The sequence below is a fragment of the Anolis sagrei genome, chromosome X, assembly GCF_037176765.1.
Source record: "Anolis sagrei isolate rAnoSag1 chromosome X, rAnoSag1.mat, whole genome shotgun sequence".
Lineage (NCBI taxonomy): Eukaryota > Metazoa > Chordata > Lepidosauria > Squamata > Dactyloidae > Anolis > Anolis sagrei.
In genome coordinates, this window is record NC_090034.1 from 88,568,746 (window position 1) to 88,696,516 (window position 127,771).

Genomic DNA, 127,771 nt, shown 5'->3' on the forward strand with positions numbered 1-127,771 from the left:
TTCCCATATACCTCTTGGTCCAAGGAGTTCCTTTCAGGTGAAAATGCACCACTGTCACCTTCAAGGCAGTAGGGGCTTTCCTCTGACATAGCACTTCATCACATTTATTGAATTCCACTGAGTGCTACATTTAAAATCCAGTAAGCCACTGTGTTCATCACATTACGTTGGGTTCAAGTGTAGAGTAGAGCATTCTTTGTGTATTTTAAGTGTGGGGGCCATCATTCTTTTCAAACTTTTCAGGAGGTGGTGGGAAAGTGGATTTTTGGTAATGATCCAGATGTTTGGCCAGTTCTGTAATGTGATAGCAACCATTGCTCTCAGATTTAAAATGAAACGTTTTCCCAATTTGTGGGAGGGGAAATTGTGGGAGGAGCCAAAGGTACCCTTCTCTGGGTGCATCTGCATTGGAGAACAAATGCAGTCGGAACCCACTGTAAATGCCATTATTATTATTATTATTATTATTATTATTATTATTATTATTATTATGTCATGTCTCCATGCGGTGCAGTCCTGGGAGTCATAGTTTCACAAGGTTCATAGCCTTCTCCTGGTGCATTCACAATATGGAATTAAAATCCTTGTACCCCACTTTAAATAACATAGCTCCATACTATGCAGTCCTGGGAGTTATAGTTTCCCAAGGTCCATACTCTTCTCTGGGTGTGGAATGAATGCAGTTGGACCTTACTTTAAATGCTATGTCTCCATGAGGTGATATTGGGAACTGCAGTTTCCCAAGGTCAATGAACCTTCTCTGGGTGCATCTACACTGTGAAATGAATGGTCCGGCACCTTACTTTAAATACCATAGCTCCATACTATGCAGTAATGGAAGTTATAGTTTTCCAAGGTCCTCACCTTTCTCTGTGGGGCAGCCGAGAGTGAGAAAGAGAGAGAGTGAAAGAGAGAGAGAGAGAGAGAGAGAGAGAATGAACAGCCACTTTCCCTCCCTCCCTGCTTCTGGAATTGAAGACAGCTGACATTTCAAAGAGAAGGGGTCCGTCCCCCCCACAAAGAGCACTGGGGAGGGATGGTGGGTGGTGTCCAGTGACTATAATGTGATGACAAATGAACTGAAAGAATGCTGAGTACAACTGAATAACATGGATACATTTAGCAGTGTGATGAAGGTAGGAAAATCATTTGTTCCATTTCAAAACTGAGTATGACTGAGGTCTACTCTACTAAACACTTCCCTGCTTGAATGTGACAAAGTCCACAGTGAGGCATCAATCTACCCAGTCGATGCACTCCTCCTAGGTGGCAAAAGTTCAGTTTACAGATGGTAAGTAAAACTGCTTTGAGTATCTTGTCAACATTGTCAGGCTCCAAGAATCACACTAATCCTATAAAAAGTGACCAGGCAGTGTACTGGACACCTCCCTCTGCTCTGTAACAAGTGTGGTGGGAGGTTCTGAGTCCCCTTCTACACAACTGTATAAAATCCACATTGAACTGGATTATATGACAGTGTGGACTCAGATAATCCAGTTCAAAGCAGATATTGTGGATTATCTGCCTTGGTATTCTGGGTTATATGGATGTGTGGAAAGACCCTCAGTGAGTGGGAGCACATTTTAAAGCACCTAGCATTTTCTTCATAACATGTAGACATGGGTTCCATACCTGAGCTCTCTATGCCTGTATTCAAAAGATCCCTCACCATTTGGAGTAGTCCTCCTGTGTGGGAGGTAGAGGATGCAGTCCTAGATGTCTCATATGACTTTTTGGGTTACGAAGGCAGAAAGAAGAGCCTGTGCTGATTTCCAATCACATTCACTCCAGGACCTATGCCACCTGCATGCCGGCCGTCATCCAGCCTGTTTCATTACCACAGATCTTCTATAAACCGAGGCTAATTATCGAGCCCATAACACTAGATTGGATAGGCACTGGCATCTCGCTGCAACTGGGTTATCTGTGTGTCTGCCTGCTGAGTTTGCTATCCAGGTGGCAACCATAAAGAAGCAACTGCTGCTCTTCCTTCTGATGTTGTTTTGCCTTTAAACTGGCCTTGGGCTGGACAGCAGTTCAAATAGGGTAGGTGTGAGGAACATCAGGCTGCAACTAACATCTGCCCTGGTTAGATTGACCAGTTATGAGGAGCCATGGGAGTTGCCATCCAATTGATTCCAGAGAGCTGAAGTGTCCCCAGATTAAAATAAAGTATACACACAGACAGATTGCTCTTTTCTGTGAAGTAGGTCACACAAAAATTGAAGCGAGGTAAGAGATGTTTTGGATCTGGTTGAAGCCAAGATAGAGGAAATGGGGGACAGCACGAACAATATTTTCAAGGGACAGATATCTTGAGGACTATGGCTTGTGGAGCCTGAAAAACAAACAAACAATACTTTATAAAATAAAATTTAGTAACTCAAGAGTGGACGTAATGTCTGTTACTAAATTTAGGGAAGGAGCCCCCCTTCTGCATCTTGTGTAAGACCCAGTGCTATCTCTCAGTGCTCTGGGTTGAGCTGTTACTTTATCATGCTGCCAACATTTCACAGGTGAAAATTAAGGATGTGCTTGTTAATGCAACTATCTCCATGCAACACCATACCTGAGTAGCATGACATGTGGCTGAATGCTCACTTTTTGTATGCTGCTCCACTTTGCAATATTTATTTCTTTACTTATTTTATATCCCACCATTCTCACCGTGGAGGAGACTTAGGGCGTCTCACAACAAAGGCACAGTTTGATGCCTTGAACACATATGTTGTTCTTCATACTGAATTCCACATGAAGCAGGCTCTTTTTTATTTTTTGTGAGAAAAAAGCATGCTTCTCTTATAATGTGTTATTAACAGTTCAGAACATATCTCCCCAGCTATAGCATATGAGATATGTGTCTATATTGTTGCATATATCTATGGCTACCTGTATATTTGTATTTTATTTTAAGAGGACTAGATGTATGTTGTGTCTGCACTGTCTGTTTTTGATAAGGCCAACTGGCTAATCAAATAAAAATGTTGTTGTTTTTGTTCTGTCTCTGTGTTGTACAAAAGCTTTGGTGTTCGTGTGTGTATTATATCCTCCAACAATGCACAGATGGAAACTGGAACATATTTGGCCAAACAACAGGATGGCAAAAGTTATTAATGAGGAAGAAGAGACAAGCTAGGAAAAGCTGCAGCAGTTTGCTTTGGTCTGAGTCTATGGGGAAATCAAAAGTCCTATTTTCTCCACTTGTTTCCTCTTATCTCCTCCCTGCTGAGTTAAACTGGATGCAAAGTTTGAATCTACAACAGTGGTCCTCAACCTCCCTAATGCCGTGCTCCCTTAATTAATACAGTTCCTCATGTTGTTGTGACCCCCAACCATAAAATTATTTTCGTTGCTTGTTGATAACTGTAAATTTTGTTACTGTTATGAATCATAATGTAAATATCTGATATGCAGGATGTATTTTCATTCACTGGGCCAAATTTGGCACAAATACCCGATAACGCCCAAATTCACATACTGGTGAGGTTGGGAGGCATTGTATTTGCCATTTGGGAGTTGTAGTTGCTTGGATTTATAGTTAACCTACAATCAAAGAGCATTCGGAAGTCCACCAACAATGGAATTGAACCAAACTGGGCACACAGAACTCCCATGATCAACAGAAAATACTGTGTTTGGTGGACACTGACCTTGAGTTTTGGAGCTGTACTTCACAAATACTCAATATGTCTAAATGTGAACCCTGGTGGAGTTTGGGGTAAATAGACTTGACATTTGGGAATTGTAGTTTCTGGGATTTATAGTTCACTTACAATCAAGGAGCATTCTGAACCCCACCAATGATAGAATTGGGCCAAACTTCCCACACAGAATTACCATGACCAACAGAAAATACTGTATTTTCTAATGGTCTTTGGCGACCCCTTTGACATTCCCTTGCGATTCCCCCAGGGAAGGCCAAGGTCCCACCTTCTCCACTTGTTTCTTCTTATCTCCTTATTACTGAGTTAAAATGGGTGCAAAGGTTGAATCTATACAGATAAAATAATATGATCTTATCTTGATCTCAGTCCATGATGAGATCAAGATAAGTAAATATGTGAGAGGAAGCCACAAGGAGGAGGGAGCAAGATTGTTTTCTGCTTCCCTGGAGACTAGGACGCGGAACAATGGCTTCAAACTACAAGAAAGGAGATTCCATCTGAACATGAGGAAGAACTTCCTGACTGTGAGAGCCGTTCAGCAGTGGAACTCTCTGCCCCGGAGTGTGGTGGAGGCTCCTTCTTTGGAAGCTTTTAAACAGAGGCTGGATGGCCATCTGTCAGGGGTGATTTGAATGCAATATTGGACTGGATGGCCCATGAGGTCTCTTCCCACTCTTTGATTCTATAATTCGATGATTCTACGATTCTGTGTACCCAGGGGCTGAAAAAAAACAACGTATTGGGCAACTGGACATGTTGGCTAGGGATTCTGAGAACCGTAAAAAAAAAAAAACTCTCTAGGTGTAGCGACCTTTTACATTTTAAAATTATGCTCCAGAGTGATGTGGCTGTTGGGGCATTATGAGAATTTAGACTGAGACCCAGCTGCCTGCTGCTTCTTGGGGCACCAGCCCAGGAAAAAACCAAAATGAGACAGGGAAGGGAGGCAGAGATGAGCAGTTGGCCCTAGCAGGGCACTGGGGACCCAGCAGCTATATGAGGATGCCAGGTGTTGCTGATGCCAGCCCTACACCCTGTGCATTTCTAAGTGTGACTCATTGTGCCTGACACACTTGCAAAAAAACCTTTTGTCTGGAGGCATCTCGCACTATCAAGCTCCAGCTCATTTGAGCCGGAGACTCATCTCACTCCCTAATCTCAGAAGTTGCGCACTATTTGTAGATATTCAGGGGTGAGAGAAAAGGCAGTCAGCACACCCTGAAAGGCATGTGGCTGATATAATTACAATAGTCTTTTCAAGTTGACTGGAAAGCAAGGCACCGAAAGTAGAGTTCAGAATTCCAGAGTTAAACCCTGATAAGTCTTGGCTCTAATTCCTCTCTAAGAAAAAGTAGCCCATTATCAAGCCTGCTGGTAGAGAGTAAGGGGATTGTGCATGGTTGGGGTGCCGTAACATTTGCCTGCAGCTAAGCTCCCTTCCACAAGCCCACTCTTTGGCCTTGATCCCACCAGAGACTGGGAGGGGGAACCAACAGTGGCACAGACCAATATCTGCTCCCTTCCTTTGCTTTTTTCCCTTCTAATCTTGGCAGGTGTTAGTTCCTCGACCCAATCTTTGCCAATAGGGCAGGGGTGTGGGGGTGTGTGGGTGGTGTGCCCCAGCTAATCCTGTTATCTCATTAACAGGAGCTCTTTAATTGCCAAATATCCCTTCGGTTAATTAGAAAAGGAGAAAGGAGGGGAGATTGGGCAGTGTGTGTGAAGAGGAGGGGCCATGTTGGGTCAACACAGGCTCAGACATTGTGAGCAAGGAGTAAAGTAGGGAGGAAGCAAAGCAAGTCTTGAACAGGCAGAAAAGCATTTGGCTTGGAGACCCCATAATCTGGAGAGACCAGCAGGGCACATTTCTCTCTGAAAAACTTGCCGTATATACTCAAGTATAAGCTGACCCAAATATAAGCTGAGGCACCTAATTTTGCCACTAAAAACTGGGAAAACGTATTGACCTGAGTATAAGCAGAGGGTGAGAAATGCAGCAGCTACTGGTAAATTTCAAAATAAAATAGCTACCAATAAAATTACATTAATTGAGGCATCAGTAGGTTAAATGTTTTTGAATTTTTACATAAAACTGTAATTTAAGATAAGACTGTCCATCTCTGATTAAACCATTATTCTAACCTTCTTCAGTGTAAATGTGCTTACGTATCCTTCCAATAATAATAGATTAAAATAATAAATGTAATGATAACAACAAATAGAGTAAAATAATAAATGTAATAATGATAGAGTAAAATAATGTAAATGTATTATTATTAATAATAAGAATAATAGAGTAAAATAATAAAGAACCTTGTTGTTGTTTATTTGTTGACTCTTCGTGACCTCATGGATTAGCCAACCTTGACTCGAGTATAAACACAAGAGTTGTAATGGAAAAGCAGCCCTTTGTAAGACCCTGTTCAGCCCCCTCCCAAGTAATTATCATTAATATTAATATTAATATTATTAGCTCCTATTGCCAAACATAAGAGTTGTAATGGGAAAGTGACCCTTTGTAAGACCCTGTATAGACCCCCAAAGTAATTATTATTATACTGACACAAAAACACAGTGTGACACAACAAATTATATATATGTGTGTGTGTGTGTGTGTGACGTTTGTGGGATTAACATAACTCAAAAACCACTGGACAACAAATTTGGACACAATACATCTATCAGGCCAACAAATTACCATCACTCATAAAAACACTGAAAAACACAGCAGAAGAGACTTAAAAAGCCAAAAAACAAAAATTACATTACAACGCATGCACAAAACCACATATATATGCAAACACACATATACACAAATATATATACACACATATATACACACAAAACACATATATACAGACTGAGCCACAGCAATGCGTGGCAGGGGACGGCTAGTTTAATTATTATTATTATTATTATTATTAAAGCTGTTAGGGACAGTTTCTTGGGTCTTGCACTCCGCTTTTTGTTTTTTTGTTTTTCACCCTCAGCCTCCTCCCCTTCTTTTTTTTAAAACACGAGTGTTAACAAAATCCACGGATAATAACACTGCCCAACCAAATTTTTTTTTTCTTGGTGCCTTCATTTTTAGGCCTGTTCCTAGGGGTTACTTGGAGTTCTGATTCAGAAAATTGCATTGGATAAACCACATCAGCTCTAGATTATTAAATATGGTTTTCTGTGGGCGAGCAGAAGGCCACTACTGGATGGCATATGTTTTGTATCAGAAACTTGAGCTGATGTGATCTATCCAATCAGGCCCATAGCCAGGATTTTGTTTCGGGGGGGGGGGGGGGTTGAATTTTTTCAGGGGGGGGGGTTTGGGGGGCTGAGTTTGGGGGGGGGGCTGAGTCTGAGTGAAAGAGGGTCTAGCCTAGCAAACCTTTTGTATCATTACCCCAATACCCCCATACATATGGGATATACTGAGTATGGTGATCAGATCATGATATGAATAAACATAACAGTTTAAATAATGCACCAGTAAGGCCTTTTCACGAACCATCATGAGAATTTCGGGGGGAGGGGCCTGAAGCCCCTGAAGCCCCCCCCCCTCCCCGGCTACATGCCTGTATCCAATGTAATTTTCTGAATTAGCACCCGAAATAACCAAACTGAATGTAAAGTTGACCAAAAACTGATTCGTAACCCTTTTGGTACTAATGTTGGAGAGTGGTCCCTGGTTTAAAACAAACGAACAAAAAGGGTTAGGAACCACTGGGATAGAGGAATGGGGTATGTCTGGAGAAGGGAGACTGCCACCCTCTCCCCCTGCTAGCCCTCTCCCACCATTTGGCAGGTGTCCAGCAATGCCTACACTGTTTGAAATACTGTGAAAGAGATTAACATCTCACTCCTCATAGAAGCAGCTCTGGGGGTATTGAATTTCCGTCTGCCTCTGGACTTTGGAATGGGCACCTGTTTCTCTTTAAGGGGAGAGAAGTACTGCTTTGCAGATGTGCCCGGGATGCATCTGTAGAACAGATCCTCTGTTCTTGACTTTCCAAAGAAATCGCTGCTGTGTCTGGGAGTCGGCTGGCAGCAACCTCAGTCAAACATGTTCCTGGCCTCTAGTGCGAATGCGCCTGCCGCTCTTCTGATCCCCATTTCCCATCTGTGATTGAGGTGGGATTTTCACATGGTTGGGAGGTTTAAACCGGCAAGGCTTTAAACCCTTCTCTGTTGGCGGATTAGACCCTCAGCTGCTTGCAAGGGCATATGTCACCCCATTATGTCCATCCGTGCATGCACACGCCTGCAGCAGCCAGAGCATGAAGGCCTGTTGCTTGCTACCCTCTGCCGGGAACTGCCGGGTGCAAATCTTTCTATGCACCCATTTGCAGGAGGGCAAGGGGATTGGGCTCTCTCCTGTGGCAGCGAGCTTGCAGGGGGAGCAAGCAAAGTGTGGTCTGCTGGTTGGTACCCCCCTCCCCATTCCCCAACTGTCTGAAAAATGCACCAACTCGTCAAATCTATGCACAATCCATCAAATGTAGGACATGAATAAACAGCCAAACAGAGCCCTTCATGCGAGAGAGATGGGGAGGCGGGGAGAGGAAGGGAGAATGCTACCATCTAGGGATGCCAAACCAAGCTCCATCAGCCTGCCTAGTAGACATTCAAGCCTTCTGGAGAATTCTATCTGGGGAGATCTTTGAATGCAGAAGAATGAAACACTGAGCTTTGAGCAGTAGCACAAAAGGGAAAGGAAATAAAATGAATGCAGGAATTATTCTTTGAATGATAACACAATAATAATAATAATAATAATAATAATAATAAGTACTGTCAACTGCAAAAGGCCACCTGACTTGGATCTGTGCGCATCATTCGAAAATATATCACACAGTCCTAAACGCTTGGGAAGTGTTTGACGTGATTTTGTGATACGAAATCCAGCATATATATATATTGCTGTGCCATATTGTTTTTTGTGTCAACAACAACAAGCCAGTAAAGGTGGTCCCAGTGGTGATCGACACACTGGGTATAGTGCCTAAAGACCTTGGCCTGCATTTAAAAACAATAGGCACTGACAAAATTAGCATCTGTCAGCTGCAAAAGGCCACCATACTTGGATCTGCACGCATTATTCGCTGATACATCACACAGTCCTAAACACTTGGGAAATGTCCGACGTATAGAATCATAGAATCAAATCATAGAATCAAAGAGTTGGAAGAGACCTCATGGGCCATCCAGTTCAACCCCCTGCCAAGAAGCAGGAATATTGCATTCAAATCACCCCTGACAAATGGCCATCCAGCCTCTGCTTAAAAGCTTCCAAAGAAGGAGCCTCCACCATACTCCGGGGCAGAGAGTTCCACTGCTGAACGGCTCTCACAGTCAGGAAGTTCTTCCTAATGTTCAGATGGAATCTCCTCTGTATGATCGAATACAAAATCCAGTATAGTGATCTTGCTTGCTGTGTACTAATCTTGTTGTGTATCTAGTAATAATAATAATAATAATAATAATTTTATTTCTAACCCGCCTCTCCTTGTGGCTCGAGGTAGGTTACAGAATAATTAAAACACACAAACATTGTAAAAATACCACAAATACTATGGCGTGGGCTCGTCCATGAGACCACGAAGGGTTGGAAGCGACTGAACGAATAAACAACAACGAAAAACACACATATTAAAATGTATTTCTATAAAAGATAGATGTTAAAATTTATTTCTATAAAATACATGTTAAAGTACACAAAACAGAGATTAAACAAAGGACACGAATTTAAAATGTATGCTTCAAAACTGGCTGGGTAAGCCTGGAAGAGTTAGGACTTTAAATGGTTTTAAAATTCTGACAGTTCATTTAGCGATCGGAGTTTTTCTGGCAGGTCATTCTGCAGTCTTGGGATGGGTGATGAAAAGGTCCTCTGGGTGTTAGTCACCAGTTGGGTTCTGACTGGTTGGAGTGACTGCCCCACCTGGGGCGGAGAAGGTAATCCTTTTCAGATAACCTGGACCCAAACCATGTGGGGCCTTAAAGGTCGAAACCAACACCTTGTACTATGCCCAGAAACTAATTGGCAGCTAGTGGAGCGACTTTAGTAGGGACCTCTTCGCACTAGAACATCGATCCACTTTAAATCCAGTTTCTGCCTCCTGCAGAATTCTGGACCTTGTAGTTTAGGGAGGGGCCTTTAAACTGCTCAGCCAGGCAGATCCTGGGCCTCGCTAAACTACAAATCCCAGAATTCTAAAGGAGGCAGAAACTGGATTTAAAATGGATCCATGCTCTACTGTGATAAGGCTGGGATAAAAGTCCAGTCATGTCTGACTCTGGGGTGTGGTGCTCATCTCAATTTCTAAGCCGAAGAGCCAGCGTTGTCCGTAGACACCTCCAAGGTCATGTGGCCGACATGACTGCATTGAGCGCCGTTACCTTCCCGCCAGAGCGGTACCTATTGATCTACTCACATTTGTATGTTTTCGAACTGCTAGGTTGGCAGAAGCTAGGGCTGACAGCGGAAGCTCACGCCGCTCCCCGGAATCGAACCTGCGACCTTTCGATCAACAAGCTCAGCAACTCAGTGCTTTAACCCACTGCGCTACCGGGGGCTCCAAGGCTGGGACAGATGTAATATATTCACTTCTAGATGTTTCTGTGTAACCAATCTGGCTGTTGTATTTTGAACCAACTGGAGTTTCCGAACCTGGTACAAAGGGAGCCCAATGTAAAGCACATTGCAGAAGTCCAATCTTGAGGTTATCAGTACATGCACTAACATCTTCAAGTCTTAGCCTGGCAGCTGATGCATGCAATAGCTGCCAAAATATTTTGGTCCAGCACTAATTGTATCAACTGAGACTGGTTAGCTTCCCATCTAGCTGGGGAGTTGTTTAGTGAGGTGGACAAGAGGGTATTATTTGGCACCTAAAAGCCAAATTATGTACAGAAAGTGCATTGTATGGCCTTAAGGAAAGCCGTGGGCCTCTTTCCCTCTGTTTCTCAACCTCTCTGGGTTGTTCTGAGGACAACATGAGATTCAAATTAAATACAAAGTGCTTCATATGCCACGAAAGCTGCAGAAATTAATAATCATCCATTAATCCTATAAAGAAACACCTGCTGGTATTAGTTCTGTTTCATTAATTCTGGCAGGGGAAAAAGATAATAATGATCTGGATTTTTCCAGCGACCATTTCCCCGGCAGTGGCAGGAAACAGAAGTTCCTCAAGAGTTCCTGGGTTATGGTAGCATTGTCATGCTAAGTAGTAACCTTTCAAGCAGAACACAGCTCACCAGCCATGTACAATGACTCACCGGGGACTTAATAAACTGCTGGTTTTGGTGCCCGAATAACTTCTGAGGAAACATTGGGGCTGAAGTGTATATGCTTGCATAAACTTTAAGGATGTGCTTGCTGTCTGTTCAATGCCAAAGGCAAGATTCCTAGTTGCACGTGGAGAACCACTCTATCTGTGTGCATAGATGATGAGCACAGATTTACTCAGAACTTGTGCTAAATGTATATAGGAAGCAGATGTGAGGTTCGAGGGCATAATTTCGCCCTCCTCCTCTATGCATGTTTACTCTCCCTCCATATGCATTTATCATAATCTATAACAGTGTTTCTCAACCTGGGGGTTGGGACCCCGGGGGGGGGGGGTCATGAAAGGAGTTTCAAAGGGTGTGACCAAAGACCATCAGAAACATATTTATGATGGTCTTAGGAACTCCTTTCATAGAATCATAGAATCATAGAATCAAAGAGTTGGAAGACACCTCATGGGCCATCCAGTCCAACCCCCTGCCAAGAAGCAGGAACATTGCATTCAAATCACCCCTGACAGATGGCCATCCAGCCTCTGTTTAAAAGCTTCCAGAGAAGGAGCCTCCACCACACTCCGGGGCAGAGAGTTCCACTGCTGAACGGCTCTCACAGTCAGGAAGTTCTTCCTCGTGTTCAGATGGCTGAAGATCTCTCCACTTGTCATTCTCTTCCTTTTTGGTGTTGGTGAACTACAGCTCCCACAATTCAAAAACACAACCCCCCCCCCCCCCAAATCTCACCAGTATTCAATGTTGGCCATGTAGGTAGTGTGCCAAGTTTGATGCAGATCCATTATGGGCTGGGTTCAGAGTGCTCTTTGATTGTAGGGTGACTATAAATCCCAGCAGTTACAACTCCCAAGTGTCAAGGTCTATTTCCCCCAAAATCCACCAATGTTCATATCTGGGCATACTGAGTTTTTTTTGTCAAGTTTGGTCCAGATCCATCATTGTTTGAGTCCAGTGCTTTCTGTAGATAGGTGAACTACAACTCCAAAACTCAAGGTCAGTGACCACTAAACCCTTCCAGTATTTTCTGTTGGTCATGGAGTTCTGTGTGTCAAATTTGGTTCTATTCCATCATTGGTGGAGTTCAGAATGCTCTTTGATTGTAGGTTAATTCTAAATCCCAGCCACTACAACTCCAAAATGACAAAACCAACCACCCCCAACCCCACCAGTATTCGAATTTGGGCGTATTGGGTTTGTTGTTGTTCATTTGTTCAGTCGTTTCCGACTCTTCATGACCTCATGGACCAGCCCATGCCAGAGCTCCCTGTCAGCCCTCACCACCCCCAGCTCCTTCAAGGTCAATCCAGTCACTTCAAGGATGCCATCCATCCATCTTGCCCTTAGTCGGCCCCTCTTCCTTATTTCTTCCATTTTCCCCAGCATAATTTCCCCAGCCAAATTTGGTCCAGTGAATGAAAATACACCTGCAAATTAGATATTTACATTACAATTCATAAGAGTAGCAAAATTACAGTTATAAAGTAGCAACAAAAATAATTTTATGGTTGAGGGTCACCACAACATGAGGAACTCTAATAGTTAAGGGGTCATGGCATTAAGAAGGTTGAGAAACACTGTTAAAGAGGTCTGTAGAAAGCCAGGGCTGTTTTTAGCTAAGAACATAAGAACAGCTACAATGGATCAGAGCAAAGGCTTATCTAGTCCCACAGGCAATAGCATAAGCCAGGGCAACTCTACCACTTGGCAGATTGAGGTAAACACCTCAGGTGCTGAGGGAAGAATGTCAAACTCCCAGATGTTCTCTCCAGGTGTTCAGTTTTTGAGAACACCACTGTATATTTTTGAGGACAGCCCCGTCTCTCCTGGGCCTTCTAAACCAATCTGCTACTCTGGGTATGGTGGAATCCAGTGTCACACCACAGGTGTTCAAGTCAGATTCAACTTCAGTTCAATTACCTTCTATACATGGCATGGCATGTATAGTACCAACATGTTGTGAACCGACCCTAAGATGAGCACAATAGGATCTTCCCACTCAGGTATCTAGTATTGAGAGTCTTGAGATCTTGGAGGTCATGTCACAACTATTATTAGTAGGCTCGGATAGCCGAATGCAGCGTTTCTCAATCTAGGGGTTGGGACCCCTGAGGGGGGGGGGGGTCATGAGGGGGTGTCAGAGGGGTCACCAAAGGTCATCAGAAAACACCGTATTTTCTGTTGGTCATGGGGTTTCTGTGTGGAAAATTTGGCCCAATTCTATCGTTGGTGGAATCCAGAATGCTCTTTGATTGTAGGTAAACTGTAAATCCCAGCAACTACAACTCCCAAATATCAAGTCTATTTTATCCAAACTCCATCAGTGTTAACATTAGGGCATATTGAGTATTCATGCCAAGTTTGGTTCAGACCTATCATTGTTTGAGTCCACAGTGCTCTCTGAATGTACGTGAACTACAACTCCAAAACTCAAGGTCAATGCCCACCAAACCCTTCCAGTATTTTCCCTTGGTTGTGGGAGTTCTGTGTGCTAATTTTGGTTCAATTCCATCATTGGTGGAGTTCAGAATGCTCCCAAATGTCAAGTCTACTTTCCCAAGACACCAGTGTTCACATTTGTGCATATTGAGTATTCGTGCCAAGTTTGGTTCAAATCTATCATTGTTTGATTCAACAGTGCTCTCTGAATATAGGTAAACTACAATTCCAAAACTCAAGGTCAATGCCCACTTCAAGGTCAATGGCCACTTCTAGTATTTTCTCTTGCTCATGGGAGATCTGTGTGCCAAGTTTGGTTCAATTCCATCATTGGCGGAGTTCAGAATACTCTTTGATTGTAGGTGAACTATAAATCCCAGCAACTACAACTTCCAAATGACAAAATCAACCCCCCCAACCCCACCAGCATTCAAATTTGGGTGTACCATGGATTTGTGCGAAATTTGGTCTAGTGAATGACAATATTTACATTACAACAGATATTTACATTAAGATTCATAAAAGTAGCAAAATTACAGTTATGAAGTAGCAATGAAAACAATGTTATTGTTGGGGGTCACCACAACATGAGGAACTGTATTAAAGGGTTGCAGCATTAGGAAGGTTGAGAAACACTGGCCTAATGTTTCGTGATATCTGCGCTAGCACTTTTGTAGAAATCCTGTTCATGGGCTATCATGTGCTGTGATATGCACCGGGCAAGCCACATTGCCATATGAGTGAGCAAGGAAGGACAGCAGTCGGTGGTTATGAGGACGTGTGCTGGGACTGAATCTGCTGATGGAGGCCATTTGCCAAGGCCCGAATAAATATATATGCCTTCAACTGAGTGCTAAATCTGTTGTGTCTAAAGATACTTGGCTGAGGATCCCGAGATGACAAGCCAAAGGCCGCGCCTTTACTAGTGTCATGCCGGTCCAGCATGAAATGTAGCGGGAGGAACGGGAATGGTGTACCATACTAATGAAGATCGCTGCAGAATGACCTGCTGCTCTTGCCGTTCTTGCAATCCACTCTGATCGCTATTATACCTGTGATTATCTCTATGCTGCAATGCAGATCGCATACATTGGTGGCGAGACTGGCACGTATCTGACAGTACAGGTCTGGTCTGTGCAGGTGGTTGGCAGTGGTCAGAGTGCTGTAAAACACATATGGATTGGAGGGCCAGACAAATGTTGCTGCTGGTTCTGCCTGAGAAGGCACGCCTTTCTCTCTGGCCAAGTGATCACATTTTGGGGGCAACTCTCTGGCATGGCAGACTGTAGCAATCAGCCTATCCTCCTAAATGTTGAATGGATACCTTTAGTGTTTGTACCTATGATGGATATCCCTGCCTTTCTCTGTCCTTTTGACTTTGACAACATTTACAGAACTCGCTTTTCTCTTAAAGAGAGATGCGTGCGGTGGGTTAGGTGCCAAGCATCCTCTCGAAGCCTTAGTAACTGTGCTGCTGCTGCCCTCTACCGCCAAGAACGTGCCTGGCTGAGAGAGTATATGGATGTGCCTAACTAGGTGTTAATTAATACACCAAAGTGTGACTTTTCCTTTAGTTCTGCTCTCATTCACAGTTAAAGGTATTCCTGCAGCCAAAGTACTATTTTGAGCAATGCAGGATCTGGGTCTGTTGTTATTGCTGCTTTCCATAAGATCAACTGTGATTTGTGGAGATCCTATGAATGTGAAATCTCCAAGAGGCCTGGTCATTGGCTGCCCAGCTCAGCAAAGTTAGGGCCACATTTTACTTGCCTAAATCTATGATGTTACCTTCCTGCCAGAGTGGTACCTATTGATCTACTCACATTTGCATGTTTTCGAACTGTTAGGTTGGCAGAAGCTGGGGCTAACATTGGGAACTCACGCCACTCATAGAATCATAGAATCATAGAGTTGGAAGAGACCTCATGGGACATCCAGTCCAACCCCCTGCCAAGAAGCAGGAATACTGCATTCAAATCACCCCTGACAGATGGCCATCCAGCCTCTGTTTAAAAGCTTCCAAAGAAGGAGCCTCCACCACACTCCGGGGCAGAGAGTTCCACTGCTGAACGGCTCTCACAGTCAGGAAGTTCTTCCTCATGTTCAGATGGAATCTCCTTTCTTGTAGTTTGAAGCCATTGTTCCGCGTCCTAGTCTCCAGGGAAGCAGAAAACAAGCTTGCTCCCTCCTCCCTGTGACTTCCTCTCGCATATCTATACATGGCTATCATATCTCCTCTCAGCCTTCTCTTCTTCAGGCTAAACATGCCCAGCTCCTTAAGCCGCTCCTCATAGGGCTTGTTCTCCAGACCCTTTATAATTTTAGTTGCCCTCCTCTGGACACATTCCAGCTTGTCAATATCTCTCTTCAATTGTGGTGCCCAGAATTGTACACAGTATTCCTTGGAATTGAACCTGCAACCTTTCAGTTGGCAAGTTCAGCAGCTCAGCGCTTTAACCCACTGTGCCACCGGGGGCCTAACAGCACTCCATGAAGTCATATTGGCCACATTACCTTGGAGATGTCTATGGACAGCGCTGGCTCTTCAGCTTAGAAATGGAGATGAGCACCAACGCCCCAGAGTCGGACACGACTGGACTTAATAATGTCCAAACCTAAATCTATTCTATTGTAACAGTTCTATAATATGGTCTTTTCCTATAGCCCCTAAAGCATTATAATCTTTTTCCGTGAGTCATGTTGTCTCATGATATGTCCCAGTGGCACAGTGGGTTAAAGCACTGAGCTACTGAACTTGCTGACTGAAACGTCTCAGGTTTGAATCCGGGGAGCAGCATGAACTCCTGCTGTTAGCCCCAGCTTCTGCCAACCTAGCAATGTGAAAACATGCAAATGTGAGTAGATCAATAGGTACTGCTCCAGCAGGAAAGTAAGGGAGCTCCATGCAGTCATGCCAGCCACATGACTTTGGAGGTGTCTGCGGACAACACCGGCTCTTCGGCTTAGAAATGGAGATGAGCACCAACCCACACTGGACTTAATGTCAGGGGAAAACTTTTACCTTTACCTGTGTCCAAAGTATGACAGATACAGCTTAGCTGTCTTGGCTTTCATTGACAATTCAGGCTTGATTTGCTGTATGACCCATTAATTTGTCTTTTTAGCAGTCCATGGTATCTATAGAAATCTCCTCCCACACCTCACTTCATATCAGTTGATTGTCTCCTTTCCAGCTTTCTTCACCTAGATTGTTCTGAGGTTTCTGGGATCTATGACCTCGCAAGCTTTGAGGATGCCTGCCATTGATGCAGGTGAAACATCAGGAAAGAATGTGGTAGTAGTAATCTTTCCCCTCCCAACATTGTCTCAGCAGTCAAATTAGGTTTCAAGAGAACAGTCGCTTTCACTGCCGTGTGGTTTCGAGGCAGTGATATAGTAATGGTGAGGTCGTGAACCATATTTTCGTTTTTCCGGACCACTGGTGGTCCATGGACCACAGGTTGGGAATCCACTCTTTTAAAACCTCCATAGAAATTTAAACCAAAAATGGTGCATAGGGGAGGGGTGGCGCTTTAAAGTTATACTTGCCTTCTTTGAGGCAGAGTAATGTAAACGTTAAAACTTAACAGGAAATAGCATTCTGGAATTTGCTTACTACTTGAATGTAGCTGTAATTGAGTGGAAGCCACATCCCTTGCCTTAATGCAATCCAAGACTCCCCCATGGAAAATGGGTGGGCTGTACCCACCATGAAACATTTAAGAACTCCCTTGATAGATGGAAGTGGGCAGCTCCTACAAGGCAGAGATACGGAGGAGGAACCACAAAAGGAATCTCCACCATCTCACTGATTCGACAGTCACACTTCTGGAAAGGCAGTTAAGAGTCTGACCAACATTTGCCCCAGAAAACAAGGTAGGTTTATAGGAAAGGATGAGGTGCAGTTTCCTTGCTGTGTAACCTAGTTCATTTTTAAGGTATATTTTAATTCCATACAGAGGCTGTTGATACTTAATGGGACGGAAGGGGTAGAGTATCACCAAACAGTAACTGAAAAGGTCACCAAAGCAATTAGTTGTGCATTACAATCTACTCCTTCACATGGTCTAGTATAAGACTCTAAGAACACTTTGTATTTTCTCCATCCTGATGGTTGGGATGGTTGGGATGGATGTTGTAAACCGCGTTGAGTCGCCGGCTAGGCTGAGAAACGGCGGTATACAAATATAGCAAATAAATAAATAAATAAATAAATAAATGTTGGGAGTTGGGTGGATGGTACCACATTAGCTGAACCACCCTGGATTGTTGTGTTTGGCTACTATTAATGTCTAGGATATGTGCCAGCTCTATAGGTTGGCCTTTAAAGTCTGTAAGAAGAGTACAACCAGTTTGCTGGAGACCCAATGGGAATGTAACTACTGGAAAGGAGAGGAAGACATGGGAGGGGAGAGGGGAGGGTTTGTGGGGCTGGTGGGGGGGGGGGGGAGAAAAGTGAAGAGAAGAGCCAAGAGTGCATGGGGCAAACAATGCTGGTAGAGATGAGGCTAGGTAGGGACTGCTAGTAGGGAAAGCAGATCCCATTGGGTCACTCATTTTGTCTATGGCCCAAAATCACTAGAGGAAAAAACGGTACTATTCCATTATCTGGGCAGAGGCCACTAGGGGGTGCAGGAGAGAGAAGAATTGTCCATTTTATGGGGCACCTGGTGGCTTGAAGAAGTAAAACCATTTCCCCTGTTTTCCTGTTATTCCCCCCATCCATGTCCCCATCATGGAAACAGCTCTCATTTATGAAATGGGAAGGGGGGAGGGGAAATAATCAGCAAAAATGGGGGAAATGTTTTTCCTCCTTCAACTCTTCCCCCTGTAAAATGGACTATCCTTCTTTCTCTACCACCCCCTAGTGGCCTCTGCCTGGATAATGGAACAGTACCAAAAAAACTACTGGGGCATGTTATGTGGGGGCTTCAGGGTTTCCTGGGAGTCTTTTGGGTTGCAATATGCAGTCCACAATTGGAACTTTTCCTACATCTGGACTAGATGAATCAAAATGGCAGGGTGTTCCCAGATGTCTATTACATTGCAATTGCTTTGTCTCATTCATACTAAATTATGGGAAGTGGACAGAAAGTTATGGGGGAGGGCCTTCTTCATATAACCCTTATATGCTTTTCCATTGCTGCTTCTGGCCTTCTTTTATCTTCTAAGAAGGACAAAAGATGTGAGAGCTACACATTGTGTTTCTACTTTCAACCTGTGGGTCCCCAGATATTTTGATCTTCAGCTCCCAGAAATCCTAACAGCTGGTAAACACTGAGATTTCTGGGAGTTGTAGGCAAAAACATCTGGGAACCCACAGGCTGAGAACCACTGTACTAGAAGCACTAGGGTTAGGGTTTGGAACCTGGGTCCCCAGAAGTGTTTAGATACATTGCCCAGCAACCCCGGTAGCATGGGGAGGCCCTGCTCTCAGCTCTGCCTCTGTCGCAAACGTGCTTGTCAGGGACGAGAGACAGGGCCTTCTCGGTTGTGGCCCCCCGCCTGTGGATTTCACTCCCCGGTGAAATTAGATTATTGATGTCCCTCCATTCCTTTAGAAAGAAGTAAAAAACGTGGATGTGGGACCAGGCGTTTGGGTAATCTTGCTGACAATGACAGTGACAATGATGACAATCTCTATGGAAATAGACTATGGACATGCCTGATGGAGTCTCTAACTACAGAATTCGGCTCAGAAAAGGCCACCAGGCTATTACTGAAACAGGAACAGATTTTAATTAATTAATGTGATTTAATATTTTAAATGTATGTAATTATTGGATTTTATTATGTATTTTAATATGTATACATTGAAGGCATCAAATTGTTGCTGGCTGGAAGCGGCCCTGAGTCGTCACCCCCCCCCCCCCCCGGGGTTGAGAAGGGCGGGGTACAAATTTCTGAAATAAAATAATAAAATATAATAATAAATAAATAAATAGCTAGAAAGGTGGTAGTGCCATAACTCTTGGGGCCCTTCTACACAGCCATATAACCCAGAATATCAAGGCACATAATCCACAATATCTGCTCTGAACTGGGTTATCTGAGTCTACACTGCCATATAATCTAATTCCATATGGATTTTATATAGCTGTGTGGAAGGGGCCTTGGAGTTACAATTTTGGGAACTATAAGAATAGAAATTCCCATCTTCTTTGGTTTTTAATGCTAGGCCTTCCCCTCTTATATTTCAGTTCAACATTTTCCGTAGGATCTAGTGGAGATAGGTGACAAAGTGAACGCTTGCCATCACCTACCATTATCTGTCACACTCTTCACTTTGCGTCTGATAATTGAGTGTCTCTTCCAAAATTCAGAAATCCTTACTTTTTTTTCTGCCAAAACTCCAGCAGGTAGGAATGGTGCCCCAGAGTCTGGATGCCCTGTTGATCTTCTTCCTCCTGGACCTGAACAAAGGAGGTAGGAATATTTCAGTCACAGAAAGTAAGTGGACTGTTGCTGTGCCTTTTCAAAGACCATTTATATCTAGTCCTGTTTCCTAGAAACTCTAGCCTTAAGAACAAAGCAGCAGCAGCAACAGCACAACAACATTAATACATTAATTAAGTAAGTAAAGTCCAATTTACTGCCTTCAGACCCCAAATCAGCAGCTTGATGCAGCTGTGTCTAATGACAGGGCCAGCCCTGGGGTGTCATGAAACAGTAGGAAATTGTTAATTATTTATGTTGTGGCTGTTATTGTCTCTTTCCTCCCATGGAGATGGGCTTATAGGATTTGCTGCCTCTTGGGCTATGATGATTTGGTTTGCTCCCAGTACCATGGCAAGAGGTTGGGTATGACACCTGGCATCGTACCTCAGACCAGAAAATGATTTGTGCCCAGTCTGCATTCCCATTAAATATTGGCAAATGATGGTGAATCTCCTGATGAGGAAGCAATTACAATTGACCCTCTGAATCCACAGATTTTGGGCCCATGGATTAAACCTCCCATTGCTTGAATTCTTATTTTTAAAAGCAAAAAAAGCAAACATTGATTCTACCATTTTATATAAGGAACATTGTTTCAGCATGCTGTTGTATATAAGAGGCCTTGAGCATCTATGAATTTTGGTATCCACGGGGGCTCCTGTAACCAAATTCCAGTGGGCTACTGTAGATCTTTTGGACGTGGGAATTTAAACTCTTCTCTGATTTTCTGATTTTTTTCTAAACTTAGTCTGCCTCACAAGATTGCTGTGGAAACCAAATATGCATGTGCAGGTACAAGTGTACCAAGAGCTCCTATTTTGTTTGCTTTGTATTGAATGTTTGTTGTAGTCCTAAGTTTCAGGGACTTTGCAGATAGGTGGCTTCTTTTGGCTGCAATCATAGGGCAAGCCACCTGTCAATTATAGTTAGGTTCCCTGGTCCCGCCCCCTTTTGGGGTTTTTGGAGGGAATAGGAGCCCTTTTTGGGTTAGTCCACACAGAGAAGCCTTTCATGCAGGACATAATACCAAGAGCTCCTGTAGAAAGCCTCGTCTTCTACGGCTTGGCCAGGGAGATATACAGCCCACAGCTTGGCCGAGGTTATACAGCCCTACAGTTCCTTTGCTGAAGGACTTCAGTCAGCCATCACGGAAACCTGAATTCTTTTTCCCCTGGAAGTCTACAAAGCTCTGCTTGGTAAGGGTCACTCGCGGAAGCCAGAAGCAGTTGGTACCGGGTGCAGGGGCTCCACGCCAACAGAGGCAAAGACAGACTGCCCAGATTAGAAGTTAAGGATTTCCTCATTAGTTACAGTTATGAAGATAGTGCCTGTTCCCTGTGGACAAGATTGAGAGAGAGCCAATAGACTGTTAAGAAAGCCTTAAAGTACCTGTTTGTTTTCATTAATAAAGAACTTTGTTGAACCTTTAAGCAATCTAAAGACTCTGTTTAAGGAAATCCAAAGGCCTTTAATCTGAGGCAGCCCCGGCGTCCCATTTGGGCACACAGAATTTATGTCCTGTCTACGGTCTTATGCACAGGCCCAGCGTGCGACAACATAATGCAGATTACTTCACCTTAATAAAATTGACAGTAGGGTTTTGCAGCTGACAGATGGTAATTTTGTCAGCGCCGATTGTGTTTAAGTGCAGGCCAAGGTCTTTAGGCACTGTATCCAGTATGCCGATCACCTCTCGGACCACCTTGACTGTCTTGTACCAGAGTCTTTGCAGTTTGATCTTTAAATCCTCATATTGTGTCAGCTTTTCCAGTTGTTTCTCTTCAATCTTGCTGTCACCTGGGATTCCAACATTGACAATGAATATGTGTTTTTTTAACATGATCATGGGGTCAGGAGTATTGTGCTCCAAAATTCTGTCAGGCTGAATTTGGAAGTCCCAGAGTAGTTTGACGTGTTCATTTCTGTAACTTTTTGAGGCTTGTGGTCCCACCAGTTCTTTGTAGCAGGCAGATAGTATTTGTGGCACAAGTTCCAATGAATCATCTGAGCAACAGTGTTATGCCTCTGCTTGTAGTCTGTCTGCACAATCTTCTTGCAGCAGCTGAGGATGTGATCTATTGCTTCATCTCCTTCCTTGCAGAGTCTACACTTGGGATCTGTTGTCGACTTTTCAATTCTGGCTTTGATGGCCTTTGTGAGCCACATCCATGTTTTTTCTTGGTCAGTTTTGCTCTCATATTTTTCCTAGGAACTGTCAGTTCTTCTTCTTCTTCTTCTTCTTCTTCTTATTATTATTATTATTATTATTAGAGAAACCTTGACTGTTGGTTGTTATTCATTTTTAATCTCTCTTAGGTCTTGCAGAGAACTTTCAGCAGGCTTTTCGAGTGGAACCAGTTAATACCACCATTCATGAAGGGGAAACAGCTCTGTTAAAGTGTGAGGTGGACAACCCCTCTGGCATTGTGCAATGGGTGAAGGATGGGCTTTTGCTGGGCCCAGACCGGCACATTCCACGGTTTCCTCGTTACAGCATGGTGGGGGACACCAACAAAGGTGAGCTACTCTATGTTTTGGGTCAGGCAAAGTGCACTTTAGTCCCTGCTGTCTGTTCGGCCGTTGAGTCATTGCGGCACAATCGTTTTAGTGCCAGTCTAGGATTCTGGGAGACCTGAGCTGGAATATCTGCTTGGCCATGGAAAACTGATTGGCTGATGATGGGCAGATAACATTCTCTCAGCCTCAGAAGAAGGAAATGACAAACAACCTCTTGCTAAGGATTTGCCATAGGGTTGCCATAATCAGAAATGATTTGAAGACATACAAAAACAGCAGCTGGGTGGATAGACATGAGCAATTTTGTCTCATTTTCATTAAAGGACTATGGCATGTCATATTGCTACTGCTCCGCTGAACTTTTCACTATATTCTCCCTGTAAATACCATTTAAAACAGTGTTTCTCAACTTAGGGGTCAGGACCCCTGGGTGGGAGTCATGAGGGGGTGTCAGAGAGGCCACCAAAAACCATCAGAAAACACAGTATTTTCTGTTTGTCATGGGGGTTCTGTGTGGGAAGTTTGGCCCAATTCTATCGTTGGTGGGGTTCAGAATGCTCTTTGATTGTAGGTGAACTATAAATCCTAGCAACTAGAAGTCCCAAATGTGAAGGTCTATTTTCCCCGAACTCCAACAGTGTTCAAATTTGGGCCTGTTGAGTATTTGTGTCAAGTTTGGTCGAGATCCATCATTGTTTGAGTCCACAGTGCGCTCTGGATGTAGGTGAACTACAACTCCAAAACTCAAGGTCAATGCCTACCAAACCCTTCCAGTATTTTCTGTTGATCATGGGAGTTCTGTATGCCAAGTTTGGTTTGATTTAATTGTTGGTGGAGTTCAGAATCCCCTTTGATTGTAGCTTAACTATAAACCTCAGCATCTACAAAGTCACCTCCCTCCCATTTTGGGCATATTGGGTATTTGTGCCAAATTTGGTGCAGTTAATGAAAATACATCCTGCATATCAGATATTTACATTACGATTCATAACAGTAGCAAAATGACAGTTATGAAGTAGCAATTAAAAAAAATTATGGTTGAGGGTCACCACAACATGAGGAACTGTATTAAGGGGTCACGGCATAAGGAAGGTTGAGGACCACTACTTTAAAATAATGTATGTGTGAAGCATATATGCTGCTGAGCTCACTGGGAAGAAAGGTGGGACACAAATATGGAATATTTGGTTCCTGTTTCCAAAAGGAACCAAATCCATCTGACTAGATTTTTAAAAAGATTGGAAAAAAAACCCTCCACAAATGTAATTAGTAACTGAAGTAGGGAGGAAGAAACCTCTGTTTGCTTGGGCATGTCGGAGGAAAGGGAGGATGTGCATGTAATTAATAAATAATTGTTTTCTGATGCTCCAGGCCAGTATCACTTGCAAGTAATGAGGAGTCAACTGGATGATGACGCTTCATATGAATGCCAGGTGGGACCCTCCGAGAAAAGTGCTGGTATTATTTCCCGCAGCGTGCAGCTTACGGTGCTTAGTAAGTACCAGAGGGAATCTGTGCTCTGCTCGATTGCCCTCCTAATCAGATCTCTGCTACTTCCTCCTCCTCCAAATTTCGTTCAGAAACCAGCTCAGCATAAAGCATAGCTGCTTTAAACCTGCTCAGATTATTTGCCTATCTCTTCTCCCATGAGAAATCTTAAGGACCAAAATAAATCTTGATATGCTATTAGGGATCTTGTGCTGTTAACTCGGAGGGCAGAAGCCCGCAAAGTTTGAGAGCAGAATTCAAAGCAGGTAGACTGCCTGCTCTCTCTCTCAATCTCCGTGCTACTCACTTTCCCCCTGTTTTTCTTTCTGCTCCCCCTTTCCTTCTGTCTCTTTTTCTGGTCTCTTTTTTCTCTGACCAACCTCTTTTAATCCCTCTTTCTCTTTCTACCAAACCCTCGCCTCTATCTCTCTCTCTAACCCCATCTACACCGCCATATAATCCAGTTTCTGAATCTAGGTTATCTACTTTGAATATGGGAACCCCCAGTGGTGCAATGGGTTAAACCCTTGTGCTGGCAGGACTGAAGTCCAACAGGTTGCAGGTTCGAATCCGGAGAGAGTGCAGATGAGCTCCCCCTGTCAGCTCCAGCTTCCCATGCGAGGACATGAGATAAGTCTCCCACAAGGATGGTAAAACATCAAAATATCCGGGAGTCCCCTGGGCAACGTCTGTGCAGACGGCCAATTCTCTCTCTCCAGAAGCGACTTGCAGTTTCTCAAGTCGCTCCTGACATTAAAAAAACAAACACACTTTGAACTGGATTGTATGGCAGTGTAGAAGCAGCCTCCTCTCACTCCGACTTCCCATCACTGGGCAGAACTGGGGATGGATCATTTTTGCCATGGGTTTGAAGACATGACAATGATTTCTGAAGGTGCTCATGACAGCAGAAGTGAAGGGAGGAAAGAATCCTTGGGTCAACGTTTCCCACTTTGCTTCTTTTCTGAACAGTTCCCCCCAAAAGACCATTCATTATGGAATATGAAGCCAACAGTACTGTGACTTGGGTGGCTGGCAAGGAATACACGCTGAGTTGCCAAGTGAATGATGCCCGGCCTCCAGCTGAGATTGCCTTTAGTACGGGTAAGGAAATGACTTTCAGCACCCCATTTCTTCCTGAAGCTGGGTTGATACATGCCCCCCCCCAATATCTTTAAGTAGAGAAATAATCAGAGGCTGCATTGCACTGCTAGGCAGAATTTCATTTGGCGAATAGACAACTGCAAATATCCTTGTAATCTTTGCACGCAAGCACGCCAGTGTATGCAACTATTACAAGTATGGAAGGCCAGCCCTATGCTTAGTGAAGGATCTTCTGTAGGTGGCAGATGCTCAGAAGTTTAGAAAGATGTTGGAAGAGAGAGGTGTGCGCACTGAATATGCTCCTAGCACAGACAGTGCTGGTAAATGCAGTCTCATTGCAAGTCCTGAAAAACAGAATCAGCTGCTTGTTGGGTTTTGTACAAGAGGTGCCAAATGAAACGCCACAGGATATAAATGGAGGCACAGCAGCAACTCACAAAAGCAGGACATTTTTGATAGCAAATGGGCCGTGGTAGCACAGCGGTTAAAACCGCTAGCTGCAAGAAAAGCTGCTGACCAAATGGTTAGCAGTTTGAAGCCATGAATTGGGGTAAGCTCCCAACTGTCAGCCCTAGCTTCTGCCAACCTAGCAGTTCAATGGCATGCAGTCCAAGTAGATCAATAGACACCGCCTTGGTGGGATGGAAAAAGGACGCCCCATGCAGACATGCCCACAAAATGATCAGAGATGTCCACAGACAGTAGGCTCCTCGGCATGGAAAATGGAACTAGAGTACCTCCCCATGGTCAGAGTTGAGCATCACCTCCAGACGCCAGAGATGAAAAAAGAGGAAGGCTTGTCTTATCTGTGTATTGTATGTCATTGTTCGTTGTGTAAAAAACATTGAATTTTTGCTTTATATGTATATTATAATCTGCTCTGAGCCCCTCCGGGGAGATAAAACAGAATATAAATAAAGTGCATTATTATGATTGCACTCCATGCTAGCCATCAGATTATGGGAGTCCAAAAAAGGAACTCTTCCCAGCTCTTCTTCTGGAGCACAATCTATGTAGAAACTACTTGGTTTGAGGATCATTTAAATATTTTGCTACTCTTTCCGACCACAGTAGTTTGCTCTTTGTAGTTGAAAAGGCTGCCATGTTGTTTTTTATCATTGACATGAACTGGTTTAAGGCAGTTCCTCTCCCAAACAGCTTCGGGTTCAATCAAAGTCATTGACTGCATACATGTCTTTTTCAAAGTTTTGGATTACTTATTTTTGGAGAAATTTCATTCATAACCTTTTTGAAAAGAAAAATGATGTCATATCTTTTTGGCAAATGTGAATCTCCATGAACATCTGGAGGCCACCTTTTGAAAACCACTAGACAAGGAAAGGCATGACCTTGTTAGAAGTCAATGCTTTGAAAGAAAGGATGTTCACAAGCATTTATGTAATGGCACACAGATAAAACATGTCTGTTAAGCAGATAAACCATGTCTCTGAACTGCCAGGAACAAAGAAATGCCACTGCACAAAAATAACATATACAAGGGTTGAATGAAAAGTAATGCCTCCACCTTTGTTACTTGAGTTTGGATGAGAATATTTTAATAAATGAAATGCAGAAATAATCCTTAGAATGTGCTATTTAACTACCACTATTCACTTTTCAACATAATCACCGGACAACTGGATACATTTCTGCCAACAATGAACAAGTTTTCTGAAGCCGTCATGGAAGAAGTTGCCACTCTGTTTCTGCAACCCATCGTGCACAGATCTTCTGATAGCCAAGCAAAGCAATAATGTGACCCACATGTTCTTGTGAAATGCCAATTATGCTTGAAATTTCTCTCTGAGTGATACGACTATCATCCTGAATCACTCTGTCAACTTTTTGCTTGTGAAACTCAGTGGTTGCTGTCACAGGACGTCCAACTTTTTGTTTGTCATGCAAGTCAGATGTTCCCACCTCAACATCTTTAAACTTACTCGCCCAATGACGCACAGTACTCACATCCACACAATCACCATAAACAGCTTGCATTCTCTGATGAATTTCCTTTGAGGTGGCACCTTCTGCTGTTAAGAATTCAATGACTGCACATTGCTTAAGTCGCATTGGCCGACCGTCTGCGCAGGATTCCATACTTTGCACTTTAATAACACAACCGTTCAATGCTAGGCTTCCCGCCAAAATGGAACTGTAGAGGAGAGTCTACTGAACAAGCCAGTACCTGCCGTATACCAGTACTGCCATTTGTTGAGGCGTTACAAAGGTGGAGGAATTACTTTTCATTCAACCCTTGTATATGGCTAGTAGAGTTTTGAAAATGTTTCTTTGAAACTGAAGTTGAAATTGCAGTTGCCCAAAAAACATATACTCTTTCTTGGAATCTCTTAGTTTAAAAATACGCACTCAGAGACAAAAAAGCAAAGTCTTTAAAAAGTAACTTATGTTTACCCACAAACATCTTGCATTAATTTAGCATATAGGCACATTTCTTATTGATGTTCAGTTACAGTTAGGATGTAGTTTCCCTGTGTTGAGAACACAGGGCATCATTCTTATCAATAGTCCATAGTCCAAAGTCTTTAAGCATGGAAGTCCAAACTGTAATTGTACTCACTGCTTCTCAAAGCAAACATAATGTAAACTATTCCTGCACGAGTCCAAAAGACATCTGCTTCTATTGAAGCCCAAAAGCCCAAAAGCATCCAGCATCCTCCTCCACTGAGGTCTAAAGCAAACTGCTAACATATTGTCGAAGGCTTTCATGGCTGGAATCACTGGGTTGTTGTAGGTTTTTTTGGGCTATATGGCCATGTTCTAGAGGCATTCTCTCCTGACATTTTGCCTGCATTTATGGCAAGCATCCTCAGAGATAGTGAAGACCTCACTACCTCTGAGGATGCTTGCCATAGATGCAGGCGAAACGTCAGGAGAGAATGCCTCTAGAACATGGCCATATAGCCCGAAAAACCCTACAAAAACCCACAAACTGCTAACCTTGAAGGCCAAAAGCATACTGATGACAAAATGGCGTCTTGAGTCTGAACATGCTCTGTACAATCACATGTCTGTAGCCCTTCCTGCACCAAAGAGGCAGTCAAACTGGCAAATCAATAGATTCAAACAATACATATTAGCAAATATATACATAAACAAATAGTGAAGACTTGGAAGGCTGCTATTTCCAACACTTATGCACTTGATACGTATATGATATTCATGGGTAACATATCAATGCTGAAAATGATCAATGCCCGTTTTCATACCTTTGCCTTTGATACTTCACAATTCTAGTGCTGTGATTCCACTTTATTGGCCATGATTCTGCTCAATAGATTTCTGGGTATTTGCAGTTTAGAGTGGGGTATTTAGAATTGTCTGGTAGGGAGGCAAAGTGCCTCAGCTAACACCAGCTTTCCAATGACTACAGCCCTGGAAGTTATAGTGGAGTCATGGTGCTCAAGCTGCGTAGTGTGAAAGGAGTCAAACCAATTGAACTATTTTAAGGGCTACTGCAGGACTGTTTGGAAGGTTGATTTGATCAGTGAATTCACATCGCTCTTAACCACCTTCTCTTTCTCTGCAGGTGACAAAGATCTGACAGATGTGACATCTCACGTCCAGCCTGGCTCCAATGATAAACTCTTTAACACTGAGGCAACCCTTAGGTGGGAAGAGACTGTCGGGGCTTTAAATTATAGGATGGATGTAGGACATTATTTTGTCTCTGATAACAAAATGTCTTATATTGGGAGCATTTGATTTCTATCATTTAAAACTGCAATCAATGGAAGAAGAGAGCCAAAGAAGAGGGGTGGGATGGGGGAGTTCGAATTACTTTCTTTCCATGCTGCCTTCTTTCCTCCTTGCCTCCTCTCTCATTCTCTCTAGCTCTCTCTGTTTGGATATCTATTTATCTATCTCTACATTTTAAAACTAACCACAAATCGAATTTTCTGGGTACCATGTATCATAGATAAAGGTAAAGGTTTCCCTTTGACATAAGTGTAGTCGCTCATCTCCATTTCTATGCCGAAGAGCCAGCGTTGTCCTTAGACACCTCCAAGGTCATATGGCTGGCATGACTGCATGGAGCGCCATTACCTTCCTGCAGAAGCAGTACCTATTTATCTACTCACATTTGCATGACCAGGCCAATTAGATTTGACGCGGATGACTGGGACGATTTTAAATGGTGTATTTTAATATATTGATAAATGTTTTGTAATGTTTATGTATTCTATGTGAATTTGTGTAATGGCATTGAATGTTTGCCGTAGATATACTATGCTCCGCCCTGAGTCCCCTTTGGGGTGAGAAGGGCGGAATATAAATGTTTTAAATAAATAAATAAATAAATAAATGTTTTTGAACTGCTAGGTTGGCAGAAGTTGGGGCTAACAGTGGGAGCTCACTCCATTCATGGATTCGAACTGCCGACCTTCTGGTCAGCAAGTTCTGCAGCTCAGCGATTTAACCCGCTGTGCCACCACGGCCCCTGTATAATATTTTCTAGGGCTGGGCAACCACGGAAAAAATTGTTTCTAAACTCGATTCGTTTTTAGGGGGTTTTTGCGTTTCGATTTTTAAAAGAATTCCGAAATTTTTCTTTAAAAAAGTTTGAAATTTACGAAATTTCGGAAATTACGAAACAGTTACGAATCGATTCGTTAATGGTGGACGCGACTGCGCAATACGCTAAAAAAACCTCCAAATGGGGCAGGGAAAACTTCTGAAGCTTCCCTCTCCCTCTGTTGTTGACTGTTGGTGTGATAATTATATTTTTTTCACTGATAAAACAAACAACAACTATAAAACTTGCACCAGACATGCGGAAATAATAACGAAACAATTTTGAAACGATTTCGAAACGATTTCGAAACAATTACGAAACAATTACGAAACAATTACGAAACAAATTGAAAAATTCGTGTCGATTTTTAGTTGCTCCTGAATGGTTCAATATCGCTTCGTTATAAAAAAAACGAATTAATAACGAATTACGAAATTAACAAACGAAACCGCCCAGCCCTAATATTTTCTGTAAAAAATATCTAATAAAAACAGGCAGGGTTGGGATCATGGGAAAAGTTATTTGGCCAGAACTCTCAGGGGTCGTTCACACCAGAACAAAAATCTGGTGCTGTAGGAACACAAGATGCACCATTTTAGACTTCTTGCTTTGCAGTTTCTATGACAAATAGTTATTTTTCTCATGTGTATATCTGGATCAAGAGGCCTTCAGGGGGTAGGTGGGGTAGACTAGGGGGTGGCAGGTATCACCATTTTTAAAAACATGTAGATCTGGGCTTTCACAGTTGAAAAGGCAGAGTAATCTCTGTCTTTCTCCTTGGACTGTAAAACAGTAGCAGAGCTTTGGTGACCCCGAGAAGAAAAAGCACAGTTTATTTTGCCTTTTCAACAATTTATTTATTTATTTCATGTCAAAAGCACTGCATAGATAAGTTTAAAACTGATAAAATAGAGGAAGCAGCTAAATAATTCTTGACCAAAAATGGGCAACAGCAAACACATTGTCTGTAGCTTTAAAAAAAATCCTCCCCTGTGCATGAGGCAGGGCATTGTAGACAAGCATACAGATACGGATTTATAGATGAACTATAAATCCCAAAAACTACAACTCCCAAGTGTCAAGGTCTATTTTCCCCAAACTCCACCAGTGTTCACATTTGGGCATATTAAGTATCTGTGCCAAGTTTGGTCCAGATCCATCATTGTTTGAGGCCACATTGCTCTCTGGATGTAGGTGAACTACAACTCCAAAACTCAAGGCTAATGCCCACCAATCCCTTCCAGTGTTTTCTGTTGGTCATGGGAGTCCTGTGTGCCAAGTTTGGTTCAATTCCATCGTTGGTGGATTTCGGAATGCTCTTTGATTGTAGGTGAACTATAAATCACAGCAAGTACAACTCCCAAATGATAAAATCAATTTTTTGAGTGATGGTCTCTCCTTGGGTTAGTAGGTGTCTTGTGGCCAAATTTGGTGGCAATTTGTCCAGCGGATTTTGAGTTATGATGTCACTCAAAACAAATAGAGCATTTATATATATATATATATATATATATATATATATATATATATAGAGAGAGAGAGAGAGAGAGAGAGAGAGAGAGAGAGAGAGAGAGAGAGACTAGCTGTACCCACCACACATTGATGTGGCCAACCTTCCCACCCTCTTTTTCTCCTTTGTTTCCCTCCCTCCCTCCCTCCCTCTTTCCTTACTTCTTTCCCTTTTTTTCTTTCCTTCTCTCCTTCCTTCTTTCCCTCCTTCTTTCTCTATCGCTTTCCTTCCTTCCCCTCCCTTTTTCTTTCTCTCCTTTCTTCCTTCTCTACCTATTCTTGGACTGTAACTCCCAGCAGTCCTCGTGATCTATCTACCTACCTACCTACTTACCTACCTACCTACCTACCTACCTATTTCTATCTAATCTGTCAATCTGTCCAGGAATAGGAAATCTATATGAATAAAAATGTAATGTTCGTTTGTGGGATTAACATAATTCAAAAACCACTGGATGAATTGACACCAAATTTGGACACAATACACCTGTCAGGCCAACAAGTGGCCATCAAAAAACACAGCAGATGAGACTTAAAAGCCAAGAAACAAAAAATACACTACAATGCATGCACAAAACCAGATATATACACAAATACACATATATACACACACACATATATATGCATATATACACATACAAAACTTATAAACACAGACTGGGCCACAGCAACGTGTGGCAGGGGACAGCTAGTTGGAAATATGTAGGGATTGGGATGTTCTCAAAGAGAGCCAATGAGAAAAAAGCTTGCATCTTGGAAGCAGTGCATTTGGATCATCCTTCTCTTGTAAAGGGCCTGGTCTAGGGGATGCTGGGAGCTGTAGTCCTGAAGAGAGTGTGGATATGCTATTGTGTGTATTGTTTGCCGGGGGAGTCATTTTTGAACATGAGTCGTAGCGTCTTTTTGCTTTTTTGGCTTTTGAAGTCCCTTCCGCTGTGTTTTTCAGTGTTTTTATGAGTGATGGTCACTCGTTGGCCTGATATTATTATTATTATTATTATTATTATTATTAACTTTATTTGTACCCCGCTAGCATCTCCCGAAGGACTCGATGCGGCTTACAAAGTGCAGTGTGCAGTGTGCAGTAGTCTTAAAATAAAGTGCTTCTGGGACTTGTTATTGGAGTTTTCCTATTCTGGAACGGCACATCGGAACAGCCAGGTCTTCAAGTTCTTTCTAAAGACTGCCAATGTAGGGGCCTGTCTAAGATCTTTGGGGAGGGTGCTCCAGAGTGGGGGAGCCACCACGGAAAAGGCCCTGTCTCGCGTCCCCACCAAACACGCCTGCAACACAGGTGGAATTACGAGCAGGGCCTCTCCGGATGAACGAAGTGTGCACGTGGGTTCATAAACGGAGATGTGGTCACGCAGGTAGGATGGTCTCAAACCGTTTAGGGCTTTGTAGGTAAGCACCTGCACCTTAAATTGGGCTTGGAAAATAAACGGCAGCCAGTGGAGCTCCTTGAACAGGAGGGTTGACCTCTCTCTGTAAGGAGCACCAGTTAACATCCTGGCCGCTGCCCGTTGGACCAGTTGGAATTTCCGAGCCTTTTTCAAGGGCAGCCCCACGTAGAGTGCATTACAGTAGTCCAATCTAGAGGTGACCAAGGCATGGACCACCCCGGCCAGATCAGCCTTTCCGAGGTACGGTCGCAGTTGGTGCACGAGTTTCGATTGTGATAGGTGTCTTGTGTCCAAATTTGGTGTCAATTCATCCAGTGGTTTTTGAGTTATGTTAATTCCACAAATTAACATTACATTTTTATTTATATAGATAGCATCCCTGGCCCAATCTGTCTGGTGTATTTTTCGAACTGTAATCCACAAAAGCAATGTTTCCAGACTTGCAATGATAATATAATAACTAACTAAAGAAACTGAAAAAAAGGGCTAGGGCAACTCCTCAAATATCGGCAACGAATTCTTTCCCAAGACTCCTTCTCTGCTTTCTTTCAGGTTCACCCCCAGGAGTTTAGACAATAGGCAGTGGTTGACCTGCAGAGCCTCCAACGCTGTTGCTATAATCCCATCGGTTGTTGCCTTCACCATGAACATCCTGTGTAAGTCATACAGAATGCTTTGTCAGACCTTTACTGGGGCTACGGCAACATCATTATAACAGCAACGAAGTGCCCAAGGAGAGTGCTTTATTACTCTCTTAATAAAAAACAAACACATGGGGAAGTGGGATGGGGAGAGGAAAAAGGCAGGGCAGAACGTGGAGGAGAAAGGAGAGAGAGAGATCACCCAGGGCTCTAAGTAATAAAAGGAAAAAAGAAACAAGAGACTCCATTGCAGAGAAAGCAAACAGACAAGATCAAGCTAGGGGAAGCTGCAGCGCAAGATAATAAATGGAATTTCAGTCTTTTAAAAAGAGAGACAAAAGAGTCAGAGCTCACACAGGCATATGATGGGAATGACCTATATTAGTCAGTTTAATCAGGAAAATATGCAATATTTTTTTTATCAACGAAAAGAAGAGGAGAGAATGATGATTCGTAGACTGTCTGCTTGGGCGTGGGTGTGTTTGATTTCCTCTGCGGATCAGCAGACCTGCCATTCAAAGCGGAAGCCTCAAATCCATTTTCCTACCCTACCCGCCTTCAGCTCTTATCCTATTATTTTGATGATGTTGACTTAGTTATTGTATCATTTGCGCATTTTAGAGCAGGCATGGGAAGTCTTTAGGCCCACGGAACCAACTCAGTTGCTGCTGCTTTGATTTTAAACCCCAAGGCCCACTGAATTGGATCAAAGTGCAAAAAAGTGTGGCTCAGAGGGCAGCACCAATTTCATGCATTGCATCCTGCAAACAACACATGGGATGAAATGTATGCATAAATCTAAGTCTGCAAATGAGTTATTACAAGAATCCTTATGCTGAACTAGTGTGTGTATGTGTGTGAAGGGGGGTTGGGGGAGTTTGTTGCTCTTGTTCAAAGAATTTGAGCCAGGACATCTTGCTGATCCATCCCAAACCGTCCAGCTGTCTGCTGGTAAATTCTAGTCTTCTGCATCCATGGATGATTCTGTATCCACAGATTCAACCAGACACATCTTGGAAGTATTCCCCTTCCTTCCCCCTAAAACCATAAGAAATGTGGAAGGTGTTGAAAGAAAAAAAGATCCCACAATGTAATAATAATAATAATAATAATAATAATAATAATAATAATCTTTATTTATACCCCACTCCATCTCCCCCAGGAGGACTTGGTGCGGCTTACATGAGGCTACGCCCATCAGTACAGTACACACAATATAACACAAAAACATAACAGAACCAGAAAATAAAATACATAAAATGCAAAACCAATATAATAAGCAACACAACAATATAAAATAAAACATTAAAACACAAAAGATTTCACTGGACAGGGCCAAATTCAAGGATAAAATTTCAAAACACTGGGAGATAGGACAATGTAAATTATCGGGAGGAGGATCTGGTGATGAGGAAGGATTTAATTGCACGAACCACGAAATAAAGTGCTTCTGATGTACTTTGGAAGTGGTTTTTAAGTGGTCTCTAGAACAGTGTTTCCCAACCTTCCTAATGCTGCAACCCCTTAATGCAGTTCTTCATGTTGTGGTGACCTCCAACTATAACATCATTTCCATTGCTACTTCATAACTGTAATTTTGCTACTATTATGAATTGTAATGTAAATAAGTGATATGCAGGATGTATTTTCATTCACTGAACCAAATTTGGCACAAATACCCAATATGCCTAAATTTGAATAGTGGTGGTGTTGTGGGGGAATTGATTTTGTCATTTGGGAGTTGTAGTTGCTGGAATTGATAGTTAACCTATAATCAAACAGCATTTCGAAGTCCACCAATGATGGAATTGAGCCAAACTTTGTTGCGCATAGCGGGTTGCAGTCAGGTCCAATGCAGAAGACACAATAACACTCCACACAGGCAAGAGGAAAATGAACAGAATATCTTTACTCTTATCTTCAGAGTTAAAACATAAACTTGCAGTATTGCAAACAAAAGCAGTGAAGCAAACTTACATAGTCCTTGTAAGCAATACAGAATAAGGCTTCTTCATCCAAATGAGAGAGCAATACAAATGGTTGAGCAAAATGCCTGAGCAAAGGCTCCTCAGAGCAAAAGCTGAACTGTATTCTAAAACTCATGCAGTTATACCCCACCAGGTGTGGTCCAAACTTACTAGTTGACCTACATTAGGTCATAATAATAATCAACAGTATAAGGTTTTCTTTAACACACACACACACACACACTTGATCCTGTTACGACTTACTGTAACAAACTTTGCACATAGAACTCCCTGACTAACAGAAAATACTGGAAGAGTTTGGTGGACATTGGCCTTGAGTTTTGGAGTTGTAGTTCACCTACATCCAGAGAGCACTGTGGATTCAAACAATGATGAATCTGGACCAATCTTGGCACAAATACTCAATATGCCCAAATGTGAACACTGGTGGAGTTTCAGGAAAATAGACATTGACATTTGGAAGTTGTAGTTGATGGGATTTATACTTCATCTACAATCAAAGAGTCCCTTGAACCCCACCAATGATAGAACTGGGCCAGACTTCCCAAACAGAACCCCCATGACCAACAGAAAATACTATGTTTTCTGATGGAATTTGGCAACCCCTCTGGCACCCCCTTGCGACTCCCCCCCTCCCAGGAGTCCTGACCCCCAGGTTGAGAAACACTACTCTAGAAGATTCAAAAAAATTTTGTGTACCTATGCAGGGCTTACTAGATGTGAGACTATCGATAGGATTCTACCCCTGAACTGTAAAGGTGGCTTTGTCAATAAGATTGCCATAGTGCCCCAGGTTTGGGGAGGATTCTCTATGGTGATTGGGCATTGTTTTGCTGAGTGCCTATATTTCAGCCTTTAACCACTACCTCACTGCTTTGAATATAGTCGTCAAACATAAAATCGAATGTGTATGGGCTGATTTCACACAGTTGATTCCCTGGATAAAATCTGGTAATGAACCATTTGCTGTGGAATGATGTACATTAGATTTTATGTGCATAGTCTGTATTAAAGTGTGCCAATGTCCCAGAATGTTGGAAGTAGGCTAGAACAACTGGTTGAGTAAGTGTGTTCTTGCTGTCTTCCATATTTATGAGCTGGTTTGGCATGTATTCATTCCTGTACCTTTCCACAGTGTGACTATAGACAACACTTAAGGCTCAAATTCTCTTTGCCCACCTTCCCTATGATTAGCAGGCTATAGAGCTGGATATGTTTAGCCTGAAAAAGAGAAGGTTGAGAGGAGACATGATCCCCATGTTTAAATATCTAAAACAGTGGTTCCCAACCTTTGGACCTCCAGGTGTTTTGGACCTCAACTCCCAGAAATCCTAGCCAGCTTACCAGCTGTTAGGAACTGTGGGAGCGGAAGTCCAAAACACCTGGAGGAGATTACAGAAAAGGAGATTCCAACTGAACATTAGGAAGACCTTCCTGGCTGTAAGAACTGTTCAGCAGTGGAACTCACTGCCTCGGAGTTCAGTAGAAGCTTATTTGGAGGCTTTTAAACAGAGGCTGAATGACCATCTGTCAGGGATGTTTTGATTGTGCTTTTCCTGCATGGCAGGGGGTTGCACTAGATGGCCCATGTGGTTTCTTCCAACTCTATTATTCTATGACTGCTGGATAGGCATGAAAGAGAGAACAAAGAGGAAGAAGGAGAGAAGAGGTAGATGCACCTTCTTTGAGCTTTATCTTCACACCACAGGTTTTACCCACTAGCAGGATGCAGCTCTCAGCAGAATACCCCTCAGAAATGCTTTCTGACCTCATCCTGAGTAATCCAGTTCATGAAAGTGGCTTGGGTTTCTTCATTAGACCCCTTTGGTCTATGAAAGGATGAACTAACTAATACACTCATGGATTTTCTTTGTGACGATTCTGCAAATTGTACTGAAGGAAACATTGCCCAACTTTCATGATAAATCTGAAGTTATTATGTAACTTTTCTCTTTTGGATGGAAAAGATAATAAGCAGATATTTGCAACATATTTAAGAGAGTCATTGGTGCCCATATCAGGTAGCTTAAGAAACAGTGCATTTAAAGACTTCCAGTTTCCTTTTGGATTTCATTTTGTACATTGTTGACATCATAGTGTTCCAGCAATGTTCTTGGCTCATAGTGTACAGCAGTGGTTCTCAACCTGTGGGTCCCCAGATGTTTTGGCCTTTAACTCCCAGAAACTCTCAACCTTCCTAATGCCACGACCCCTTAATACGGTTCCTCATGTTATGGTGACCCCCAACTATAAAATTAGTTTCATTGCTACTTCATAACTGTCATTTTGCTGCTGTTATGAATAGTAATGTAAATATCTGATATTCAGGATGTATTTTCATACACTGGACCAAATTTGGCACAAATACCCAATACACCCAAATTTCAATACTGGTGGGATTGGGGGACGGTATTGATTTTGTCCTGTGGGAGTTGTAGTTGCTGGTATTTATAGTTCACCTACAATCAAAGAGCATTCTGAAATCCACCAACGATGGAATTGAATCAAATTTGGCACACAGAACTTCCATGACCAACAGAAAATACTGGAAGGGTTTGGTGGGCACTGACCTTGAGTTTTGGGACTTTTAGTTCACCTACATCAAGAGAGCACTGTGGACTCAAATAATGATGGATCTGGACCAAACTTGGCATGAATTCTCAATATGCCCAAATGTAAACACTGGTGGAGTTTGGGGAAAATAGACCTTGACATTTGGGATTTGTAGTTGCTGGGATTTATAGTTCACCAGCAATCAAAGAGCATTCTGAACCCTCCCAACGATTGAATTGAGCCAAACTACCCACATAGAACCTCCATAGCCAACAGAAAATACTGTGTTTTCTGGTGGTCTTTGGTGACCCCTCTGACACCCCCTCGCAACCCCTCCAGGGGTCCTGACCCCCAGGTTGGGAAACACTGCTCTAACAGCTGGCAAACTGGCTGGGATTTCTGGGAGTTGTAGGCCAAAACACCTGGGGACCCACAGGTTGAGAACCACTGGTGTACAGGTTAAGCTTTCAGATCAATATACTAAAGACAGTTCCCACCTTGGTACAGAACTTCTGGGCTTCCTAAGCTCTGTTTGACAAGATGTTGGCATCTTCTGAATACTTACTGATTCAATTTTATTTTTTTCTTCTTCAACAGTCCCACCTCAGCCCCCACATATTGAAGGATATACTGACCCTATAGCAAAAGGCAAGGACCTCCAACTGACCTGCCTTTCTTTGAGTGGAAACCCATTGGCAACCCTGCAGTGGATGAAGGTCAGCATGAGAATTTGGAGGGCTGAGTTAGAGTCAAGGGGCTCCACTGTGTTTTGTGAGTAGCAGGAAAAGAATGAGGTATTTTATTTATCGTATTAGGAGTGAACCAAGTGTACAATTGTGATGTATTTAAAAGCACAAAGTTTTAAAAATGTGACACTATGTTAAATGTCCTTTGAACAGCAGCTGGCCACTTGGAGTGCCTCTGGTGTTGCTATAAGAAGGCCCTCCCTTGTGTATGTGGCAGGGCTCAGACTGCATTGTAATAGGTGGTCTGTGATTTGCTCTTCTCCACACTCGCAGGTCATGGACTCAACTTTTTGGCCCCATTTCTTAAGATTGGCACTGCATCTCATGATGCCAGAGGGCACTCTGTTCAGCGACTTCCAGAGCTGTTCTCGTGGTACACCAGGAATCTTGAAGGGGCACCCTGGTCCCGACTCTGCCTTGACTGAGGGAAGCCAGTCTGGGCTCCCTAGTTGGTGCAAGTCCGCACATGCGCTTTTCTCATGGATCGGTATCCACGGTCCTTGTTATCCGCAGTGTTTAGAAACCTACATTTCAACCTCAGAGGCATGGCAGGCAGCATTTATTTATCATATCAGGAGTGAACCAAACAGTTGCATTGTATTTAAAAACAAAACAAAAAAACAAAAACAAAAACAAAAAAACCCCCAAAGTTTGCAAACTTGGCATTCTATTAAATGTCCTTTGACTAGTAGTTGGCCACTTGGAGTGCCTCTGTCATGTTTTATCTCACAATTCAGCAGCAGATCAGTTGCACAACTTCAGTGCTTTCCAGTTGCTTCTTCCTGCACAGTATTTTCAGTCAACTGCTCCCACAGACTGCAGTCACTCTGGAACTCTTTACAGACACTTGAGCACATGCCTGGCTATTGTCAGTTTTACTGCTGTCTCTCTCTCTCCCCCCCCAATCTAGATGACACTACAAACTTACCACAGCACACGGTTATATCTTGTCTTAGCAGACAGGTTCTTTTAATCAGTTACACAGAGCCTTCGGCAAACAGCATCACAGCACAAGGAGAGAGAGAATACACTGTACATGACTTCCTTATATACAGTTCTATACATTTACACTGATTGATTCCCAACTCATTGACTTAACTCAAACCCAGGATTGCATCATTAACACTCATTTGGACCAGGCCAGAACACATTCCCCAAATGATGTCCTATATACAGTTAATGCATGACTCACCATTTCCAATAGAAGCCTATTAGCAGTGCATGACTCAGCTATATTACATTATAATACATTGTAAAACCTGACAGCCTCTGGTGTTGCTATAAGAAGGTCCTCCATTGTGCATGTGGCAGGGCTCAGGCTGCATTGTAATAGGTGGTCTCTGGTTTGTTCTTCTCTGCGCTTGCATGTCATGGACTCCATTTTGTGGCCTCATTTCTTAAGGTTGGCTCTGCATCTCCATGATGCCAGAGTGCAGTCAGTTCAGCGCCTTCCAGATTGCCCAGTTTTCTGTGTGCCCAGGATGGAGTCTCTCATTTGGTATCAGCCATGGATTGAGGTTTTGGGTTTTATCCTGACACTTTTGGACTCTCGCTTGCTGAGGTGTTCCTGCAAATATCTCTGTAGATCTTTAAAATCTATTTCTTCATTTAAGGCGTTGGCATGCTGACTGATATTTGAAAGAATGGGATTGAGAGTTGCAATACAAAAATGTCCTTGCTGTGCTTGTTGGGTAAATGACTGCAGTCTAAAAAATAGAATTTTTGTTTTTAATGGTTTTTCAGTTCAATAGGGGTCTTGCGCCCTTAACACCTGTGAATATGGAGGGCAAATATGGATCTCAACATCCTCTTAGGCTGCTTTTCCCAGCACAGTAATGGCAATTACTGGTTTGCAGTGTAATGGACTGCCTCAGAGGACAGCTTTTTAAAATCCCCTTCTTTACACTGAGACTGAATGGCCATCTTTTGGGAGTGCTTTAGCTGTCTGTTCCTTCATAGCAGGGGGTCCTTCCCAGTTTTGTGAGGTATGAAGTGCAGTAACAAATTCAGCAAGCAAGAAATGTTAGAGCAGCTCCTAAATTATGAAATTGATCAAATGTTTTCCAAAGTAAAGAGAAATATTATGACCCTTGTGTTGTTGAAGGCTTTCATATCCGGAATCACTGGGTTGTTGTAAGTTTTTCATGCTGTATGGCCATGTTTCAGAAGCATTCTCTCCTGTCATTTCACCTGCATCTATGGCAGGCATCCTTAGAGGTTATGAGGTCACGAACTCTGAAGATGCTTGCCATAGATGCAGGCGAAACATCAGGAGAGAATGCTTCTGGAATATGACCATACAGCCCGAAAAACAACAACAACCTATTATGACCCTTAACTTTGAACAGCTAGAAATGCTATCTAAAAACACTTTTGGTGTTTGTGTGTTGGGGCAAAACAAAACGAAAACAGCAAAAATGATGACAATGACAATGGTGATAAAAGCTGTATTTATTTATTCGCTGATTATATTTTAAGGACCCCTGGTGGCACAGCAGGTTAAACCGCAGAGCTGCAGTACTCGCTGATCAAAAGGTCAGCTGTTTGAATCTGGGGCGAGCTCCCACTGTTAGCCCAAGCTTCTGCAAACCTAGCAGTTCGAAAACATGCAAATGTGAGTAGATCAATAGGTACTGCTTCTCTGGGAATGTAACAGCACTCCATGCAGACATGCTGGCCGCATGACCTAGGAGGTGTCTACGGACAACGTTGGCTCTTCAGCTTAGAAATGGAGATGAGCACCTGCCCCCAGAGTAGGACATGACTAGGCTTAATGTCAGGGGAAACCTATATCTTTTATTATATTTTATCAACAATTAAGTTACATTTTCCTCTACTGAGTTCAAGTCAAAATACATAGCTCTTCTTTTCCTCACTTCTACCATCCTGACAATGTCAGGGCCCATCTACACTGTCATATAATCCAGTTTCTGAATGCTGATGATCTACTTTCAACTGGAATATATGGCAGTGTAGACTCAAATAATCCAGTTCAAATCAGATAATCTGGCAGTGTAGATCCAGCCTCAGACTGAGAAAGAGCAAGTGACAAAAACCACACTGTGAATTTCATTGCTTATTGATTTAGAATGTAGATATTGCAGTGTTCTAAATCCATCACACTAGCATCAGCGCCAAAAACAAACAAACAAAAACAGTAAAGGCATGCTGTTCCAAGACCTCCATGGCTGACGATCTATTTCTTCTTGTTATAATTCCAGCTTCTCGTGCAATAAAGGCACAAGAATTTGGGATTTATGCCCTCAATTGCATCTGAAGTCCAAAACAGGAGGGAATGCCTCTAGAACATGGCCATATAGCCCGAAAAAACCTACAACAACCCAGTCCAAAATACCTTGAGGAGCGCAGTTTGAGAAAGATGGACAGCTACCTGCTGGAAATGCTTTAGCTCAGTGATTCCAACCTTTGGTCCTGCAGATGTCTTGGATGTCAACTCCCAGAAATCCCAGCCAGCTTACCAGCTGTTAGGAATTGTGGGAGCTGATGTCCAAAACACCTGGAGGACCAAAGGTTGGGAACCACTGCTTTAGCTGGAGACTCTGCATTGAGGAGGAAGTTTAACTTAATACAGTGGTTCTCAACCTGTGAGTCCCCAGATGTTTTGGCCTTCAACTCTCAGAAATCTTAACATTAGTAAACTGGCTGGGATTTCTGGGAGTTGTGGGCAAAACACCTGCGGACTCACAGGCTGAGAATAACTGACTTTATGGTTCTTCTTTTGCACAGGCTGGAGGCTAATCTAGGCTATTGGTTCTTCTTTAACAAAGATCCTTTATTATCTCTGGAGTAGGCTGGCATAATATGTATTTGTACTGCAATACTTCTTTGACTCTTTTTTTCCTACTCTTTCTGGAGAAACTTCATTAGATAGGAGTTTCACCTGAGGTGGTGGCGATAATTAGGAAATGGGCTGCGTGTGGGTGGCTTGTACTGCTGAGAATCTGCCTGGAGTTGCAGTTTGGGATGGAAGAGAGGAGAAGTGCTGAGGAAGGGAGCATTCTTGCAAAATGGGGATCTGGGAATCAGGAAGCAGAAGGCTCAAGACAACATTAAAGGATTCTTGGATGCTTGCCAAGATCCTCTGTGATCAGAACACAAGACATTAATTTTAACAATATTTTGGATTGAAAGAAATGATTTCCAAGGCATAGGCATAGAATGGTGAAAACAAGGAATCGGAAGGGATCCCATGGGCCCTTAAGTTAATCTTCCTCCTCAAGGTAGAGTTTCAAGCTAAAGCAGCATTTCTCAACCTGGGGGTCAGGACCCCCGGTGGGCGGTCACCAGAGGGGTTTCAGAGACTATCAGAAAACATATATTTCTGGTGGTCTTAGGAATGCCTTTAAAAGAGAAGGCTGAAGATCTCTCCACTTGTCTTCTCTTCCTTTTTGGAAACAGACGTCGAATCCTCTCACCAAAAGCCTTCCTCCGCTGTGACTGGCCAGCCTCTCCACCAACTTCTCAGCCAAGGGGAGGGCTGTTTCTGAGACTCCAAATAGGGAAGGGAGAAAGGGCATGCAGTGTGATGCGCATGTGCAGGTGAGGGAGAGCTGCGAGGTTGGAGGGAGGCTCACGTTAGTGAGTCCCTTCAAGACATGGGGGTTCTGTGTGAGAAGTTTGGTCCAAGTCTATCGTTGGTGGGGTTCGGAATGCTCTTTGATTATAGGTGAACAATAAATCCCAGCAATGACAACTCCCAAATATTGTCTATTTTCCCCAAACTCCACCAGTGTTCACATTTGGCCATGTTGAGTATTCATGCTGAGTTTGGTTTAGATCCATCATTGTTTGAGTCAACAGTGCTCTCTGGATGTAAGTGAACTACAATTCCAAAACTCAAGGTCAATGTCCACCAAACCTTCCAATATTTTCTTTGGTCATGGGAGTTCTGCATACCAAGTTTGGTTCAATTCAATCATTGGTGGAGTTCAGAACACTCTTTGATTGTAGATGAACTATAAATCCCAGCAACTACAACTCCCAAATGATAAAATCTATCTTCCCCCACCCCACCAGTATTCAGATTTGGGTTTATCAGGTATTTGTGCCAAATTTGGTCCAGTGAATGAAAATACATCCTGCATATCAGATATTTACATTACGATTCATAACAGTAGCAAATGAAGGAACAACAAGAATAATTTTATGACTGGGGGTCACCACAACATGAGAAACTGTATTAAGGGGTTGTGGCATTGGGAAGGTTGAGAAACACTGAGCTAAAGCATCCCCAGAAGTTAGTTGTTTAACTTTCTCAAACTGTGCTCCTCCAGGTGTTTTGGACTTCAGCTCCCAGAAACCCCAACCATCTTGCTGACTGTTAGGAATTGTGGGAGTTGAAGTCCAAAATATCTGAAGGATCATAGTTTGAGAAACTCTTCTCTAGGCAGTTGGCTCCATTGCCAAACCACTGTTACTGTCAAGAAGCTTTTTTTCTAATGTTCAATTCAAATTATCCTTCCTATAGCTTACAATCATTAGACCTCAATCTATCCTTTGGATAATAGAGAACAAGCTTCATCAGCTTTGTGGTCAGCCTTGAGGTATTTAAAGAGTGAACTCATATCAGCCTCAGTCTTCTCTTCACCAAGTTGAGCAATGCCAAGTCCTTCAACCTTTCTGCATCGGTTTAATTCCACATATCTCCCATTATCCTTGCCCGAAGTCTGTAAACACACTTAAACTTGTCCATATACCTCTTAAAATGGAGAGTCTAGAACTGAATGCAGTAGTCCAGATGAAGCAGATTGCAAACAAAAGTTTGCAGAAAAAAGAGCATTGTTTTGTGCTGCTTCTCACAGATGAGTCATCATGCTGGAAGCCTTTGCTCTTCACTGGGACTCCAGCGCACAGATTATTAAAAATGACTGCTGTGAGTTGTCGGCCCAAAGTTCATCTCTCAGCTCTAGGAAGCTGGTACTGTGTCGTCTTAATGAAAGAACTGTGAATGACTGTGCCCTCTGAAGGTGTTTTGTGCCTCCTTTATGAAAAAATAACCCAAGCTTCCATAGTGTAGTCTTACAGTGATCTCAAGCTCCCAAATGCCCTGTTTTGGGGTCAATGGGTATCAACGTGTGTAGTGGTCTTGATTTGCCTCCCATACCACTCAAGAGAGAAGGGGGATTTGTAAAATTATGCACCCTACTTTTTAAAGAATCATTTCCTTTTTTTTAATTGGGTGCAGAAGTAAAGATTGTCTTCCAAATTACTGGAGCTGGAAAACAGAGACAATATGATATTGTTCCCCGTTTCACGGTTCATGTAACATTTACTTGGTTATTATCTTCCAATGGAAAAGATTTTGGTAAGTGCCGCCTTGTGGTAGCCTCCCATTAGCGGACAACAAAATCCCTCAAAATTTCTGATAGATGGTTTCAAAATCCTAAGAATCACATGTACAGAACCCACAGCAGTGGCCCCTTGACTCCTCTATTCCCTTGGGACATTTGCCAGTGGTTTCTCTGCTACTCTTTACCATAATCTTTACTGTCTGCCCTACACCACTGGAGAAATTACAGTGTTCCCTCATTTATCGCGGGGGTTCCATTCCAGGACCACCTGTGATAACTGCAAATCTGCAAAGTAGGGACACCATATTAATTTTAATATTTATACATTATTTTATATATTTTATATATTATTTTCTTACCGGTGCTTTCTTACCCACCTCCTGGTCCATCCCAAGGGTGCCTGCCTGCCTCCCTGGCCTCCGCAGAGCCTCCAGAGCCACACAGGCAGCAGCAGGCCAGGGACGCAGGCCTTCCCCATCACGCCTCAGGCCGCCACACTTCCGGGTCTATGGAGGCCAGGAAGGCAGGCCTTCCCCGCCGTGTCTCAGGCGGCCGCACTTCCAGAGTCTCTGGCCTCCTTGGTCTCCACTGGATGTAAATATTTAATATTTAATATTTTTATTAATATTTTCAAAAACCCACAAAACAGCGGGTCTGCTAAAAGTGAACCACGAAGTAGCGAGGGAACACTGTACACTGTTTAGCTGTCATTGCACCACCTGACATCCTCTGGAAAGTAGCAACCAATAGTGAAAGGACATCTCCGGTCCATCCTCTGTTTGGATATCAGTCAGCACACCAATGCCTTAAATCAAGAAATAGTTTTGGAGATCTACAGAGACACTCACTGGAACACTTCAGCAAGCGAGCGTCCAAAAGTGGCAGGCTAAAACCTCAACCCATGGCTGATACCAAATGAGAGACTTTCCCTTGGGCACACAGAAGACTGGGCAACTTGACAAATGTGACAGACTGTGCTCTGGCAAAACAAGATGCAGAACCAACCTTAAGAAATGGGACTATAAAGTGGAGTCCACAACATGCGAGTGCAGAGAAGAGCAAACCACAGACTACCTATCACAATGCAACCTGAGCCCTACCACATGCACAATGAAGGACCTTCTTATAGCAACACCAGAGGCAGTCCAAATGGCCAGCTATAATAATAATAATAATCATCATCATCATCATCATCATCATCACCATCATAATCTTTATTTATACCCCTCCACCATCTCTGCAAAAGGGACTTGGAGCGGCTTACATGAGGCCAAGCCCAGCGATACATTACAACAAAATAAAATACAGAACAATAAAAAATAACATCATAATAGAATAAATAAAACATTCAAGTAAAATAAACAGTGCAAAATAATGTAACGAAGAATCAAACACAGTTGGCAAGCCAAATTCACGACATAAAATGATAAAACTCTGGGTGAGATAGCAGTGAAAAAGTATCTTTGTGAGGGAGGAGCTTGTAGGGGGCAGAACAGTGGAGTTAGGCCTTCAGTAGGGTGGGGGGAAGTGCAATATGAGGCCATCACTCTAGGTGAAAACAATGGGAATGAAATATATGGCCACTCTCCAAAGGCATATCGGAAAAGCCAAGGTTTTAGATCTTTGTTAAAGGCTGCTAGGGTGAGGACTTGCCTAATCTCACCAGGTAGCGAGTTCCACAGCCGGGGGGCCACGGCGGAGAAGGCTCTCTCCCTCCCCACAAGTCATACCTGTGATGGAGGAAGGTGTGAAAGAAGGGCCTCTCCTGAAGATTGAAGGGATCATGCAGGTTTGTGATAGCCACTGGTCAAAGGGCATTTAATAGAATGCCAGGTTTGCAAACTTTGTGTTTTGTTTTGTTTTTTGTTTTAAAATACAATACAACTGTTTAGTTTGCTCCTGATACAATAAATAAATACTTCCTGCCATGCCTCTGAGGTTGAAATTTAGTTTTCTAAACAAGGACCGTGGATACCGGTCCATGAGAAAGGCGCATGTGCGGACTTGCACCGACTGGGGATCCCGTGCTGGCTCTCCTTGGTCAAGGCAGAGTCAGGACCAGGGTGCTCGCTCAAGATTCCTGGGGGTCCATGAGAACGGTTCTCGAGTGGACCCAACTCCATGCAATCCACACGCAATCCTGGGATGCACGTTTAAGGAGTCCTGTGAGTAGATTGTCCTTGGATTCCCTATGAGTAGATTGTCCTTGGATGCCCTTCTGATAGTGAACTCTCCTTTGCCAAATAGGACACCTCTCCTGACACCCCTAAGGCCCTCTCTTGTGTTCCTAATGCTAGTTCCTGAGATGCAAGACTAAAAGCTGAGATGCAAGGTGTCACGTCTGAATGATTAAGGGATGCCTTAAGCATTTAGGTTTGATGCCTTCCATCTCAGCCACAACCTTGTGCCTTACAGAATGATGAAGTCATTTCTACTAACTGGGAGACGGATGAGGCCAAGCAATTGTCCAGGAGTTCCCTGAGCATCAGCATCAAAGCAGAAGACAACATGGCTACTGTGACCTGCCAGGCCTTGAACCAAGTATTGACGATTCCTCTGCAAGCCAGCATCGTACTGCATGTGGTCTGTGAGTGTCAGAACATGTCCTGTAAAAGATATACTCAACCAGGTCTGCCATGTCCTCTGTGACCATCCTTCATCCCATGTCCTCTGTGACCATCCTTCATCCCATGATGAAGGATGGACTCCCCTGAGTCGCCTGCGGGCTGATATGGGCGGGATATAAATAATGTAAATAAATAAATAAATAAATAAATAAATAAAATGATAACACTAAAGGTTCTTCTCCAGTATGTTCCCCATCACTTGTGCTTCCATTAATTATTCCAGTTTTTTAAAGTTGTGATTTCTAGTTTTCCCCTCCAAAGGGTTTATTTTTCCGCAGAAAGCTCGTCTGCTTATAACTACTCCACAAGGCCTTTCAGAGCAATGATTACACACCCTTTCTGTGTAAAGGTGTGCTAAAACTTTGTCATTGGGAGTCCAGGAAAGCCTGGATTCCCAAAGCAAAAAAGGGGTTTTGGCTTTGCTCCCTCATTTTTTTTACAATCACAGATGCACTAAGGCAGCATTTCTGAAACTGTGCTCCTCCAGGCGTTTTGGACTTCAGTTCCCAGGAATCCCAGCCAGTTTACCAGCTTTTAGGAATTGTGGGAGCTGAAGTCCAAAACATCCGGAGGGGCACAGTTTGAGAAACTCTGCACTAAGGGATTAAGAGGAAAAATAGAAAATGGAAACTATGGAGGAATTGACCAGTGTGACGACTGACCATTGTAGTTATTGTATGTAATTGCTGTTTTAATGTTTTACTGTAATATGAATTATGATGTTTTATTGACTGTATGTGATATTATGGTTGGAAACTGGTCTGAGTCCCTCAAGAGAGGTGAGAAGGTCGGTATACAAAACTTTTAAATAATAAATAAATAAACTGGTACCTCTATCTCATTTACTTAAGCAATTCCTCATAGCCCAAGGATGATGGTCCTCCAAGTTCAGTGTCTTGGAAGTGGGTTTATAGGTGACTGTGGAGCCCTATTCTTGATCTGTAAGTGAGAACATAGCTTTCCAGGTGGAAGGCAGTCCTGGTCAGGGTTGGCTTGATGCACCTTCCTCTTGGCACGTTTCTCCCTTTTGCCCTGCATTCATGCCTCTTTGAATTTTGCAGCACTGCTGGTCACAGCTGACCTCCAGTTAGAGCACTCAAGGGCCAGGGCTTCCCAGTTCTCTGTGTCTATGCCACAGTTTTTAAGGTTGGCTTTAAGCCCATCTTTAAATCTCTTTTCCTGTTCACCAATGTTACGTTTTCGGTTCTTAAGTTGGGAGTATCATAACTGCTTTGGGAGTTTATTTATAAAAGTTCATTTATGGGAGTAGGGTCCAACAATGGCTGAATGATCTCTTCCCACATGTGTTTCTTTATGTCAGTTCCTCCGGAACAGGTGAAAATCATTGGCTCAAGCAGCACTCAAGAGGAGAAGGAGATTTCTCTGTCTTGTTTTACTTCGCCCAGCAACCCACCAGTTTTCGTACGCTGGTGGCTGGGCTGGAGGGAGCTCAATGCCACTGAGGTCACCAACTCAGAGGTAAGCAATATGAACAAGTAATGAAAAAAATCAGTCAAAAGGTTTAGAGATCTAATTGGCACAATGGCACTGAGTGAAGTACGCCTTCCTCTTTCAGGCAGCCTATGGAGGAATGATTACAGTATCGAATCTGACATATGTAGTACATCGAGAAGACAATGGTCTATCGCTGATCTGTGAGGCTTTCAATGAAGCCATAATGTACACCAAGACTGCTACTGTGGCCCTCAGAGTAATGTGTGAGCATGAGTACAGGGATGAGAAAGGGTCGGCAAGGGGCATTGGCAGCATGTGTTTCAACATGTTTTGAGCCCATTCTTCTATTTTTTCCTCCCCTTGGTCTTCCTTGTTCCTTAGATCCACCTCAGAAAATCTGGATTGATGTGCCACCTCTAGAAACATGTTTCCGAGCTGGTAATGAAGTCAAACTCACCTGTTTTGCCAGCGGTGGTAACCCTCCACCTCGTCTTGAGTGGTATAAGGTATCTTTTTTTCCTTTGGTCTGCTTTGCCTAGTTTATTGATGGCAAATATTCAGGGGCGTGAGAAACTGCAAGTTGCTTCTGGTGTGATAGAATTGGCCATTTATAAGGACGTTGCCTAGGGGATGCCTGGATATTTTGATGTTTTACCATACTTATGGGAGGCTTCTCTCATGTCTCTGCATGGGGAGACAAAGGGGACTGGTGCCCAAATACTATACAAAGTGTTTGTCACAGCAGTCGTACTCAGTTCATTTCCTGTCTAAAACACTTGCATGGAGTTAACTCTACTGGTCCTTGCCCAGAAGCAGTTGTATCTTCTTCCCAAAAGGCTCATCCACATTTTGCTTTATTGTGGGAAAGGCATGTCGTTCCAAATGTTTTTAGACTGCAATTCCCAGCAACCATGTTTATTATTTACTAGCCGTCCCCTGCCACACGTTGTTGTGGCCCAGTCTGTGTATATGGGTTTTTGTTTTTATATATGTGTATATGTGTGTGTGTGTGGATGTTTGTGTATATATGTATATATGTGTGTTTGTGTATACATGTGGTTTGCGCATGCGTTTAAAACAATTTTTGGGATTTTTTTTTTGCTTTTTAAGTCTCTTCTGTTGTGTTTTTCAGTGTTTTTATGTGATTGTCACTCATTGGCCTGATAGGTCTACTGTGTCCAAATTTGGTCTCAATCTGTCCAGTGGTTTATGAGTTATGTTAATCCCACAAATGAACATTATATTTTTATTTATATAGATTTATTTAAAACATTTATATTCCGCCCTTCTCACCCTGCAGGGGATTCGGGGCGGAGCACAACATATATACAGCAAACATTCAATGCTGGGACATAAAACCATAAATATATACAAACATTAAAATTTCCTCTTGCAGGCAGTCCATGAAGGAATGATTACAGTATTGAATCTGACATATGTAGTACCATAGTCATTGGTGAGGAATGCTGGGAGTTGCAGTTCATCATCTCATTGTCATTCCTGTGTTCCTGTATGGCTCATATGTTTGCTTCTTTCAGAAACAGCTGAATGCGTAAGAGAGGTGGTTGAGCAATCCAAGCAATGCTTAGAAGTCTCAGGGTCAAACAAAACATGACCTCTTAAAGTGCAGATTGGCTTCAATCACTTCTAAAGCAAGTTTGCAACTTTACAGGGCAAATTGATATATGGGTGAAATAGTATTACAGCTTATTCCACTTTGGTTTCTTCTGAATCCAAACAATTATCTTGGGGCCTGGTTGGGATGAAAATACCTGAGTGAAGAAAGTAAACCATAGGCAGGGGATACATGTCCCATTTCCTTACCATCCTCTCCAAATTTTATACAAGGGGTCCTCAAACTTTTTAAACCAAGAGCCAGGTCACAGTCCCTGAAACTGTTGGAGGGTTGGATTATAATTTGAAAAAAAAATGAATGAATTCCTATTGTAAAGAAGACCGTTTTAATGCCACCGAATGCCACCAAATGTGAAGGTGCGAGTGGTAAAACACCCACTGCCACCTAATCTATGAGGGAAGCCAGGCAACGATCAATATCAACCTAGGAGCTATTTTATAAAGGGACTGTTAATTACAGAAGGCTTTATTTATTTGATAGCGTAGCGTTTACTTTCCTGGCTTGACTTTACTATTGCAGGCTGTTCAACTTAGGAGCAACTGTATCAGGCAAGGCTTGAGGAGAACAGTAACAAGTTTATTTTAACAGGAGTATAACATGTTTAACTGTTTCTTCAAAAGAGGCACAAATCTTGATGGTTACATTGGAAAGGTTTCATGAGTAATCTCAGGCACAGACTTCAAAACATTTCACAGCAGGCACAGCAGGCTTAAACCCAGCCAAACCTTGATTCTTAATTTAGAATCAACAACCCCCTGTAGCTCTCTCACTACTGGGTCCTTCTCTGCAACTACTTTGGTCACCGATTGATTCCCTGAATCCCCACCCTGAGATTCAGTCTTTCCTATAGCACACCGGCTACAGACACATTCCCTGAATCTCCACCCAGAGACTCAGTCCTCTCAGTAGCTCACTGGCGTACTGACTGACTTTTAAAAACAACTGCCTCGTGAAGAGGCAGTTGGCCCCGCCCCTGTTGCTATGACAACTCAGCTAACGCCAAGCTACCATCTCCAACAAAACATAATCTCCCATACTTACCATCCCTAAACTACTGTCCAAACTACACATAACCAAATGAATAAAACTTACACATCGTCACACCTATGCACACTGCACATATCTTATTTGTAGTGCAAGAAAACACTTAAAAACAATACAATAATTAAAATGAAGAACAATTTTAACAAATATAAACTTATTAGTATTTCAATGGGAAGTGTGGGCCTGCTTTTGGCTGATGAGATAGGCTTGTTGTTGTTGTTGTTGTTGTTGTTGTTGTTGTTGTGTGCTTTCAAGTCTTTTCAGGCTTAGGTTGACCCTGAGCGAGGGCCGGGTAAATGACCTTGGAGGGCTGTATCTGGCCCTTGGGCCTTAGTTTGGGGACTCCTGTTTTATACATTTATAGAGGACTTGCTGTCTTATTTCGGCTTAATATCTTCCGATCCTGTGTGAGTCTGGAAGCAACCATCTGTTGTGCTCTGTTCCTGTTTTCGGGACACACGTTTAACCAGTGAATCTAGGGGTTGGTTCCCAACAGCACTAGATTGCGTGCTTTAGTCAGGGGCAAAATAACAATAGCAAAAAAAAACAAACAAACAAACAAAAAAAACCAAAACCCTCAGGACCTAAAAAGATATCCAGATACAGGCCTGTTGGTCCCGGGATTTCTGCCTCCACACTTGCTGTTTCATTGTGGGATTTTGCAGCATCCAAGATGGCCACTGCGAATATTTGTATAAGTTCTGTTCCTGGGTTATATAAGCTGCAGGGCCATCTGTGCATACAGGGTGTTGTTCCTGATTGCTCTTATTGCAACAAGATGTACAACGATGACCAGAGGGCCACAACTTTGTCCTGGCTAGAGAAAATGTGCCCTCCACATGTTTCATGAAATTTCTGGCACACAAAGCAAGTTTTCACCTTCTACTCAACTATCACCTTCTTTTTAGGAACTGACCCATTAGGAACAGATATCTAAAACCCAGGAACAAACCCAGATATAAAATCCCATGATTTCTGAGTGCAGGGGCATTCAGACATTCGAAGATGTGGATTTTTGGCTCATGTCCACAATATTCCTGCACTTGAAAATCTTGTGTTTTTTGCCATTTTGTAGCTATTGCTTCCCAATTTACAGGGAATGGCATTTAGCCACCCTCCTGTTTGCTACGGGAGCTCCTGGGATAAAGGTACTGTCTGGATGGGCCCTGAGATCAAAAGGAGAACATTTGTGCAGTATGCCTACCTTGGAGCAGGTCTTGCATTACAGCTCATGCTGTGTTTTTCTACCCTGAAGGTGACCTGTACAAACATAGGAGGAGCCACAGCAACATGTGGGCAGCAACAACTGCTGTCTCCTGGCAAAAGTGGACTATTGAAGCCCTGCCTGGGAAAGCAGGTGAGTGGGATGTGAGTAACTCATGTTTTTGGCTTGAAGAAGGGAGCGAGAAAAAATGGGATAGATGCGATGCTGGGAAGCACACAGAATGGCAATGCTCCACCTGTTCTGAACACAGAACTTTCCCTGCTCCATTGCCAGGGTAACTACATATGGTTGCTTTCAATCAAATGTAATCTGCATCTTTCCGAAACAAGACAGACCCTGCAGATATGGCTTCTGTGCATCAGTCTGGGAGCAGAACACTCTTTCAAACAGTCTTCTGATCTTTGAAAACAAACAAAGTTTGCTGATTTCACAGCTCTCTAGCCTGAATAACTGGGATTCTAGCATTTCTATGTTCTTAAAAAAGCCCTCGGTGTTTCCAAACAGTGTATTCATGACACTGGCAGACTTCATATTACTGGATACCCTAGCAGAGTATCCAGTAATATGTTTCCATCTGTTTAAAAAGAAAAGTCTTAATTTTAAATAAGTATAAAGAAAGGGAAGATATTGTTACTTTTGATATGAATGAGGGCTAGGCATATACACTTATATAAGCTGACTATAAGGGGGCCCCTGGTGGTGCAGCAGGTTAAACCGCTGGGCTGTTGAACTTGCTGACCGAAAGATTGGCGGTTTGAATCCGGAGAGTGGGGTGAGTTCCCACTGTTAGTCCCAGCTTCTGCCAACCTAGCAGTTTGAAAACATGCAAATGTGAATAGATCAATAGGTACCGCTTCTGCGGGAAGATAATGGTGCTCCATGCAGACATGCTGGCCACATGACCTTGGAGGCATCTATGGACAACAATAGCTCTTCAGCTTAGAAATGGAGATGAGCACCACCCCCAGAGTCAAACACGACTAGACTTAATGTCAGGAGAAACCTTTACCTTTAGCTTTTTAACCCAACCGTATTTCCAAAACCATGTTTATTTGGAAGTTGGAATATATAAAGTGCATGTTTGTGGATTCCAAAGCAGTAAAATCTTTTTTTTTTTACACTTGAAAGATAGATTGTAAATGTTTATGTTTCCATCCATGGAGCCTTTCAGCAATTTTAAAAGCACTTATACTCTAACAATATTGGTCATTAGTTAAATTCAAATTAAAAATAATTCTGTCTTTTTAGTAATTGCTGGCATTGTAATAAAGATAATGGTTCTTCGTGGCATATGATGTAGCCATGATGAGTGATTGCCTCTCTCCGATTGGATGTATTATAATATTGATAACATTATAATGTAATACAATATAATACTACTAATAATATGATATTATAATTATATATTTTGTATTAAAAGTAATATTACTAATAATATTACAGTATAATGTTATAGTTCAATGTAATATATAATATTAATATTGTGCTATGGTAATAATATAATATATTGTATTTAGTTTTTACTTGTATTTATTTATTTATTTACTTTGCTTATATACTGCTGTTCTCAGCCCGGGGGCGACTCACAGCGGTGTACAACATAGAAAGGACAAGGTTCAAAATACAAGACACAATCTAAAATATCAATCTAGCAAAACCAAAAACATCATCATCAAAAATATCCACAATATCAAAATACAAAAAGCCAATCTCGACGTCTCATCGTTTAAACCACAATCTAGTATCATTTTCCGTTGTTCCATTCCTGTCGTCATTACCAATTATTGCACTTCTTGTTCAAACGCCTTCTTGAACAGCCAAGTCTTCAGTTTCCTGCGGAATATCATCAGGGAAGAAGCCAGTCTGATGTCCACGGGAAGGGTGTTCCACAGCCGAGGAGCCACCACCGAGAAGGCCCTGTCTCTCGTCCCCGCCAGGCGTGCCTGTGAGGCAGGCGGGATTGAGAGCAGGGCCTCCCCGGACAATCTCAAAGTCCTCGTGGGCTCGTAGGCCGAGATGCGGTCAGATAGGTATCTTGGGCCGGAACTGTTTAGGGCTTTATAGGCCAACGGCAGCACCTTGAATTGAGCCCGGTAGCAAATCGGCAGCCAGTGTAGCTGGTACAACAAGGGCATTGTATGCTCCCTGCGTCCCGCTCCTGTTAGTAACATGGCTGCTGCGCGTTGGACCAATTGAAGCTTCCGGGCCGTCTTCAAGGGCAACCCCACGTAGAGAGTGTTGCAGTAGTCTAAACGGGATGTAACCAGAGCGTGGACTACCGTGGCCAAGTCAGACTTCCCGAGGTTTTGTAAGCTGCTCTGAGTCACCTTCGGGGTGAGAAGGGTGGCATATAAATGTTGTAAATAAATAAATAAATAAATATTACAGTGTCTTGATTTCATATTAGAAACATTTTTGGCATTTGTGGACCCATATATTTTATAGACTCATAGAGTTGGAAAAGACTTTGTGGCCATTCCTCCTTGGTTTCAATTGTCTGTGCGATGTGTCCATCTTCATGCTTTGTTCTCCCAGAAAGTGGTCTTAAGGGGACTGATATTTTTCCACTGGAAATATCAGAAAAGTGACTTTGGATTATTATTGTCCTGCAGCCAGGCTTGTTGTCCTTTTCTTTATCCTGGTTTCCTAGATCCAGCAGATAGCATAGAACATACCTTTTTTGCTACTTTCAACACAAGTGTCATTCCTTCTGCAGGAAATCAAGAGTGTAAGGGATGGAATAACCTCAAGGACATCAGGGAATATTGTTTCCAGGGAGCTGAGCCTGACCCTTACGCCCAGTGACAACATGGCTACCTACCGTTGCAATGCTACCGGTGCTTCCAGAACCCCAGCACTCACTGCATATACTCTTCTTCATGTACAGTGTAAGCCTCAACATACATAATCTCCATGCTCAGACAAAGCCTATATCATGGCTCAGAATTTGCAGCCCTCCCATCTGGGAAGGAGAGGATTGAGTTAGGCGGTTTGTATGGGCCATCCCTGGAGAGAATCTCAGATGTCACTCCTCATCAGATACTCCCATGAGCAGGGGATCCCAGGAACCAGGAGCAGTTTCAAGTGCACACCCTGAAGGGATAGCTCTGCCCATCTCCTTTTATCCTGAGGATGTCAGGAGCTTCTGGAAATCGAATTGATGACTGTTCTATACCAGCGGTCCCAACTGTCTAGGACAGGGGTCAAATTGTACCATTTGCTGTGCTTCTAGTGTGGCCCTTGGAGGCCCTTCCCTTGGAGGCACTTCCCTCCAGTTTAAATGCCAAATTGAGAGAATGCACTTCTTTTCCTTTTTGTGACTGCTTTAACTGCTATGAAAACCTATGCTTTGCAGCTTTGGGAAACACATTTAGAATTATTGGCCAGAGAGTTCTAGTCCTTTAACAAACTATTAACCCCATGATTCCATGTAGTTGACATTGAAACAGCATTTCTCAACCTGTGGGTTAGGACCCCTGGGGAGGGGTTGTGAGGGGATGTCAGAGGGGTCACCAAACGCCATCAGAAAACATAGTATTTTGGGAGTTCTGTGTAGAACGTATGGCCCAATTCTATCATTGGTGGGGTTCAGAATGCTTTTTGATTGTAGGTGAACTATAAATCCCAGCAACTACAACTCCCAAATGTCGGGGTCTCTTTTCCCCAAACTCCACCAGTGTTCACATTTGGACATATTGAGTATTCATGCCAAGTTGGGTCCAGATTCATCATTGTTTGAGTCCAGTGCTCTCTGGATGTAGGGAACTACAACTCCTATACTCAAGATCAATGCCCACCAAATTCTTCCAGTATTTTCTGTTGGGTCATGGGAGTTCTGTGTGCTAAGTATGGTTCAATTCCATAATTGGTGGAGTTCTGAATGCTCTTTGATTGTAGGTGAACTATAAATCCCAGCAACTACAACTCACAAATGACAAAATCAATGCCCTCCCCCAACCCACCAGTACTCAGACTTGGACGTATGTGTTCTAAGTATGGTTCAACTCCATAATTGGTGGAGGTCTGAATGCTCTTTGATTGTAGGTGAACTATAAATCCCAGCAACTACAACTCCCAAATGACAAAATCAATACCCCCCCCCAACCCACCAGCATTCAGACTGGTGGGTTGAAAATACATGCTGCATATCAGATATTTATTATGATTCATAACAGTAGCAAAATTACAGTTATGAAGTAGCAACAAAAATAATGTTATGGTTGGGGGTCTCCACAACATGAACTGTATTAAGGGGTCACAGCATTTGGAAGGCTGAGAAACATTGAATTGAAACATAGTGCTTTAGATCTGTTGAAAGTTTATCATTTGCTCCAGACCATTTCTAGATCCACATTTGGGCACATTGTGCCTGAGTGCCTTCTGTTGAGCTTGACTGTTTATGTCCTATGCAAATCCACAGTGAGCTGTCCTTGGTCCTGCCCTCTGTCAACCTGCAGGGACTGCTGAGCTTGACCTCGGTGCTCTGCAAGGACTTAAAAGTTAACACACTTTGCTTTGAAAATTTTCATCCTGCCGTGGTAGCTTTCCACATGCAATGGGCTTATCGCATGAGAGAAACAAATAATTAAGTGACCCCCTCCTTTGTATTTATGAAAAGGTCTTGTCCTGAAGAGCCGTGCCCTGTATTTCCCCCCACTCCTGCCAGTGTTAAGTTTAGCTCCATGAGTGAAGTGATGGGAACTGAAAATTGAGTGACTGGGGAGGATAGTGTTTGGGACAGCAAGGCAATTAAATGTATAAATATTTGAAAGGCTGGCATAATGATGAGGAAACTAGGATTTGGAAACTAGGATAAGGAAAGTATTTGGAAACAAGGATAAGGATGAGGAAACTAGGATTTGGAGCAAACTAGGATTAGAAGCAATGGGTTCAAATTACAGGAAAGGAGATTCCACTTGAACATTAGGAATAACTTCCTGACTGTAAGAACCGTTCAACAGTGGAACTCTCTGCTTCAGATTGTGGTGGAAGCTCCCTCCTTTAAGGCTTGTAAACAGAGACTGGATGGCCATCTGTCAGGGGTACTTTGTGCCTTTCATGCATGGCAGGGGGTTGGACTGGGTGGCCCATGTGATCTCTTACAACTCTGTGATTTTATGAAATTTGCTATGTAGTTTGCTACTTTCTCACACTGCTTTATTCCCTAGTCCCACCTCTACATGCAACGATTGCAACGACAGACAAAGAGTTGAGACGAGGCCAGTTGGTGACCCTGAACTGTAAATCGGGAAGCAGCAACCCGCCTGCCAGTCTCACTTGGATCAAAGATGGAAAGAAGTAAGAGATGCTGCTCCCTCAAGGCCTGTTTTGCACAAATGTCATTTCTTGCCCTGTATCCTTCTTCATAGGCCCTTGCCCCATTTTTCCAGTCGACTGAAGTTATTTTGGTACCTGAACTGCCTCTTTTCATACTCTTACCTACAATAGAATAATTCTCTGTATGTGGCCACCACTCTGTTTTCTGAACCAATTAGAAAATATTGCTTTATATTCCATGGCCACAAACTAGCAAGAGGCCATTAGTAAAGCTTCTCTCTCCCAAGCACATTATTTACATTTGAATACGACTACTGCCTTAAGTACCTATTCTTGTGAAAGGCGTAGGATACAAATTAATATAATAAACAATATAGCCAGCCTCTCTTCCATAACATTGTAGATTAGTGTTTCTCAACCTGGGGATCAGGATCCCTGGGAGGGTTGTTCAGAAGGGTCACCAAAGACCATTAGAAAACATATATTTCTGATTGTCTTAGGAACCTCTTTGGCAGAGAAAGCTGAAGATCACTCCACCTGTCCTTCTCTTCCTTTTTGGAAATGGACAGTAAATCCTCCCACCAAAGGCCCTCCTCCGCTGTTATTGGCCAGCCTCTCAGCGAAGGGGAGGGCTGTTTCTGAGATTTCAAGTGGGGAGGGGAGAGCAGGCGTGCTCTGCATATGGCAATATGGTGCGCATGTGTGGGTGAGGAAGAATGTGCGAAGACAGAGGGAGGCTTGCTCCAGCGAGACCCTTCAAGGCATGGGGGTTCTGTGTAGGAAGTTTGGCCCAGTTCTATTGTTGGAGTTCAGAATGCTCTTTGATTGTAGGTGAACTATAAATCCCAGCAACTACAACTCCCAAATGTCAAGGTCTATTTTTCCACAAACTCCACCAGTGTTAATATTTGGGCATATTGAGTATTGGTCTAGATCCATCATTGTTTGAGTCCACAGTGCTCTTTGGATGTAGGTGGACTGCAACTCTAAAACTCAAGGTCAGTGCCCACCAAACACTTCCAGTATTTTCTGTTGGTCATGTGAGTTCTGTGTGCCAAGTTTGGTTCAATTCCATCATTGGTGGAGTTCAGAATGCTCCTTGATTGTAGGTGAACTATAAATCCCAGCAACTACAACTCCCAAATGACAAAATCAACCCTCCCCAACCCCACCAGTATTCAAATTTGGGAGTATTGGGTATTTATGCCAAATTTGGTCCAGTAAATGAAAATACAATATCAGATATTTATGATTCATAACAGTAGCCAAATTACATTTATGAAGTAGCAACGAAAATAATTTTATGGTTTGGGGTCACCACAACATGAGGAATGTTGTATTAAGGGCTCACGGCATTAGGAAGGTTGAGAAACACTGTTAAAGAGGGTTGTACATATCCGTCCTCCTCATTTTACCATCATTGCAACCCTGCAACATAGATCAGACTGTGATTGTGTTTTGTGGCACAATATGAACTTTGTATTGGGAATAATGGATCCTGTTAGGATCACTGACCATCGGGGTATAGATAATGAATTGTAAGAATCACAACCTAATCGGGGTAGCAGAGTTTATCTGGTAATGATTGATTGCTGGGCATGTAAATGTAAATATTTTGTTTTTCTTTGATGCTTTCAGCTTTATAGAGCTCTCTTTAATAAGAGTTGTTGTTCATTTGTTCAGTCGTCTCCGACTCTTCGTGACCTCATGGACCAGCCCACGCCAGAGCTCCCTGTCGGCCGTCACCACCCCCAGCTCCTTCAAGGTCATTCCAGTCCAAGGATGCTATCCATCCATCTTGCCCTTGGTCGGCCCCTCTTCCTTTTGCCTTCCACTTTCCCCAGCATAATTGTCTTCTCTAGGCTTTCCTGTCTCCTCATGATGTGGCCAAAGTGTACTCTCAAATAAAACACAAGCCTCGCTAGTTTCTAAGTTCCTAACATGAGCTTCTACACTCTGACAGACTTCTATACACAAGGTTAACTCAACACTTCTCTCTAACAGTCATTCCTCGACTGACATTCCCTAACTGTTTCAACCTGAACATTCTAAACTGTCACTGAGTCAGTCATGTGATCTGCAGCCCCTCCCACTGCTTTATGTAGATAGAGATAAGGAAACTGCAAATCAAATAAGACATACATCAGGTCATAAAATGACACATTATAAAACAGACAAACATCATATAAAGGAGGCTTGAGAAGATTGCTTCCTCCAACACTTTGTAGCTCAAAATGAACCCGAATCTCCCAATACAATACAAGAATGGGTCTCTAGGCCAATATTTCTTCCATGAGAATCAGTGTGGGCCACCCCACCTCCATTACACCCCACAAGTCTGGTTGCAAACACTAAAAAGTAAACAAGGCTTTCCTGGATCATTGTTGATTTGAGAAACAAAAAAGTATGCTTTTTTCAGCTTATCCCAACCTTTCATGTTTGCTGCTGAAGTTCAGGGGTCCATTTCTGGAGTGAGGGGCTTGAGGCTGAATATGGTCTGGCTCTCCCTTCAGTGCATCCCCTTGCAATGTCATAAAAAATCAATTTGCTGCAAATAACCATATATGAAAGCAATCTCCGAACAGACCAGTCTCAGTTGTCTGTGTATATCACCATCACTGTCCCTCAGTCCTGACCCCACAGGCCTCTGAGCTCCCCAGCCACAGGCTTTCATAGCAACAGAAGAACTGTACACTTGGATCAGTCTGGACTGACATCGAGTCTATCCAGCATCTTGTTTTTGACAGCAAGGAGGCAGTCCCTGTTGAATAAGTTAACACGCAGTGGGGCAGAAAGGCAATGTCTTCCCAGTTTCTCTCTCCAATATCTAGTAGGCATATGTAGCAATTTTATTCACTCGTCATGGTTAACAGCTGTGGTTATATCCCAAGAACAGAGCAAGAATATTGGCTTTTTTGGATGACAACTCCCAGAATCCCATAGATAGCATGGCTGGTGGGATTTTGGATGCTGTATTCCAAAATAATCACTCTTCAAAGCTCTGTATTATATACTAGTCCCTCTCTCCTGAATAGTCATTCAGCACTGCTTTTGCCTTCTATCCCCACCATCTGGATTTTCCTGTCGTAAGATTTCTTTTAAAAGAACATAGTTTTGCAACATTTAGGCATCTTCAGGCCTAATGCCCTCCCTCTCTCTTCTTTGTGTGGTGGATATTCCTCCAAAAAGACTACTATCATGCAGTGATCTTGCATCTTGGAAATAGTTGGGCTCAGCATGTCTTCCAAGGTACTCAGAGCAACGGGCATGATCCTTCCTTCTCTGATTTTATCTTCATAACAATCTTGTATGATAGGTTTGGCTGACAGTGACTAGCTCAGTGATTCCCAACCTTTTTTTAAACCAAGGACCACTTGACCAGGACCACTCTCCAACCTTAGTACCAAAAGGGTTACAAATCAGTTTTTGGTCAACTTTAGATTCAGTTTGGTTATTTGGGGTGCTGATTCAGAAAACTGCATTGGATAGACAACATCAGCTCTAGTTTCTGATACAGAACATATGCCATCCAGTAGCCACCAACTGCTCCCACACAGAAAACCATATTTAATAATCTAGAGCTGACATGGTCTATCCAATTCAATTTTCCAAAACAGCACCCCTAATAACTCCAGGAATAGGCATAAAAATGAAGACACCAAGAAAAAAAGTTTTCGGTTGGGCTGTGTTAGTATCCTTCAATTTTGTTAATGTTTGTGTAAAAAGAAGAAGGGGAGGAGGCTGAGGTTGAAAAAAATTCAAAAGCAGAGTGCGAGTCCCTAACAGCTTTAATAATAATAATAATAATAATAATAATAATAATAATAATAATAGCAATAGTTTTGGGGGACTAGACAGGGTCTTACAAAGGGCTGCTTTCCCATTACAACTCTTGTGTTTGGCAATGGGAGCTAATAATAATAATAATAATAATAATAATAATAATAATAATAATAATAGCAGCTTTGGGGGACTAAACAGGGTCTTACAAAAGGCTGCTTTCCCGTTACAACTGATGCGTGACAATGGGTGCTAATAATAATAATAATAATAATAATAATAATAATAGCAGCTTTGGGGGACTAAACAGGGTCTTACAAAAGGCTGCTTTCCCGTTACAACTGATGCATGACAATGGGTACTAATAATAATAATAATAATAATAATAATAATAATAATAGCAGCTTTGGGGGACTAAACAGGGTCTTACAAAAGGCTGCTTTCCCGTTACAACTGATGCGTGACAATGGGTGCTAATAATAATAATAATAATAATAATAATAATAATAATAGCAGCTTTGGGGGACTAAACAGGGTCTTACAAAGGGTTGCTTTCCCGTTACAACTCATGTGTTTGGCAGTGGGAGCTGCTGCTGTTGCTGCTGCTAATAATAATAATAATAATAATAATAATAATAATAATAGCTTTGGGGGACTAGATAGGGTCTTACAAAGGGCTGTGTTCCCATTACAACTGATGTGTGACAATGGGAGCTAATAATAACAACAACAACAACAACAACAACAACAGCAACAACTTTGGGGGACTCTCCTCTCTTGCTCCCTCATATGTGCCACTGGGTGAGTCTTCTCCACCCTGGCATGGGAAGCCTCCTAAGGCTGAGAAAGCACTGGCAAGCACAATGGTCTTCCTTCCTTCCTTCTCTCCCTCTCCTCCTCCTCTCTCTCTCCACTCCAACGGCACTGGGGAAGCTGCAAGAGGGCGAGGGCAACAGCGCTGGCCTCCTTTCTTCCTGCCTTCTGTCCCTCACCTCCTGTCTCTCCTCCAACAGTGGCACAGACCTCTGTCCACAGACCATATTTTAGATTATGCAATCCACCAGTGGGCCGTGGCCCATGGGTTGTGAACCACAGAACTAGCTTGATGCATTGTTACCATGTGGGATTTGAACCTGTTTCCCCAGTTCAAGAATGAAACTATTAACCACATAACTGGCCGACTCCCATTTCTTCTCTGTATTATTTTTCTACTGTGTCTTCATTACATTCTGCTTGAAAGGAAGCATAGCACAGTGGCCAAGGGGCAACGCTGCCATCCAGCATGTCTCTCATTCCTCATTGCCCTTGCCAAGAATATGCTGGCTAAGCCTTAAACACAGTGTATCACATTGGCAAGATGAGAAAATATTATTGAAATACTATTGGCTTAACTTAGCAAGTTGTGGGAATGTTTTTATTCATTGTATTGATATCATGTCTTTTTTTCTGGGGATCTCAAACAACCATATGTTATTCCTTCTGTTTCAATTCTGTCTTTTTAACACTTAAGTTAGGATGGGTGGGTGGATATGCAGTGTGCTGTGTGTGTGTGTAAGAGAAGCAGACAGACAGACAGACCCAATGATTTTCATGGCCAAGTGGTGTCATGAATTTTTGGTCTTCCAAATCTCTCACACAGAGTGGGGGAGAGTGCATCTTATGGTGCTCTAGAGATTGCTATACTACAACTTCCTTAATTTATCACTATGAGATAACTGGGTCTAATGGGAGTTGCAGTACTCTGGAGCACCCTAAGTGCCTCCCCCCACGGCCTGAACCACTACACCACTCTTCCTTGAGTTTAAGGATTCCTCAGGTGAAACATGTGAAGATCATTTATTATAACTCTGCCAAAAATGTCAAATTTCATTGTTCTTGTTCCTTCTTTTTCAGATTGGATGCAACTAATTTAGGACAGAAGAAAGCAGAATACGGTGGTTTCTCCACTTCTGGGAGAGTCGCTCTGAGGGTATCATCTGCAGACCATGGGAAGAGAGTGGAATGTCATGCATTCAGCTCAGTTCTCTCTGAAGGTGTGAATTCCTTCCACCAGCTCACTGTCTTATGTAAGTAAAAGAAATCTTTTAAGGTCAAAGCACACCACAGTAGACTTATAGGCACTTGGGAAATTACCACACATAATCAGGTCTTTTGGTCCATCTAGGTCAGTATTGTGGACTATGAGTAGAAGTGGTTCTTCAAGGCTTCATGCAAGATCATTTCCTAGCTCTACATGGAGATCCCTAGCCTTCCCTTATGGACTTCAGATCAAATGTTAACCAGATCTGGCCTTGCTTAGCTTCTGTAGTGTGGCCAGAGACATGTGTTAAAGATGCCATAGATTCTTCAACCAACCCCTAGATAACCGGATAATTCTGGAAGTCTACAAGAAGTTTATGAAGGCTCCAACCTTCTCTTGTTGTTGTCATTCAACATCTATAGCTTTTGAAGAATCCAGGAATGCAACCAGATGGCCTGATAGATATTAATGGTCTTTCAAGAGAAACCTAAAGCAAAGTGTCACTATAAAATCTCTCTCATTCATTGAATTGCCATTAGGGCTGCAGTAGCACAGTGGGCTAAACTGCTAGCTGCAGGAAATCTGCTGACTGGAGAGTTAGCTGTTCGAAGCCGCGAGTCGGGGTGAGCTCCTGTCTGTCAGCCCTAGCTTTTGCTTACCTAGCAGTTTGAAAGCATGTAATGTGAGCAGATCAATATGTACCACCTTGGTGGGGAGGTAAAAGGGCATCCCATGCAGACATGCCAGCAACACTATTGGAGAAGTCTATTGATGTGGAAAAATGGAACAAGAGCACCACCCCATGGCTGAGTTGAGCTTCGCCACAAGAAGCCGGAGATGGAAGGAAAGGCCTTTACTTCTGTCTGTGTATTGTACTTTGGGTGAGAGTATACAACTCTGCCATACGCCTTTCCCAATCTTCAACAATAGACTGGTTCAAGATTGGGAAAGGCGTATGGCAGGATTGTATACTCTCAACCAATTTATTCAACTTGTATGCAGAACACATCATGCAATGTGCGGGGCTTGACAAATGCAAGACTGCGGTTAAAAATGCTGGAAGAAACATTAACAACCTTAGATATGTAGGTGATACCATTTTGATGGCTGACAGTGAGGAGGAGCTGAGGAGCCTTCTAACCAAGGTGAAAGAAGAAGGTGCAAAAGCTGGCAATGAAGATCCACATAGTTAAAGCAATGGTATTCCCCATAGTAACCTATCAATGCGAGAGCTGGATCATCAGGAAGACTGAGCGAAAGAAGATAGATGCTTTTGAACTGTGGTGTTGGAAGAAAATTCTGAGAGTGCCTTGGACCATGAGACAATCCAACCAGTTCATACTTCAGGAAATAAAGCCTGACTGTTCACTGGAGGGAAGGATATTAGAGGCAAAGATGAAGTACTTTGGCCACATAATGAGAAGACAAGAAAGCTTAGAGAAGACAATGATGCTGGGGGTAAAGGAAGGAAAAAGGAAGAGGGGCCGCGAAGGGCAAGATGGCTGGATGGTGACTGGCTTGACTCTGAAGGAGCTGGGGGTGGTGATGGCTGACAGGGAGCTCTGCCCATGAGGTCACGAAGGGTCGGAAGCTACTGAATTAATAAACAACAACAACATGTTTTGTATGTCGTTGTTTACTGTGTAAACAAGCATTGAATGTTTGCCTTATATATGTAAAACTGTAATCCGCTCTGAGTCCCTCCAGGTACATAAAGCAGAATATAAATAAAGTATATTATTATTAGTATCTGTTTGAAGAAAGTACGATCAAAATCAACAAACCAGTTCTATCATTTCTCATCTCTACCAGGATTTGGTCTTTTCTAAAGCCATTGGGGCTTGCTTATCTATTCAGGAAGTCATAAGAAAATACTTTTCATTACAAATGAGACAGATCAGAACAATGTCCTGTGGTTAGGAAGTGCCCCTCTTTATTTACTGTGTTAGTTAAATTCTGGGGGAAGAGGGAAATCTGAATGATGTGGCAGATACGAGGGTTGAATGAAAAGTAATGCCTCCATCTTCGTAACTCCTCAACAGATGGCAGTACTGGTATGCGGCAGGTTCTAGCTTGTTCAGTAGACTCTCCTCAACAGTTCCATTTTGGCAGGAAGCCTTAGCATTGAACGATTGTGTTGTTAAAGTGCGAAGTATGGAACCCTGCGCAGACGATCGGTCAATGCCACATAAGCAACATGCAGTCATTGAATTCTTGACAGCAGAAGGTGTCACCCCAAAGGAAATTCATCAGAGAATGCAAACTGTTTATTGTGATTGTGTTGATGTGAGTACTGTGTGTCGTTGGGTGAGTAAGTTTAAACATGTTGAGGTGGGAACATCTGACTTGTGTGACAAAGAATTGGACGTCCTGTGACAGCAACCACCGAGTTTCACAAGCAAAAGGTTGACAGAGTGATTCAGGACAATTGTCATATCACTCAGAGAGACATTTCAAGCATAATCGGCATTTCACAAGAACGTGTGGGTCACATTATTGCTTTGCTTAGCTATCGTAAGATCTGTGCATGATGGGTCCCAGGATGAGAGAACTGTGAGATGCCTGTTGCGGAAACAGAGTGTCGACTTCTTCTGTGACAGCTTCAGAAATCTTGTTCATCATTGGCAGAAATGTATCCAATTGTCTGGTGATTATATGGAAAAGTGAATAGTGGTAGTTAAAGAGCACATTCTAAGGATTATTTCTGCATTTGATTTATTAAAATATTCCCATCCAAACCCAAGCAACGAAGGTGGAGGTATTACTTTTCATTCAACCCTCGTAGTGTAATTGTCCTCATGACTTTGTGAGCTCTGGCTCCACTACATCCATAATATTGCATGAATGTCTTCTTGCAGTCCTGGGTCTTTGAAATCTTCCAGCACCAACCTGACATGTGCCCATCGCAAGACACCCATGGACTGCAAGGAGCAGAATGGGGATTTGTGGGAGAGCATTCACTTCTTTTCTTTATGCAGTCCCACCAGAGTTTTCGAGTGAGCAGGTCCACATAGTGCATGCCGTGGAGCACGGAGCTGTTCAGCTGCCTGTTTTGGTCTCTGCCAGCCCTCCTGAGATCACTTATCACTGGAGCTTCCTGGGAGAGGTATTTCTGACAGGTGAGTCCTACACTGGTCTCTTATTTAAAACCACTGGATATAGTATCCATAAGGCAGAAGCAGGGAATGAGTGGCACATGGCACATTGGTTAGATTGGACTGAGTTTTAAGATCCAAGCCACACTAAAATCACTCCAGACATTGGGCCACTAACACTTTTTCTCTCTGACCGACCTTTATAGTGTTGTGGTGAGGATAAAATGTAGAGGAAAAGAGTCATCTAAGCCACTTTGAGCTCAGGTTGTTAGAAATGCAACTAAGGAATGGAATATTTCTCCAGAGTGGAAAATGTGATTTCCCCTGCTACTGTGATGAAGACAGTTCCTTCTCTGACGCTGTTTTTCTAGGATGGGGAAAATGTGGTCATCTAGATGCAGTTGGAGAGCAGTTATTATCAGACTTGGACAGTATATATATGGATGAAAGATGGGACTTGCAGGCCAGTAACATCTGAAAAGCTGTACACTTCCCATTTGAAGGATATTCCCTGGAGACAAACAGGGGTGATTTTCCTTAGGAATACATTATATAGAGAAGAAAGTTAAATTTCCATCTCCATACTTGCTTTCTTATCAGAGTTTTCCCCATGGCAGTTATTTAATTTGCACATGTAGGAAATAAGTAAAGTCCAGTTGTGTCCGACGGGTTGGTGCTCATCTCTATTTCTAAGCTGAAGAGCCGGCATTGTCTGTAGACACCTCCAAGGTCATGTGGCCGGCATGACTGCACGGAGCGCTGTTACCTTCCTGCCAGAGCGGTACCTATTGATCTGCTCACATTTGCATGTTTTCAAACTGCTAGGTTGACAGAAGCTGTGGTTGACAGCAGGAGCTCATGCCACTCCCTGGATTCGAACCTGTGACTTTTTGGTCAACAAGTTCAGCAGCTCAGTGGTTTAACCCAATGCGCCACTGGGCACACGAAAGATATTTAAGATCTAGTCTAAAACATATTTAGGATCTAGTCTAATTTGGCTTTCGACATTTATTTATTTATTTACAGTATTTATATTCCTCCTTTCTCACCCTGAAGGGGATTCAGGTGGATCACAATGCACACATACATGGCAAATATTAAATGCCATTTTTAGACATACAACACAGCAGACAGATAGAGGTATTTTGGCATTTTCCAACTTTGGCGCCTGGAGGTTATGCTCGATTCCAGCCACAGGGGGGTGCTGTCACTCCATCTGCTGTGACAATGAGCCCTTTTTGACTGTAGAATTTCCCTCCCTGTTCTTTGATCACCAGCATTTTTTATGGTGTCGTAAGATACCTCCCCAATAAAGTGGTGCCTAATTTCTCTACTCACAGCTCAGCTGTTTCCAAACTGCTTAGGTGGACAGTGAGCTTAGGCTAATGATCAGGTGCTCAATCCGACTTGGGCTTTGACCTTGCCACCTTCCAGTCGGCAGTGATCTATTGTGGTGGCGATTAATTAGCTGTGCTACAGCCCGGGCCTTCCACATGTGGAAGCTGACAGAAGGAGCAGAGGAAGAGGCAAATGGGCAGTATACACTTTCCACTCAGTGACACCATTGTGGCTTGGTTTCAATGGGCAGTGAGATATATGTTTCAGAGGGTCCCCAGGATTTAGAGGAAAGGTGAGTGTTGATAAGTCGTGGGTGAGAGGATGTCAGGTTTGTGTGCTCTACCAATATTATTATTGTTGGGATCTATTTGTGAGAGCCTATTGTAAGATAAAGACACTTAAATTCTGTGCTAGGATTGTATCTTTCTAAAAAAAACCTGATTCAAATGGAGAAAAACCCATGGCTTTTTAACTTGACCTAAAAAAAAACAAGAATGAAGACCTTGCTGATATATTGCATATTATATAGGTATGTATCTTAGGTGGGGATGGGGCTGTGACACAGCTAGTTAGTAGCAAGCTGCATTAAATGACTACTGACCAAGAAGTCATGAGTTTGAAGCTGGCCCAGGTCAGAGTGAGCTCCTGACCATTAATAGTCTCACTTACTGTTGACCTATGCAGCCCGAAAGACAGTTGCATCTGTCAAGTAGAAAATTTTGGTGTACCGCTTTATGTGGGGAGGCTAATTTAACTAATTTATGGCACCATAAAATCTTCCAGCAGTGTGTGTTAGAATGAGGAAGTACTCTTTCAAGGACTCGGTGTCACAAGTGGACAGTGAAGTGGCAACTCCCCCTATGGCCGGAATCGAGCATATCCTCATGAAGCCGGAAAACTGGAATGTTAAATTGCCTCTGTGTCTGTGTATATATATTATATGTCTAATGGCATTGAATGTTTGCCATGTATACGTGCATTGTAATCCACCCTGAATCCCCTGCAGGGTGAGAAAGGCAGAATATAAATACTGTAAATAAATAAATCTTCTGCCCACTCTTGTGTTTAGAGATAGTTCCATCCCTAAGGGACAGCAAGGATAGAGCCACGAAGCAACTGGGGTGATTGAGATCAATTCTTCTTAAGCCATCTAAGTTGAGGGAGTGACAAGTCTTTCCCTGCAGAGTTCCAGAGATGAGTACCATGTTTGTGTCTGTCTGTTACCATTTTTTCTTTCTTCCCTGGAAGCTTTCCAGGGACTGGCCACAGATGGCTTGGGAATCAGCACTGGCCTACAAACCACTACTTTGAGTCACAGAGCTTTAGACAGCTGTTGATGGAGGAACAGGGACAATGAAAGTCGCAATGATGTTTACCAAGCTCTAAAGGCAGAAGTTGTGCACAGAGCAGGATTTTGGCAGGTGTAGCTGGCCTGACTCAAATTTACAGGAGCCCTGTTCTACTTTTCACATCATCACCCTAACTGTACGACTTGGAATGGAGTAAAAATATACATCTGAAGCTGTTTGATATTGCCGCACTTGAACCTTGCTTTCAGCTCTGTTCTGCTGCTTCAGTGTGGCAGGAATCAGAAGGAATCTTTGTGCTTTGTATAGTGCAAGCAAGAGGCTTGCAGACTGCAGATTAAGGCATCATACTGTTAACTGAACTCTTGAAATAAGGGGCATGCCTAGCAAAGGATACTGTGGGGCTTTGTCACACTTTGAGGTGAAGCTGAAACAAGTCACCTCTGGTGCAGAAATGTCTTGGATACGTGTTGGCTGTCTGCCAGCATGTTGCTCTGTCCCTCTGGCCAACATGCGTTTGTTTTTGCCATGGTTTTTGTTAGGACTGATTAGCTCTGGTCAACATCATTGGATTCTGTAAGCTTTTACTGTTGTTGAAAGACCTTAAATGCCAAGATTGGGAAGATAAACATTCATTGCTGCTTAAAATATGTGACTGTGTATTTTATAGACATCCATTATATATATATGTATATGTATATGTATATGTATATGTATATGTATATGTATATGTATGGAAAATGCATTAAAATATGTATGCCCTGGTAAATGTATATGCCTAGTTTATGTCCATCCATCCTTCTATCCACCTATCCATCTATCAATCTATCCACCCATCTATCCATCTATCCATCCATCCATCCATCCATCCATGCATCCATCCTTCTATCCATCCATCCTTCTATCCATCCATCCATCCACCCACCCACCCACCCACCCACCCACCCACCCATCCATCCATCCATCCAATCATCCATCCATCCATCTATCCATCCATCCACCCACCCACCCACCCATCCATCCATCCATCTATCTCAGTGGTCCCCAACTTTTTTTTTTTTTACCAGGGACCACTTGACCAGGGACTACTCTGACCAGGCCCCATACTCCAACATTAGTACCAAAAGGGTTATGAATCAGTTTTTGGTCCACTTTAAATTAGGTTTGGTTATTTGAGGTACTGATTCAGAAAATTGCATTGGACAGACTACATCAGCTCTAGTTTCTGGTACAGAACATATGCCATCCAGTAGTCACTCACAGAAAACCATATTTAATAAGCCTTGATACTATAAGAGGGTTTCGCGAGACCAACCACTCTAGTTGCAACAGTGTAGTAATGTGTTGTCAAAGGCTTTCACGGCCGGAATCACTGAGTTGTTGTGAGTTTTCTGGGCTGTATGGCCATGTTCCAGAAGCATTCTCTCCAGACATTTCTCCCACATTACTGACCTGCAGTTTCAAGGCCTGACTGGTAGCTGCCTGGGGGGATCATTTGTTGGGAGGTGTTAGCTGGCCCTGATTGGTTCTTGTCTGGAATTTCCCTACTGGTATTCAGATTTTGTTCATATCCACGGTTTCCTCCTTTCTGTTGAAATTATCCACATACTTGTGGATTTCAATGGCTTCTCTGTGTAATCTGACATGGTAGTTGTTAGAGTGGTGCAGCATTTCCGTGTTCTCAAATAATATCCTACCAGTATTTTTAAAAAGCCTCTAAAATCAGAACAGTAAATAAAGAACAAGACTCAAAAATATTATGTATATATGTATGTATATATTTAAAACATTTATATTCCACCCTTCTCACCCCAAAGGGGACTCGGGGCGGAGCACAACATACAAATGGCAAACTTTCTTTCAAGTAGGAAAATTCCAGGCAAGAAGCAATCAGGGCCAGCTAACACCTCCCAACAAAGGATTTCCCCAGGCAGCTACCAGCCAGGCCTTGAAACTGCAGGCCATTAATGCTAATCAAAGTGGCAAATTGCAACATTCACATGAACCTCAAGCAGACAAGAGTTCTTTCTCTCACCCAGGGCATTCCACAGATATATAAAACCCCACTTACATAGTTTCCAAAAGATCCCCTCAACCTCTGAGGATGCCTGCTATAGATGTGGGTGAAATGTCAGGAGAGAATGCTTCTGGAACATGGCCATACAGCCAGGAAAACTCACAACAACCCAGTGTAGTAATGGTGAGGCCACAGACCATATTATAGTTCTTGTGGACCACTAGTGGTCCATGGACCACAGGTTGGGAACCACTGATACACATCCTATGTGCTTCCTCATTCCCTTTCTTCTTTTTTCTGCTTCTTTTTTTTATAATTATAGTTTAAACTCAATTTTTATAAAAGAGAGATTGATTAGCTCTGTCTTCCATAGAGGGTTCCCCACGGTACCACCTGCGGGATGGTGGCTCTCTGGAGATCTGGAACGTGACTCGAGCTGATGCTGGAAAATACAAGATCCACTGTGAGAACGCAGAAGGGCACAATGAGACAACAATCAATTTGGATGTGCAATGTGAGTAACAAATGGGGGGGGGGGAGTCAAAAGTCTTATCTTGATTTCCATGTAGACAAGGAAGACAAGGAAGAGCAAAGGACTGTCCTCCAGCTATAGTTGGATTGCAGTTGGACCCATCACTACCACCACCTGGGCCTCTCCAAATGATTTTGACTATCAATCCCATTGTCCTTGGCATACCTAATGACCAAAGCTGATGGAATTATAGTCCAAAGCACTTGGAAATTGAGGAAGAACTCTTTCAGCATTTCCAGTGTGGTGCCCTCCCCGACAAGGGATGATGGGAATTGTAGGAGACAATCCCCCAGATAGCTTGGCCCCAATTAGGACCCAAAATCTTGTTCTCACACTTTGCTATTGTTCTGTATCCAAAGTTATAATACTCTATCTTATACTGCACTCTGTCTCTATTGGAGCCCCCGGTGGTGCAGTGGGTTAAAACACTGAACCGCTGAACTTGCTGACCGAAAAGTCACAGGTTTGAATTCAGAGAGCGGCATGAGCTCCTGCTGTTAGCCCCAGCTTCTGCCTAACCTAACCTAACCCCAGCTTCTGCCTAACCTAGGAGTTCAAAAACATGCAAATGTGAGTAGTAGTAGGTACTGCTCCGGCGGGAAGGTAACAGCGCTCCATGAAGCCATGCTGGCCACATGATCTTGGAGGTGTCTATGGACAACACTGGCTCTTGGGCTTAGAAATGGAGATGAGCACCAACCCCCAGAGTCAGACATGACTGGACTTAATATCAGGGGAAACCTTTACCTTTTACTATCTCTACTGCTGCGATATGACTTATGGACTTTATCCATCAGTGCTATCCTCACAATTGTTTTTGCACCAGTCCAGCCACCCGTGCCCAGAAACAGATTATTATCACAGAGGTTATTGCTTATTGGTTTGATGTTTTGCTTTTATATTTTGTTATAATGGTGTTTTATTTTGTTTTATGTTGCTCTTTATATATTTTAATATGCTATAGTTTAACCATGTTGATCGGACTCATCCCCAAGTAAGCCACCCTGAATCCCTTTGGAAAGATGGAGGCAGGGTACAAAAATAAAGTTGTTGTTGTTGTTGTTGTTGTTGTTGTTATTTGAAACACAACAAGACGAGTCCACAGCAGACAAGATCACTCTGCTGTCTGTTGTATTGGCTCACACTTCCCAAATGTCTAGGACTGTGTATCGGCAAATAATGTGTGCAGATCCCAGTAAGGTGGCCTTCTGCAGCTGGCAGATGGTAATTTTGTCAGCGCTGATTGTCTTTAAGTGCAGGCCAAGGTAGTTAGGCACTGCGCCCAGTGTTCCGATCACCACTGGGACCACATTTACTGTCTTGTGCCAGAGTCTTTGCAGTTCAATTTTTAAATCCTCATATCGTGTCAGCTTTTCCAGTTGTTTCTATTATTATTATTATTATTATTATTATTATTATTATATTACTATCCATCCCCTGCCATGTGTTGCTGTGGCCCAGTCTGTGTATATGTGCTTTGTGTGTGTATATATATGTGATATGTGTATATATGTGTGTTTGCGTATATATATGTGGTTTTGCGCATGTGTTGTAATTTGTTTTTTGTTTGTTTTTAAAGTCTTTTCTGCTATGTTTTTCAATGTTTTTATGAGTGATGGTCACTCGTTGACCTGATATATGTATTGTGTCCAAATTTGTTGTCAATTTGTCCAGTGGTTTTTGAGTTATGTTAATCTCACAAATGAATTTTACATTTTTATTTATATAGATTATAGTACCAAATACCCATTAGGGACTGTGATTGGATAAGCATGATCCAGATGTGTTTTCCTCTTCACAGCTCTTATGTACCTTTTTTGGCTTTGGTTCTTCCCTTCTTAAAGTTAGACTACACAATTCCTACAGATTGGCTTGTGTTCTGCAGCATTATATTTCTTGGCATTGCTTCAAAATCAATGTTCCTTGGGGCATGGCGTGCTGGTACTTGATGTGTCCTTTTCCTTTGCATAGATGCCCCATCCATTCGCAGCATTGGAGACCCAACCTTTGTGGACTTGGGGGGCTCAGCAGAGATTGTGTGCCAGGCCGATGCCAACCCTGCACCCTTGGGCATGTTTCAGTGGAGGTGGCTGGTAAGATGATTGAGTTGTTCAGAGGACAAAGCAAAAGACATTCATTCTATCTCTAATCAGTTTCTTATACTTTTGCATCTAGCAAGAACCGAGCATTTTCTCAATTAAACTGATATAATGTGTCCATGCAAAGCAAGATGACCTTTTCTGCAAGCTCTTGTATAGTTTAATAGCTAAAATGTTTCTTTAATAGCTAGAAAATGCTTATTTTAATGGCTTTTTATGACTGGTTGCTCCTAGCTACTACACTTTATTTGCTTGGTTGAGCTGGAGAAAAAAAAAGTTTGATTATAGCCGGTGAAAACAACAGAACACAGGATTATTATTTTTTTTGCTTGTAGCTAGCATGAAGGAGTCTTGTGGGGCTTTGAGGATGTGGTTTTTATGGTCTTCAGAACTTGGCAGTAGCTGGCTATCCTTTTGTTTTTGTTCAATATGTCTTTATAAATTAAGGGTGGGAAACCTTGAGGAGGTCGGGTATCACTATGTTGTGAGCCAAAGTCTCATCCACACATTAAAACTCCAAGCACGCAAAAATACCTCTGTCCTTCTACAGATGCAGGTCGAATTTAGACATGAGCAAGCAGGAATTTGCCCAAAATGCCTCAGCAGGGAGGTGCGTGGGATGCTTATATGAGTGTTCCAAAAATGCCTGAGAACAGTTGAGTGAAGCCGAGGAAGAGCCAGTGCTTCCCAAAATGAGCAAGAGGTTCTGAATGCTAAAGAGTAAGCTGGAGAGCTTTTCAATGCAGAGGGAGCTTCTCAATGACGAAAGGCAAGGTGCAGTAAACTAGTCCTGTTGCAAGTAGCTGCACAAACAGGAGTGGCATGATTAATCAGCTCAAACAACTGCGAGGAATGTGGTCTGAAATTGATGCATGGATTGGAACGTACAGTATCTTTCAGTGACATTTTCCCCATTTTTTTTTGTTGGCGTTCTGGATTAAAAAAGAGCATTTAAAGTGGCATGCTCTATTGGAAATTCCATAACCTAATGGAAATAAGTGCACCATAACGTTATTCAAAAGGTAAAAATGATGTCACATCTGTTTGGCAAATGTGAATCTCCCTGAACATGTGGAGACCACCTTTTGAAAACCACGAGTCAAGAAGAGCATGACCTTGTTAGCTGCTGGCTGGAGTCAGCTGCATTAAGATCACTACTGACCAAAAGGTCACAAGTTCAAAGCCAGCCTGGGTCAGAGTGAGCTTCCAACCAATTTGTGTAGCTTGCTGTTGACCTTTGCAGCCCGAAAAACAGTTGCATTTGTCAAGTAGGAAATTTAGGTACCGCTTATGCGGGGAGGCTAATTTACGATACCATAAAAATCTCCAGCAAGCATGCATATTTATTTATTGTGTCATCTATCGTGTCATCAGCAACCATTGTATTACAATTCTAACAGAGCAAAACAAACACACAGATTAAAAAGAAAAAGGAAAAAAAAAACACACAGATTTTGCAAATTTGGTATTTGGTTAAATGTCCTTTGACCAGTATCTGGCCACTTGGAGTGCCTCTGGGGTTGCCGCAAGAAGGTCCTCCATCGTGCATGTGGCAGGGCTCAGGGTGCATTGCAGTAGGTGGTCAGTGGTTTGTTCTTCTCCGCACTCGCATGCCGAGGATTCCACCCTGTAGCCCCATTTCTTAAGATTGGCTCTGCATCTCGTGGTGCCAGAGCGCAGTCTGTTCAGCGCCTTCCAAGTCGCCCAGTCTTCTGAGTGCCCAAGGGGGAGTCTCTCATCTGGTATCACCCATGAATTGAGGTGCTGGGTTTGGGCCTGCCACTTTTAGACTCTCGCTTGCTGGGGTGTTCCAGCGAGTGTCTCTGTAGATCTAAGAAAACTATGTCTTGATTTAAGCAAGCATGCAAAGAATGAGGAAGTACTTCATTAGTGTCACAAATGGATGTGAAGCGATAGCTTCCCTGGTGGCCAGAATACCCTCATGAAAAAGCTGGAATGTTAAATAGCCTCTGTGTGTCTGTCTATATATGTTGTGTTTCTATGGCATTGAATGTTTGCCATGTATATGTACATTGTAATCCGCCCTGAGTCCCATGCGGGGTGAGAAGGGCAGAATATAAATACTACAACTCCCAAATGACAAAATCATAATTTTTGAGTGATGGTCACTCCTTGTGTTGTGAGAGGTTTGGTTGCCAAATTTGGTGTGATTTCGTTCATTGGTTCTTTTGTTTTTAAGGTACTCATTATGCACAGAGCATTTATATATATATAGATTAGATGCATAAAAACATTAAAACATACAAATTGCAGAATCTTGATTTCTATGCTTATAGATTTATCCATAGTCACTATTCAAACTGTTGAGGTCTCAGTCTGTGTTATCCTACTCTCCAAATGCCTGCATACAGAGCCAGGTCTTTTTTCTAAAACCTAGGAGGGATGAGGCTAGCCTGATGTCACTGGAAACGGAGTTCCACAGCCGAGGGGCCACCACTGAGAAGGCCCTGTTTCTTATCCCCACCAGTGGTACTTGCAAAGGGGGTGGGATCAAGATCAGGGCCTCCCCAGCAGATCGTAAAGCTTTATTTGGCTCACAAGGGGAGATGGGTTCAGACAGGTAAGTTGGACCAAAACTGTTTAGGGCTTTATAGGCCAAGGAAGCACTTTGAACTGAGCTCAGTAGCAAACTGGCAGCTAGTGGAGCTGACGTAACAGGGGAGTTGTGTGCTCCCTGTACGCCGCTCCAGTAAGGAATCTGGCTGCCTCTTATTGGACTGCTTGGAGCTCTGAACTGTCTTCAGAGCCAGCCCCATGTAGAGTGCATTGCAGTAGTCTATTCAAGATGTAGCAAGAGTGTGGACTACCATGGTCAAGTCTGGCTTCTCAAGGTATGAACACAACTGGTGCACAAGTTTTAATTGTGTGAATGTTCCCCTGGCCACCTCCAAAACTTGGGGTTCCAGGCTCAGTGATGAATTTAGTTGAATTCCCAAGCTGTGAACCTGTGTCTTCATGGGGAGTGTAACCCCATCCAGCACAGGCTGTAACCCTATACACTGTTTGGCCGTACGACTGACCAGGAGTATCTCCGTCTTGTCTGGATTCTGAATTGTACTCATATAGGATGTATCTCTGCATCTCTTGCAGGCTGATTTGGAGCAAAGCTTGGAAGAGCTTGGCATTGAAGTTCTCTCAGAAGGGCTAACAGGACAACTGAGGGTCAAAGAGGCACAACGGACACATGCTGGACTCTATGAATGCCAAGTGGACAATGGCATCTCTCCAGCAGCAAGGAGCAGTGCCCGCTTGATTGTGCGGTGTAAGTGTCCTACTGGCTCTCCCTTACTAATTTATTTATTCAATCCACAGACAAACTCCTCTTTTGTCTATCATAGTTCCCCAATCTCCTGCTAGATGTTTCTTTGCTTTTTAAAAGTAACTTTTTATTAAAAATAAAAGGTTGTCATAATCCAAAAAAATCAATATTTTGTGATCAGTAATGCTAAAACTACACAACTACATTCTAGTTACTACAACTACCTACGTCAAAGCACAGGAACAAAAACAAAACGTCTATCAACACACAAAACCAGGCATGGGCAAACTTCGGCCCTCCAGGTGTTTTGGACTGTAACTCCCACAATTCCTAACAGCCGGTAAGCTGCTAGGAATTGTGGGAGTTGAAGTCCAAAACACCTGGAGGGCCGAAGTTTGCCCATACCTGCACTAGACTAAGAAACAAAAAAAAAAACCTATTCTACTCACTATCTGATGGTCTTATCTCTTACTAGCCATCCCCTGCCACGCGTTGCTGTGGCCCAACCTGGTGATCTGGAAAATAAAGTAACGAGAAAGTGTTGGCTCCTAATATATGTAATTTCTTTATGCTTGTGGGTAAACAGTATTTCTTGCTTCTTCTTTGTCTGATTTACTTACTCTGGAACATGCAACATATAATTGTCCTTCTTTAGGGGTCCCTTTCAAATCTATGGCTGGATGGCTCTTTGTCAGGAGGGCTTTGATTAAGTTTTCTTGCCCTGGTGAAGGGAGTTGGACTGGATGGCCTTAAGTATTTTCTGTTGGTCATGGGGGTTCTGTGTGGGAAGTTTGCCCCAATTCTGTCGTTGGTTGGGTTCAGAATGCTCTTTGATTGTAGGTGAACTATAAATCCCAGTAACTACAACTCCCAAATGTCAAGGTCTATTTCCCCCAAACCCCATCTGTGCTCATATTTGGGCATATGGAATATTCATGCCAAGCTTGATCCAGATCCATCATTGTTTGAGTCCACAGTGCTCTCTGGATGTAGGTGAACTACAACTCCAAAACTCAAGGTCAATGCTCACTAAATCCTTCTAGGGTTTTTTTGTTGGTCATGGGAGTTCTGTGTGCCAAGTTTGATTGAATGTCATCATTGGTGGAGTTCAGCATGCTCTTTGGTTGTAGTTTAACTATAAATCCCAGCAACTACAACTTCCAAATGACAAAATAATTGTTTTTGATTGATGGTCACTTCTTGGGTTAGTAGGTGACTTGTGGTTACACTTGGCAGAAATTTGTCCTGTGGTTTTTGAGTTATGTTAATCCCACAAACGAACATTACATTTTTATTTATATAGATCATTCTGCTTCCTTTAAATGATAGTATATGACCATATTTCTGTTTGGGAACAATCTTTTAATTCATAAATTCTACAATTGATAATTGCTTCCAAAGTTGTTGCGAAAAGGTAATAAATAGGTCCCAATCTTTCTTGAACAATTTCTCCTTAATCAGCGTAGTCAGTTTGTACATCTCAGCTAGTTCATCAGCCATTCTTCATGTGATGGAATAACAATTTCTCTTTGCTTTGGTTGTGTCTTTTCTTTTGATGGGGCTTTATCTGTTTGTTTATTTTGTCAGCCCCATGTGGCCTCCTCAGAATAGCTCCCAAGTAACCTAATACACATAACAGCAGCAGTGAAATCAATTTAAAACAAACAGCCCAGTTGTTAGGAATAATAGTAGCAGCAGAGGGGACAGGTGTGTCTCCTAGGCATGTGCCATCGATTAAAAAAATGGTTCAAAAGTACTTACAAAACTGGGGGGCGCAGGCGCTTTATTTCTAAAGTGTTTCAAAAGTGTGACTGGTGAAAATTCCGTTACTAAAATGAGACTAATGAAATTTTGTTATTATTTTGTTAATAGTAGTTTCACATGTGCATAAATGAAATAATTACTGTTATTGGGGATACTTCAGGGGCTTCTGTCTCCCTCATCTTTAGGGCCATCATGATGAAACTTGCTACAGCGATAGACCAAATTTCAGAATGTTTTGCTTACTAATTTTTAGGGAATTTTCAAAGTTTTTACAAACAACCTTTTTTTCCAAAAAAAAAAAAAAAAAAAAAAAGGACAAGAACTATCTCCTCGAATTTTCTATACAATGACACAAGGTAACAGGGAATCGTTCCCCCCAATTTTCAGAAATATCCATACATCTACTGATTTATGGGATTTTTTTTAAAGTTTTGACAAAAATATTTTTTCCAATATTATTATCAATAATCAATAACTTTTTGGTTTGGCAAGGACTTGCTTGACTTTGAGACCAACTATTCTGCAATATTTTATTTATAATAATCCTTTTGGCTTGGCTTGCTAATGGAATACTGAGTTTGAGATATAAAAATTAAATTCAAATTAAAAATAATTTCTATGTGCTGGTATAGCTAGCCACCGGCCAAATCCAACTCAAATCCCAGCAGCCTGCCAGCATATGTCATGCTGTCGAGTGCACAGATAAATCAATCAATCCATAATAATAATAATAATAATAATAATAATCTTTAATATACCCCGACACCATCTCCCCCAACGGGGACTCGGAGCGGCTTACATGGGGCCAAGCCCAAACAACAAATTACAATACAAAAACAACATAACAATAAAGTATAAAACATCAAAGCATATGAACAATATACACAAAACTTAGAAACCAAACATAATGACAGAGAGCGGGCCGCATGTACATAAAATTATTTAAAAACTCAGGGTGAGATAAAGGGGCAGAACTGTTTGTAAGGAAGAACTCATAAAGAGACAGAGAAATAAACAAACCTTCAAAACGGGGGGGGGGGGGGGGGATAACTCCTGGGCTAAGAACGTTGAGGGAGCAATAGCATCAAATGATGTGAGTACAACTCTCTTTCTTCTTCCAAACTTGGTGCCTGCCTTCTTTCTTTCTCCCTTCCTTCAATGTCTGTCTTAATTGTCTTCTCTCTGCCTGCCTGCCAGAGCTCGCAACCCTCCACCTTCGATCCCTTCCCTTCCAGAGTGTGAGTGCGAATGGCATCTCGGGCATGCACTCTGCAATTTAGAGGCAACATGGCAGCAGCTCCACCTCTCCCCCCATCATCAGCCCAGATTAGCTGAGAGGCATGCCAACAGGTTTGGCTTTGCCTCTCAGCAGGACTTGGTTGTGCTGTGAATTTTAATTGTGTCACAGGACTTCCAAAGGAATTGAAACTAAAACTCAAAGCCATCAAAATCTTCAATTTCTTAATGTTTTGGTGTGCACCATGCAGGCGCATCAAAATATGTGTCGTAAGTCAGAAACATCCAAGAAAGATACAAGTTACGATAAATTCCGATTTGTTTTGCACACTTCTAGTGTCTCCACAAAACAGTTTTTTACATATTTCCGATGTGTGGGACACAAGAACTAAACATGTTTCCTGAGGCTAAGAGCTCTAGAGCCTTGGGGTCAACATCAAGGAGGCCCTGTTCCACATATTTATCAAGCACACCTCAGATAATGCCAGCATGTGGGTTATATAATCTGTCTCTAATGTTTTTAGATAACAAAGGAGCATAATACTAGCCCTACAATAGAGTATAAGCATGGGTATATTTCAATAGCATTTTGGTAAATCCATCTGGATTTTTGGAGACAGATTTGAGAGATAAGCTGTGGGAGGTTTGGTAGGGTGTTGGGAAAGTCTGCTGAAATTCAAAACCAAACCAAGACAGTATTTATTTATCGTGTCATCAGCAACCATTGTATTACAATTCTAACAGAGCAAAACAAACACACAGATTAAAAAGGAAAAGAAAAAAAAACCCACAGATTTTGCAAATTTGGTATTTGGTTAAATGTCCTTTGACCAGTATCTGGCCACTTGGAGTGCCTCTGGGGTTGCCGCAAGGAGGTCCTCCATTGTGCATGTGGCAGGGCTCAGGTTGCATTGCAGCAGGTGGTCAGTGGTTTGTTCTTCTCCGCACTCGCATGCCGAGGATTCCACCCTGTAGCCCCATTTCTTAAGATTGGCTCTGCATCTCGTGGTGCCAGAGCACAGTCTGTTCAGCGCCTTCCAAGTCGCCCAGTCTTCTGAGTGCCCAGGGGGGAGTCTCTCATCTGGTATCACCCATGAATTGAGGTGCTGGGTTTGGGCCTGCCACTTTTGGACTCTCGCTTGCTGAGGTGTTACAGCGAGTGTCTCTGTAGACAGTGATTTACTCTGTAGACAGTGATTTAATCACCAAGACAGTGATTTACTGTTTCTCCATTTTCAGCAAAACTCTTGGCAGCTATTCCATCCACTTACCACTGCTGCCTATATGTATGCAGGAGATCTTCTCAGGGTATCATCCTCCCTTGTTCTTTCCAGATCCACCAGAGATCATCAAGGGCCCCGGTCAGAGAAAAGTGGCAGCTACAGGGGATGGGAAAAGTCAAGCTGTGCTCCAGTGCAGCGCTCAGGGTGTCCCGAAGGTGCAGTTCAGCTGGGCCAAGAATGGAGTTTCCTTGGACCCTGACAGTCCCAGGTGAGAGCATGCAATGAAAAAGACTTTCCTCATCTGTTTGGTAGCACTAGCCTCTTTTTTTGGACTATAATTCCAAAAATCTTCCATTTTTGTAATGCTGATAGAGCTGTATTTATACTTATCTTCTACACAAACACTATAATCCAGTTTGGAAGTAGATTAAAATAAAGCAGTACCTACACAGATACCCCAGGAGGGTGGTTTGAGGCTGGGATAGTGGCCACAGTATTCGCTGGTTGAGGACAAGAACCAAACCCAGGAATTGCAGTGTCCACAGCTAGACAACCACTGAAAAATGCAGGGTTCTTTGCTTAACCAATCTGCTGAGATGTGCTGATGTGCATTATACATGTCCTTTTGAGATTACCCCAGTTTTGAGCCCTACATGGAATATATTCTGATAACATGACTTATTCTGGACTTTCTGGTGAGTTTTTTTAAATGCACTGTTTCTAGCTTAATCTGTGTACAGCTCATATTGGGGTATATATTTTGGTGACTTTGAATTGGATTCCAGTGTCTGTGTAGATCTGCCCTTAGGATAATGAGAGCAAACCCTAGAACAAAAAAGGGTTAAATATTTGCATCTGTTCTGAATTTGGTTTGTGACTAGCACAATTGAAGACTTATCTTAGTAAAAGTTCAGTCAAACTGTTAGAAACGTATCTGGACTCAGTTCAGTTTCAAACTGGGAACATTTTTTAAAAAACATGTTCTTGTGTTGATTTGCAAATAGAATGGAGGTGGGGCAATTTAATGTGTCTAATTTGTTCCAGCTAAATGTCAGCCCTAACCCATAAATAGTAGGAGGCATGTATGGAATAAAAATATCCAGGACACTTAACTGTAACCTTGGTGTTTGTTTTTTAAAATGAACTGTTTCATTTCAGTGGCTCACATTCTTAACCCTTAAAGCAGTCCTTGGGTTCTTTTTTGCTGCTTAGTGAGTCCGTATGCATTCATATTTGCTTATTAGATTCATTTATTTAAAACTTGAAAAAGGTGTCATTTTGGACTGCAGTTGTGGAATCCCCTTTCAATATGACCAGTGAATGATAGGACTAGCAGTAGTGTTATTAAGCTTCATGTTGATTTCCCACCTCTCTTCTCATGAACTCACTAGCTGTACCCACCATGGGTTGCTGTGGTCAACGTTCCCTCCCTCTTTCTCTCCTCCTTTTTTTCTCTCCTTCCTTCCTTCCTTCCTTCCTTCCTTCCTTCCTTCCTTCCTTCCTTCCTTCCTTCCTTCCCTCCCTCCCTCCCTCCCTCCCTCCTTCCTTCCTTCCTTCCTTCCCTCCCTCCCTCCCTCCCTCCCTCCCTCCCTTTTTCTTTCATTCTCTCCTTCCTTCTCTTCCTCTTCCCTTTCCCCCCTTTTCTTTCCCTTCCTCTTTTCCCCCTGTCTTCCTTCTTTACCTAATCTTGGACTGCAACTCCCAGTAGTCATCCGGATCAATTTATCTACCTACCTACCTACCTATCTATCTCGTATCTATCTATCTATCTATCTATCTATCTATCTATCTATCTATCTGGAGGATTGCTGGGAGTTGCAGTCCAGGAAAGTTCATTTCTGGGATTAACATTACTCAAAAACCACTGGACAAATGGACACTAAATTTAGACACAATATACCTATCAGGCCAATGAGTGACCATCACTCATAACAAATACTGAAAAACAAAGTGTAAGGGACTTAAAGGCAAAAAGGGCCAAAAAAGCAAAAAGACTCTACAGCACATGTGCAAAAACAACTCCCCCTGGCAAACAAAACACACAACAGCATATCCACACACTCTTTCGGACTACAGCTCCCAGCATCCCCTAGACCAGGCCCTTTAGGAGAGGAGGATGATCCAAATGCACTGCTTCCAAGATGCAAGATTTCTTCTCCTTGGATTTCTTTGAGAGCATTCAACTCCCTGCATATTTCCAATTTCCTGGACTGCAAATACTAGCAATCCTCCAGATAGACAGATTAGATATAGTTAGATAGATAGATCGATCGATCAGGAGGACTACTGGGAGTTGCAGTCCAAGAATAGGTAGAGAAGGAAGAAAGGGGAGAAAGAGGAAGGGAAAGAAAAGGAGGGGGAAGGAAGGGAAGAGGAAGATAAGGAAGGAAGGAGAGAAGGAAGGAAGCGAAGAGGGAGGGAAGGAAGGAGAGAAAGAAAGAAAGAAAGGTGGAGAGAAAGAGGGAGGAAAGGTTGGCTACAGCAACGCACGGTGGGTATAGCTAGTATCTTATAGATTCCTTGGCAAGGTTTCTTCAGAGGAAGGTTGCCATTACCTTCCTTTTGGTTGGGAGAGTACAACTTCCCTGAGGTCACCTTGTGGGATTTGAATCCTGGTCTCTAGGAGTTGGAGTTGAGCATTTAAACTGCTACACTACACTGACTCTCATCCTTCCATCCCCACTCTACTCATTTTTACTATACCTTTGTTTTCATCCTGTTATGAAACCATTTGAATCCCTGGTACAGATTTCTTTGAACTCAATAAATAAGATTTTGGAAAAAATGTAGGATAATGTCTGTCTGACCCAGTCCTTCTTATATTTAAACATATTATGTTTCCTCTCGCTCCTAGACATACTGTGGTTACGAGCCATGTGGGTTCCTTGCATAGCAGCACCTTAACCATTGCCAATGTGAGCGCGGTTCATGACTATGCCACCTTCACCTGCACAGCCAGCAACGAACTTGGCACAGATACTCTTGACATCCAGCTACTTAGTACCAGTAAGGGACAATGTTCCGCAAATGCCTGGATACATAACGTTAAAATATGAGGGGTAATAGAGCACTTTCCTATTTTCAGCTCTTTTTGTTCCTGCTTTTTCTCATCAGGTCGCCCTGACCCACCCACAGAGTTGAAGGTCATTGGGGTTTCCCACAATTGGCTGGCCCTGGAATGGACCCCAGGCTTTGATGGAGGGCTTCAACAAAGCTTTCGTATCAGGTAGGGTTTGACAGATGATAAATAGGAAGACTGATGTTTGGGAGTGTTAAGACTTCATGAAAAGTACTCTTCTTGTGGTTTACTTCACTGGGAAACACACAACCATTGTTGCTATTCTGTTCTGCAGTTACAGATCTGTAATCTAGAGTGAGCTCTTGTTGTTAGCCCCAGCTTCTGCCAACCTAGCAATTTGAAAACATGCATATGTGAGTAGATCAATAGGTACCGCTCCAGCGGAAAGTTAACAGAGCTCCATGCAGTCATGCCGGTCATATGACCTTCGAGGTGTCTATGAACAACACTGGTTCTTTGGCTTAGAAATGGAGATGAGCATCAACCTCCAGAGTTGGACATGACTGGACTTAATGTCAGGGGAAAACCTTTACCTAATTTAGAGTTACAGATCTGTGACCTCTCTGTCTTCACCACTGCCATACTTGTAAACGCCCCCTCAAGCCTACCCTATTTACTCAAATAATGCTCACCCTTTTTGGCTAAATTGCCAAAATTAGGGTGCACATTAGATTCCTGTAATATGGTAATCTTGATGCTGAGCCAAATCAAAAGGGGAAGCTGCTTCAGAAGCACCTGAAGCTCCTCTTTGGGGGATGTCACTCTAATTTAATGACCATGGCTCAATGCAATGCAATGCAATCCTGGGATTTGTAGTTTGGTTTATTTATTTCATGCCAAAAGCATTGCATAAAATAGTTTATCTAAAACTGATAAAATAAAGAGATCACAAGAGTAGGAGCCCCTGGTAGCACAGCGGGTTAAAGGTCAGCAGTTTGAATTCAGGGAGCGGGGTGAGCTTCTGCCAACCTTGCAGGTTGAAAAAATGCAAATATGAGTAGATCAATAGGTACCACTAGGATGGGGAGGTAACGGGCGCTCCATGCAGTGATGACAGCCACATGACCTTGGAGGTGTCCATGGACAATGCCGGCTCTTCAGCTTAGAAATGGAGATGAGCACCAACCCCCTAATGTCAGGTGAAAACCTTTGCCTTTGCTGCTATAGTATTAGACCAAAAATGGGCAACAGTGACTGCATTGTCTGTAGCTTTAAACAATTATTCCTCTGTGCATGAGGCAGGGCATTGTGGGCAAGCATACAGATGCTGAATTGTTTGTTCTGCTCCACAGTCACACAAAATGAAGGATTCATCTCGGTAGTGCCATTTTGTCAGGTTGTCTTTTTATCTTCCAGTTCCACTTCTGAGTCTGTTCTGAGTCTGTTCTGAGACTTCCAAGTTGCCCATTCTTGTTTTTCCCCTGGAGGCAGACCGGATATTCGTGCTGTTGTTGGAGGAACATTTAGAGGAGTGGTGGTTCTCATGAAACTTTCCCTTGATTTAAACCTACTGGAAGGAGGCTGATAGCCATGCAGTGGGTGGCTTTCACAGTGTTCAACATTATTCCCCTCACAATTTCTCATGAGGGGTGGGGGAGGCAATGCCAGCTAGCTTATAGACTCTATCAACAGGTGTAGGTATAAGACATCCTTTGATGATTCTACATGTCTCATATAGTGCTATATTCACCTGCTTCACATGAGCAGATTTATGCCAGACAAGGCAGGCATATTCAAAACTATACCCCATGACTCCATAGCATTGAGCCAGGAGGAGGTGAAGTGGATTCATTCTACACCACAAATTCACCCCAAGGTTTTCTTTCCCATCGCTGGAAGTTATGGTGTTCTAAGCATGCAGCCATTGTAATGCATACCTTTTTTGGCCAAATTACGAAGAGTTCACTTTTTGCCGCTGTGCATTACATTCAGCAGCAAATACTTCGTTTGGTTTCAGGGTTTTGAAAAATGAGGTGCACATTAGATTCAATGATGCATTAAGATAAAGATTTCCCCTTGATATTTAGTTTAGTCGTGTCCGACTCTGGGGGGTGGTTCTAATTTCCATTTCTAAACCGAAGAGCTGGCATTGTCCGTAGACACCTCCAAGGTCATGTGGCCAGCATGACTGCATGGAGCACCATTACCTTCCCACCGGAGTCATACTTATTTATCTACTCACATTAGTATGTTTTCAAGCTGCTAGGTTGGCAGAAGCTGGGGATAACAGCGGAAGCTCACCCCATTCCCCAGTTTCAAACCGCCAACCTTTCGGTCAGCCAGTTCAACAGCTCAGCAGTTTAATCCAATGCATTAAACTTGAGTAAATATGAGTAAATGTGGGTACTTTAACAGGCAGTAGCAGCATGGAGGTCTGTTCATGGAGTGCATGAAGATAACACCAATGAATCGGGTTGCAGCAAACAGAAGCCATTTCCCTGTTGCAATCCCTTTCCAGAGCCTTGCTCCCTTGCAGCTGTGGGGTGGAAACATCCTTCAGCTGCACCTCAACCACCAACCCAACAGACCCCCATTTCTCAGTGCAGCTGCTGCTTGGAAAAGTAGAGGGCGGGCAAGGAAATTTCCCTTAGTTACACATCCGTAGCTAAGGAGGCAATGTAGTATATGGAGCCATGCCTCCAAAGAGAATTTACAAATGCAAGCAGCTGTGTTGATCCAAGAAAAATGAACAAATTTAGCAATTTGCATGACGAGCATATCTTTTGTAAACCACGTGGGTCTTAATTGCCCCTTTAAGAGAACGCACCAAAGTTATTTGCATTACAACAGAGATAGTTCATAACTATATTACAGATGGGATGGTGTGGGTGATAATCTATTTTTTGCTCCACCTGTATCTGGAATCAGAGGAAACAGGGAAGTCAGAAAGAAGTGGCAGATAATGTAGTTGTCCCTGCTGCCCCAAAACTTCATTGTGTTTCTCCCCTGCAGCTGTGGCTCTACTATGCCACTCCATCCAACAAATATTTCTTTTCTCCATCTCCACCAAACTACTACCGTTCTATGCTTTACTGCAGCTTCCACCTGCGGGGAGCCATGGAGTGACTCTTTCATTTCATGGCCTTGCTGCTTGTTCCCTGCCCCTGGTGTGTCTGTGTGCATATGAGTATGGGAAATATATTACCTCTGCTGACTAAATGTAACCCTTTATGCATCTCCTGGCATGGTTTCTAGTTTATAATAGATTCTGCCACAATAAATCAGGTAATCTTTAATGTGCCGCCGGTATCTTTGTTGATGTGATGTAGCAGAACAAGAGGCTGGAAAAGCAATTGGGGCAAAGGAGGTACGAAAGAGGTGATAGTTGTAGTTTCTAGTCTACAGTTGAGCCTGCCACAACAAATCAGGTACACTTTAATGTGTCACTGCTATCTTTGTTGATTCTGATACATAGAAGGAGAGGCTAGAAAAATTACAAAAGAGTTGTAATCTTAAAAGGTTGCTTTTTTTGAGCTGTGATTACAGGTCCACATGACCATTTGCAAGTTGTCTCTTCTATCTCTCTGAAAATAAGTTAACTTTCTGAGTGCAGGTATACCTCAGGCCCCTTCTGCACTGGCATATAATCCAGTTTCTGAATCCAGATTATCTGCTTTGAACTGGATTATATGGCAGTGCAGACTCATATAATTCAGTTCAAAGCAGATAATCTGGATTCAGAAACTGGATTATATTTTTGTTGTTGTTGTTTATTCATTTAGTCGCTTCCAACTTTTTGTGACCTCATGGGCCAGCCCACATCAGAGCTCCGTGACCGCATCTCTGTTTACGAACCCACACGATCTCTTTGATCATCTGGAGAGGCCTTGCTCGCGATCCCACCTGCATCGCAGGTGCGATTGGTGGGGATGAGGGACAGGGCCTTCTCTGTGGTGGCCCCTCGGCTCTGGAACTCTCTTCCTAAGGACATCAGGCATGCCCCAACGCTGGCAGTTTTTAGGAGGAGCTTGAAAACATGGTTGTTCCAGTGTGCCTTCCCAGAATAAGGAAACTCCCAGCAATATGTCCCCAATTGCACTTTACTAGAGATCCAGGATATCTGCATGCCCCATCCCCCTCCAAATACCTTCCCTTTTCACCTGGTCATGCCCAGCATATTTTTAAATTTTAATTATTACATTTGGCCCTGCCATAGATTTTAATGAGTCATGGTGTGTTGTTAATGTTTATTGCCTTGTTTTGAGTTCATTTATTGTTGTGTTGTTGTTGTTGTTGTTGTTGTTTTTACTGATGTATTTGTGCTCGGCCTCTTGTAAGCCACACCGAGTCCTCCAGGAGATGGTAGCGGGGTATAAATAAAGGTTTATTATTATTATTATTGGAGCCCCTGATGGCGCAGTGGGTTAAAGCACTGAGCTGCTGAGCTTGTTGATCGAAAGGTCACAGGTTCGATTCCGGGGAGCGGCGTGAGCTTCCGCTGTCAGCCCTAGCTTCTGCCAACCTAGCAGTTCGAAAACATGCAAATGTGAGTAGATCAATAGGTACCGCTCCGGCGGGAAGGTAACAGCACTCCATGCAGTCATGCTGCCCACATGACCTTGGAGGTGTCTACGGACAATGCTGGCTCTTCGGCTTAGAAATGGAGATGAGCACCACACCCCAGAGTCAGACATGACTGGACTTAATGTCAGGGGACTACCTTTACCTATTATTATTATTATTATTATTATTATTATTATTATTATTATTGTCAGCTGTTGCCACCCTCAGCTCCTTCAGAGTCAAGTCAGTCACTTCAAGGATACCATCCATCCATCTTGTCCTTGGTCAGCCCCTATTCTTTTTCCTTCCATTTTCCCCAGCATCACTGTCTTCTCTAAGCTTTCCTGTCTCCATATTATGTGGCCAAAGTACTTCATCTTTGCCTCTCATATCCTTCCCTCCAATGAGCAGTCGGGCTTTATTTCCTGAAGTATGGACTGGTTGGATCTCCGCGCGGTCCATGGCACTCTCAGAATTTTCCTCCAACACCACAGTTCAAAAGCGTCAATCTTCCTTTGCTCAGCCTTCCTATATGGTCCAGCTCTCACATCCATAGGTTACTATGGGGAATACCATTGCTTTAACTATGCGGATCTTCGTTGCCAGTGTGATGTCTCTACTCTTCACTGTCTTATCGAGATTGGTCATTGCTCTCCTCCTAAGAAGTAAACGTCTTCTGATTTCCTGGCTGCAGTCTGCATCTGCAGTAATCTTTGCACCTAGAAATGCAAAGTCTGTCACTGCCTCCACGTTTTCTCTCTCGATTTGTCAGTTTTCAATCAGTCTGGTTGCCAGAATCTTGGTTTTTTTATGTTTAACTGCAACCCAGCTTTTGCACTTTTATCTTTCACCTTGATTAGAAGGCTCCTCAGCTCCTTCTCACTCTCGGCCATCAAAGTGGTATTATCTGCATCATCTAAGGTTGTTAATGTTTCTTCCAGCAATTTTACCCACAGCCTTGCATTAATCAAGCCCTGTACATCGCATTATGTGTTCTGCATACAAGTTGAATAAGTTGGGTGAGAGTATACAACCCTGCCGTACGTCTTTCCCAATCTTGAACCAGTTTGTTGTTCAATCGTCAGTTCTTACTGTAGCGACTTGGTCATTATACAGATTCCTCAAGAGAGAGACAAGGTAGCTTGGTAACCCCATACCACCAAGAACTTGCCACAATTTATTATATTATATATATTATATTATATTATATTATTTACAACATTTCTACCCTGCCTTTCTCCATTCTGGAGGGGACTCAAGGCTGCTTACACATAGGCAACTATTTGATGCTATAAAACAATGTACAATTAAAGTAAACATTTTAATAATAATAATAATAATAATAATAATAATAAGCACAGCAGACAAAGAATCAGTACAAGAAAACTGCACAAGAAACCAGAGCTGATAGTTGGCACAACAAAGCATTGCATGGGCAGTTCAAAATTGAAGGAAAAGTTGATAAGGAGAAGACCTGGTTATGGCTCACGAATGGAACACTGAAGAAGGAGACAGAAGGCCTGATTCTTGCAGCCCAGGAGCAAGCCATCAGAACCAATGTAATTAAGGCCAGGATTGAAAAATCAGCTGATGACCCAGAATGCAGACTGTGCAAGGAAGCAGATGAAACCATTCATCATATCCTCAGCTGCTGCAATAAAATTGCACAGTCAGACTACAAACAGAGGCACAACTATGTGGCCCAAATGATTCATTGGAACACAAGTTCCACCTGCCAGTAGTAAACAACTAGTGGGATCATAAACCTGCAATGGTAGTGGAAAATGAACACACAAAAATACTGTGAGACTTTCGAATCCAGACTGACAAAATTTTGGAACACAATAAACCAGACATCATAATTGTGGAAAAGAAAAAAGCTTGGATTATTGATGGTGCCATACCAGGCGACAGTCGAATTGATGAAAAACAACAGGAAAAACTCAACCATTATCAGGACCTCAAAATTGAACTGCAAAGGCTCTGGCATAAACCAGTACAGGTGGTCCCAGTGGTAATCGGCACACTGGGTGCTGTGCCAAAAGATCTCAGCTGGCATTTGGAAACAATAACATTGACAAAATCACAATCTGTCAACTTCAAAAGGCCACCTTACTTGGATCTGCACACATCATTTGAAAATATATCACACAGTCCCAGACACTTGGCAAGTGTTCGACTTGTGATTTTGTGATACGAAATCTAGAGTATATATTTCTCATTTGCTGTGTAATACTGTGTTTTTGTGTCAGAATAATAATAATAATAATAATAATAATAAGGCAAAGACTCTGGCACAAGCCAGTAAAGGTGGTCCCAGTGGTGATCGGCACATTGGGTGCAGTATCTAAAGTCTTGGCTTGCACTTAAACACAATAGGCGCTGACAAAATTACCATTTGTCAGCCACAAAAGGACCCCCTACTCAGATCTGGATTTTATTCACCGATACATCACACAGTCCTTGACACTTGTGAAGTGTCCAACGTGTGATCCAACACAACAGCCAGAATTTGTACCAGTTTTGTTGTGTTTCAAATAGCAACAGCAACAACAACTTTGGCACAAGCCAATAAATGGGGGCCCAGTTGTGATTGGCACACTGGGTGCAGTGCCTAAAGACCTTGGCCTGCACTTAAACACAATCGACGTTGACAAAATTACCATTTGTCAGCCACAAAAGGACCCCCTACTCAGATCTGCACACATTATTTGCTGATATATTGCACAGTCCTAGACACTTGGAAAAATTGATACCAGAGGCAGAAATACCATAACATGGTAAGAGTAGGGATTAATAATTATAATTTCATTTTTGTATCCCGCCTCTATCTCCCTGAAGGGACTCAGGGCAGCTCACATGGGAACAAGCCCGACTGACATAGTTAAAGTGTAACACATTAAAATTCATAAAACAGCATCATAAACAATATAAAACAAACAGATACATAACACAATATAAAAACAATCATGAGCAACAACCAGTGGCCTGAAATTGTAGCAGTTTCTGGTTGCGGGCGGGCTGGCTGGTGCAAATCAATTGTGAAGACAGGGCTAATGGATAAAGTGCAAATACCAGATGACAGAATTAGGGATAAAGGGTATTAAAGGATGGAACATTATATCTCTTGGCAGGGAACAATAGAAAAGTGAAAGGACTAGATTTTAGGTCATAGCTAGGGGCCGAAATTTCCTGGGGAGCCATGTAATCAAATGCCTTGCTTTTGCTATGACTATCTATAAAGCTTTGCAAATGTGTGGTTTGAATTTAGAAATCAATTGCTTCTCTCATGGACACTATATAATGGACACTATAATTTTATAAAAAGAATTATTAAATATATTAAAACAATTGTAATTGGCTAAATGGACGAACCCAGAGGGTGCTCACCAATGCTTCCTCTTCATCCTGGAAAGAAGTGACGAGCGGAGTGCCGCAGGGTTCTGTCCTGGGCCCGGTCCTGTTCAACATCTTTATTAATGACTTAGATGAAGGGCTAGAAGGCAGGATCATCAAGTTTGCAGACGACACCAAATTGGGAGGGATAGCCAATACTCCAGAGGACAGGAGCAGGATTCAAAACGATCTTGACAGATTAGAGAGATGGGCCAAAACTAACAAAATGAAGTTCAACAGTGACAAATGCAAGATACTCCACTTTGGCAGGAAAAACGAAATGCAAAGATACAAAATGGGGGACAATGCCTGGCTTGAGAGCAGTACGTGTGAAAAAAATCTTGGAGTCCTCGTGGACAACAAGTTAAACATGAGCCAACAATGTGATGTGGCGGCAAAAAAAGCCAATGGGATTTTGGCCTGCATCAACGGGAGCATAGTGTCTAGATCTAGGGAAGTAATGCTACCCCTCTATTCTGCTTTGGTTAGACCACACCTGGAATATTGTGTCCAATTCTGGGCACCACAGTTCAAGAGAGATATTGACAAGCTGGAATGTGTCCAGAGGAGGGCGACTAAAATGATGAAAGGTCTGGAGAACAAGCCCTATGAGGAGCGGCTTAAGGAGCTGGGCATGTTTAGCCTGAAGAAGAGAAGGCTGAGAGGAGACATGATAGCCATGTATAAATATGTGAGAGGAAGCCACAGGGAGGAGGGAGCAAGCTTGTTTTCTGCTTCCTTGCAGACTAGGACGCGAAACAATGGCTTCAAACTATAAGAGAGGAGATTCCATCTGAACATGAGGAAGAACTACCTGATTGTGAGAGCCGTTCAGCAGTGGAACTCTCTGCCCCAGAGTGTGGTGGGGGCTCCTTCTTATTTATTTATTTATTTATTTATTACTTGCACTTATTTATTCTTTGGAACCTTTAAACAGAGGCTGGATGGCCATCTGTCAGGGGTGATTTGAATGCAATATTCCTGCTTCTTGGCAGGGGGTTGGACTGGATGGCCCATGAGGTCTCTTCCAACTCTTTGATTCTATGATTCTATGAATTAAAAAATATAGGACAATATCTTCACAATTAATCACATAATCCTCAAGCGTAATCCGGGCCATTCCAATAGTCATTGCACATCATTCCATATCTATCTATTGCACAAGTTCTCCAAAGGCTTGGTCGCAAAGCCATGTTTTCACTCTCTTACGGACTGTGAGGAGGGAGGGGGCTGCGTGGCAGTGTAGATCCATCCTCAGGCAATGAAATTAATACATTCATGTGCTTTAGGTATTTAACAGAAAAATTGATACCAGAGGCAGAAATAACATAATATGGAAAGAGTAGGGATTAATTCTTACACCAGGGCGGGTCAACATGTCTCAGGAAAGCTCCCTCTCCCCCCAAATGTGCACATTCGCATATGAAACAAACTGGTCCAGCAAGCCTTGGATAAGTAATCAAAAATATTTTGAACCTTTTAAAGACTATTTGATGGCTTCTCGAGAAGGTAGGATTTGGTAAGATTGGCTAGAATAGAATCCCATTCTTTCCAGGCTCAGACTTTATTGTGTTGTGCTGCACACTTCCTACTCCACCCCAGTGCCAAAAGTCTGTGTTTTGCTGGTCTTCTTTTATTATCTTCTCAGTGCCAATACTGCTAAAAAATCCTTTCAGTTGAGCAGTGGGGGGAAAAATAAAAGGGGAATGGGTTAGAGATAAAAACACATTGTAAAAAGGAGCTTCTTTGTCAGAAGACTTGTTAACTGTATTCCCTTTTTTAGTGTCAGGAGTGACTTGAGAAACTGCAAGTCGCTTCTGGTGTGAGGGAATTGACCATCTGTCCAGGTTGCCCAGGGGATGCACGGATGTTTTAACATCCCATGAGAGGCTTCTCTCAGGTCCCCATATGAGAAGCTGGAGCTGACAGACAGGAGCTCACCCCACTCCCCGGATTTGAAGCACCAACCTTACGGTCAGAAGTCCTGCTGGCACAAAAGTTTAACCCATTGTGTCATTGGAGGCTCCATTGTATTCCCTAAACCAGTGCTTCCCAACCTTTTTTTTTTTTTACCAAGGACCACATGACCAGAGACTTTCCAACATTTATTTATTTATTTATTTATTTACAATATTTATATTCTGCTCTTCTCACCCTTCAGGGTCTCAGGGCAGATTACAATACATATATACATGGAAAACATTCAATGCCATTAAACATACAACATATATAGAAAGACACAGTGGCAATTTAACATTCCAGCTTTCCAGCTTCATGAGGGTATGCTGGATTCCGACCACAGGGGGAGCTGCCACTTCACCGTCCACTTGTGACATCAAATCCTTGATGGAGTACTTCCTCATTCTTACGCACACTGCTGGAAGTTTTTTTATGGTGTCTCAAATTAGTCAAATTAGCCTCCCCACATAAAGTGGTACCTAAATTTCCTACTTGACAGATGGAACTGTCATTCAGGTTGCATAGGTCAACAGCAAGCTAGGCTATTAATGGTCAGGAGCTCACTCCAACTCGGGCTGGCTTTGAACTCATGACCTCTCGGTCAGTAGCGATTTAATGCAGTTGGCTACTAACTAGCTGTGCCACAGCCCATTAGCACTGAAAGAGTTACAAATCAGTTTTTGGTCAACTTTAGATTGGGTTTGGTTATTTGGGGTGCTGATTCAGAAAATTGCATTGGATAGACCACACCAGCTCTAGTTTCTGATACAGAACATATGCCATCCAGTAGTCAACATCTGCACACTCACAGAAAACCATATTGAATAATCTAGAGCTGATGTGGTAGCAGCAACCTTTCGTAGGTAGTCAGCCTCTCTCCTCCTGACATCCCAGTTGCCTCAGCACTGCAAGAGGGTTTCGTGAGACGTATGGTTTCCAGGCAGCGGTGTAGGCCGCGGACCATATTTTCATTCTTGTGGACCACTGGTAGTCCGCAGACCACAGGTTGGGAACCACTGTCCTAAACAGAGGGGAGGAAAGAAAGTGTGTTGTATACCTTTAAGGCCTTCATGGCCCCACCTACATGGCCATATAATGCAGTTTGACATGTCATTATTTGGTCAGTATAGACTCATATAATGCAGTCTGAACTCATTGCTGCATGATACTAGTCTGCACTGACCATGTAATGCAGTTTCAAACTGCACCATGTGGCAGCCTAGATGGGGCCTCTGACCTATGTTGGCTCTAAGTTGAATATATCACAGATTTTCTGGACATGATCTGTTCAGAGGAAGTTCATCATAGTTTTCTTTTGAAGTTGATAGTGTGTGGCATACTCAAGGTCTCCCAGTGCGTTTCATGGCTAAGCGGGGATTCACACCCAGATTTTCAGAGCCATAGTACAGTGCTCAAACTACTATGCCACTGGCCCCTAGGGAGGGAGCAGTGGAGACCTTGAAGACCACTTCTCATTTGCGCCTCTTTTCTGCTTACCTCTTTCTAGGTATCACTGGCCTGGCGTCCCCAGCTTTCTGTATGTGGATGTCTTCCCACCACAATCCAGAGTGTTTACCTTAACAGGCCTGCAGTCAGACACCCTCTACAACGTCTCTGTCAATGCACGCAATGCTCTTGGGGAAAGCGACTTTGCTGATGGACTTAGCATCACCACTGCAGGTTAGGAGATGACACAAGGGCATGAGCAGACTCACAGAAGGGTCGTAAAGTGGACAGAGCAATGAAAGTGGCCTAGGGAGATGCAGGTTCAAATCTCCAACTAGCCATCCTTCTCACCCAGTGATTTTGTGCCGGATGCGCTTACAGGATAGCCTAATTCACAGAACTTTCATGAAGCAACTTTTTTTTTTTGTCTCAGGAGTGACTTGAGAAACTGGTAGTCGCTTCTGGTCTACAAGAAAATTGCCCAGGGGACGGCTGGGTGTTTTGATGTTTTACCATTCTTGTGGGAGGCTTCTATGAAACCCAGCAGGTCATACATTGAAGTGACTTAAAGTTGCACACTTAAGCAATTTTTTTTATGTCAGGAGCAACTTGAGAAACTGCAAGTCGCTTCTGGTGTGAGAGAATTGGCTGTTTGCAAGGATATTGCCCAGGGGACTCCTGTATATTTTGATATTTACCATCCTTGTGGGAGGCTTCTCTCATGTCCCCGCATGGGGAGCTGGAGCTGACAGAGGGAGCTCATTCACACTCTCCCCGTATTCAAACCACCGACCTGTCGGTCTTCAATCCTGCTGGCACAAGGGTTTAACCCATTATGAAGCAACTCAATACAGGACAATGCATTTACAACCCTGAGTTCTGTAGACGGGGATATGGATTTAAAGCCTTGACTGTTTTGTCCTTGCATTTGAGGATGAACAAGTAATACCATTTACTCCCTACTGTGGGAGAAAATGAATGCTCCTTTGCAGTCTCTATACTTTATTATCCCAGAGTGTTGCAGAAGCATTATTCTGTGGAAGAAAAACGTTGTACAAAAATGTGCAGGAAACAATGTTTGTGTACAAATATTGTGAGGGGAGTTGTCCAGAGGACAACTGTTTTTTCCCCTCTGCAGAATAATCCCAGCACCCCAGTTCGGGATGTAAAATACCGTGTTCTGTATTCTTTCTCATGGGTTTTCCTGACTTGGGGAAATTGTTTTTGGCTTGGGAAGCAAATTATTGTGAATATTGTTTCTAGCTTTAGGGAGGGCAGGATGACCATGTAATTTGGAAAGCCACCTAATCAATTCATTGCTATGCTAAGTACGCCATAGGACTGAGTCAAAAGTGGGGTTTCAGAAAAAAAGTTTAGTTAAAGCAGTGGTTCTCAACCTGGGGGTCCCCAGGTGCTTTGGCCTACAACTCCTAGAAATCCCAGCCAGTTTACCTGCTGTTAGGATTTCTGGGAGTTGAAGGTCAAAACATCTGGGGACCCACGGGGTGAGAACCACTGTAGTAAAGGATCCACATTTCTCATGTAATTCAATGACCCTGTGCTTTCCACTCCCCCCCCCCCCCTGTCATGCCCGAAGATACAGGATCCCTCTTCTCAGCCTATGACATGGCATTGATGAGCATGATGAGGTATTTATCAGTCTGGGGGTGATCCTGGGCTCATCGCTGACACTGGAACCCCAGGAATGCCTTTGCACAGTTAAAACGTGTGCGCCAGCTGTGCCCATACCTTGAGACACCAGATCTGGCCATGGTAGTCCATGCCTTAGTCACATCCCCTATGGACTACTGCAATGTTCTCTACGTGGTGCTACCTTTGAAGATCATTTGAAAGCTTCAGATGGTCCAGAGATTGGCAGACAGGTTACTAACTGGAGCGACATTCAGGGAGAGAACCACTCCTATGCTTCGGCATCTCCACTAGCTGCTGGTCTGCTTCTGGGCTAAATACAAAGTGCTGGTTCTTACCTTTGAAGCCCTAAATGGCTCAGGCCCAGACTATTTGATGAACCGCATCTCCCACAATAGACCAACTCAGACATTGTGGTTATTGGAGGAGGGCTTGCTCTCGGTCCCACCCCTGTCCCAAGCGTGGCTGGTGGGAGTGAGAGAAAGGGCCTTCTCCATGGCTCCCCCCCCCCCCCTATGGAACTCCCTTCCTAAGTAGTTAAAGATGCCCCCCTCCCTCCCTGCTTTCAAGAAACTTCTGAAGATGTACATTTGCTTATTGGCTTATGAGGAAGAGGAGTAGTAGATGGTAATACTACCATTATGCCTCTGATTAATAGCGACTATCTGTGCCCTGTTCAACCCACCAGCTCAATAGACATATTGAGCAATGATCAATCTATTTGCCCCCAAGGAATTGGGAAATTGATGCTTCTGTTTGATGTTTGGTGTTTTGCCTTATGTGTAATATAACAGGGTGTGTTTATATTTAATTGTAGTTGTTATGGTATAATTTTTATATGTTGAGTTGTCAATTTTCGTTGTTATGGGTGTATTATTATGTTCGCCCATTGAATGTTTGCCTTTTATGTTTGAAATTTGCCCTGAGTCCATCTGGGGAAATAGGTTGGAATATAAGTAACGTTTTATTATATTATTATTATGACAACCTCTTGCTTCTTTTGTAAATAGGGCAGCTTGCCTCCTGTCTGTCACTATCAGAAACTGGATACTACCCAGTCATTGTTCAATGTCTTTCCTTTTAGAGAGAATGCAAGAACCAATTGACAGAGATCCAGGGATTTCACCTGAACCCGAACCAGGTACGAAGACAAAAATATGGAAAACATTGCATTTTCATTTAGTAGACTTGACTTTTGGTAAGTTGATTGCTTGCTTTATTTATTTATTTATTTTATTTTATTTATTTGGTACGCTTATATACCGCTAATATCTCAGCCTATGCGGCGACTCATTGCGGTTTACAGCATATTTAAAACTACAATATTCCAATTTCAAATATAAAGTTAAAAATATAAAATACATACATATACATACATAGAAGTATTGGGCCACCAATACAGACCAGAACATCTCATAATTAAAGTCACAATCCAAATTCGTTGTCCGAGATTGCTAATCCATGATCAAAACATCATCAGGTCGGGTTAGCCGAAAACTTGCTGGAACATCCAGGTTTTCAGTTTTTTCCGAAATGCCATTAGCGAGGTGGCTGATCTTATTTCAGTAGGGAGGGCATTCCAAAGCCGCGGGGCCACCACAGAAAAGGCCCTATCTCTCGTACCCGCGAGCCGCACCTGTGAAGCAGGCGGGATGGAGAGAAGGGCCTCTCCCGAAGATCTTAGGGTCCTGGTGGGCTGATAGGGCGAGATGCGTTCGGATAGGTATGTAGGGCCAGAACCGTTTAGGGCTTTAAAGGTCAAAGCCAGCACTTTGAATTGGGCTCGGTAGCTAATCGGCAGCCAGTGGAGCTGGTACAGCAGAGGAGTTGTATGCTCCCTGCGCCCTGCTCCTGTTAATACCATGGCTGCCGCCCGTTGAACTAGTTGGAGCTTCCGGGCCGTCTTCAAAGGCAACCCCACGTAGAGAGCGTTGCAGTAGTCAAGGCGGGATGTAACCAGAGCGTGGACTACCGTGGCCAAGTCAGACTTCCCAAGGTACGGTCGCAGTTGGCGCACGAGTCTTAACTGTGCGAATGCTCCCCTGGTCACCGCCGAAACCTGGGGATCCAGGCTCAGCGATGAGTCCAAGATCACACCCAAACTGCGAACCTGTGTCTTCAGGGGGAGTGCGACCCCGTCTAACACAGGCTGTAACCCTATACCCTGTTCGGCCCTGCGACTGACCAGGAGTACCTCTGTCTTGTCTGGATTCAATTTCAATTTGTTCGCCCCCATCCAGACCGTCACAGCAGCCAAGCACCGGTTCAGGACTTCGACAGCCTCCTTAGTAGCGGGTGGAAAGGAGTGACAGAGCTGGACATCATCTGCGTACAGATGACACCGCACCCCGAAACTCCGGATGATCTCACCCAGCGGCTTCATGTAGATGTTGAACAACATGGGGGACAGTATTGAACCCTGAGGAACCCCACAAAACAAAGGTTGTGAGGTAGAACAGGAGTCCCCCAGTAACACCTTCTGAGACCGACCCTCGAGAAATGACTGGAGCCACTGCAGAGCAGTACCTCCAAGACCCATTCCTGCGAGGCGTCCCAGAAGGATACCGTGGTCGACGGTATCGAAGGCCGCTGAGAGGTCGAGTAGCACCAACAGGGACACACTCCCCCTGTCGAGCTCCCGACGGAGATCATCCACTAAGGCGACCAAGGCTGTCTCAGTACCATGTCCCGGCCTAAAGCCAGACTGTGCCGGATCTAGATAATCCGTGTCTACCAAGAATGCCTGGAGTTGTGAGGCCACCACACGTTCCATGACTTTGCCCAAAAAGGGAAGATTGGAAACAGGCCGATAGTTTACCAATTGAGTGGGGTCCAGTGATGGTTTCTTCAACAGCGGTTTTATCACAGCTTGCTTTAAGCTGGCTGGAAAAATGCCTTCCCGAAGGGAGGCATTAACCACCACCTTAACCCACTCGGCCAATCCCCCTCTGGCCTCCTTTAGAAGCCAGGATGGGCAGGGGTCTAGGATGCATGTGGTAGCTCTCATTCCTCCAAGTACCTTGTCCACATCCTCGGTTTGAACCAATTGAAAAGAATCCATCAAAATTGGACAAGCAGATGCTCGTGTTACATCCTCAAAGACTGCCGTTAATATGGTGTCCAGTCCAGAGCGGATCAAAGCGACTTTGTCTGCAAAGAACCGAGCAAAAGCTTCACAGCGAGCTGCTGAGTCATCAGGGCACCCATCCTGAGTGGTGGGTTTTAATAGGCCTCTGACAACTCGGAACAGTTCAGCCGGACGGTTCTTTGCAGACGCAATAGTGGCCGCAAAGAAGGTTTTCTTTGCGGCTCTTATTGCCGCGGCATATGACCTTAGAAAGGACACAAACCGTGTTCGGTTTGGCTCGCTCGGATCCGAACGCCACACGCTCTCTAGTTCCCTCTTCTTTCGCTTCAGCACCGCCAGCTCCTCAGTAAACCAAGGGGCTGGTTTAGTTCGGCTACTTGAGAGGGGACGTTCTGGAGCGATCGTGTCTATTGCCCTAGTTATCTCCCCATTCCAGAGAGCGACCAGGGCATCAACAGGATCACCAACCGAGGTGGCGGGGAAATCCCCAAGAGCCATCAGGAATCCTTCCGGATCCATAAGCCTCCTGGGGCGGACCAATTTAATGGGTCCTCCACCTCTGCGGAGGTTAGGGGGTGCAGTAAGTCTAAAGCTGACCAGGTGGTGGTCGGTCCATGGCAACGGAGAGATGGATAACTCCTCAACACCGCCACCTTCCTCCCATCCCTGACAGAAAACCAAGTCCAATGTATGTCCAGCACTGTGGGTGGGGCCAGATACTTGTTGGGACAGCCCCATGGTCGCCATGGTAGACATGAAGTCCTGAGCCGCTCCCGTTAGGGCAGCCTCAGCGTGGACATTGAAGTCCCCCAGCACAAGCAGCCGTTGGGACTCCAATGCCAGGTCCGAGACTACCCCCGCTAGCTCAGGTAGGGAGACTGTAGTGCAGCGAGGTGGACGGTACACTAACAGAATCCCTAATCTGTCCCGGTCACCCACCCTCAGGTGGACGCATTCAAAATTTGTTGACTGCGGGATGGGGGTCCTGGTCAGAGAAATGGAATCTCTGTAAACTACTGCAACTCCGCCTCCCCGCCCTCCGGATCTCGGTTGGTGCTGCACAGAGAACCCGGGCGGACAAAGCTGGGTCAAATTTACACCTCCCGCTTCGTCCAGCCAGGTCTCCGTGATGCACGCCAGATCTGCCCGTTCATCCAGAATTAAGTCCTGGATGAAAGTTGTTTTACCGTTGACAGATCTGGCGTTCAACAGCACCACTTTCAATCCAGAAGGACCGCCATCCTGGTTACACCTACTTACCGTATCAGAAGACCGATTTGGATATGCTAATGTTGTTCTACGTTCCCTAGGCCGAATTAAAGGTCTCCCTTTCCCGTATCTCCCCTTCCCCACCACGACTTCTATGGGGGCTCCTCGGTTAACGGAAGCCTCTCCCTCCTCCATGACGCATTTGGTACCTATAGTAATGAACCAAGGATCATTGCGGTTTGCATGCCATGTTGCAATTTCAGTTTGCCATGGCTTTATATTCCAAGTGTTCCCCGGTCTTATTGAATTATATTCGAGTTCCCCCGTGCTTTCTCGCGTCAACCCCAACTGACCAATGTACAGATTTGAAAGGCCTATATCTCCTTGCCCAGCCTTTTGAAAAATTAGAGCAAGGGACTTGGCTGGCATCTTTGTTGTGCCATTATCATCTATAGCCATGTTTAGATATCTGAAAGGATTTTGCATTGAGGTGGAGGCAGGCTTGATTTCTGCAGCTCTAGAGACGAGGGCATGGAGCTATAGATTCAAATTGCAGGAAAAGAAATTCCACTTAAACATTAGGAAGAGCTTTCTGACACTAAGAACGGTTTGGCAGTGGAATATGCCAAGTCTTCTTCTCTGGAGATTTTTAAACAGAGACTAGATGGCTGTCTGTCAGAAAGAAGAAAGTGTAACTAGAAGGGGGGAAGCACAAAGAGTGTAATATTGCAAAAATGAAATATGAAAATCATTTACGCCTACAGCTCTGACATTTGCTATGTTTACATTCCTTTTGTAACTTTGTTGCCCTTTTCTACGCATGTTTAAATTGAAGTTTTATGTTCCTGCAATTGCTAGAAATTTGGAGATTGAATTAAAACTTCATGAGGTGGATACTAGTTTCTATCAATGTGTAATGACATTGTATTGTCGAAGGTTTTCATGGCCGGAATCACTGGGTTGTTGTAGGTTTTTTCAGCCTATATGGCCATGGTCCAGAGGCATTCTCTCCTGATGTTTCACCTGCATCTATGGCAAGCATCCTCACTACCTCTGAGGATGCTTGCCATAGATGTAGGCGAAACGTCAGGAGAGAATGCCTCTAGACCATGGCCATATAGCCCGAAAAAACCTACAACAACCCTGTAATGACATTATTTTATTCCCGTGTAGCTTGAAAAAAATAAAATAAAAAAACTTATCTGAACTACTCTCCCAGAATCCCCCAGTCATCACGGCCATAAAGTAACTATGCCAACTCTTGATTTTCTAGACTTAGTCAGTAGGCTTGGGTAATCACAGAAAAATTTGGTTCTAAACTCGTTTTGTTTTTAGGGGGCCCTTGCGTTTCGTTTTTTTTAATAATTCCGAAATTTTCCTTTTAAAAATTTCGAAATACACGAAATTTCGTAAAATTACGAATCGATTTGTTAATGGCGGACGCGATTGCGCAATATGCTAAAAAAACCTCCAAATGGGACAGGGGGAACTTCTGAAGCTTCCCTCTCCCTCTGTTGTTGACTGTTGGTGGGATAAAACAAACAACAAATATAAAACTTGCACCAGACATGCAAAAATAATTACGAAATAATTACGAAATAATTACGAAATAATTACGAAATAAATTGAAAAAATTGTTTCGAATCTAATTTACTCCTCACAGTATTCCTGCATGGCTCAATATTGGATTGTAAGCTAATTTAAATACGAATTAATAACGAATTACGAAATTAACGAACGAAACCGCCCAAGCCTATTAGTCAGCCATAGCAGAGCACTTGATGAACCAACCTGGACACAGCATATTATTTGAGAACACAGAAATGCTGGACCACTCTGACAACTACCATGTTAAACTACACAGAGAAGCCATTGAAGTTCACATGCATGTGGACAATTTCAACAGAAAGGAAGAAACCATACAAATGATCAAAATCTGGCTACCAGTATTAAAAAAAACTCTCTAAAATCAGGACAGTAAATAAAGAATAACACTAAAAACCAGGGGAAATCCAGACAAGAAACAATCAGGGCCAACTAATCATTTCCCAACAAAGGATTCCCCCAGGAAGGAAGCAGCCAAGCTTTGAAGCTGCAAGGCTATTCAATACTAATCAAGGTGGCCAGTTGCAATATTCAGACTTGCCTCAAGCAGACAAGAGTTCTTTCTCCCACCCTGGACATTCCACAGATATATAAACTACAATTTGCCTAGTTTCCAACAAACCTCACAACCTCTGAGTATGCTTGCCATAGATGTGGGTGAAATGTCAGGAGATAATGCTTCTGGAACATGGCCAGACAGATGGGAAAATTCACAGCAACCCAGTTTCTAAAGTTTGTTTTCCCACTGTTTTCTTCTTTTTCAGACAGACCCCTGCTGCCTCTTCCCATCATCATTCTTCTGGGAGCCCTTGCGGGGCTCCTGATAACATCCAATTTATTGTTCCTGGGCTGCCTACTTTACAGGCGGCAGGTGCAAGGTCTGAAAGGTAAATGTCTGAAAAGATCCCCAATCTTTAACTTTGTACCCACTTTCCCAGTGGTTAAGGCAGACTGCTTAGTTTCTAAACGACACTGGTTCACCCTTAAAGTATGTCCCATTCAATACAGTGGGTTTCCTCTAAGCATGCTTAAGCCTGGATTAGTGATAAAGGGAAAAAATCCATTCAGTTGTCATTTTATCGCATTTATGTAATTCCCTGCCATACAACAAATGTGAAAACCAAATCTGAGTAATCCTTCAACATTCATAATTCTCTGAATCTTGCAGCGGGGTTATCCAGTTTAAAATACGATGCAAAAAATATGTTGCAGGAAAGTAACAAACATACATTGGGCCTTGTCGATGTCAACATTTGTGGATGCTGAAGTCCAAATATATACTTACAATGGCATAGAATACTAGCATCCCCTATACAGCTTTGGTTGACCTGGTAGACGATCTCTGCAGAGAACTAGACAAGGGGAATATGTCCCTGTTGGTTCTCTTGCACATCTCAGTGGCTTTTGATGCCATTGACCATGGTATCCTTCTGGGTTGGCTCTCTGGAATGGGTCTTGTGGGCACTGTACCCAGATGGTGATGCTGGGAGACACCTACTCAAACCCTTGGCCCTTGACCTGTGGGGTCCCACAAGGCTCCATTCTTTCCTCAATGCTCTTCAACATCTACATGAAACCGGTGGGTGAGATCATCTGGAGTTGTGGAATTGGGTGTCATCTCTACACCCATCTTTTTCACCGAATTCCAGGGAAGCACCACTGATCCGAAACCAGTACCTGACAGCTGTGATGGACTGGATGAGGGCCAACAAGTTGAGACTTAAGCCAGACAAGACAGAGGTCCTCCTGGTCAGTTATGAGGCTGTGTCCCTCTGAGGACACAGGTCTGGAGTCTGGGGGTCCTCCTGGACTCACCGCTGACACTTGAGGTTCAGGTGTCATTGGTAGTTGGAAGGGCCTTCGCACAGTTAAAACTTGTGTGCCAGCTGCGACCGTACCTTGAAAAGTCTGACTTGGCCATGGTGATCCATGCCTTAATTACATCCAGAATGGACTACTGTAATGCACTCTGTGTGGGATTTCCTTAGAAGATGGTTTGGAAACTGCAGCTAGTGCAAAAGTCAGCTTCCAGATTCTTAACTGGAGCTAGCTACAGGGAACCTACCACGCCCCTGCTGAAGCAACCTCCCTGGCTTCTGACAAGTTTCCAGGCTCAATTCAAGATGCAAGTGATTACCTATAAAGCCCTATATGCTTTGGGTCCAGCCTATCTTTGAGATCTCATCTCATTCTATGCACCGGCGCAAGTTGTGAGATTGACAGGGGAGGCCCCCCTCTCGGTCCCACAACCATCTCAAGTGTGGTTGGTGGGAACAAGAGAGAGGACCTTCTCTGTAGTGGCCCCTTGGCTCTGGAATACCCTCCCAAAAGAAATTAGATCAGCCTCCACCCTTCAATCCTTCTGTTCCAAACTAAAAACATGGGTGTTCTGACAGGCCTTTGACCTTGAGTAGGCTGAATAGGCCTATACAAAGCTGACACTTTTATCTACTGTTTTTTTAAAAAAATGTATTATTTTGATTTTATGCTACATGTGTTGACGGAGGTTGTTGCTATGTAACTTTTTTTTTTTTACTTTTGTACTGTTTTTACCTGTTGTATGTTATATACGCACCCTGGAGTGGCTTGTAGGTCGCCTCGAGTCCCTTCAGGGAGATGGTGGCAGGCTATAAATAAAGTTTATTTATCATATTTATTTATATGAAATTCAAATTTCAGGGAAAAAAATTCTGCCGAAACATTAGGGAGAACGTCCTGATTATAAGAGCTGTTTGGCAGTAAAATTTTCCACTTTGGGGGATAGTGAAGTTTTCTTCTCTGAAGGCTTTAAAGCAGAGGTTGTATGACCATCTGTTGGGAGTGCTTTGTGCTTTTCCTGTATGGTAGGGGGCTGGACTAGATGGCCCTTGTGGTCTCTTCCAGTTCTATGAAATTATGGTCGACACAAATGGTTGGTTCAATCTATGGATATAGATCCCATGGTTATGGAGGGCTGACTGTACATTAGTGAAAACAATGTTAATGTTCCACATATACTACAGAATGTAATATATTTTGGTTTGCTGCAGAAATGTGTACTTTTATTATATTTTGTGTACAAATACATGCATGAGATAAATCAGACTCCCAAATCCATACAGATTTCTGTGATTTTTTTAAAAAAAAAATCATTAAAAAGTCCTAACAGATTAAATTATGGAGCCTTCTAGAAAAACTGTTCCCTCTTTTTTTTCTTTTTACAAAATTTAGAAACAGTTCCCAGTCTTTAATAACAAGTTCTTGAGTGCTTTTTCTTTGTTCATTATATCTAACTTATCCATTTCCACTATTCTGAAAAACCTTTACTATCCATTCTTCTATTGTTGGAAGATCTGACTTCCAATGTTGGGCTTATAGCATCCTTGCTGCAATTATCATTACTGGACAAATAAAAAATTCACCTGGTTAAATAATTCTTTTTTGTTTTGATGTAATCCTTTTCTTGTTTCTCATTTTTCTTGCAGAAGATGGAACCACTGGAGAAAACAAGTGAGTAAAAGGGGTTGCTATTTTTTTCTTTTCGCACAGCTTTTGTGGCAATAACAATAATGAGAAACCACTTCACTGACATTCTGAGGACTAATATACTGGGCATTGCATCTTTCAACAATATTTTGGACTATCTTGTCACTACAAATGTGTAGTAGTTCATTCAGAATACTAGTTCAATGCTCAAGACTGCTACACTATGGTTATGGTCTACATTCAAGTCATTTCTGACTTGAGGCAACCCTAAGGTGAAGGATCACAGCTTTTCTTAGGAAGGTTGGTTCAGCGGGGGTTTGCTTTTGCCTTCCTCTATGACTGGGGGAGTTAGACATGCCTAAGTTTAAGGTAAAGGTTTTCCCCTGACATTAAGTCTATTAAGTCTACTCATGTGCAACTCTGGGGGTTGATGCTCATCTCCATTTCTAAGCCGAAGAGCTAGCATTGTCCGTAGACACCTCCAAGGTCACGTGGCCGGCATGACTGCAGGGAGCACCGTTACCTTACCACAGAAGTGGTACCTATTGATGTACTCACATTTGTATGTTTTTGAACTGCTAGGTTGGCAAAAGCTGGGGCTAACAGTGGGCACCCACCCCGCTCCCCAGATTCGAACCACTGACCTTTTGATCAACAAGTTTGACAGTTCAGGGGTTTAACCCACAGCACCACTGGGGTCTCCCTTGCCTAAGTTTAAAAAGCCTTAAATTACTATAATTTAAGGCTTTGCCTAAGTTTACAGAGCCTTAAATTACAATGGACTCTCTTAGTATCCACTGAGGTTTGGTTCCAGGACTGTTCATACAAACCAGAATTCATGGCTGCTCAAATTCTGTTACAGTTACATCAAATAGTATAGTAGTATGAATCTCCCTTATCAAGTTTTTATTTTTATTTTTTGGAATTAAAAAAACCTAGCTGTGAATGGTGTGATTTGTATATCTGTATATCACGCTAGGATGATGTTACTGTTTCAGGGCAAAGGTGCGATTTGGGAACAACTATACTGTATGCAGTTGGCTGAAATGTAGTGCACGCCCAGCCCAGCTAGAAGAGCACAGTTCTGAGGTAAGTTCCCCATTCATGATATGGGGGAACTTGTTTGTAGCAGCAAGGCTGCAAGTAGAGTTGTCCATTTACTATGAAAAGAACCATCTGCCAGGCATGTTTTTGTGTCTTTAGTGTGTAGCTGAGCCAGAGCTCACAGCTTCTAAGTGTCGGTGCCTTTCTACTTGCAGAGGTCTTGTCTCCAATCCCTTCCTGGTTCCCTGCTCCCTTTCAGCTTAGCCAGGGTTCCTGTAACAGGGTTCCCCAGCACCAACTAATGCTCTGGAGCCAGAGTGAAGGAAGGGAACCAGGAAGACAGAGTTCCACCATGTCTCCTGGGTTATTGGTTGGGAGCCCTTCCCCGCAGCAACAATATAGTAATATATAATACTAATATTGTGTTGTGCTAATATTATAATATATTGTATACATGTATAATATTGAAAATAATATTATAATGTACAAATGGGGGCTCGTCCGGGATCTGAGCCAACAAAGAGAGGAACAGAGACGAAGCCTCTTGAGGGCTTGATTGCCTCCACTCAGCAGGTCAGGTAAGACGATGATCAGAAGGTGCGATACGGGTACCCATTGAGAGAAACGACCCGGCTGATCCTCGCCTTCCCTGCCTCCAGACTGGGGTACATTGAGAATTAACAGCTTTGATTCCATGGCACAGGTAAGGGAAAAGGCTAGCCTTAAAGGGAAAAGGTACATGAGAAGTACCTGGGGAATATTTCAGTGTGAGATTACTGCAGAAATCAAGTGGAAACCCCCCGAGTGATTGTTTTCGCTACAGAAATCACACTCACAGGTTGGAGGAATACCCTTTCAGGGGGAAAGGGATAAGTCTGTTTTGTGTTTTGTGGTTGCCTTGGTTTATGTTGTTTGTGTCCATATGCTTTATTCCTTCTTGCTGCTTTGCAACCCTATGCACACATTTGTGTACCAATGTCTGTTTTTGTTGTGAGATGTGTATAATGAAAAAGAGACTAATGGTTTCAGGCTTCTGGGAAAAAGCCAAGATGGAAAAGAAAAAGAAAAATGAAAAATGAGAAAAATGAGAGAAAAAAGGAAACATTACGTGTAATGTGATGAAATGGTGCCTGTCTTTTGTGACAAGGAGAAAATGTTCGTTTACATTTTCTGGAAACCTGAATGTATGTGTGGCTAGCCAAAAAGGAATGTGTGGAAGCTGTTTGTGTTGGGGGAAAAATAATCTTTACAGGTTTCAAATAAAAAGGAAAAAGAGGATAATTTAGGAAAAACCTGGAAAAATACACATGATGATGGGAAATGCCAAGTTTATATATTTTCATGTGGGTAAGCAAAACCAAGAAGAAAGTTAAAGGTATGTGAAGAAGGTATGTGTAGGGAAAGCAAGAAAAAAGTTAGAATAAGAGAATAGGGTCAATCACAGGAGAAAAACCAATATGTGTGATTGCCTAGGACAGGGTAGAATTGAAATGAGAGTATAGAGAAAGTGATACAGTGGTGATGAAATGACAGGAAGAGAAATGTAAAGTTTTAGCTTTTGTTTAATAGAAACCTGAAATGTTGAGATGTGAATGAATAGATTCCCTTTTTGAAAGTCTAGATAAATGTGTGGCAATATTGCAGTTTAGAATAAGTGAATGCATGTATGAAAACAGATTTGGATGCATCAAGACTGTTATGTGAGGTTGATTATGTTTAATTATTATATGTTTAAATATTTGATGGGTTAAAAGAGAAATTAATTATTATGTGTTGAGAGTATTCAAGAATGGCCACTTGTATTATTATAATACAGGGTTAGTCAAAATGCATAGGCCAATAAGCCATTCAATTGAATGGCTTATTGGCCTATGCATTTTGACTAACCCTGTATAATAATTATTATAATATAATATAATAATTATATATTTATATTACATGTCATATTACTAATAATATCATAGTATAGTGGTATAGCACAACATAGTAATACTAATATTGTGTTGTGCCATGCACCGAGCATGTCTGCTCTCTCCTCCCCACTTGGAGTCTCAGAAACAGCCCTCCCCTTGGCTGGGAGGCTGGCTGAGAGGCCGGCCAATCACAGCAGGAGAAGGGCTTTAGATGGGAAGATTTGCCGTCTGTTTCCAAAAAGGAGAAGGACAGGCAGAGAGATCTTCAGCGTTCTCTTCCAAAAGGGTTCCTAAGACCATCAGAAATATATGTTTTCTGATGGTCTTTGGCAACCCCTCTGAAACCCCCTTCTGAACCCCTCCCCAGGGGTGCCGACACCCAGGACGAGAAACGCTGATCTAACAGGAGCTTGATAGGCAGAAGGCAATAGGTGTATTTTTTGTAGCACAACACAGAGTATATTCGTGTTCCTGTGTGTATGTATAGAAAGACACTGGAGCTAGTACAAAAATTGCCAACCCTGAGAAGGAAAAATGAAATCTAGGTATGAACTGGAGATGTGGATGGGAAAATTGTTTTTCTCAGTGCTGGTTGGTGGTTTTTGATTGGGGGATACTGAGAATACATGTTTTAGCCTACATGTTAAGGGAGCTTTCCAAGGGGCTGAGTTCTAATCCCAAAATAGGTTCACCAACTTGGATCAATCTTCTAAAGTTTGGACTAAAACCTAGAGTATATTCAACACTGCTGTCACGGAAAACACCAGGCGATACTATTCTGTCCTTTGCTTAATAGTCTGCCTTCTCCCAACTGAAATGCCAAGTTGACATTTCAGCCAAGGGAGCTGGATTTGTACATGTGCAAGATCCACTCAATGTCAAGGTTACTTCCTTTGAAAGAAAGAGTTTGAAATCTCTCTGGATACAGTCCATTTGACAGGAACTCTAATATTCTCTATCAGTAATTCTGATATCTGTAATAGAGGGAAAACTGCACAAAGAGAGGATGATTAGCATAAAAGAAAGGAAATATATTTGAGGCCCAACTGTGCTGACTTGCAGAATTTGGCTTCTTGCACTCTGAAAGCCTTATCTGGATCTTCTTTTGATTCTTAGCAGCAGAAAGCCATGCATCACTCAGGCTTCTGCCATTGTCATGAGTACTGGAAACATGATGTAGCTTGTAAAAATTATACTTGACATTCTCTTTATTGTGGGAATATTGGCATATTCCGGTTGTGGGCATATGTAGCTATCCCTAGACCAAATGAATCTCAGACTGGATCTACGTTGCCATATAATGCAGTTTGGAACTGCATAATAAGGTTAGTGTAGACTGGGCACAGGCAAACTTCATCCCTCCGGGTATTTTGGACTTCAGCTCCTACAATTCCTGGCCTCAGGCCCCTTCCTTTTCCCCCTCAGCCGCTTAAGCGGCTGAGGGGGAAAAGGAAAGGGCCTGAGGCCAGGAATTGTAGGAGCGGAAGTCCAAAATACCCGGAGGGATGAAGTTTGCCTGTGCCCAGTCTACATTAACCATATTATGCAGTTTGGAACTGCATTATACAAATCTACATCAGCTAAACACTATCATTTAGTGTAGATCCAGCCTCAGTATCTGAACTGTGGATATAAATCTTTATAAAGTTCATTCTTGAAGGCAGGTATGAATTTCTCTGCCTGTGGAAAACTCCCTAAAACCTTGCAGTTTTCAAGGACTATTTGCAGTTCAGAACTTATTATGTGAAAAAACAACAACAACCCCATACACTTCACTTTTTTTGTAGGGAAAGCATGCTTTTTCTGGGCAGGAGTGTTTTCTGTGCAGAAAATATGTTTTTTCCCCTAACAAAGTAATTCTTGCTGCTGCTAAAATGGCTGGTTGGCTTTTTTTTTCCAGAGCAGCTCTACAAAGATGTCAACATCTGGATCTGCAGCTACTACAGAGACTTGGTCACAGTTGGGTCACCATGCTGAAAAAGAGAGAAATGCCACCATTACAGGTGTCTGTCCATTGCCCCCCCCCCCCTGCCCCCGATCCTTAAATCCTAACCCCACAATCCGGACCCTGGGATGCAAAATGTATCCGTTCACTTTCTTTGGGTTAAAATGTTTCATCTACAACTTCTTTTCATCCTGATGGATCACCATTCTGCATATATAACAGATGCAGCTCCTTGGGCTCTTTACTCAAGCCCTCCTTTCTCTCACCATCCTATCTTTCCTTCCTTCCTCTTCCCCTCCCTTCTCTTCCATCCTTCCTCCTTTTCCTCTTTCCTCCCTCCTTCCCTCTCTGTCTTTCTCCTTCATAGAATAGAATAGAATCAAAGAGTTGGAAGAGACCTCATAGGCCATCCAGTCCTACCTCCTGCCAAGAAGCAGGAATATTGCATTCAAATCACCCCTGACAGATGGCCATCCAGCCTCTGTTTAAAAGCTTCCAAAGAAGGAGCCTCCACCACACTCCGGGGCAGACAGTTCCACTGCTGAACAGCTCTCACAGTCAGGAAGTTCTACCTCATGTTCAGATGGAATCTCCTTTCTTGTAGTTTGAAGCCATTGTTCCGCGTCCTAGTCTCCAAGGAAGCAGAAAACAAGCTTGCTCCCTCCTCCCTGTGGCTTCCTTCCATTGTTGGTGGCATTATGAACTCCACCAACAATGGAATGGAACCGGACTTGGCATACAGAACTCCCATGACCAACAGAAAATACTGGAAGGGTTTGGTGGGCATTGGCCTTGAATTTTGGAGTTGTAGTTCACCTACATCCAAAGACCACTGTGGACTCAAACAATGATGGATCTGGTCCAAAATTGGCATGAATAGTCAATATGCCTAAATGTGGATTTTTGGGGAAATAGGCCTTGACATTTGGGAGTTGTAGTTGCTGGGATTTATAGTTCACCTACAATCAAAGAGCATTCTGAACCTCACCAATGATATAATTGGGCCAAACTTCCCACACAGAACCCCCATGACTAACAGAAAATACTGTGTTTTCTGGTGGTCTTTGGTGAACCGTCTGACACTCCCTCATGAGCCCCCCCCCCCCCAGGCCCGTAGCCAGGATTTCGTTTCGGGGGGGGGGGCTGAATTTTTTTCAGGGGGGGTTTCAGGGGGGCTGAGTTTCGGGGGTTCAGGGGGGGGGGGGCTGAGTCTGAGTGAAAGAGGGTCCAGCCTAGCAAACCTTTTGTATCATTACCCCAATACCCTCATGCATATGGGATATATTGAGTATGGTGATCAGATCATGATATGAATAAACATAACAGTTTAAATAATGCACCAGTAAGACCTTTTCGCGAACCACCATGAGAATTTCGGGGGGGGGGGGGCTGAAGCCCCCCAAAGCCCCCCCCCCCCCCGCTACATGCCTGCCCCCCCCCCCCCAGGAGTCCCGACCCCGAGGTTGAGAACCGTTGAACTAGGATGTAGTCACGTACTAATGAGCAGCAGGGGCTACAAAGAGAAAAGAATATGAAAGATACTATCTTTTAAAGTGCAGGGAGGGCAAATCAGAGACTAAAATTGCCACGCTGAACTACTAGATTTCATGCTGGCAGGGGGATTCTGAGTTCTTTCTTTCTTTCTTTCTTTCTTTCTTTCTTTCTTTTCTGCCCTATTTCCAGAAAGGCTCCCAGGGGAGTTTGCAAATTGTCAATTTGACAATTCCCTGCCTTCAGCTTTGCAATCTAAAAAGACAGGAAAGACAAGGAAAGCGAGATGACTGTGATTAAATCCAGCAAAGTCTGGCTGCTGTTCACTCCCTCAGAGGCCAGAGCAGAGGCAGTTAGGATGGATGGAGAGCCTTTCCTCAGCCACTGGGATCAAAGAATGATGGGGCTGTTCTCAGAAGCTCCCTCAAAGTTACCGCAGCCCCTAAATGTAACTTCTCCTGGCTGTCATCCCAACTCCCAGTGCGAAACAAGGGATTTTCTATCTTTGCAGATCATAATATTCTGCCCCCCTGGCTTGGCTCCTCAGAGCCTCATGAGTATGAAGAAGTGAGGATGGCAAGGGCATATGAGGAGCTGGCACCTCTGTATGACATCTGGCACCCTAAGGAGGAACCACAGGTTCACGAATATGCAGTGAGTACCTGGAACCTCTTTCCTTGGGCCAAGGAAGGAGAGGCATCCTTTCTCTTTCTCGTTCCATTTCCATTCTCTCTCTCTTGTATGTTTCATGCCATGCTCTGTCTACATTCAAATAATGCATTGCTGCTGTCATATACATTAGGAAAAATGATGTATCAATTTGAGTCTAGCTTATTTTAACAGAGAATGTAAAAGGGGGGAAAGCGACATCAGATCAGCCTCCTCCCGACTGGCCTTCAGGAAGAGAGTCAAAACCTCGCTCTGGAGGCAGGCTTTTGAAAATTAGGGCAATGCAGTATGCCGAATATAGAATTATGTGCAGTTTGACCTTGGAATGTCCCTAGACCTTGAACTCTGGATGGCATGTTTTTAACTTTTAATGTATTTTGACCATTTTAAATATGTTGTAACTTTAAATTATTTTAAGGTGGATTTGTTGTTTTGAGGCACTGTGTATGTGCCATTGTAAGCCGCCTTGAGTCCCGCTGTTGAGGTAGAGAAAGGTGGGGTATAAATATGACAAATAATAATCTATCGAAATAAAAATGTAATGTTCATTTTTGGAGTTAACATAACTCAAAAACCACTGGGCGAATTGTGGCAAATTTGGACACAATACACCTATCAGCCCAACAAGTGGCCATCTCGGTGGTGGCCCCCCGACTATGGAACTCACTTCCCAGAGACATCAGACATGCCCCAACTCTGGCAGTCTTTAGGAGGAGCTTGAAAACGTGGTTGTTCCAGTGTGCCTTCCCAGAATAAGGAGAAAACTCAGCATCATGTCCTCAAAATGCACTTTACTACTGCCTTAGGATTTATTTTTTATTTATTTCGTGTCAGGGCAGCCAGTCAATTATATTACATTTCTAACAGAACAAAGCAAACAAACAGACATAATACAAAATTTGTGAGTTTGGTAGTTGATTAAATGTCCTTTGACCAGTATCTGGCCACTTGGAGTGCTTCTGGTGTTGCTGCAAGAAGGTCCTCCTTTGTGCATGTGGCAGGGCTCAGGGTGCATTGCAGCAGGTGGTCAGTGGTTTGCTCCTCTCCACATTCGCATGTTGAGGATTCCACTTTGTAGCCCCATTTCTGAAGGTTGGCACTGCATCTCGTGGTGCCAGAGCGCAGTCTGTTCAGCGCTTTCCAAGTCGCCCAGTCCTCTGTGTGCCCAGGGGGGAGTCTCTCATTTGGTATCAGCCATTGGTTGGGGTTCTGGGTTTGAGCCTGCCACTTTTGGACTCTCGCTTGCTGAGGTGTTCCAGCGAGTGTCTCTGTAGATCTTAGAAAATTATGTCTAGATTTAAGTCATTGACGTGCTGGCTGATACACAAATGGGATGAGCTGGAGATGTCTCTGCCTTGGTCCTTTCACTATTGGCTGCTGCCTCCCAGTGGATGTCAGGTGGTGCAATACCGGCTAAGCAGTGTAATTTCTCCAGTGGTGTAGGGCGCAGACACCCCGTGATAATGCGGCATGTCTCATTAAGAGCCACATCCACTGTTTTAGTGTGGTGAGATGTGTTCCATACTGGGCATGCATACTCAGCAGCAGAGTAGCACAGATGTCTTCACTGTATCTGGTTGTGATCCCCAGGTTGTGCCATCAGCTTTCGTATGACATTGTCTCTAGCACCCACTTTTTTGCTTGATGTTCAGGCAATGCTTCTTCTGGTAAGAGCACGGTCCAGAGTGACTCCCAGGTATTTGGGTGCGCTGCAATGCTCCAGTGGGATTCCTCCCCAGGTGATCTTCAGAGCTTGGGATGCTTCTCTGTTCTTGAGATGAAAGGCACATGTCTGTGTTGGGTTGGGGATCAGCTGGTTTTCCCTGTAATAGGCAGTGAGAGCACCTAGAGCTTCGGAAAGCTTCTGTTCTACCATCTCAAAGCTCCCTGCTTGAGTGGTAATGGCATGATCATCAGCATAGATAAAACTCTCTGTCCCTTCTGGCAGTGGCTGGTCATTTGTGTAGATGTTGAGTCTTAGGATTGACTGTATTCCCTCATTCTCTCTAAAAATCCTATCCCAATTATATCCTACCTGGTTCACATCAGCACTATTTTTTAATTTTAATCTACCACATTTGACCCGGCCTTTGGTTTTAAATGTTTATATGTTGCTGTTGATTGCTTATTGTCTATTTTGTTCATGTGATTATGATTTATATTGTATTGATTGTTTATTGATGTATTGCGGGCTTGGCCTCATGTAAGCCACACCGAGTCGCTTGGGGAGATGGTAGCGGGGTACAAATAAAGTGTTGTTGTTGTTGTTGTTGTTGTTGTTGTTGTTATTATTATTATTATTATTATTATTATTATGTTCCTGTGGGTTTTTTCGGGCTATAGGGCCATGTTCTAGAGGCATTTCTCCTGACGTTTCGCCTGCATCTATGGCAAGCATCCTCAGAGGTAGTGAGGTCCTCACTACCTCTGAGGATGCTTGTCGTAGATGCAGGCGAAACGTCAGGAGAAATGCCTCTAGAACATGGCCCTATAGCCCAAAAAACCCCACAAGAACCTTGTGATTCCAGTCATGAAAGCCTTCGACAATTATTATTATTATTATTATTATTATTATTATTTATTATCTCTCATAAAAACACTGAAAAACACAGCAGAAGAGACTTAAAAAGCAAAAAATTAAGAAATACATTACAATGCACCCACAAAACCACATATACACACATATAAACATCATTTAACCATGGGATTCATAGGTTAGTGAAGTACTCTCTGACATGAATTCTAAATACCTAAACTGCAAATTGCAGGATTCCACTGATGTTGCCGTGGCAGTTAAAGTGGAGCCTTAACGTTTTAACTATGAATTGTGAAAGGGGGTTATCACAAAGATTACACTTTGCATCTTCTGAATACCAAATATGTTCTCAATCCTTGAATGTCTTCTCCTCTCCAAGACTCAGTCCTTGATATGTTGCTGACAATTCTTGGAAAAGTTTGGACCATCTAAACCTGTGGGTCCCCAGGTGTTTTGGCCTCCAGCTCCCACAAATCCCAGCCAGTTTACCAGCTGTTAGGATTTCTAGGAGTTGAGGGCCAAAACATCTGGGAACCTACAGGTTGAGAATCACAAATCTAAACAGCATGGGAACATGGCCAATGGGAGCATGGAGGCTATAGTCCTAAAAATGTGGAGTCCCCAAGTTTCCTTACCGTTTGAAATAGGCTAAACTCTGGCGGAAGGAAAGATTGACCAAAGCATCCAACAAATATGTATTCTGAGCTGGTCCTGAACAACTTCCTCAAATGGAAGACATAGGGGAAGTTGCCTCCAGTCATTCTCCTCACTTTGTGGACATTCAGTCTATCCTGGGCCCCATCTACACTGACATATAGCGCAGTTTGCACTTTATTATATGGTCAGTGTAGACCACTGTTTCCCAACTTTTTTGACCAGGGACCACTTGACCAGGGACCACTTTGATCAGGAACCACTCTCCAACATCTGGGGTGCTGATTCAGAAAATGGCATTGGATAGACCACATCAGCTCTAGTTTCTGATACAGATCATATGGCATCCAGTAGTTGCCATTTGCTCACCCACAGAAAACCATATTTAATTACTTAGAGCTGATGTGGTCTATGCAATGCAATTTTCTGAATCAGTGCCCCAGATAACCCCAGGAACAGGCCTAAAAAAAAGACACCAAAAAAAGATTTTTTTTTTGTTTGGACTGTGTTATCTATTGATTTTGTTAACACTCACATTAAAAAAGAAGGGGGACTGAGGTTGAAAAAAATACAAAAGGAGCATGAGACCCAAGAAACTGTCCCTAAGGGCTTTAACAACAACAACAACAACTTTGAGGGACTAAACAAGGTCTTACAAAGGGCTGTTTTTTCATTACAACTGATGTGTGGCAATGGGAGCTAAAAACAACAACTTTGGGGGATTCTCCCCCCCCCCTCTCTCTCTCTGTGTGTGTGTCTTTCTCTCCTCCAAGGGTGCCAGGGAAGCCACGAGAGGGTGAGGGCAACGGCACTCGCCTCCTTCCTTTTTTCCGTGTCCTTCTCTCGCTCGCTCTCCTCCAACGGTGGCATGTATCCCTGACCGCAGACAGTATTTTAGGTCTCCCAGCCCACCTACGGACATTATTTTAGGTCTCCCAGCTCAACCACTGGTGTAGACTCATATAATGCTGATTGAACTGCACTGAACTGGATAATATGAGTCTAGACCAGGGGTCCCCAAACTAAGGCCTGAAATAGCCCTCCAAAGTCATTGGCCCAGCCTCCGCTCTAAACTTTAGACATAGGGTCACCCTAAGTCTGAAATGACTTGAAGGCATACAACAACAACAACAACAATCGTAATTAGCTTGACTTTCTCATCAGCCAGAAGCGGGCCCACACTTCCCACTGAAATACTGGTAAGTTTATGTCGGTTCACATTGTTCTTCATTTTAATATTGTATTGTTCCTTTGTGGATTTTCTTTTGCACTGCAAATAAGATATATGCAGTGTACATAGGACTTCAAGTTTTTTTTTAAAAAACTATAGTCCGGTCCCCCAGCAGTCTATGAAACCCTGCACTGGCTCTCTGCTTAAAAAGTTTGAGGACCCCTTGTTCAATCTGCATTATAATGGCAGTGTAGATGGGGCCCTGTGGTCCTAAACTTGTCTGCTTTCTTCAGGCATGATGGAGGATCTCATTCTATTTCTATTATCAAAGGTTCACTTGCTGATCTAGCTAGCATGCATATAGGCAAGGGAAGGAAGGGGAATGGCACCTGGTCCTTTATCCCAGGCAGTGAAATATCTTTGGCTAACTGACAGACAAGACATTTCAAGCACCAGGGCCTGAAATTTATGTTTCCCAACACCACGAGAGCAATCTGGGTATGTGTAATAGAATGGTCTGCCTTATCCAGCTCTCCTTTTTACCAACCCAGAAGCAGGTCACGAAGGCAATCCTGTAGTGCAGTGTGATAATTTTAGACTCTAAATTTAATGGTCTTATGCCCTCCCTGCTCTTTAAATGATAATGTGTATTATTTCTGTCTCCGGGGGCTCTGCTGCTTGCTCTGCTAAGTAGGGCACGGAACCTCTGCCCCAAAGTTCTGTTCTGATGGAGCCACTGAGTCAATTGTCTCGTGTTGTTTGGCCCGAACTGATGATAGTGTTCAGAAGGAGAATCGTGACAAGTTATTTAAAAAGACAGTAACAGCCAAAATCCTCCTGGCCATGCTGGCTGGGGGATTATGGGAGCTGCTGCCTAAATAAACCCCTCCCAGAAGCTGTAGCTTGCTTTGTGTATTTGCTGTGGTTGTGAGCCATTGATATATTTGTCTTCCATGGACCAGCTCCTATGAAGCCAACAGGAAATTGAAAGTCACCTGGGAAGGTCAAGAGCTTGTTTCCAACCTAAATATTTTGGTGTCACCTTAGATCGAACACTAGCATATAGGAAACACTGCTTGAACACCAAGCACAAAGTAGCTGCACAGAATAACATCCTGCGGAAACTTACTGGCAGCACATGGGGTGCAGATCCAAAATTAGTAAGAACATCAGCCCTGGCCTTGTCTTACTCAACTGCCGAGTATGCCTACCCTGTTTGGCATAAGTCTGCCCATGCAAAGCAGGTGAACATAGCGTTGAATGAAACATGCAGAATAATCACAGGATGTCTTAAACCTATACCTGTTGATAAACTCTACAAGCTAGCTGGCATTGCCCCTCCCCCCCCCCCCCCCCCCCGATGTGCAACGGGAAGTTGCTGCTAAGTGTGAGAGAAATAAAGTTGAACACTGTGAAAGCCACCCACTGCATGGCTACCAGCCTCCTCCCAGTAGACTCAAATCAAGGAAACGCTTTATGAGAACTACTACTCCTCTTGGCGTCCCCCAGCAACAGCAAGAGTATCCCTCTGGGCAGCTAAACCAAGAAATCCTAACTGGGCAGCTAAACCAGGAAATCCTAACTGGGCAGCTAAACCAAGAAATCCTAACTGGGCAGCTAAACCAGGAAATCCTAACTCCACAAAGGTCTTCCTCCAAGGGCAAACCAAGAATGGGCAACTTGGTAATCCCTGAACAGACTCATAAGCAGAGTGGGCAGAGCAAAAGACAACCTGGCAAAATGGCAGTACCTAAAAGAATCCCAAACCTTATGTGACTGTGGAGCAGAACAGACAACTCCGCATCTGTATGTTTGTCCACTATGCCCTGCATCATGTACAGAGGAAGAATTGTTGGAGGCTACAGACAATCCCGTTGCTGTTGTCCGTTTTTGGTCAAAAGATATTTAGCTACCTGCATTCCTTCTATTTTTATCGATTTCATACTAATTTACACAATGCTTTTGATACGAAATAAATAAATAAATAAATAAATAAAATGATTTGAAAATGGCAGAAAAACTAACTGCCCTTTTTGTTCCTTGTGTCCAGAGCCCCTACCAACAGATTGGAGGATTGCCGGCTGACTATGCAAAAGTCATGCAGATCTATGATCCGGTGGCGAATTACCTGCTCCCGCAAGAGGAGCTGCCGTTCGAGCAGCAAGGGGAACTGGTCTAAGCAGAGCAACAATCTGCTTGTCTGATCCATCAGGATTTGGTTGTCTTCTATAAAGTAACCCGTGATTATACACCGCTTTGTACTTTGTGTCTTTGTTTCCTTTTGTCAATATGTTGAAATTGTGGTGCCAAAGATGCAATAGCAGGAAGCATTGGAGGGAAAGAGATCAAAGACAGCCTGTGGTTGGTTGCATCACAGGTTTTGTGCTAGGTAGGTAACACTGAGGCAGATGAAAGGCTTATAACATGTGCTTCTTTATTGCCACAATTAGCTCACTTCCGCTCCAATAACATATGCTTCACTATAAGCCTGTGTTTCCTCTTTCCATTGTTTGTAGGTTCTATTTAGCACAAGCTCTGAGGTCCTATTTCCACTGCCATGTAATGCAGTTTAACTGCATTGAACTGCATTATGTGGCAGTGTTGCCTCCCCCCCCCCACCCCACGCCAACTACTGCTCTGGACCAGAGTGAAAGGGGGGGGGGGCAGAAGACAGTTCCATCTTGTCTTCTGTATAATATTATAATGTAATACAATATAGTACTAATACTAATAATACAATATTATAATTATATATTTTATATTACATGTAATATTACTAATAATATTACAATATAATGGTATAGTACAATATAGAAATATATAATACTGGTATTCAGGCCCGTAGCCAGGATTTCGATTCGCGGGGGGGGGGGGGGGGGGGGGGGACTGAGTTTTTTTCAGGGGGGTTGGGGGGGCCTGAGTTTCGGGGGGGCTGAGTCTGAGTGAAAGAGGGTCTACCCTAGCAAACCTTTTGTATCATTACCCCAATACCCCCATGCATATGGGATATATTGAGTATGGTGATCAGATCATGATATGAATAAACATAACTATTTAAATAATGCACCAGTAAGGCCTTTTCGTGAACCACCATGAGAATTTCGAGGGGGGGGGGGTGAAGCCCCTCAAGCCCCCCCCCTCCCCGCCCCAGCTACATGCCTGCTGGTATTTTACTATGCTAATAATAATATAATATATTGTATGTATATATATCCTCTTCAGGGTGAGAAGGGTGGCATATAAATGTTGTAAAATAAATAAAATAAAATAATAAAATAAAATATAGTGCAGTTCAATGCAGTTAAACTGCATTATGAACTTGCATTATATGGCAGCACAGATGAGACCTGAGATTACGTTTCTAACTAAACACAGAAGACTGCATGCAAAAAGCTGCCAGACTCCATAGAATCATAGAGTTGGAAGAGACTTCGTGGGCCATCCATTCCAACCCCCTGCCAGGAAATTCACATTCAAAGCACCCCTGAGAGATGGCCATCCAGTCTCTGCTTAAAAGCCTCCAAAGAAGGAGCCTCCACTGCACTCCAAGGTAGAGAATTCCACTGCTGACAGCTCTTACAATCAAGAAGTTCTTCCTAATGTTCAGATGGAATCTTCTTTCCTGTAGTTTGAAGCCATTGTCCCGTGTCCTAGTCCTCAGGGCAGTGGAAAACAAGGACATGGAACAATTGCTTCACACTACAGGAAAGGAGAAAAAGAAAGAGAAAGAGGGAAGAAGCGGATTCATCTGCTTTTCACTATTTGGATGCATTAATTTAGATAGCATGTATATAGCACTGTATGAGAGAAGTAGATGCACCTGCCAAATTCTTCCTTTCTCCTTGCTGGTTTAAAAAGAGACTTGGGCCTGGAAAATTGAGGTGGGAATAGAAGAGAACCAAAACAGCCAACTCTTAATCGGTATTTGGGCAGGAGGAACTAGGTTAGAGATTGATGGGTAAAACAGCATTGTGTCGTCGAAGGTTTTCTTGGCCAGAATCATTGGGTTGTTGTGAGTTTTCTGGGCTGTATGGCCATGTTTCAGAAGCATTCTCTCCTGACATTTCACCCACATCTATGGCAGGCATCCTCAGAGGTTGTGAGGTCTGTTGGAAAATTCCATATATCTGTGGAATGTCCAGGGTGAGAGAAAGAACTCTTGTCTGTTTGAAGCAGGTATGAATGTTGCAATTGGCCACCTTGGTTAGCATTGAATAGCTTTGCAGCTTCAAAGCCTGGCTGCTTCCTGCCTGGGGGATCCTTTGTTTTGAGCTGTTCGCTGGCCCTGATTGATTCTTGTCTGGAATTCCTGTTTTTTAAGTTTTAAGTGTTTAAGTGTCCTGGTTTTAGAGTTTTTTCCATACTGGTAGCCAGATTTTGTTCATTTTCATGGTTTCCTCCTTTCTGTTGAAATTGTCCACATGCTTGTGGATTTCAATGGCTTCTCGGTGTAATCTGACATGGTGGTTGTTAGAGTGGTCCAGCATTTTGGCATTCTCAAATGTCCAGGTTGGTGCTTCAGGTGCTCAGGATGAGTTAGTCTGCAGTGCCTTTCATGTTCCTTGATTCGTGTTTGGGCAATGCTGTATTTGGTGGTCCCTATGTAGACTTGTCCATAGCTGCATGGTATACGGCAGACTCCTGTAGAGATGAGAGGTTCCTTCTTGTCCTTTGCTGAACGTAGCATTTGTTGGATTTTCTTAGTGGGTCTGTAAGTTGTGTTTCTTCATTAGCTTCCCTATGTGGTCAGTGGTTCCTTTGATGTAAAATGGAAAACTCACAACAACCCAATGATTCCGGCCATGAAAGCATTCGACATCACATTGGTGAGATTTATTCTGGAATATTGGCTGCTTCTTCTTGCCAGGCACAGCCCACAGTGGCCAAACAGCCTGGATCTCACTATCCACGACCGCTCTAAATTGCTCTATTTCAAGGTGAGGTAGCAAGAGCATGATTGGTAGAAGAGTCTGGAAACACAGTGTTGCAGATAAGGACGCATGTGTAATTAATTCCATATGTAGTAACAAAAGCTTAACTATGTAATTTACAATGTAACAAGGAACTATGTCATTTGTATGTTAGCTGTAACAGTCCAAATCATTTTAATTGTTACAGGATGGAGCTTGACATCATGGCAACATAATTACATTTAAACTTTCTTAATTGAACCTTTAGTGTTTCCGAAATCGAGGTTCATGTTTTTAGGTTAGATATAATGCAATTTGATTATGTAATTTTAGTTTTATGTTACAATTCGCGGTTAAATGTTGATTTACTTTGGGATTCGGGTGGGTTGTTACTGTGTTTGTGTTTATGGCTGTTTTTAAGGCATTGAATGTTTGTCTTCATGTTTGTGATTGGCGGAATCCACCCTGACTCCCCTCGAGGAGATAGGGTGGAATAATAATAATAATAATAATAATAATAATAATAATAATAACCATTATTGGAAGGAATTTCAATACTGTAATGAGAAATATTTGAAGGTTATTTCAAAGAAGGTGGGGAAGGTGGGAACTAACTCAAATGGCGGGAACAACCTCCCTATTTCGTCAGCTCCATTGGCTGCTGGTCCACTTCCGAGCACAATTCCAAAGTGCTGGTCTTGGCCTATAAAGTCCTATACGGTTCCAGCCCTGCTTACTTGTCTGAATGTACCTCCCTCTACGTCCCGTCTCAGAGCCTAAGATCATCTAGGGAGGCCCTGCTCTTTATCCTGCTTTCTTCGCAAACATCTTTGGCCGGGACAAGAGACAGTGCCTTCTTGGTGGTGGCCCCCCACTAGTGGAACACGCTCCCCAGTGAGGTTAGGTCAGCTCTATTCCTCCTCTCCTTTAGGAAGAAGCTTAAATCATGGTTTTGGCACCAGGCATTTGGGTAGTAGGTTTGGTAGCAATTGTAATGTTTGAGAATCTGACTATGGACTGGCTATGGACTGGGTTTTGGGATGCTGAATTGGACTCTGATATGGCTAAATGTTTGAAAATAATGTTTTAAAGGAATTTTTAACTTAATGTTTTACCTATTGTTAAATGTTGTGTTGTATTGTGTTTTGCTTTGTGTTGGCATTGAATTGTTGCCGATTGTAAGCCGCTCCGAGTCCCCCCTCGAGGATTGAGAAGGACGGGGTACAAATGTTTCAAATAAATAAATAAATAAGTTCAAGTTCACTTTTATTATGGTCAATAACCAGTTCGGTGGATACAAACTGAATTCATCGCTTCAATGAGCAAGACTTTCTAATTTCTGGAATGCATTCTTACAAGTATTGTAACAAGTATTTTCCAATTTTTTGCCATTTTCTTATTAGTTCTATGTTTTTTAAAACAATAACATCAAGCAATGGAGTGAATGACAAAAGGAGTTAAAAACATAATGAACAGCTGCCAATGTTTTCTGATATACTAAAATATATATAACAAGAATTACTTTTAGGAAGTAACTTTCCAAAAGTCCACGACTTGGCTGTGTTTAGCATCACTGACCACTTCCAATTTTTCATAGAAAACAAAACACATATAACCAAATAATATCAGAGCATGGTCAAGATAGCAAAAAGTATTAATCAGGGAGAACATACAAACAGAGAGACTGCAGTGGTTTGCTTTTGCCTGTATCTGTTGGGAAGGGATTTTGCAGCCTCTCTTGCTCTGCTAATTGAGTATAACCAACTTCTGCACTTTTCACCAAAGGAGGTAAGTTGAGGACAAGGGGGGAAAGCAGCAGCAGGAAGAGAGAGAAATGGGAATGCTCGACAAGCATCTGAAAAAGTTGGGTGACATTAGATTAATTGTGATTATCTCTTCCAGATCAGGGCAGTTGGAAGTATGAAAAAGTTACACATTTGTTTACTTTTTGATTTCTATATATATGGAATTTTTTTTTCATGTCAGGAGCAACTTGAGAAACTGCAAGTTGCTTCTGGTGTGAGAGAATAGGCCGTCTGCAAGGACATTGCCCAGGGAATGGCTGGATGTTTGATATTTTTACCATCCTTGCAGGAGGTTTCTCTCATGTCCCCACATAGGGAGCTGGAGCTGATAGAGGGAGCTCAACCCGCTCTAATCGGATTCAAATCACTGACCTATCAGCCAGCAATCCTGCCGGCACAAAAATCAGCAACTACTCTGTTGGGATGTCAAGCGGCAGCCAATTGCTTTTACAAAGTAGCATCCCATGTTTTGGTGTGATACATAAAAAAAAAGGAAAGAGGATTGCTTTCCCACTTTGTGGCTACATAGAGTCAATGTGCCGCATGAGAAAGTGGTGCGGAAAACTCCTGGGAATTGAGCCAGAGAGCCACACAGGGCTCTGAATTCAGCCAGGGATCTGGCTACAAGTTTCTGGGCACAGATGCTGTGAGAGGGTGTAATGCAGGCCAAAGCCTGGTGAACAACAAAAACACGCCGTGTTTATTATTATCCCTGCAGCTTAGAATGCTAAAGACCTCATCTTGTTTGAAGCCCTGGTTCCAAGCATTACAAGGACAGCACTAAAACTGTGCATAATATTTGCCTCACATTATTTTAGGCAGACTTTATCACACTGCTAGATACATCTTCTAAGAAGGCTCTTCTACCTTTAAAGGACAACTTTCCAATTATGGTGTGTTTTCTCCAACCAAAGGACCCTGGGATTTCTTGTTTGGTGCGGGCACTGAGACTTCTAGAGGTCTTTAGCAGCACTCACAGATTCTACGTTCCCTGGATTCCTTTAAGACAGTGTTTCTCAACCTCCCTAATGCTGCGACCCCTTAGTACAGTTCCTCATGTTGTGGTGACCCCCAACCATAACATTATTTTCATTGCTACTTCATAACTATCATTTTGCTACTGTTATGAATCGTGTTGTAAATATCTGATATACAGGATATATTTCCATTCATTGGACCAAATTTGACACAAATACCCAATACACCCAAATTTGAATACCGGTGTTTAATTTTGTCATTTGGAATTTGGAGATGCTGGGATTTCTAGTTCACCTATAATCAAAGAGCATTATGAACTCCACCAACAATGGAATTGAACCAAACTTGGCATACAGAACTCCCATGATCAACAGGAAATACTGGAAGGGTTTGGTGGGCATTGACCTTGAGAATTGTAGTTCACCTACATCCAAAGAGCACTGTGGACTCAAACAATGATGGAACTGGACCAAACTTGGCACGAATGCTCAATATGCCCAAATGTGAATACTGGTAGAGTTTGGGGGAAATAGACATGACATTTGGGAGTTGTAGGGACTCAGATAACCCAGTTCAAAGCAGATATTGTGAGATTTTGCACACATACCCAATTACGCCCAAATCTGAATATTGGTGGAGTTGGGGGTGGGGTCCGTTTTGTCATTTGGGAGTGGCAGTTGTTGGGATTTATAGTTAACTTACAATCAATGAGCATTCTGAACTCCACCAACAATGGAATGGAACTGAACTTGGCCTACAGAACTCCCATGACCAACAGAAAATACTGGAAGGGTTTGGTGGGCATTGACCCATTGACCTTGAATTTTGGAGTTTTAGTTCACCTACATCCAGAGAGCACTGTGGACTCAAACAATGATGGATCTGGACCAAACTTGGCATGAATACTCAATATGCCCAAATATGGATTTGGGGGGAAATAGGCCTTGGCATTTGGGAGTTCTAGTTGCTGGGATTTATAGTTCACCTACAATCAAAGAGCATTCTGAACCCCACCAATGATAGAATTGGGCCAAACTTCCCACACAGAGCTCCCATGACCAACCGAAAATACTGTGGTTTCTGATGGTCTTTGGTGACCCCTCTGATATCCCCTGGTTACCCCCAGGTTGAGAAACACTGCTTTAGGAAGTGGAAATGTCTATTACACCATTTAAAGCTTGTAGGAAGGCTACACTTTTAAGAGAGGGATGGAGAGGAAATATTACACTACAGAGCAGTGGTTCTCAACCTGCGGACCCCCAGATGTTTTGGCCTTCAACTCCCAGAAAACCTAACATCTGGTAAACTGGCTGGGATTTCTGAGAGTTGTAGGCCAAAACAGCTGGGGACCCACAGGTTGAGAACCACTTTGTCATACCTTATGAAAGTTTCCTTCTCTCTGTAGTTCTTTTAGGTGGTAGAAGAACCCTCTTAGGATCTGTATCTAGCAGCAAATGGTGGATTATGATGGGCACAGCCCAAAGAGGAATTCAGGCAGCAATTCTGTATCTGCTTACCTGGGAGGAAGCCCCATTGCACCCAACAGGGCTTTCTTGCCTGGGTAAACATGTACAGGATTGTTGTTGGGTTTTGCCTATGTTGTTCCTCTGATGAGACTGGTCCCATGCTATGCAATCCAAAGAGTCGACGAACCAATATGGTTCAAGTAAA

General features: G+C 43.0%; 1 protein-coding gene across 1 annotated transcript; it reads left to right on the forward strand.

Annotated features, from left to right (window-relative positions):
* Positions 1-17,129: 17,129 nt before the first annotated feature.
* Positions 17,130-120,656, forward strand: NPHS1 (NPHS1 adhesion molecule, nephrin). The gene is made up of 31 exons (XM_067460668.1): positions 17,130-17,273; positions 19,754-19,823; positions 22,152-22,352; positions 23,724-23,846; positions 24,813-24,944; positions 28,492-28,573; positions 32,943-33,046; positions 38,170-38,288; positions 47,045-47,216; positions 48,578-48,735; positions 48,833-48,974; positions 49,093-49,217; positions 52,647-52,748; positions 55,333-55,504; positions 57,785-57,914; positions 63,567-63,739; positions 66,672-66,812; positions 71,824-71,964; positions 73,954-74,075; positions 77,193-77,364; positions 81,696-81,852; positions 84,439-84,590; positions 84,699-84,810; positions 96,029-96,201; positions 98,702-98,758; positions 104,284-104,406; positions 106,984-107,008; positions 107,983-108,073; positions 111,842-111,944; positions 113,889-114,031; positions 120,458-120,656. Exons 2-31 carry the CDS (start codon positions 19,763-19,765, stop codon positions 120,584-120,586), a joined length of 3,837 nt encoding a protein of 1,278 aa, XP_067316769.1. The 5' UTR covers positions 17,130-17,273; positions 19,754-19,762; the 3' UTR covers positions 120,587-120,656.
* The last annotated feature ends 7,115 nt before the right edge of the window (positions 120,657-127,771 follow it).

Coding starts and splice junctions, on each gene's coding strand:
- NPHS1 (XM_067460668.1), top strand. CDS start 19,763: ATGGTGCCCCAGAGTCTGGATGCCCTGTTGATCTTCTTCCTCCTGGAC. Junction 66,813..71,823: donor GGGAGAGGTATTTCTGACAG/GTGAGTCCTACA, acceptor TGTCTTCCATAG/AGGGTTCCCCACGGTACCAC. Junction 108,074..111,841: donor TAGAAGAGCACAGTTCTGAG/GTAAGTTCCCCA, acceptor TTTTTTTTCCAG/AGCAGCTCTACAAAGATGTC.